Source organism: Streptopelia decaocto, assembly GCF_964273445.1.
Source record: "Streptopelia decaocto genome assembly, chromosome: Z".
Lineage (NCBI taxonomy): Eukaryota > Metazoa > Chordata > Aves > Columbiformes > Columbidae > Streptopelia > Streptopelia decaocto.
The window spans coordinates 78,661,547-78,802,589 of record NC_138657.1 but is presented as its reverse complement, the minus strand read 5'-3'; the positions used below and the strand labels follow the sequence as shown (position 1 = coordinate 78,802,589).

At 45.2% G+C, this 141,043-nt stretch overlaps 5 protein-coding genes across 7 annotated transcripts in view; 3 read left to right on the top strand and 2 right to left on the bottom strand.

The window, feature by feature from the left end:
- HAUS1 (HAUS augmin like complex subunit 1) overlaps window positions 1-1,985 on the bottom strand; it is an 11,744-nt gene extending 9,759 nt beyond the window's left edge. Inside the window, exon 1 of the mRNA XM_082074070.1 lies at window positions 1,920-1,985. Coding sequence (XP_081930196.1) covers window positions 1,920-1,940 — 21 coding nt within the window. The 5' untranslated portion in view covers window positions 1,941-1,985. The remainder of the gene's footprint in view (window positions 1-1,919) is intronic.
- Window positions 1,986-7,598: 5,613 nt separating this feature from the next.
- ATP5F1A (ATP synthase F1 subunit alpha) lies at window positions 7,599-15,194 on the top strand. The gene is made up of 12 exons (XM_082074508.1): window positions 7,599-7,756; window positions 8,913-8,991; window positions 10,052-10,221; window positions 11,038-11,211; window positions 11,291-11,457; window positions 11,602-11,750; window positions 12,677-12,828; window positions 12,960-13,184; window positions 13,289-13,396; window positions 13,906-14,050; window positions 14,166-14,316; window positions 14,987-15,194. Exons 1-12 carry the CDS (start codon window positions 7,697-7,699, stop codon window positions 15,066-15,068), a joined length of 1,662 nt encoding a protein of 553 aa, XP_081930634.1. The 5' UTR covers window positions 7,599-7,696; the 3' UTR covers window positions 15,069-15,194.
- Window positions 15,195-17,801: 2,607 nt separating this feature from the next.
- PSTPIP2 (proline-serine-threonine phosphatase interacting protein 2) lies at window positions 17,802-45,087 on the top strand. Its single transcript, XM_082074700.1, has 15 exons — window positions 17,802-17,872; window positions 27,650-27,750; window positions 34,226-34,303; window positions 35,201-35,235; window positions 35,773-35,879; window positions 36,558-36,620; window positions 37,059-37,157; window positions 37,758-37,803; window positions 38,181-38,260; window positions 40,036-40,134; window positions 40,652-40,748; window positions 41,065-41,146; window positions 42,148-42,182; window positions 42,925-42,982; window positions 43,560-45,087. Exons 1-14 carry the CDS (start codon window positions 17,840-17,842, stop codon window positions 42,972-42,974), a joined length of 1,005 nt encoding a protein of 334 aa, XP_081930826.1. The 5' UTR covers window positions 17,802-17,839; the 3' UTR covers window positions 42,975-42,982; window positions 43,560-45,087.
- A 1,782-nt stretch (window positions 45,088-46,869) lies between these two features.
- On the top strand, window positions 46,870-106,154 carry EPG5 (ectopic P-granules 5 autophagy tethering factor). Of its 2 annotated transcripts, none has more exons than XM_082075850.1 (44): window positions 46,870-46,956; window positions 51,617-52,558; window positions 54,374-54,617; window positions 55,582-55,718; window positions 56,290-56,397; window positions 57,173-57,246; window positions 59,538-59,646; window positions 60,145-60,259; window positions 60,862-61,012; window positions 61,982-62,137; window positions 62,496-62,653; window positions 65,998-66,152; window positions 67,223-67,363; window positions 67,578-67,742; window positions 68,911-69,030; window positions 70,633-70,892; window positions 72,560-72,700; window positions 73,436-73,580; window positions 74,386-74,583; window positions 75,114-75,224; window positions 75,984-76,103; window positions 76,275-76,441; window positions 76,641-76,868; window positions 79,300-79,423; window positions 80,314-80,455; window positions 81,346-81,517; window positions 82,496-82,658; window positions 83,225-83,367; window positions 84,961-85,117; window positions 86,077-86,271; window positions 87,113-87,326; window positions 88,060-88,220; window positions 88,340-88,547; window positions 89,207-89,282; window positions 90,164-90,267; window positions 91,177-91,352; window positions 92,082-92,267; window positions 94,983-95,192; window positions 95,327-95,471; window positions 98,108-98,350; window positions 99,262-99,481; window positions 101,886-102,101; window positions 103,027-103,141; window positions 104,259-106,154. In XM_082075850.1, exons 1-44 carry the CDS (start codon window positions 46,903-46,905, stop codon window positions 104,439-104,441), a joined length of 7,752 nt encoding a protein of 2,583 aa, XP_081931976.1. In that variant the 5' UTR covers window positions 46,870-46,902; the 3' UTR covers window positions 104,442-106,154. The 2 variants fall into 2 exon arrangements, with proteins under 2 accessions (XP_081931976.1, XP_081931975.1); XM_082075849.1 differs by having other exon boundaries at window positions 68,908-69,030.
- Window positions 106,155-109,364: 3,210 nt separating this feature from the next.
- On the bottom strand, window positions 109,365-122,882 carry SIGLEC15 (sialic acid binding Ig like lectin 15). Of its 2 annotated transcripts, XM_082074566.1 has the most exons (6): window positions 122,723-122,882; window positions 117,922-118,305; window positions 113,991-114,350; window positions 113,646-113,792; window positions 111,962-111,992; window positions 110,552-110,655 (listed from the first exon to the last, which is right to left on the bottom strand). In XM_082074566.1, exons 1-4 carry the CDS (start codon window positions 122,772-122,774, stop codon window positions 113,653-113,655), a joined length of 936 nt encoding a protein of 311 aa, XP_081930692.1. In that variant the 5' UTR covers window positions 122,775-122,882; the 3' UTR covers window positions 110,552-110,655; window positions 111,962-111,992; window positions 113,646-113,652. The 2 variants fall into 2 exon arrangements, with proteins under 2 accessions (XP_081930693.1, XP_081930692.1); XM_082074567.1 differs by lacking the exon at window positions 113,646-113,792 and having other exon boundaries at window positions 109,365-110,655; window positions 122,723-122,879.
- Window positions 122,883-141,043: the final 18,161 nt, after the last annotated feature.

Sequence of the window (141,043 nt, the reverse complement as noted above, 5' to 3'; positions counted from 1 at the left end):
TTGATAAAGCTTTATTTTTTTATTCACATGACCTGTTTGCTACAAACACACTAATGGTCCAAAAGATGTTAAATGGGTATTTGGGCTGCCGGTAAAAACTGCGTTAAAGCCATGTGGGATAGAAATGCCCAGTGATCAATGGGAGAGTTATTATAATGTGCAGGCTTAAGCCCTGCAGAGCACAATTTCTAACACAGAAAATAAATTCATAAATGGGAGAGAGATCAACACAGTGCTGTCAGGTGGCACTGAGAGATTAGATTATGGCTGGTAATAATTGAACACATGGAAGTTCAACACCGAGGAAACATGAATTCTTGTCTTAGGCTATCTAAGCAACCTGAGGATGGAAAAGGACCCAGCCTTATAACTTGAAAAGACATTTCTTTCTAGCATATCCTTCCTTATGCTTCTGCCACACCAACATCTCAGCTACATACACTGCACACAGCAAACACAGAATCATAGAATATCTTGAGTTGGAAGGGACTCATAAGTGAAGAACCTTTTCCTAATGTCCCATCTGAACTTCCCCTGACCCAGCTTCATTCCATTTCCTTGTGTCCTCCTGTTCTTTGAAGGTTTTGGTCTCCAGACTGCCAAGGTCTCTTATCATCGTCCCTGGCTCAGGGGTGAGGGGTGGGTGAGGTGCTGGAGGAAGCACAGAGCATCATCACCCTGAGCTATGCTGTGGCGAAAACCATCAATCCCTTTGAAGCAATCGGCACAGGCTGTTTGTGGATGGAAACTCTTAATAATGCAAGAATGCCAAGTTCACAATCAAATTATGAACTGCATCTTTCTGCCACTTCCTATAGTGACAACGATTTGAAGTGCAAAAATGTCGGGCACCCAAGATCTTCATAATCTAGCATTTTAAACCAACTGAATCACAGGCTGGTTGGGCTTGAAGGGACCTCTGGAGATCATCCAGTCGAACCCACCTGCTCAACAGGGTCACCAGAGCAGATCACGCAGGATCGTGTCCAGGTGGGTTTGAATGTCTGCAGAGAAGGAGACTCCACAACCTCTCTGGGCAGCCTGGGCCAGGCTCTGGCACCTCAAAATAAAGAAGTTTCTCCTCATATTCAGACAGAACCTCCTGTGCTTCAGTCTGTGCCCATTGCCCCTCACCCTGTCATTGGGCACCACTGAACAGAGTCTGGTCCATCCTCTTGACACCCACCCTGCAGATATTTATCACATTGATAAGATCCCTCTCAGCTTCTCTTCTCCAGCTGAACAGCCTCAGTTCTCCTAGTGTCTTCTCATCAGAAAGGTGTTCCAGACCCCTCAGCATCTTTGTGTCCCTCCAGTAATTCCTTGTCATCCTTAAACTGGGGAGCCCAGAACTGGACACAGAACTGCAGATGTGGCCTCACCAGGGCAGAGCAGAGGGGGAGGAACAACCTCCCTCCACCTGCTGGTCACACTTTTCCTAACGCACCCCAGGGACCATTGGCCTTCTTGGCCACAAGGGCACATTGCTGGCTCTTGGTCACCCTGTTGTCCACCAGAACTCCCAGGTTCTTCTCTGCAGAGCCGCTTTCCAGCAGGTCAACCCCAACCTGTACCCTGGTGACCGGGGTTGTTCCTCCCCAGGTGCAGGACCCTACACCTGCCCTTGTTGAACTTCATCAATAAATTGAAGGTGAGTGATCTGGGGCTGTTACCCAGCAGAGGATGAGGTGGGTGAACACAAGAGATTCCCGCTGCAAAACCCGCCCAGCGGCCACCGCTTCCCTAAGGGGCAGGAAAACGCTCCCTCACCAGGCCCTGGGCCGGTCCGGCGGGAAAGAAGCGCCCGGGTGGGTGAGGGGCAGCCCGGCCCGGCCTCAGGGAGCGCCAAGAAGGGGCTTCAGCCGCCTCCAGCCGCGGTGACCCCGCATCGTGAGACCCCGGCCCCATCCCGCCGTTACCCGCTCCAGCTTCTCCTCCATGGCGGCCACCGCGGCTTCGACCTTCCCGCCTCCGTCCCGGCATCCCCCGCGGCCGCGGGGCCTCATGGGACTCGTAGTTCCGGGCCCGGCATTTTCCTACATTTACATTCATTGAAACACAACGAAAAATAACAAAAAATTCGCTTCGCTTCACTAACCGCACTAAACACTTTTACTAAAGTGGATTTAAACGCTCCAAATGTTTTGAAGTTATTTACTTTTCCCTGACACCCAACACTTTCAAGAAAACTGTGTTCAGTGAGTAAAATAATCTGAGGGGACTTTTTTGGTGGAATTGTGTATTTCATGTACATCATAAGGCAACTTACAAATAAAGGCATATAAAGCCCTTCAACAAAAAGGCTTAAACCACATTTTTAAGCTAAAGGGTAAAAATCTAATGGCTGGTATATCACTGCTTACACAGATAAATATAAAAGCTGTAGTCCTTATTAGAAAACGTGCCATAAACCCACATTTTCTGAGTCAAATCCTTCACATGGTTATCACATAACCACTTTTCTTTAGCAATGCAGAGAAAGTACAAGTGTGTGAATATTATGGTGAGGAAAATTGTGAATACCCTCAAGCGACTGCAGCTGGGGTGCAGAAAAACACACAAACCACACTAATTGTAGTTTAACCTTGAGTGCCTGACAAGAGACTCTGTGTTTCAGTAACACAGGCCTGTGACAGACTTAGGGGCACCTTATGGAACATGTTTGAGGTTCCTACTCTGCTGTGGAGAAGATCAAAGCCCAGCAGAAAACTGCGCCTGTGTGAATCCTTGAAATAAGTGCAAAACCAGCAGTTTTGGTGATTCTCTGGCAAGGACAGAGCTCCTCAGTGCCTGTGTCTTCTCCTGTGTGCCTCTGCCCGAGTGCCTTTTTGGGGATCCCCCAGTTCACAAGGTAAGGAAACTAAATTTACTATTTAAATTTTATCCGTGGATTTGTGGTTGTTCCTGCGACCTGTGTCATCTTGAACAATAAGACTTAAATGGGTTATTTAAATCAATGTGGTTTTTGTTTGTTTGTTTGCTTGCTTCGGGCAGTTTAACAGAATTTGAAGTGGTTACTGAAATAATCAGCAAGAGAAACACTGCAGAAACATCACATTCGACACGTGCCAAAATGGTGGAGGATTTTTCACTCAAACTTCTCAGTCTGGGAAGTGGGATCTTCACTATACGAACCTCTCTGGATTTCCAGCAGGACACGATCACACTCTGCCTGCCTGAGCTTTGGCACTTTCTCTCTGGCAGAATAAACCCCACGTCTCACATACGGGACTTGTTGCCAAGTATGTTGTCCTGACAGGATCAGACCTTGGTAGATGGACCCGGACAAGGCTCTGGTGAGACCTTATTGCGGCCTTTTTGTAGTTAAAAGGGGCCGATAGGAAAGATGTGGACAGACTTTTGAGCAGAGCCTGTTGTGATAGGACAAGAGATGATGGTTTTAAACTAAAGGAGGGAGATTCAGGCTGGACACGAGGAAGAAATTCTTGCCCCTGAGGGTGATGAAATGCTGTCCCAGGTTGGCCAGAGAGGTGGTGGATGAACCATCTCTGGAGACATCCCAGGCCAGGCTGGACGGGGCTCTGAGCAACCTGAGCTGGTGAAGATGTCCCTGCTCATGGCAGGGGGGGCACTGGGGAAGCTGGGAAGGTCCGTTCCAACCAAAACTATTCCATTAATCTATTATATGATTTTAAGAGAGAGACTCCTGTGCACCATAACTACGACCACCTCTGGAAGCAAGGTTCTCCTCAGCTCGTGACGCTGCTGTCCTGTCACCGTCACCTCTGACAGCTCCTGTGGGGTCAAGCTTTTGGGTTTCACACATTATCATCAGCCTGTCAAATTCATTTAAGCTCCTCTGTTGCAGCAGTAAGAAAACCAACAGGGTGCTGGATGCCACGTCCCTTTTACCCTCATTTCCAGAGCACGGGTGAGATGCCAGTGCTTCTCTGCCATGTTTTTCTTCTGCCACCATCTGCTGGTACAAGACAAAGCAGCCAGGAACTACAGGCTGGTCAGTCTCACCCCTGTGCTCAGCAATGTCACAGAGCAGATCCTCCTGGAAACTATGCTATGGCACATGGAAAATAAAGAGATGATTGATAACAGCCATCACGGCTTCAGTAGGGGATGGTCATGCCTTAAAAATATTGTGGCCTTCTACAATGGGCTTGCAGCATTGGTGGATAAGGGAAGAGCAAGTGATGTCATCTACCTGGAATTGTGCAAAGTGTTTGGTACTGTCCCACACAACATCCTTGTCTCTAAACTGGAGAGATGTGGATCCAATGGATGGACCACCAGGTGGATAAGGAATTGGCTGGATGATGACACTCAAAGAGTCAACAGCTTGGTGGCCAAGAGGAAACCAGTGATGAGTGGAGTTCCGCAGGGCTGGTTTTTGGGACTGGCGCTCTTTTAAGACCTTTGTCGGCAACATGGACTATGGGACCAAGTGACTCTCAGCAAGTTTGTGGATGGTATGAAGCTGAGCACTGCGGTCAACATGCAGGAGGAATGGGATGCCAACCAGAGGAACCTAAACAGTCTGGAGAGGTGGGCCCTTGCGAACCTCATGAAGTTCAATAAGGCCAAGTGTAGTGTCCTGCACATGGGGCAGGACAATCCCAACCAGAAATACAGGCTGGGTGGAGAAAGGACTGAGAGCAGCCCTGAGGAGAAGGACTTGGGGGTGTTGGGTGATGACCCAGCAATGTGAACTTGCAGCCCAAAAAGCAAACAGTGTCCTGGGCTGCATCAAAAGAAGTGAGACCAGCAGCTTGAGGGAGGTGATTCTGCTCCTCTCTGGTGAGACCCCACCTGCAGTGCTAGTCCAGCTCTGGAGCCTTCAATGTAATAAGGAAATGGACTTGTTGGAGCGAGTCCACAGGAGGTCACCATGATGATCCCAGGGCTGGAACCGCTCTCCTGTAAGGACAGGCTGAGAGAGCTGTGGAGTTCAGCCTGGAGAAGGCTCCAGGGAGACCTTACAGAAGCCTTTCACAGAATCACAGAATCGACTGGGTTGGAAAAGACCTCAGAGATCATCCAGTCCAACCCTTGGTCCAACTCCAGTCCATTGACTAGATCATGGCACTAAGTGCCATGGCCAATCTCAGTTTGAAAACCTCCAGGGACGGCGAGTCCAGCACCTCCCTGGGCAGCCATTCCAATGCCTGACCACTCTCTCTGTAAAGAATTTCTTTCTAATATCCAGCCTAAATTTCCCCTGGCAGAGTTGAAGCCCATGCCCCCTTGTCCTATTGCTGACTGCCTGGGAGAAGAGACCAATCCCCACCTGGCTAGAACTGCCCTTCAGGTAGTTCTAGAGAGTGCTGAGCTCACCTCTAAGCCTCCTCTTCTCCAGACTAAACAAGCCCAGCTCCCTCAGCCTCTCCCCATAGGGCTTGTGTTCAAGTCCCTTCACCAGTCGTGTTGCTCTTCTTCAGTACCTAAAGGGAACCTACAAGAAAGCTGGAGAGGGACTTTTTACAAGGGCCTGTTGCAATAGGAGAAGGGGTAATGGCTTCAAACTTGAAGAGGGTAGATTTAGATTAGATATAAGGAAGAAATTCCTCCCCATGAGGATGATGAGGTGCTGGAACAGGGTGCCCAGAGAAGCCGTGGATGTCCCGTCTCTGGAAGTATTCAAGGTCAGGCTGGACGGGGCTCTGAGCAACCTGATCTGGGTGAAGATGTCCCTGCTCACGGCAGGAGTGGCACTGGATGGGTTTTAAGGTCCCTTCCCAACCACTTCCCAACCCAAAACACTCTGAATCTACAAACACCCACAGCTCCCAAAAAAGAGGGGACACCGCCGGCCACCCTGTCCCCACACCATACCCCTTGTCACCCCAAATTGCTAGTGCTTTAGTCTAGCTTCTGTTTCAAAGATAAATACACTTTCTTTTCACGGACTTTAAGTCTAATGGAAGTTTGTCGCAATGAAGTAATGTTTACATTACTATATTTTGAGAAGTATGAATGCTGATGAGACTCAAAGCCAAATATAACTGCAGTCAATACAGACCTAGAGAAATTTTCAGGCTCATGCCAAGAAATTGTGATTAATTTGTCGTGGTGCAAGCTCATTTCTGAACATGTTCCCCATCAGCAATGTGAGCACCCAGTGCAGTCACAGGCACCATGTCCCCAATGTGCTCATGTTCCTGTGTCCCCATGTCCCCTGTATCCCCCACGTTCCCCAAGCCCCCATGGTTCACATCTCCCATGTTCCCATGTCCCCCATATCTCCATGTTCCCCATGCTCCGATGTTCCGCATGTCCCCCATGTCCTTATGTCCCCCATGCCCCATGTCCTTATGTCCCCCATGTCCCCATGTCCTTATGTCCCCCATGCCCCATGTCCTTATGCCCCCCTTGCCCCATGTCCTTATGTCCCCCATGTCCCCCATGCCCCATGTCCTTATGTCCCCCATGTCCCCATGTCCTTATGTCCCCCATGCCCCATGTCCTTATGTCCCCCATGTCCCCATGTCCTTATGTCCCCCATGCCCCATGTCGTTATGTCCCCCACGTCCTTATGTCCCCCATGCCCCATGTCCTTATGTCCCCCATGCCCCATGTCCTTATGTCCCCCATGTCCCCACGTCCTTATGTCCCCCATGCCCCATGTCCTTATGTCCCCCATGTCCCCATGTCCTTATGTCCCCCATGCCCCATGTCCTTATGTCCCCCATGCCCCCATGTCCTTATGTCCCCCATGCCCCATGTCCTTATGTCCCCCATGTCCCCATGTCCTTATGTCCCCCATGTCCCCATGTCCCCCATGCCCCATGTCCTTATGTCCCCCATGTCCCCATGTCCTTATGTCCCTCATGTCCCCATGTCCTTATGTCCCCCATGTCCCCATGTCCTTATGTCCCCCATGCCCCATGTCCTTATGTCCCCCATGTCCTTATGTCCCCCATGTCCCCATGTCCTTATGTCCCCCATGTCCCCATGTCCTTATGTCCCCCATGCCCCATGTCCTTATGTCCCCCATGTCCCCATGTCCTTATGTCCCCCATGTCCCCATGTCCTTATGTCCCCCATGCCCCATGTCCTTATGTCCCCCATGTCCCCATGTCCTTATGTCCCCCATGCCCCATGTCCTTATGTCCCCCATGTCCCCATGTCCTTATGTCCCTCATGTCCCCATGTCCTTATGTCCCCCATGTCCCCATGTCCTTATGTCCCCATGTCCTTATGTCCCCCATGCCCCATGTCCTTATGTCCCCCTTGCCCCATGTCCTTATGTCCCCCATGCCCCATGTCCTTATGTCCCCCATCTCCCCATGTCCTTATGTCCCCCATGTCCCCATGTCCTTATGTCCCCCATGTCCCCATGTCCCTCTCACAGCCGAACCCCCCCCGGGCCCTGCCCACCTCAGGCCCCGCCGCCGCTCCCCGCCCCTTCCGCCCTCCCAAGGCCACTCAAGGACACCTGCCGCAACTGAGAATTTTTCTAAAACCCCCATTTCTGGATATTTTTTACATTATTTTACATGTATCTCTATACGTTCCCAGGGGCTGTGGGTGGGGGGGGTGGGGTGGGAGGGCGCTGCTGAGGAACCACTTCCGGCCGCGCGCCCGCCCCGTGGGCGTGCCCTCGCCTCCAAAAGGGGCGGAGCGCGGCGCCGCCATTTTGTGGAGAGAAGGAGCGCGGGGCCGGCAGCGCCTCACGATCGTTTCGCTCTAGTTCGGAGGAGCCGCCGCCAGCATCACCACCACCATGCTCTCCGCCCGCCTGGCTGCCGCCCTCGCCCGCTCCCTGCCGCGGCAGGCCGGCCTGGTGAGCACGGCGACCTGAGGACAAGGGCGGGTGGGGGGGGGAATGGCGGGCGCCGCCATCTTGGCGCTGAGGTGACATTGAGGGGACGCGGCCTGCGGGCCTGGGGAGCCTGGGCTGTGTGTGTGGGGAGTCACCTCAGCGATGGGCATGACCCGCTGCTGAGGGGCTGGGGTGCCCTCGCCCGGGGGGGTTTGGGGCTCTGGGGACGGTGTGTCCTTCCCTGGGGATGCGGGTTTGCCCATTGCTCAGGTTAATGTCTGAAAGCTGCAAGAACCCTGTCACGGTCAGGGGTTTGAGTCAGGGATTTGAGCTGCGAGGCGTTAAGAGGCGGTATTTTTTTTTTTTCTCTTTTTTCCCCCCCCTCCATTTTTTTAATAGTCCCCCATTTTTGCATATTCCCCCATTTTTGTTATAGTCCCCCATTTTTAGCGAGATTGCAGAGATCTGTCAGGATCTGCTCCCGGCCAATGTCCCCGGTGAAGGTGAATGGAGAGGCCTGCCCCGGCTTTCAGAAAAAGAGCGTTAAATGGGACCGCACTGGCAGCTTTAGCATTATAACAACCATTTAGTGCCTTAATATAAGAGGCTTTTATTTTCATTTTTCTATCCTTTATGTTCTAGCCATGCTGAAGTTACATCTTTCTTAAGAAGGCCAACCCTTAGAACACATGCTCTTCCAACCCAAATTATTCTATGATTCTATGGGTTAGTGACAGGGTTGGGTTAACAGTTGGCCTTGATGATCTTAAGAGTTTCTTCCAACCAAAATGATTCTGTGATTTCTCTCTTGTGTGGTGCAGTAAAAGACATATTGTTTTATTTCTTTGTGCCCTAAGGCTGTGATGTTCAGAGCTAAGGAGGCAGGTGAGGGAGGGTGTTGCAGTGGGAGCTGCTGCAGTGCTGTGGCGGTGACATCAGTGTGGTGCAGAAAAGTGCAGCGAGTAATTCACAGCAATCTCCTTTACCATTCGTCCTTGCTTTGCAATATCGGGCTTGGTTCAGTAGCTACAACTTAAAAATGGAGTGCTGTGGGGCTCAGCTCAAAACCAAGAGACATTAAATATATAAAATCACAATCAGAAATTTCAGTGTGTTATCTCTTAGTAATTTTTTTTTTATCAAGGCAATCTCACTGTTATTGAAACAATTGTTTTAGGTTTCCAGAAACACCTTGGGTGCGGCATTTGTTGCTACAAGAAACCTCCATGCCTCCAAAACATGCTTTCAGAAAACTGGTGAGTCTGGGAGAGGTCTATTTATAAGAATTCGTTTTGTTAGATAAAAAGGAGTTTGAATATGGAGTGTGAGAGGTTTGTGTGTCAGTGGACAGGACACTCAAGGACACGTATGTACAGACAGCATTTGACAGTGAACATCCAGTGAACTTCACCTCTATAACTGTTTAAATTATGCCCAAACCAAAGGACAGTCTCATCAGCTGGCCTGCACAGCTTACCTGCTTCACAAGGATTTGATTCAGTCTTCAGCTCCTGCAGAATTACTTGAGAAAATGCCTCAAAGCCCAGTGTCCTGTCTTGTTTGTCGAAGGATGAAGGGACATATGACTTTCCCAGGCCTGTCTGGGTTTGACCTTGTGTCCTTGAGTGTAACTTTTGTTGCCAGCGTCTTGGTGTTTAGCAAAGGCAGCGGCACTGCATAGCTGTATTTTTTGTAGTGGTTCATGTGCAATTATTGAAGTGGTTTAGGATGATTAAAGGTATGATTAGGAAATAACATGCTCACCGTGTTACTGTTTCGTAGCTGAGGAAACAAAAAGTTGTTGAAGGTGCACTGCCAAACAAGCTGGAGGAAAATGGAGAATTCATTTTATAGCTTGTATCAAACACCTTCCTTATTAGATGTATTGAGTTTACTTAAATATATTTGGGTCACAAATCGGCTGACAGGGTGTTTTGATGCCTCCAGTGCAAGTAAATGCTCTGCAGGCGGAGCAAGTGTGTCTGTTCTTTCTCAGCTAAGGCTGATTATTTAATCTAATTGCTTTCTAAGGCAGAGATTGCAAATAGTGTGGGACATAATGACAGAAAGTGATTACTAAAGAGCCATCAATGTTGTGACTGAAGCTGGCTGGTAATGATGAGTTGAAGCTGCTTTATTGGCTGTGAACAGAAGCTGTCATTTATCTTATGCATCCTATATAAGGAAAAGTGTTGCTTGCTAGACCTTGCGGCATAGCTGTGCAAGGGTACCTTGGCTTGTGAATTCAGGGCAAGCTTACTGAATTCATACTGTGCCTCTAACATGCTATATCTGATTGGAAATGTCTCTTTCCAGGTACTGCCGAGGTCTCCTCTATTCTTGAGGAGAGAATTTTGGGAGCTGACACCTCTGCCGAACTTGAGGAGACAGGCCGTGTGCTCTCAATTGGTGATGGCATTGCCCGTGTGTACGGCCTGAGAAATGTCCAAGCAGAGGAAATGGTTGAATTCTCCTCTGGACTGAAGGTTAGTTTTCACGGAAGGAGTTTGTTTAGCCTAGAAATATAGAGATGACTTTTTTTTTAAGGGGGACATGAGACACTGTTTCAAAGTACCTGTATGGACCTTTTACAGACTTCATTGCAACTTTAATAGGTAGTAACTAGTTGAAATGATACTACAAAAAGCAGATATTCTTTGAATTTGTAACACTTTGCTTTCACTATTAGTATCTGCTTCTTGGGCAACATTTGAGCTTTGTTTTCATCTAGGAAATGCAAGAACTAATTTGGAATTGGATTTTGTTTTCTTTGTTTTAGGTTGGCTTTTCTGTTTATTGCTGAGTAGTAGCCTCTCTGCTCCAATACAGCGTGTGGTTTGCTGATTTCTTGTAGTCCTAAGAGCAGAGTAGAGTTAAAAAGCTGTCTGAATGTTCTGAGAATATTTTATAATCTCTTCCAGTATTTTTAATGACCTAATTTGCTTTAGGGAGAGAAAAAGCCAGTGCTTTTCTCTTGCCCAATTCTTAAGCAAGAGAAGAATGTTATAATTGAACCCTGCTTATTCTTTGTGGTTTTTTTATAGAGATAAGTGACTTAATGCTATACTGCTGCAAGTGTAATTAATTACGTGGTATGAAGGCTTGGGCAGTTTCTTTCACCAGTGTGGAAGAATATGCAGACATTATAATTAAAAGCCAAATATTGACTCTTGTTACAAATAAGATTGAGATAAGACAATGTTAGATATTCTACACTGTAGAATAATTGTACTGCTATTAAACTGTCAAAATTTTGTAAATATAATATGAGTTTTTTCAGGATGATGTGGTCTTTGTCTTAGGGTATGTCCTTGAATTTGGAGCCCGACAATGTTGGTGTTGTCGTGTTTGGTAACGACAGACTGATCAAGGAAGGGGATGTTGTGAAGAGGACTGGTGCCATTGTGGACGTTCCAGTTGGGGAAGAGCTGCTGGGCCGCGTTGTAGATGCCCTGGGCAATCCAATTGATGGGAAGGTGAGCGTAACGACGTGCTTACCACCTCTACTGTATTTGCATGATACAGACTGTGACAGGTTGTTTCCTCTCTTTTAAGGGTCCTGTTACATCTAAGACACGTAGAAGAGTTGGCTTGAAGGCCCCTGGGATCATTCCCAGAATCTCTGTGCGTGAACCCATGCAGACCGGTATCAAGGCCGTGGACAGCTTGGTGCCAATTGGTCGTGGCCAGCGTGAGCTGATCATTGGTGACAGGCAGACCGGGTAAGTTAAATGGCCAAGCTAAAAATGTTTCCTTAAGCAGAGACTTGAGCACAGCGTGGGCTGATGTACGAAGTTGAACAGAGAACTCTGGAGAGGATGGGAGAACTGCAGGCAGCTTAACTTACACAGCTCTTTTTTACACAGGAAAACTTCAATTGCAATTGACACAATAATCAACCAGAAACGATTTAATGATGGAACAGATGAGAAAAAGAAGCTGTACTGTATCTATGTTGCAATTGGCCAGAAGAGATCTACTGTTGCTCAGCTGGTGAAGAGGCTCACTGATGCAGGTACAGATTTTTGGAATGCCTGAGTCGGGCAACTAGTGATATCCTGTTGTCATTATACTGCTGAATGACCTCTCTTACCTGCCAGTACAGACAAAATTATTTTTTTATTAGATGAGTGAACTCATCTTTTCTGCAAAACAAATCTGGGGAAAAAAAACCCTCTTTTGCTGCATAGCGTTAGAAGACTTGTATGAGGCCCCAGAACTGTTCAGTTGCTTAATTACTTCTGGAAAAGTCACCTTCATGTGGTTTGCTGCTTTGTTTTTTTTATTTATGGAGAGTTTAGAGAGCTTACTCTTGGCAGGCAAGCCTGATGACAAGTTACGTTCCACAAGTATTTATGGACTTGCCATTTGTTTTATGTGTATGCAAGTCACTGCGAATAGCAGTTGCATGTTTAGTGGAGAGACTTTGCTGCCCAAACAGACTTGACTTCATTTTCAGAAACTGTGATCTTGTTGGCCAAGGCTGCATATGTAGTAGAGCTTGCAAGGATCAGGCACCTTATCTCTTGCATGGTGGTCAAGCAGGATCATACCTAGCAGTAAATCTCCCCAGCATTTTAATTATAATAATTTGGTTTGGACTGTGAAACGGTATACCATCTCCTTGCAGAAGGTGGACTTTCGGACTGAATTACTTCTGAAGCCAAAGTGTGTGTTAGTGAACATTTTAAACTTCATTTTACATGAGAAAGAAGTCAGGAAGTGTTAGACGTTAGCTGCCATGAACTTGCTCTTGAAACATCGGGAGTTGGTTGAGCTAACAGATGCGTTAACCTAGTGTGGTGTTCTTTCCTGTAGCAGTGCAGTGATGCTGCTTTGACTTTTCTTCAGCAACTGGTACTGCACATGTGTGTTGTATTTGCTGATTACAGGTGTGATGAAGTAATATACTCAGTGGTGTGTGTCTCCAATTCTTTCCAGATGCCATGAAGTACACTATTGTGGTGTCTGCCACAGCATCCGATGCAGCACCCCTTCAGTATCTGGCTCCCTATTCAGGCTGCTCCATGGGGGAATACTTCAGAGACAACGGGAAACACGCGTTGATCATCTATGATGACTTATCCAAACAGGTCAGGAGACATTGTTTATAGGCCTCATAGTCTAGCATTGCTGTTTGTGGCTGTAGGATCACCTCGGGTTTAGAAATTCAGAATTTGAAACAAGCTGCTGAAATCTGAGAGCTTTTCTTTGTACCACACAGGCTGTTGCCTATCGTCAGATGTCTCTGCTGCTGCGTCGGCCACCTGGCCGTGAAGCCTACCCAGGTGATGTGTTCTACCTGCACTCCCGCCTGCTGGAGAGAGCAGCCAAAATGAATGATTCCTTTGGAGGTGGCTCTCTGACCGCCTTGCCTGTCATTGAAACACAGGCTGGTGATGTGTCTGCTTACATTCCAACCAATGTCATCTCCATCACTGATGGACAGGTGGGACTTACTTGCATGACAGTACTTCTCTGTAGCTTACTGGCAGGTCTTTGAGGAAGTTTCCAGGCTTCGGAGCAAGACACTAAACCAATTTTCTCCTACAGATCTTCTTGGAAACTGAGTTGTTCTACAAAGGTATCCGTCCAGCCATCAATGTGGGTCTCTCTGTGTCCCGTGTAGGTTCTGCTGCTCAGACCAGGGCTATGAAGCAGGTGAGCATGAAACTACTGCTCCTCTTCTCACTATAGATGAGTAGTGTGTAGGCTTTCCAACCCATTTCATTCTAAACAGCTGTGAATAGAGAGCAAATAAAGCTTTCCATTCCTTAGTGTTACAAAATTATAAAAGAACAAACTTCTCTCTTGCTGAGAGAGGAGTGAAGAAAGGAAAATAGTATCTGCATAAAGATGTGGGGCTGTTGTATTTTCAGTTTGTTGAACTGGGTACTGATCTGACTAGAAACAAACAATGCTCTTAAGTCCATGCTTTTAGTCCAAATAGGGAATTTGAGAGATTAACATCATCTCTCCCTGTTTTAGGTAGGAATAGCGTGCTTATGTTAAAAGGCCAAGCAGATGGTTTGATATTTAGAAATGGGTGTTACCACCTGAGATTCACTTGACTGGTATGCATGGCAAAGCTGCCAGCTGAAGATGACCTACAGACTGCTCGGCATGTTTTGAAGGGGGTCAAACAGTCTGAGCTGTATTTTCTGTTGTAGGTGGCAGGTACCATGAAGCTGGAATTGGCTCAGTATCGTGAAGTAGCTGCCTTTGCTCAGTTCGGGTCTGATCTGGATGCTGCCACACAACAGCTGCTGAACCGTGGTGTCCGTCTGACGGAGCTCCTCAAACAAGGACAGTATGGTGAGTCTCCTGGATATAACAAGTCCGTGTTTCCCATTAGTATCTTGTGCTAACAAGGCTTGTCTTTGTGGCAGCATTAAGACATTCTGTGGAATGAATTCTTTGTTTTATGCAGTTCCCATGGCTATTGAGGAACAGGTTGCAGTCATCTATGCTGGTGTAAGAGGTCACTTGGACAAGTTGGAGCCCAGCAAAATCACTAAATTTGAGAGTGCTTTCCTTGCTCATGTACTGAGCCAGCACCAGGCCCTCCTCTCCACCATCAGGTATGTGATGATTTGCCTTACTTCATACCAAGGGTACTGACCTGACAGCTGGAGCGCAGGTCATGGTCTCTGAACTGTTAATTTACTGTATCGTAGAACATCAGGCCTTAACCTGCTTGTACCAGACCTGGAGGTTCAGTCAGCCTTCCTACCGTCCTTGTCCTGCTGTCCAGAGCTCAGCTTCTTGTCCCCAGTCTTTACTTGGGAAATCAGCTGATGCTTAAAATGAACGTATTTGAATTCCCCTCCTAATCTGATACTGCAGTCACTTAATGCAGTCAGTTCCCATATTTTTGATAGCTTTAAGCTGCTCCTGTGGATTGAGGGTTGCTCACTGCCTTCCCTGCTGCTGAGGGGGTGGTTGGGGGTTTCCGTAGTCCTGTAAACTGGTCCTGGCTTGTTGATTCATGAGTCACGTGCCTTCCATCTCTGAGGCATAGCTCTGTGGAAGAGCTACCTACAGCTGTTTTGAAAGTGTTTGTTGGCAAACCTTTGTTCTTAAACAGGACTAACTTTAGGAGAAAGTATGTTATATTTATTTAAGTGGTGTAGCTTCATGCACCAGACATAATTCATCTGCTCCTTTTGTTAGAAATTGGAAGGTTCATTTCTTGCTTTAGAGAGTGTATATTTTCCTGTGTCAGAAGTTTAACTAAACTCTTTTCAACAGGACCGAAGGGAAGATCTCCGACCAGACAGAAGCTAAGTTGAAGGAAATAGTCACGAATTTCCTGGCTACTTTTGAGGCGTGAACTCTTCAGCTGTTCCCACAGACCAGGCCGTTGTTGTGCTCCTGTGCTCCAGCTCCATCAAAGACTTAAAAGTATGTGCGACTTGAATGTACAGATCTCGATAATAAAAGTTTCCATGTAAAAAGGCTTGTATGTTGCATTCTAAATTATTGCTACTTGAACAACATCTGCTTTCAAAACGACAGCGTGTAGCTTCCTTGGACACATGCTTGCTAAAGGAACTCTGAAAAATCAGGGGGCATCTTAACTGTTGGGTGAATCAAGCTCCCTCTACAAGAGCGAGCAGGGGGAGCAGTTGCCTTTGTGACAGAGCTGAGTGTCACTGCCAGTTCTTATCTTTTTCACTAGAAAACTTGTCTCGGGGAAAGGCACAGCTGGGGAAGGAGTTGGCGCTGTCTTGTCATGGGTGGTGACTAACTGGACCTCGCGGTGTTCTGTAACAGTCTGATGCTGTGACAGAGTATATAATAGAACTGTGGAGTCAGAGAACAGTTTGGGTTGAAGGGACGTTCCCAGCTCCCCCAGTGCCCCCCCTGCCATGAGCAGGGACATCTTCACCAGCTCAGGTTGCTCAGGGCCCCGTCCAGCCTGGCCTGGGATGTCTCCAGGGATGGTTCAGCCACCACCTCTCTGCCCAACCTGGGACAGGCTCTCACCACCCTCAGGGACAACAATTCCTTCCTCATGTCCAGCCTGAATCTCCCTCCTTTAGTTTAAAACCATCACCCCTTGTCCTGTCACAACAGGCCCTGCTCAAAAGTCTGTCCCCATCTTTCTCACAGGCCCCTTTTAAGTCCAGAAAGGCCACAATAAGGTCTTCCCAGAGCCTCATCTAGGTGGAACACCATATTCTCTTAGAACTGTCTGTTGCATCCCGGTGCTTGGCTCTCAGGTGACTTCTCTCAGAACTGTCTTGTCTTAGTGTCACCGGACAACTGCACGTTTGGCTGTTAAAACTGCTAGAGCCCTAAATGCCACCATCCTCTGTAGCTGGCTCCAGTTCGATCCGTAAACTGCCTGCAATCATCACAGGTTTTTGGGGGAGGTTTTATACCAGCCCATCTCTTTCATTTCCCGACTTTCTCTGCATGGCACGTCAGGTCCAAGATCCTACTGCTAAATCTGTGACCTGGGGGGTGGGAAAGTTCAGTTTAAAGTCGCTCTGCTTTGTGTGGTGTGTTCAGCTTTATCTGATACCCTAGAACTTGGTCCCTGATCCTCACTTGGCCCCTCCACCACAGTCCCCTGTCATTAGGGCTCCTGTTGTGGCTGCTCACTCTGTCCCAATTAACTTACTCCATGGGAGCTTCCCACCTCCAAGTTCAAACCTGCAGTGCTGCAAACAGAAAACTCTTTTTCTCCAAGCCTTTCACACAGTTCCAGGCTGACAAGCTTCTCTGTGAATGGCTTGAGTGCTTTGAGAGGAAAAAACAAACATTTTTATCCCAGAAGTGTCTGACACATTGGAATGCTGCTGTAGGAGGTCTTCTGCAGAGCTCCCTGTGTCTTCCACAATCTTGCTTCTCCTACAGGCAGCTCCCAACGGGTAGCTGGGAGGCTTCGGGGGCGTGGGAATGCTGTGGTGGAGCCTTTTTGCTCTGGTTTGTCCTTTCCAGGGCAGATTTTATAACTTGCTGCTCTCATTTCTTCCCCAAAGGGCTGTGGGGCATTGGAACAGGCTGCCCAGGGCAGTGCTGGAGTCACCATCCCTGGAGGGGTTGAACAGATGTGGAGATGAGGTTCTCAGGGACATGGGGTAGTGCCAGGGGTGGGGTAACGGTTGGACTTGATGATCTTGAGGGTCTCTTCCAACCAGAACGATTCTATGATTCTGTCTGCTTTCATCTTTTTTTAAGAACTGTTCAGAGGTTGCTCACGCAGTGTCCCCCAATCTAAAGATAATATAGGGAAAGCCTTCCCAAAATACTCCAAAAGCCTCTGGCCGAGCCTGGTGGGGAGAGCACTGCAGGTGACAGGGGCTCGCCCCCTGCTCTGTGTCCTTCCTCAGACTGTGTGTTTGTCCCTCAGGGGTGGGTTTCTCCCCATCACTCACATCCCCACCCACCACATCCATCTCCACTGAATCCCAGAGTGTCAGGGGTTGGAAGGGACTTTAAAAGCTCATCCTGTGCAATCCCCCCATGGAGCAGGAACACCCAGCTGAGGTTACGCAGGAAGGTGTCCAGGCGGGTTGGAATGTCTGCACAGAAGGAGACTCCACAACCCCCTGGGCAGCCTGGGCCAGGCTCTGCCACCCTCACTGAGAAGTTTTTTCTCAAATTTAAATGCAACCTCATGTGTTCCGGTTTGTACCCATTGCCCCTTGTCCTATCACTGGTTGTCACCGAGAAGAGCCTGGCTCCATCCTCCTGACACTCACCCTTTATATATCTGTAAACATTAATGAGGTCACCCCTCAGTCTCCTCTTGTCCAGCTCCAGAGCCCCAGCTCCCTCAGCCTTTCCTCACACGGGAGATGCTCCACTCCCTTCAGCACCTTTGTTGCCCTGCGCTGGACTCTCTCCAGCAGTTCCCTGTCCTGCTGGAACTGAGGGGCCACAACTGGACACAATATTCCAGATGCAGCCTCAGCAGCGTGTCCCGCTCCCCGCGGAGACCCAGGAGCGCACCGCGGGGCTCCACGCAGCGAGAGGGCTGGATGGAGCCGCGTTTGGTGTTTCTTAGGAGAGGGGGCGGGTATGGACACGGCGCCGCGGGGTGGGACCAGCGGGACGGGGCGGACTCGGAGCGGCGGCGGCGGCGGCAGCAACATGCGGGAGTCGCTGTTCAGGGACAACTTTTGGGTGAGCGGGGGGACGGCGGGATCCGGCTGGAGAAGGGGGGGTCACAGGGATCACAGCTGGGTGTGTGTGGGGGTCACCATTCCCTGCTCAGAGCTGGCTCCGTGATCCTGGGGGTTGCTTTGCTGAAGGCTCTGAACATCCCCTTGGCTGGTGTCTTCCGTCCACGCGTGTCCCCACAGCTGTGGCTTTGCAGCCTGCCCCACGCTGCCAAAATGTGCCCCGCCGAGCTGCCGATGCCGCGCTGGAGGAATAGGTGATGGGCTGGGGGTTTGCTAATATTAATTGTCCACCAGTGAACTACTTGGAGGTGCCTTGTCCAAAAAAGCATCCTTGGATTTGAGTTAATACTGGACTAGGAGCGAGTGCCTCTGTGTGCTGCTGCCGAGCTGCGGAGGAAAAGCCCCGTTTCGGGGAAAGACACGGTTTATTATTTTGAGTCTGAACTGTGCTTTTGGGGAATGGAGAAGTGCTGAGTACCCACTTAACTGCTGCAGAGCATTGGCACTGCGGCTGCTTAGTTCCTCTTGGTGTGCATGTCTTCATTGCAGGTACTGGCAATCAGGAAACATTACAAAACTTTGGCTTTTGGGGCAGAAAGTCCCCGTTTTTGTATGGTGGCACTTGCAGGACAGGGGGAAGGTGCATGGGCCTCAGGAGGAGTGGGCATGGGGTTTGGGGCTCCTGCATGTTGTGGAATGAGAGGGGGCAGGCGCAGAGCACAGGGTTCACCTGACACATTAGCGTGTTATCCACCGTAGTGTTGTCAAATACGTAAATCCCACGTAGATATCGAACCTGGCTTGGAAAATAAAGCCAGCTTTGCATCTGGCAGCAGTTTCTCAGCTATTTGTCGCACAGAAATTTCCACGGCGCTCGCTTTGCTTTGCAAACGTGCAGCAGGGGAGGGATGTGAGGGTGGTGTCAGCATCCCCCAGGCTGGGGGTGTAACTGTGATGGCAGCAGAGCTGAGCAGACACGGTTTGTCGGGCTTCATTGTATTGAAGAGGAGGTGCTCGCCACAGCGCTGGCTTTGGGTAGTGCTGCCCAGTTTGTTCCTCTCCTGCTGTGGTGTGATGCTTTTTGAAGGAGGATCCTGGAGGAGGCAGCTCAATGGGAGAAAATTTGGGGCAGGAGCAGCCCCAGTCTCCCATGGCGAGGATAACCCAGGGCATTGCACGGGGCGCTCGCTCCTGCCCAGACCTTCTATTGCAAATGTGTCTATTTACTGAATAATCCCCTGTCCTCACTGGGCCCAAACTATCAGTGCTGCCAGGGATTTTGCCTGGCTTTTTCCTTTCCGAAGCCTGTGTGTTTCACCTCGCACTGACCGAGGAGCCATGCCGGGGGCAGGCAGCTGCGATGGAGGTTGGGTGGGAGCGTGATGGACGTGACTCAGTGGAGAGATCAGGCCCTGCTGCGGTGGTTTGGCCCATGGAAAAGGCAGCTACCACCCCAGGCAGCCTCCACGCCACGTACCGGTGACTGTGCATCAGCTGCAAGGGCTGGGGAGGTGACGAGGGGACAAGAGATGAGCAGAAAAGCCCAAATCTGGACGAGGTGTGGAGCGGAGCTCATCCGGCTTTGGTTTGCTGTTAAGTGCAATGAGATAGTGCAAACTTCCTCCTGCAGTTTTTCCTCTTAGATAACTTCGCTTAAACCAAAAAGGGAAGGTGAACTCTTCTTTGGCAAAGCAAGTGATTTCGCAGTGATCAGGGCAGCCTGATGGGAAAAGGGAGATATTGTGGGGGCTCCAGGGGAGGGATCTTCTAACTGATGGGACAGGGTGTAAAAAACAACCGAACTCCCCAGAAGCTGAAACACTTTTGGTGTTGCAGCTTCCAGCATCTTTCTGATGAGGAAGGAGAGAGACTGAGAGAGCTGGGGCTGTTCAGCTGGAGAAGAGAAGCTGAAAGGGATCTTATCAATGTGATAAATATCTCCAGGGTGGGTATCAAGAGGATGGACCAGACTCTGTTCAGTGGTGCCCAATGGCAGGGTGAGGGGCAATGGGCACAGACTGAAGCACAGGAGGTTCCATCTGAATATGAGGAGAAACTTCTTTCCTTTGAGGTGCCAGAGCCTGGCCCAGGCTGCCCAGAGAGGTTGTGGAGTCTCCTTCTCTGCAGACATTCAAACCCACCTGGACACGATCCTGTGTGACCTGCTCTGGTGACCCTGCTTGAGCAGGTGGGTTGGACTGGATGGTCTCCAGAAGCCCCTTCCAACCTCAACCAGCCTGGGATTCTGTGAAATGCAGCTGATCGTGAATGGTGACAGATGAATTTCCTAATGGGGATGAGCTGCAGCCTCCTGCTCTGCCGGGGTGGTGGGGCTGTGCCTCAGACTTCACTGGGGACTCATTTAGCTTTAAACCCCGGCAGTTCTGGTTTCTTTGGTGAGGTGTGTGTGTCTCTTTTCCTGCAGTGGAACCTGCTCCTGGTGTAAAGTCCATGATGCACTGTGTTGGGAAAGCACACTGCGACTTCGCTCTTTGCATTCGAGTTTGCTCACGCTCTTAGGTCTCAGCATAAGCTGATAATGTCCTTAAATAAAGAGGTTTGCACTTTCATAGCTCCTGCTCACACAGAGGCCGAAATCCGGAGATGCTCAAAGCTGCATGTGCATTGCCCCAAATGACCCCACTCGTGTGACGCTTCCTTGCACAAATCGTTTTTGTTTCCTCTTGTCCTGCCTGTAGGGATTGCCATGAGTTGAGCAAGTGTGGGGTTTTGTTTTCACTCGTTTTTGCAACCCGCTATTCTTCTTTCACTATAGGAGGTCTCCTCTTTCACTTTAATAATTTTCTTGGTATGTGTCTGGTTCTACCCAAGCCTGTTCTTGCAGAGTGTTTCGGGTAACCCGACAGCAAAGCTTTGGGTCTCATCAGCGCGCTTTGGTCCGGTGAAACTATATGGGAAAAATAGGAATGATGATAATGCTAAAACATAACTTTGATCTATTGGCTAACAGCTTGCACCGACCTTGGTCTGGTCGAGTCATTTTTGAAAATCAGGCTGAGGTATCTAAATCTTGCAGGCACTATCAAATGTTTCTTTGTCACGCCAGGAAAAAGCGATGCTGCTAAAGCCATCCATAGCAAGTTTTCTGCAGTAAAAGCTGCACTGGCGTATTTAATTTTCTGACAAAGCATGCGGAAAAGTGTCTGAAAGCACCTGTTTACCTCCCAACACGTAGGAAAGGAGTTGTTGCATCTCTTTTTGCAGATAAATGCTTTGCCCCTCGCTGCAGAGCAAGGGAATGCTGGTGTCTGCAAATGAGCCCACTGCCAGGAGTTATGGGTGTTATTTTGCCAGGGCTGTGACCAGCTGTATTTCTTTATTTTTAGCCTCACAAGGCTGTCCAGGGATAAACTCTTCCTAATTTTTGCTGCATCCCGGGGGAGCGGGCAGGGGTGCGGGTGGGCAGAGGGGGATCTGCCAGCTGAGGGTTCATTGCCCAGCTGATGGCTCGCGGTGTGACTCTGGTTGGGCTGTTTCACTTCCCCTCGGCCCCTGCTTCTCCTTCTCTAAACGACAGGACTCACCGGCAGCGTGACAGAGTCCTCAGGCCGTCGTTTGGAAGCGACAAGGTGGGGTTTGTGGGCAGAAGAAATTGCACTGCGGCGGGGTGGCCCATGGCTTTCTGTGTCTTTAGGATGGGCTGGGTAGGCATAGGTGCGTTGGTACAAAGTGGAGGAAACCACAAGTGGAAAATCATCATGCAAAAAAGCTTTTTTTTTCAGGACGCTGTTCCCAGGTGGGTGAATTTACAGTGGGTCCTTCTCCTCCCTGTGATGAGTTTTGTCTGTCCTGTCGCACCCACCTGGTTATGGGATGGGGAAGAACTGTATCCTCTTGCAGCATCTTCTGCTCTCCTCACCCTGCTCCCTGTGGGCATCAGCACAACCATTTCTCCAGGTCTCAGCAACCTCTGCAGGACCCTGAGTGATGTATGAGCAAGAATAACAGACACATTTATTGTTGCATGGTGTTTCCGACTACTAAAATAGACATCCAGCTTCTGCTGTGTTTCTCTGAGCAGATAAGGCTGAGGAGGTATATGAAGAGCTCTGCTTAAATAAGGGATTTTTCAAGAGATGGTCTGTGAGCAGTGCAGTGCCTCAAAACTTTCAGTTTTGGGAAGGCTGGGATGGACTGCTGGAGGGCAGGAAGGATCTACAGAGGGATGTGGACTGGCTGGATCGATAGTCTGAGGCCAATTGTCTGAGGTTCAACAAGGCCAAGTGCTGGGTCCTGCACTTGGGTCACAACAACCCCATGAATGCTACAGGCTCAGGGAAGAGCGGCTGGAAAAGGACCTGGAGGTGTTGGTGACAGCGACTGAACATGAGCCAGTGTGTGCCCAGGTGGCCAAGAGGCCACCAGCATCCTGGCTGGTACCAGCACTAGTGTGGCCAGCAGGCCCAGGGCAGTGACCGTCCCTGTGCTGGGACCTGGGGAGGCCAAACCACAAATGCTGGGGGCAGTTTTGGTGCCCTCAGCTCAGGGCTCAAAATGGCGGCCCCAGGGGCACCAAAATCACCTCAGAACACAAAATGACTGCCCCAGGGACACCAAGATCTCCTCAGGGCTCAAAATGGCAGGATCACCTCACAAGAAAAGCCTTGAGGTGCTGGAGTGAGTTGAGAGAAGGGAACGGAGCTGGGGAAGGGGCTGGAGCACAAGTGTGGTGGGAGCGGCTGAGGGACCTGGGGGGTTCAGCTGGAGAACAGGAGCTGAGGGGACACAGGGACACAAAGAAATGGCCTCAAGTTGCACCAGGGGAGGTTGAGGTTGGATCTGGGGAACAATTTCTTCCCCAAAGGGCTGTTGGGCATTGGAACAGGCTGCCCAGGGCAGTGGTGGAGTCACCATCCTTGGAGGGTTGAGCAGACGCGGAGATGAGGTTCTCAGGGACATGGGTTAGAAGTGAACTTGGCAATGTGACATTAGTGGTTGGACTCGATGGTCTTAAAGTTCTTTTCCAACCTAAATGATTCTATGATTCTCTCATGTCATTGGCTACTTAGTGTGTGTGTCTGGAGGGGGTTTTCCATGTGAATTGGGGTCAAAGACAGAAATGTCAATCTCAGCAGGTTGCCTTTTAGCTGTGACTTACTCAAGGTTATAACATGACTTCAGATCCCCACTAGAGCATTTTAGCTCCTCTGTCGTCTAAAAGTGCAAACAAACACCCAGATCATCACATCAAACACACAAATTCCTACTCCTCTGTCAGAAGGATGGTACAAACCCCAATAGTGGGTTGTGGAGTGGGGGGGGGCACATCTTGCTGAGCCCTGCGAGCCTGAGAAACATCAGCTGCTGCTTTGTCACCTTGAAATCATCTGTTTGTAGTTTCCATGGGCTGCCTTCTAAATAGCACAGGGGCTCAGAGCTGTTCCCAGTGGGGAGGACCAGGACAGGGGGTGGGGGGAGAGATGCTCGTCCTCCTGCATCCCTCTGGTTGGTGCAACTCCTCATTCTCCATACCTGTCTTTGACTTAGTTTATTGTGTCTTTAAATCTTGTCTTCTGGGCATATGGCTCTGTGCTCTTTGTGTTGTTCTTCCTCTTTCCTTGCTTCCCGCTAGCTCTGCCTTTGGGATGCCTCATGGGCAGTCACGCTGGTCCTTTTTATTCTTTCCATGCCAACATCTGCTCAGAAGGTTGCTGCAAAGGCTGGTTTCACTGCATACAACCCTGCCCAGCTCCTTCTGGGCCAGAAGCTCCTCCTGCCTGGAAGCATCGCTTATGGAAACCTCCACTGTCTCTGTTACCTCCCATGTTTCATGTAAAACCTTGCACTGTGAGGCCTGGTCCAGCTTTGGATGCTTAGGAAATACATATGTGCTGGGTCCTCAGCACAGGACCCACATGGACCTGCTGGAGAGAGGCCAGAGGAGCCACAGGAATGATCTGAGGCTGGAACAGCTCTACTGGGAGGACAGGCTGAGAGAGTTGGGCTGTTCAGCTGGAGAAGCTCCAGGGAGACATTATTGTGGCCTTTCTGTACTTAAAATGGGCCCATAAGAAAGATGGGGACAGACTTTTGAGCAGGGCCTGTTGCAACAGGACAAGGGGTGATGGTTTTATACTAAAGGAGGGAGATTCAGGCTGGACATGATGAAGAAATTGTTGGCCCTGGGGGTGGTGAGAGCCTGTCCCAGGTTGGCCAGAGAGGTGGTGGCTGAACCATCCCTGGAGACATCCCAGGCCAGGCTGGACGGGGCTCTGAGCAACCTGAGCTGGTGAAGATGTCCCTGCTCATGGCAGGGGGGGCACTGGGGAGCTGGGAAATTCGCTTCCAACCCCAGCTATTCTACGATTGTATGATTCTATGAATTAAATCCTGCTGGAAGAGGAAGACAGATAAAATAAAGAGCTTAGTGAACATTTTTAATGGATGTTCCCAATTTCTCCTGGTGCACTTCTGGCTGGTGCAGCAAGCCCATGTGTCCCAGGCAGCACAGCAGATGCAGGAGCCCTTGGGTGCCCCCAACACGCAGTGATGTGGGTCTGACCAATCTCTCCTGCAGCCACTGACGGTTATTCTCTGAGTCAATTTTATTTCCTTTGAAACCGGGTGTAGGAAGCCAAGTTCAGATGTTCCTGTGTTTTGCAACTCTCCTGAACACTGGCTTCTGCGCAAGCGTGTTTCCTTTTCCACAGACACGATTAGCAAAGACACGATGCAAACTGAGAACAGGTTGTGGGTTTATCAATAAAAAGTCTATTTTGAAGGGATGTTTGTGCTTTGTAAAGCAACAGAAACTGTATTTGGTTTCTGCTTGGGTCCTTCTCACAGTTCTCCTCGTGCATGTCACGGATGGAGCAAAGCTGGTCTGGGATACCCGGGGATTTCCTGCAGGTCTCACTCCACCCATTCTCCACTTCTTGCTTTCTGGCCACTGACGTTCAAGTCCTTGACTTCTTAGGGAAGTCCACATGATAAAATCCTTCGTTTATCACTAACACCAGCCTTGTTCCTCTTCATTTATTGCACCAGGTACAAACACACAAGAAGTCCTCACTTCTGCTCCCCGCATTTTCATTCCAATTCTCTGCATGCTCTCATCCTGGATTCGAACCATTTTCTGAATATCTCTGCCCTGCATTTATTCCTTTTTGAGCTTCTTAATACCTGTTTGTGGCTTCTGCAAGAAGAAAGTGCTGCCATCCAGGGACCTGGACAGGCTGGAGAGTTGGGCGGGGAAAAATTTAATGAAATAGAACAAGGGCAAGTGTAGAGTCTTGAATCTGGGCAGAAACAACCCCAGGTTCCAGTATAAGTTGGGGAATGACCTATTAGAGAGCAGCGTAGGGGAAAGGGACGTGGGGATCCTGGGGACAGCAGGGTGACCATGAGCCAGCACTGTGCCCTTGTGGCCAGGAAGCCAATGGTACCTGGGGTGGGTTAGAAGGGGGTGGTCAGTAGGTCAGAGAGGTTCTCCTGCCCCTCTGCTCTGCCCTGGGGAGACCACACCTGGAATCTTGTGTCCAGTTGTGGCCCCTCAGTTCCAGAAGGACAGGGAACTGCTGGAGAGAGTCCAGCGCAGCCACCAAGATGCTGAAGGGAGTGGAGCATCTCCCGTGTGAGGAAAGGCTGAGGGAGCTGGGGCTCTGGAGCTGGAGGAGAGGAGACTGAGGGGTGACCTCATTAATGTTTACAGATCTATAAAGGGTGAGTCTCAGGAGGATGGAGCCAGGCTCTTCTCGGTGACAACCAATGATAGGGCAAGGGGCAATGGGTGCAAACTGGAACACAGGATGTTCCAGTTAAATCTGAGAAGAAACTTCTTCATGGTGAGGGTGGCAGAGCCTGGCCCAGGCTGCCCAGGGAGATTGTGGAGTCTCCTTCTGTGCAGACATTCCAACCCGCCTGGACACCTTCCTGTGTAACCTCATCTGGGTGTTCCTGCTCCATGGGGGGATTGCACTGGATGAGCTTTCCAGGTCCTTTCCAGTCCCTGACATTCTGTGATTCTGTGATTCTGCTTCGTGTCCCTGAGTTTCATATCCGCAGCCTCTTTCCCAATAATTTTTGCTCCCGTACGTGCTGTTCCATGCAACACTGAGTCGTCCTCTTTGCAGAAGACAACAGGCAACACTTTCTGCTCAGCTCCCTGCATCTGCTTCAGGCTTCTTGCAGAGAAGTAGACCTTATGGCCAGGGCATCTCTTTGTATTACCATAGCACTTAGGAGCCCTTCTTGGCCTATGTCTCCAGGGTGGTAAATCCTAAACAGTCTTAGGGCACAAATGCGTTTTTTGTCCTAAGGTGCTTCCAGGCACAGGGATGAAGAAAGAATAGGGTAGAGTTAGCCAGCCTTCATCCTAGCCCACCTACATCATTGTTGCGTGTATATTTCTTTCTTTTTTTAATAACCATCACAGTACAATATATGTTTTTAAGGACTAATTTGAAGAAAAGCAATGATCCTTCAGAAGTCTGTGGGGAGCTTCCCCCAAGTGTGAGTGGCATGGTGGGGCTGAGAGCCCTGGGTTGGGAGATGGGACTTGTCTCCACAGATGGTGAGGGCAGGACCTCTTTGTGGCTGTGATGTTTTTTTGGGGAGTGAAGAAGCTGTCCTTGTGTGATGTGTAGGAGGTCACAGAATCATTTTGGTTGGAAAAGACCCTCAAGATCAGTGAGTCCAACTGTCAACGTAACACTGTCACTAAACCATGTCCCTAAGAACCTTATCTACACATCTTTCAAACATCTGCAGGGATGGAGATTCAGCCACTTCCCTGGGCACACAGCAGTGGTGCGGGGACCTGGTACTTAAGGAAATGATCTTTGCAGTGGTGTTTTGAATTGATGTGTGAGAAAGGGTTGCTTCCTGCAAGACCAAAGAGAATGCTGTTGCAGAAGCGGTCGTTGGGTACATCCATACATTGCTGAGGGCAGTGAGGGAAGCCCATAACTCAGTGATCCGTGCAGAAATGTCTGCTAAATTCATCTCCAGCTCAGATGCTGGTTCCTACACCAAGGCCAGACATGAGGGCAATGCCCAGAATAGTGCAAGTCAACACTAACCTAGATCCATCTCTGTGTCTGCAGAAACCGGTAGGAGCAGTAGCAAGATGGGTGACATTTAGAGACTTGGAGGGTTTTTAGTGTTTTATTTCATTAAGTTAGAGCTGACAGCCAGGGAGATGCTGTGTGCCGTGGGGACAGCTGTGCTCAGGCCAGGAGGGACCAACAGGATGTGGAAGGACCGAGCTCTTCTGTCTTCTGAAAGTCATGCAAGTGCCTTGTCCCAATTTGCCACCACTGTTGTCATTTACAAATATATAAAGGGTGAGTGTCAGGAGGATGGAGCCAGGCTCTTCTGGGTGACAACCAGTGATAGGACAAGGGGCAATGGGTACAAACTGGAACACAAAAGGTTCCACTTAAATTTGAGAAGAAACTTCTTCCCGGTGAGGGTGGCAGAGCCTGGCCCAGGCTGCCCAGGGAGGTTGTGGAGTCTCCTTCTGTGCAGACATTCCAACCCGCCTGGACACCTTCCTGTGTAACCTCAGCTGGGTGTTCCTGCTCCATGGGGGGATTGCACTGGATGAGCTTTCCAGGTGCCTTCCAACCCCTGACATTCTGGGATTCTGTGATTCTGGAGCCCCTCACACCCCTAAAAGATCTTATTTCATATAATTTATAGGCAAACCAGAATGAGGCACTTGCACACCTGCTCCCAGCTGAGCAAGTGCTGCTGGAGGTGGCAGTGGCCATGGACAGCACTGATGGAGATGTGATCACTGTTCTTGTGTTTCCAGAGCTCGGATCTGACAAGCACGGTGGGCTATGACAGCATCATACAACATCTGAATGACGGCAGGAAGAACTGCAAAGAGTTTGAAGACTTTTTGAAGGAAAGGTACAGAGCCACCTCTGGAAACGGGTTGGGTTGAACCTGGGAAGAGAGGTGGTGGGATTACTTCTACTTATATTCCCAGTTTAGTTTCTGTTGTGTTTAACTGTCCACTGTGTTAAAACAGTTTTGATTTTCGACTGATGAGGAACTTGTTTTCTCCTTGAGCAGCTGGTACCATGGTATGACATCTGTGCCCGGGAATTCGCAGCTGTAAGGCAGGGCTTGATGCTTACATTTTGAAATCTCTGTGAAAAAGAAAGAGGAATCAGAAATTGTTTAGTCATTCAGTCTTACATGTTGCCAGACATCCGTACTTATGTGTTTGCAGCTCTTGGTGGCCAGCCCAGGTGTGCGAGGTGATGGAAGCAGGTCTCAGGAGCAACCACAAAACCACAGATGAAATGTGAAGAGTTAACTTTTGTTACCTCATGAACTAGGGGATCCCCTAAAAAGCACCTGGGCAGAGGCACACAGGTGGGGACACAGACACTGAGGATCCTCTGTCCTTGCCAGAGGATCACCAAACCTGCCGGTTTTGCATTTATTTCAAGGATTCACACAGGTGCAGTTTTCTGCTGGGCTTTGATCTTCTCCATAGGACCTCAAGATGTTCCATAAGGTGCCCCTAAGTCTGTCACAGGCCTGTGTTACCGAAACACAGATGTTCTACTTGTCAGACACACAAGGCTAAACAACAATTAGTGTGATATATCTATTTTTCTACGCCTTAGGTGCAGCTGCTTGAGCATATTTACAATTCTCCTCCTCGCCAATCTTCTCTTATATTCTCACATTCCGCTCCTTCCTCAAGAGACACCTCCACTGGGGCTGGTGAAGCTGCAGACGTTAATTTGGACTTGCGGGGTGTAGCATAGAGCACTTTACAGAGGCATACAATAAATATATAGAGAAAGGAATAAATGTATCTCTACAACAATGCTTTGAATCGGGTGTCCCACTCATCTTGTCAGGGAATTAAATGACTCATTCAGCCAGGCATAATCAGTAGATGGTTTCATTTGATTCATTGAGACCTGAGGATGTTAAATGTTGTCTTCCACGCTGGCTCATTCATCATTCACATTAAAGCAATGCATGCTTTCAAAATCGAAGCAGCATTTATGGTGTCGAAGGAGGAAACAGTCCACTGTCAATCAATTTTTTAATGTTCATTGGTGTACACCATTACGTACTCATAAAAAACAGCAATAAGAAATGCTAATACCAAAATCTCTTAGAATAGTATAATTCTGTAATACAGCTACCAGGGTTGCCATGCCAATAAAATATGTTGTTAAAAGATCTGTAGCTGCTAACTTTCCCTTAATACCAAAGACAGATGAGTTAGTTACAGGAGAGGCTAATAAAATCTAAGTATTTAGATGCTGATCTTGGGCATGTGCTTCTAGTACAAGATTACAAAGCACAACAAGCCAACCTGTGATAGAGGCGGAAAACAGTGGTGTCACCACCTTCCAGCAATACATACGTGTTGCTCCAGCTCCTTCAGCTAGTATTACTCACAGTTTAATAACCTGGTGTGGGTTAATTACCCACACAGTTTGGAGAGCTCTGGCTCCTGCTTTTTCAGATTGAACTCCAACTCAACGTTGGGTTTGTGTCACCAATAATATGGTGTCTCCTCTAGATAAGGTAGATAAGGGTATTCATTGAAGATACCTGACATATGAGAACTTGAGAATCTGATATCAACAAGGCATGTAAAATAAGAGCAGGAGTTAGGGCACAAAGCCATACAGTGTTCTTAGGGGTTATTATATGAACCTTCACATCCAGACCAACAGGTCGTGGTCCAGTCACACAATCCATCAGTGTAAACAATTCGGTTTCCCCCACGGTTACCATTTTGGGACAGATACGACCTGGAAGAACTTCAGTCCCCATCACATTCTGGAGGTGGTGTACTGCCATCAGTAAACCAGGCATGGTTTTGTGCTTTCCTATTAACCTGTCACAAGGTGCGGGCCCTTCACAGGAGATGTAGGGATGAACGTTCTCCAGTGCCCTAAAAATCCCCAAAAAAGTCTGTAGCTGTTTTACTGTGGCTAGTACAGAAAATTGCTGGACTGTTTGCTGTACTTAATTTAGTATTTATCTTATTTGTCTATGCCAAACTCTTCCCAAAAACTCTTCCACACTCAGTAGTACTAGAGCCCTATGTTTTCTTTGGGTTAGTTGCCCAGCCTCAGTCCTGTAAATGGACTTTCAGAAATTTGGCAGCTGCTTCAATTTCTTGTTGTGATGCTGCCGTAATCAATACATCATCAATATAATTGCAAACAGTAGTGGTACCCGACCATAGTGCTACTTCAGCTGCTATCGTTTGGTGGCATTTATGTTCATATCCCTGGGGCAAAGCCTGGAAATTATATTGCTTTTTTGTCACAGAAATGGATTTATAACAGTACTTTGATTTGGCAGGAATTTAGGATTTATTGAGGTAGATCTCCAGTTTAGTATATGATTTCTAATAACTCTTAATCAACAGGTGATTAATAAAGTGGTTGAAAAACAATTCAATGAAACTTGCTATAATCAATACAGTGACTTAATTACAGATTTGATGATGGCAACGTCACACTATACTTAGAAAAGAGATAAATCAAATGATGTACATATAAAACCACACATAGCTATGGGAATAAAACACATACATACAAGGTTATAAATCACACACTAAATCACAGACACTAATGTGCGTTAATCCATGGTTATCTGAATATATTCACACTGCTAATCTGCAGCTTTGTGCATATGTATGTGGAATATATGTGGAGATATACCTGTGGCTAAAATGTCCCTCTTGAGTTTAGCAAATTGCTCACTTCTAGTGCAGCATTCTCAATGAGTGCTTGTTGAATCTTGAGAAATCTGTCTTTGCTGTCAGAGTGTGCAGAGTTACACCTTTGGATCCTTCCAGAATCGTCAGTAGATCGTTATTGAGTTTTCCTGAAGTCATCCCTGGCAGACATCTGGTCAGGAGGAGATGCTGGTGACAGCACGCTGTGATACAGAAGAACTTAAAGGGTCTCGCTTTAGGGTCGCTGTTTATAGGGTCATGAGATTGTTGATTCTAGTCAGTGAATTTCCACTCCGGCCACTCTTAGGATGAAGTAATTTCTGGTGCTTTCTGCCATTTATCTATGTCCAGAACTTTTCAGATCGTACAGTTCTGTACCACGCTGCCCGGGCTACTATCCAGGTATCAGGGAGACACGGGTGTATCAGGTTGCGAAGAATGACTGGTTGTTACTGCCCTTTTCAGGCATTTGATTCCTCATCACCTGTGCTGTAGCTCCTTTTGGTTTTGATGGCTTTCCTTTGTTGACCACCTGAACAGAGTGTCCTGAAATTACAGCACAAATTTCCCTCAAGGAATTTGCAAGGATGCCTACATTATATCCCAAGTAGCAAGTGACAGGACAAGAGGAAATGGCCTCAAGTTGCACCAGGGGAGGTTGAGGTTGGATCTGGGGAACAATTTCTTCCCCAAAGGGCTGTCGGGCATTGGAACAGGCTGCCCAGGGCAGTGGTGGAGTCACCATCCCTGGAGGGGTTGGAAATACATAGAGATGAAGTTCTCAGGGACATGGTTTGGTGAGAAGGTTGGGTGAACGGTTGGACTTGATGATCTTGAGGGTCTCTTCCAACCAAATGATTCTATGATTACCCATAGCATTTGTCACTGCTGGTATAACCAAGGGTTATAGTGAGGCAGACGCTCCTCTCAAAAACTGCATTTTGACTTTTTTCACTACTGCTACACCAAAAGCAAAGCATTAGCCATCCCCATCTGCCGCACCGAATTAATACCTTTTTCCATTGTACACCAGTTTTGTATGAACAACACTTATCTGACAAGTCTGCATGTGCTGTTAAAACTGCTGCATCCAACCATTGATAAAATGGAAGTGCAATAATGTCTCACTCATCAGGACCTCTGATGTTTTACAGCTGAGCAAATCCACATTCAATCTGGTCACCACTGGCTATATGGCTCAATATATCTTTTTCACCTTCTAATAAATTGATAGATGCACCTCCAGTATCACAGGCTTGCAAAATCCATGTAGTATGCCTTCCCCTCTCTTCTGCTGATAGATCTCTAAAAATTCCTTTAAATGTTTTGGTGATCGCACTTGTATTTCAAGGATTCACACAGGTGCAGTTTTCTGCTGGGCTTTGATCTTCTCCATAGCAGAGCAGGAACCTCAAATATGTTCCATAAGGTGCCACTAAGTCTGTCACAGGCCTGTGTTACCGAAACACACACGTTCTACTTCTCAGGCACTCAAAGCTAAACAACATTTAGTGTGATATATCTATTTTTCTACAACCCAGCTGCAGTTGAGTGTGTTTACAATTCTTCTCGACAGCTTTCAGTTATATTCCCATACCAGGCCACATGTTCTCCCATGAAGTTCATCTTGCAGATCAGCTTTAGAAGATCAGGTGAAGACCTGGACGTATGAGAGGCATGGCTTTGTCCTGAATTTGTCTTTGTACATTATGGACATCCCACAGACTTTAAGTTAAAAAGAAGTAGTAACATTAGATAGTGCGTTTATTAATCAAAGGATATGACCTAAGTGGAGGTTCTGTGGCTACAGCGGCACAACTGAGGTACCCTGGCCATGTGTTTTGACTCCATGGTTCACCTGGTTAGCAATGTCAAAATGTGAAGCCAGTTAGCAGAATAACCCTGAATTAATGTAAATTTGGTATGGAGAACTCGAGAAGACAAACCTGTGGGCAAAAGACTTGGTATAAAGCAGCCTGGGATGGGGATGAGGAACAGGAGAACCTGCAACTAAAAGCACCTGGTGCATTTGTCTACGCTGTAACCCCATGCTCCAGGAAAATCTGGGCTTCCTACCTGCCCCAGGAACCATCTGCTGCACCCTGAGAACTGTGTTCTTGACAATGGAGACAGTGCAAAACTCCTCCACATGCTGTGCCCCATTCCTCTTGAAGGAGGTTTAGGTTCCCAGTGACGTGTCTTGCCAGGAGGAGATTACAGAAGTCCAGGCTGTCTCAGGCATGGTTTTATCCTGGATCTGGACTTGCTACTGGCCCCTGTCTCTGAACATGGACCAGTTCTCCATGTACAGCATGACTGTTACATGGTCCCAGCCATGGGGAAAATGCCTACTGGACTCGAAGCTTTGTCTCAAAAGGAATCACAGAATCACAGAATGGACTGGGTTGGAAAAGACCTCAGAGATCATCAAGTCCAACCCTTGGTCCAGCTCCAGTCCGTTTACTAGATCATGGCACTAAGTGCCATGTCCAATCTCAGTTTAAAAACCTCCAGGGCCGGTGAGTCCAGCACCTCCCTGGGCAGCCATTCCAATGCCTGACCACTCTCTCTGTAAAGAATTTCTTTCTAATATCCAGCCTAAATTTCCCCTGGCAGAGTTTAAGCCCATGCCCCCTTGTCCTATTGCTAACATTCATGGGAATGTTGTTAGGCAGAGGAAAAAAATAATTTATAATATTTATCTTTTCCATTCCTATACAATCTTCTGGAGTTTTTAAAGAGTTAAGTTAGGTGAGCCCCACAGCCAAAGTCTAGGAAACAACAACATATGCGTCTACATTAGAGATACAGGCATTTAGGAAGCTATTTATTTTATCCAGTAGACCTTCTAATGCAAGCCTCTAGCAGTACTTGTTTCTCTCCACTGACTGCAGACAGGTAGGGTGGCTCACCCAGGTAGAGCAAGCCCAGCCCTGGTTGCCTACACAGGTTTCAAAGCAAAAAGCTGGTTGTTCTTAGAATGTAATACGCAGGCTTTCTTTCCCCAATCTCTTTCTTCTGATAGGGGAGGACAATAAGATCTCTCAAGGTGTTATTTATGTTACCTCCACAAGATGTGGGCTCTTCTTCAGATGTTCTCCCTAAGGACCAGAGGTGGGCAGGAAAGAGTCCCCTTGCTTCATTTTAAAAAGTCCTGAACAGCTGAAATGGCCTAGCTGCTCTCTGGGGTGTGTTTATGGTGCCTGAGTGGTCTTTGAGATGTCTACTCCCTTCTGTCACATTAGGCCGAAATCACCCACGGGACATAAAAGTACTTTGTGTGGATGGACTGACAGACACTGATGGCCGAGATGTAGAAAACGTATCATCGCACAAGCCTTGTTGCTGTAGGAAACAGAGCTAAAAACTACCCAGGTGACTCACCTGGCTGCATGTGGCCACCAACCGCACTGTCTGCTTAGTCCTCCATCTCCTGCTGAGGTGGTCCTGGCACACATGGGCTGTGGGGAGATGTGGGGAGCTGAGAGGCCGTCAGGTAATTGCGAACAAGAGCCTTCCTTCATCCAGCCATGCACTGTTGGTTTGCAGCAGGTCAGAAGATAGGAAGGGTGTTAAGAGTGGGTGTTGGCCTCTGCTGTAACCAAGTACCAGCATCTGAAATTAGAACTTCCTCTCATTTATCTCTTTCCTGCACAGGGCAATTATAGAAGAAAAATATGGCAAAGAGCTCATTAACTTGTCGAAGAAGAAGCCCTGCGGGCAGACGGAGCTGAAGTAAGTTCACAGTCCTTTGTGTGTTTTGCTTTCATGGGTATCCTTACTTGGAGCAACGAAGGAGGACGAGGAGGAAAGAGGTTATGAGAGACAGAACAGTGTTGAAATGTGAATACAACACTAACAGAAGGTGATCTGAAATCAAACTTGTGAATGAACAGTGCACAGTTGGGTTGCCGTTTGCCAATAAACATGTTGGACTCCACCAAGTTCCCACCAGCCGTAGACTAACTGAAGCATCAGATAGGTGAGATGTGGGCTGGTGGTTCAGCAGAGGGAGGAGAATCATGAGACCTTGGGTTTGCTCCTGGCTGTTTTTGTGGACAGAGGGAAGTAAAGGTACTTCCTTGCCTCAAACCATGCAAATCTTCAAAGCCCAGCATGTTGCCCTGGTGCTGCAGTTGGTTCCGTGATTGGGTCTCCATTTCCCCAGTGACCCTTGCCACCTTCTGCTTCCTGCGCTTTATACATGCCTGTTCTGATATTCTCCCTGTCATTTATTTACAGCTTTATATTGAGATGTCACGTATAATGTTTCTGAAATCTTAACTGTTCCCAATGTTTCCCAACACTGGCCAACGAACCATGTAAAGGGTGTTCATACCTCCCAAATGATACTCTTAGGAGGTTGCCTGAAACATTTTTCATGAAAGTCAGGATTTTTGACAGCATCCAATGTTCAGAAAGACAAAAAGTAGCTCCCAAACCAAGGGAGGTGTGTTATAGTCGCCAAGAGGGAAAAAGCCAGAGGTGTAGAAAGCGTAAATAAACCTGCTTGGATAGGAGCTGCTTTGGCCTGTGTTGAGTGAAGGACTTGCCACCTGTTTTGGGAGAGATGCTGGTGCCTGGACCTGGCTGTGCTCTGCCATTCATTCTAATGCTCTGCCTGTTTTTCAGCACGCTGAAGAGATCCCTCGATGTTTTCAAACAACGTGAGTAATTCTTCTTCTTCGTGTTTGTCAGGACACTTGGCAGCACCAAGGCCTGAAGGCAACAACTTGGGAAGAAAACAGCAGAGAAGCCTCCAAAGCTGTGTGAAGCTGGGGTCAGGCATAGGCTATCCTCCTGAGATTTATTTTTTTAGCATTATTTTCTTTGTTCCCCTAGTTGGTTGTCTGGGGCAATGCTCCCTTCAGACGTCTCCTTAAGGCTGTGATGCGTTGAAATGTGCCTGGATTCATCTGGATGAGGGGCAGATGTGACTCTGCTCATTTGAATAACTTCTCCTGATAGGAGTTTTCTTAAACTAAAGGGCAGGTTCCAGCAGCAGGATGGATCCTGAAGAGATCCTTTTGTAGGCAAGCACTGCTTGGAGGCTTCTTCAAAAGCTCTGCTGCTTTTATGTGTTTCTGCAAGGGGATGTATGATGTGAGGGTCTCTGGGTCGGTTTGATATCAGCTGCAACAGCTGACTTGAGCAACAGAGTCATTTTAGGAATATATACATATATTTTTAATTTTTCTTTGCAGAGATAGACAAAGAGGGGCAAGGTCACATCCAGCTGGCGCAAACCCTTCGGGAGGAAGCGAGGAAAATGGAGGACTTCAGGGAAAAGCAAAAACTGCATCGGAAAAAGGTCAAGCCTTGTGGGACCGCTCCCCTTGGCCGCAGGGGGTTGGTCCTGCCCCAGCGATGGGCTGTTCCTGGCCGGTATCTCCTGCTGTGCCCCAGCCCTCGCCGTGTCCTCGGTTCCTGTGGCTGCCGGGAAGTCCCGAGTTCCTTCCTACATGTGGCAACCACGCTTGTGAAGTGTGCAGCAACCTCCAGCTTCCTTCTTGCTGCTGTGTCTTCTCCTTCGGGTGGCTTTTGGGGTCAGTGATAGCAGGGGCTTAGCTCCAGGGGTGCCAGCCTCAACCAGGAAATGTTTCTAAAGCATGTATGTAGTGCTGTATGGTCTCCATAGGGTCTGCTAAACTTGGCTTGGTCTGGAGAATGAGGGAAAGCAGCTAGAACTAGGGGCTGGTTTGGACAAAGCAGAGGTGAGTGGGCTTCCCACTTTTGCCAGACCCTATAGAGACAATACCACACTATATATTGCTAGGATTTCATTCCTTCGCATACACAAGTGGAGGCTTAGATAGATGCATAGAAGATTAATGTCTTAGATAGGTTTTGGGAAGATGCTTTGGGTAGACGAAGGTCCTTAAACCTGTCTCAATTTGGTCCAGGCTTTTTCCTTTTCCTAAGCCTCATAGCTCATCCTGGAGCTCCGACGGTCAGGGATGTGCTGACCCCATGTCTGTTGTCTTCACAGATAGAACTGTTAATGGATGCGATTCACAAAAACAGGAATTTGCAGTACAAGAAGACCATGGAGGTAAAGCCATTTCTTGTCATGTGTGTTAACGCTGCTCAGATCCATGGCCGTGGGGCATTTAGATGTGAGGGCCTTTCTCCTCTGCTGCAAGTCGATATGTTGTGTCCGCATGAGTGGTGTGCAGGCTGTGCTCAGCACAGCTGAGGAGTACACAAGGCTGGTGGTGGCCTTGCAGGGCTGGAGATGGGTGATTTAGATGCCATGGACTCGATTGCCACAAGCTTTTCATCTTGAGACAAGAGCAGCTTCTCTTGTGAGGTTGGTTTGGCCCAAGCAGTAGGACTCCTGGGACCCTGCGTGCCATCCCCTGCTCCGCTGGCAGGCTGTGCCTGGCTCTTCACTCCTAGGCTGGGCTTTCCTCCAAAGCCTCCCGTGTGAGCTGTATTTGCACGTCCTTGCTTGCTGACACGTTCCTGCCCTGTTTGGTGGCTTTCCCAGGCCAAGCGGCTCTACGAGCAGCGCTGCAGGGACAAGGATGAGGCGGAACAGGCTGTGCACCGCAACGCAAACCTGGTGACACAGAAGCAGCAGGAGAAGGTATGGGGAGAGGGTTGGCCATGGGGAAGGGGGATAAAGGGAGGTCTCTTCTCACAGCTCTCCTGCCCCATGGCTCTTCTCCCGGCTCTGGAAGTTGAGGTGAGATGATGGGGCTGGTGATTCATCTGAGATTCCTCTACCTTTCTTAGAATCATAGAATCACTTTGGGTGGAACAGACCCTCAAGATCATAGAGTCCAACCATTAACCACCCCTAGCACTGGCCCGTGTTCCTAGGAACCTCATCTCTACGTCTGTTCAACCCCTCCAGGGATGGTGACTCCACCACTGCCCTGGGCAGCCTGTTCCAATGCCCCACAGCCCTTTGGGGAAGAAATTGTTCCCCTGATCCAACCTCAACCTCCCCTGGTGCATCTTGAGGCTGTTTCTGTGTGTCCCTGTGTCCCCTCAGCTCCTGTTCTCCAGCTGAACCCCCCAGGTCCCTCAGCCGCTCCCATCACACTTGTGCTCCAGCCCCTTCCCCAGCTCCGTTCCCTTCTCTCCACTCACTCCAGCACCTCTTTCTTGGTGTGAAGGACCCAAAACTGAACACGGTATTTGAGGTGTAGCCTCACCAGTGCTTCTCTCTCATTTTTGGCAGCTGTTCCTGAAGCTGGCTCAGACGAAATCGGCTCTGGAGGACTCTGGTGAGCATGGACATGGCAACGTTTGTAGGGTGAGGGGTGCGTTTCCCAGAGGAGGGGGTTGTGAAGCCATGGCATGGCTCTTGGGCAAGCACTAGTCTTGGGTCAGGCTCCTCAGAAACACATACCCAAGATACCGGAGGTGGGAACCTGCCCTTGGGAAGCCTGCATGGCCCCATGAAGGCGGCTCCTGTAGCAGGACACTCCACCTTGCTGTGTGGTTCCACGTCCCCTTGCAGTGCCCATGCTCAGCTGAGGTCACACATCACTGCTGCTTTCTTCCTGACGTTCCAGCCATTTCAGGCTTCATGTATTACCTTTTAGGGAAGGGTTTTTTTTAAAATAGTGTTAATTAGATGACAATGTGATTTCCCTCTCAGACAGGAATTACCAGCAGAGCGTTACCACACTGGAGAAGATCCGAGAAGAATGGCAGAAAGAGCACATCAATGCTTGCGAGGTAAATGCCCCAAAACGCCTTCATGTAGCAATGTTATCCTCTGGATGTCCATCCCTTGCTGTGGGGCTGAGGGATGGTGCAGATTTTCTTTCTACTCTATATTCCCCTGACAGTGAAGCAGCAGGATTCATTGCAGCTAACCCTGTGGGTTTCTCATGCTTGGCTTCCAGTATAGTTTCCACTACTTTTTAATTTTTATTTTTGTCTTCCTCCGTCTTTTCAAATCAACAGACTCAGCGCACTGAATAGTGACATTTTTTTGTCTGGACATTCAGTGTGGCCATCTTGTTGAACAGTCATGGCCACGGTCACCTTTGCACATCTGGAAAATTGAGGCCAATATGTGCAGAAATGTTTTACAATGAGAGTGGTGAGAGCCTGTCCCAGGTTGGCCAGAGAGGTGGTGGCTGAACCATCCCTGGAGACATCCCAGGCCAGGCTGGACGGGGCTCTGAGCAACCTGAGCTGGTGAAGATGTCCCTGCTCATGGCAGGGGGGCACTGGGGGAGCTTTGAAGGTCCCTTCAACCCGAACTGTTCTGTGATTCTACGATTCTACAGGCACAACACGACCTAGCAGACTCCGTCTGAAACTCTGAAAGATTTTAAATGACTTTGCAGCAGAGGCTGGTGGTAGGCTGGGGATGCAGGCTGGGTGAAGCCATCCCCATGCAGTAGGAACCCTTTGCCTTCTGTCTCATGGGCCACACGGCAGCATGGGAACCGCTCTGAGCGGCTGCATCAGCCTAAAGCAGACTGCCCCACTGCAAAGTGGTCTAGTAAGGATTTATAACACATGCTGGGGAAGTCCAGAGCTGGTGGTGAGAGCATCATGCAGCTGCTGTGCTGCTGACCTGTGTCTTGCAGCCACCTGTGATCTGTGACTGAGGGATGGACAGGGACCACAGAGATCAGGGTTTTATCCAGGGTCTGCTGCAAGCTTGCAAACAGCCTTCCCACTCCCAGCTGTGCTGATCCCTTCCCAAACTACTTCTCATCAGGCCTCTATTTCACTTTTTCCTTTTGAAATGGAATTTGCAGTCTGTTCTGTTTGGCAGGTGTCAGCGTCTCAGTGCTGGTGTGCTTGTGGTCTCTGGGGTCTCCAAAAGCCCCTCTGAATGTGGATCACTGGAAGCAGTATTTTCACTTCCACAGACAGATCACCTGGAGGTTTTCCCCTTGATGTGTTGCCAGGGTCATAATTGATAACAAGCGCATATGTACACTCATGATTAAATGTTATCTTTCACGGAAATGTGTAAAGGTCTGTGAAACTGAGGTACACCAGACAGCAGATTTCAAAAGATTTGGGTTTAAACCTGCTTGGAAAAGGGCTGAGCAGCAAAGAGGGAGAAGAGAAGCCAGTCAGTGCAACTCTGTTTTCATGTATCCCTGGTGCTTTTTTATTGCTCCATAGGTGTGGGAGGGAGGTGACCTGGGATGGCATGACCTAAGGAACATGCATTGATTTGGAAACGGGCTTGGTCTCCCAGAGGGAGTGGTGTGCCTGGTGACCCCTTCCACATCGGTTCTGCAGGCTTTCCTGAGCTTAACACTCGTATTTTAAATACCTGTCTGTGTAGAGGGATGATTTCTCCTCTGGACGAGCTGGAGGAGTTGTGGTTTCCATATCTGCTGCAGAAGACCATCGTGACCTGCTCCTGGCTGAGTACAGTCACCTTTGTAGTGGTACTTGGGGATGTGAAACATTCTGGATAAAAAGAGATCTGCTTTCATTTTAAAGCCGCTGGGGCCATTTTGTCTGTGTCATTACAGTTCTTTGAGACTCAGGAGTGGGAGCGGATCAACTATTTCCGCAATGCCCTCTGGCTCCACGTCAACCAGCTCTCGCAGGACTGCGTCCAGAATGACGAGGTACGTCAAATGAACGTCTCTCCATACCTTCATTTTTCTGTTGGAAAAGCAGATCCCAATTTGCTTTCCTGAGCTGTGTTATGGCCGAGTTTGGCTGTGGCCTTAGATCAGCCACTGGACAACAGCACAAGCGTGTAGGCAGAAGGGTTTGGCTGGAGCTCTTGCAGATGAGGTTTTCTCTGCGATTCAGACTTTTTTTCAGGGTAGTGAGAGCCTGTCCCAGGTTGGCCAGAGAGGTGGTGGCTGAACCATCCCTGGAGACATCCCAGGCCAGGCTGGACGGGGCTCTGAGCAACCTGAGCTGGTGAAGATGTCCCTGCTCATGGCAGGGGGGGCACTGGGGGAGCTGGGAAGGTCCCTTCAACACAAACTATTCTATGATTCTGTTGTTCCCCTACCATTGAAGCTTGTGTCCTGGGTGAGCACTGGGCTTTCACTCCATGTCTGATCAATGATGGGAAAAAACCCTCTTTTTTTGGCCTGATGCATAGAAACGCTTTTTATTTCCCTTTTGCAGAAATACGAGGAAATCCGCAAGAGTTTAGAAATGTGCAGCATTGAGAAGGATATTGATTTTTTTGTAAATTTACGCAAAACTGGAAGCTTGGCTCCAGGTAAGAGCTAAGTACAATCTCACACAGTAGTGCTGACTTCCTTGTGCTTCTCATGGAGCTGCTGCTCTGATCAGCATCAGTATGGATGCAAAAAACAATGAATTTGCAACATCCCTCATTTCATTCACTGGCATCCAGCACTAGTCTCTGCCATTTATCACCAGCTCCTGATGGTAATCTCCCCTTTCTGTAACTTCTAATTTTCTGATCAAGCATTTCCCCAGAGATGGGGAAAGACTTAGCAGCTGAATGTTGGTAGGACAAGTAGTTTATGGTTACAAAAGGTCTGTACTTTACTATGGTTAACTTTTCCCAGCTCCTGTTGTTTATGAAAACTACTATAATACGCAGAGAAATCCAACTCCTGTGAGAAGTCCAGTTTCTGTACCTATATCAAGGTAAGGGACACAACATGCACAATTGCATTTGCTATTGCAAATTATGCTCTGCCCTCCAAAAAATGTTATTTTATTGCTTTCAGTCTATTGGAGGCTTGGCTTGGGAATATTAGAGGGAAATATTTCTAATGCTGTATAGTGCATCACTTTTCACAGCAAGAGTTATATTTACTGCAAGCCGTTCAAGGACCTCTTCAAGCCCAGTCAAAAGATTTTGTTCCCCCTTTTGGGGTCATTTCTCCCTTCTCATGGTTAGGAATCTTATTCTGAAAGTGCTTGTGGTGAGGGTCTGCTCATTTTTTCTTGTATTCCAGAAGTCTTTTGCATGGAGGTGATGGGTTGTGATGCCTGGACAGCAGAAAAGCAAGGCAACCTGGGGAATAATGAATTTCATGTCTTGCACTCTCTGGGAACTATCTGAGCTCCCTTTTATAGCAGCCTTTGGTACCAGAACGAAACCTTCTGGGCTTCCCTGCTTGGTTTCCCATGTGGTCTGTCTATCAGAGGGGAGATGGATCATTAAAAAACACACGTGGGGCCGAATTCGCTCCCCTAGGACAGAAGCTGGGCAGGGAGGTCAGCATGGAAGGTGCTTTTGCTGGGGGAAAAATGAGGATTCAGGGCTAAAGACTGCTGCTAAAGATGAGTGTGTCACCTTGGCTGTCATACTGGGAGAGGAGTCATGTCCAATTATGCTTCCTGATGTCTCACTCTGTAAAAAGGCATGTAAAAAGGCATGCCCTGAGGCTCGCTTGTGAACGTTTCCCCAAATCGCTGCTTTTTAGTTACTCTTTCCTCTCAATCGGCTTCGATCCCATGTTTGCCAAGCAGGCTTCTGGTGGTGAGCCCACCAGGACATGCCTTGGCAACAGGTCTCCATAAAGCCCAGGTTGGCCGAACCTCTTGCCCTCCCACCAGCTCTGGGAGGGCCCCTGAGGAACGCAGAGCCAAGACAACCCGTAGCCACGCAGATCCTCACCTCTGTGTTTCCTTCTCTGCAGGAGGGGACCTCTACCCACCCCGACCAGCGTGCCAGGTGAGTTACTTGCTTTGTGTGGTTTCTGGCCCCACAGAGGATCTTTCTGCTCTTGTTCTTCCCTGTCAGACCAAGATGCACCAGGGGAGGTTGAGGCTGGATCTTGGGAACAATTCCTTCCCCAAAGGGCTGTGGGGCATTGGAACAGGCTGCCCAGGGCAGTGCTGGAGTCACCATCCCTGGAGGGGTTGAACAGATGTGGAGATGAGGTTCTCAGTGACATGGGGTAGTGCCAGAGTTGGGTTGATGATTGGACTCCATCACTTTAAGAGTCTTTGCCAACCAAAATGATTCTATGACTCTATGTTTTAGCTCTCTAAAGGGCTTGCTTTAGGTGAAGCTCCTGTTGTAACTCTGGTGCCTGCTGAATGATGCGAGAAGTCAGGGGTTGACTTTGGAGGCAAGGTTTCACTCAGAAGTTGTGATCGAAGCCCTCCATATAGGCATTTCTGAAGCTTAAGAATGTCTAAGCTTGGGATCCCACCAGTCTCTGCAGTTTAGGCCATTCTCTGCTTCAGCAGCATGAGTTGTATCATTCCCAGTGCTGCTTCAGAGATGGGATACTGCAGTGGACTTGGTAAAACCAGGTTCTGCTATGGCTCTTAGGCAAATCGAGTAATCTCTTTGAGTGTCACTTGCCCCTGCATCCCATCCTTTTAACATGGGTGCTCAGTGTATGACGATGTCTCATAATGAGCACTCCTCATGAACAGACCCAATTTTTCTGTGCTCTGTGTTTCAGGTGATCCTGATTATGCCACAGTTAGTGACTACAGCTTGATAAGTCACTAACAGCCACAGTAAGTACTCACATTTGGTGCAGAAAGGATTTAATAGGAGATGCTGGAGCGAGTTGAGAGAAGGGAACGGAGCTGGGGAAGGGGCTGGAGCACAAGTGTGATGGGAGCGGCTGAGGGACCTGGGGGGTTCAGCTGGAGAACAGGAGCTGAGGGGACACAGGGACACAAAGAAATGGCCTCAAGTTGCTCCAGGGGAGGTTGAGGTTGGATCTGGGGAACAATTTCTTCCCCAAAGGGCTGTTGGGCATTGGAACAGGCTGCCCAGGGCAGAGCTGGAGTCACCATCCCTGGAGGGGTTGAACAGACGCGAAGATGAGGTTCTTGAGGACATGGGTTAGTGCCAGGGCTGGGGCAATGGTTGGACTTGATGATCTTGGGCGTCTCTTCCAACCAAAGTGATCCTATGATTCTATGCAGCTATACACAGGAGGCAGAGTGGAGAAAGAAAGGCCACTGGTTAAGGGGTGACAGTTTGAGGTGACCAGCTGGGAGTGATGGTCATGTCAGCCCTCCCATCACTTGTCTGAGCTGGAGCTGTGGTCTAGACACTGTTGATCCTGTTCTGTATGTTCTCCAGGCAGAAGACACTGTTGGTCTGGGCAGCGTGGCAGAGGTGGTGTTTCCAGTTATTCCCAGCCACACAGAGCTGAAGTGCTTCTCCGTTTTAAGAAAGTATTTGAGGACTCTGATAATTATTCATATATTCAGAAAGTGCCTGCTAAAATCCTGTGCCTTTGATCAACAAACTCCTTGGATGGATATCCCATCTTCACACTCTGTGGAAGAAAAGGAACACAAGAGATGGACCCAGGCACAGGCTGGAACCTCCCACTCTCCAGATAACTGATAAGTCATATGTGCCAAGGGGATTGCCACACGATGCTTTGGGCACACTGGGTTGTGTTCAGGGCATATGTATCCCACTCAGATCTCAGGTCGCACCTCTGCCTGTTTCTAAAGTTTTTCATTAATGGTGATTAAACTTGTAATTTAGGTTTAATTTCAGTCACGCCTCTGAGGGAACTTACTTTGAGGAGCACCAACAGTTACACCACATGCCTGCAACAGGTTGCCCAGACAGAATCACAGAATGGTTAGGGTTGGAAGGGACCTTGAATATCATCTAGTTTCAACACCCCTGGAGGTGGTGGATGAACCATCCCTGGAGACATCCCATCCCAGAGCAGGCTCTGAGCACCCTGAGCTGGTGGAGATGTCCCTGCTCATGGCAGGGGTGGCACTGGATGAGCTTTGAAGGTCCCTTCGACCCAAACCATCCTGTGATTCTATGTGCTCCGGGCTTGCTGGAAGCTGATCTGCATCTTGCCTGGTGCAGCAGTCTGCAGCAGAGCTACCTCGCGAGAGGCTGTACCACCATGAACCTGCTGGGAAGTCCCACGGCCTTGTTGATGATCTGAAGGAAGTCAGTCAGCTCCTCCAGCCGCCTCTCTGATAAGGGGCTTGCATATTTTTTAGGTTCATGGTATAGCTTTTCCCTGGTGGACTCTGGAGACCCCGATTTGATTAACTTCTGGGAATCCCTGAACTTCGACTCATTCTGGCTCTGCAGGACCAGAAATAAACTTAGCTACTACTGTTATGCTGGAGCCATGAAACTCATCTTCTGACCAGGTCTCCTCAAAGTTTGTGCCCTTTTTATTATTGAATATATGATTATGGCTTTGATTCAGAAGCTCACATGCCTCTGTGCTGCTGGTCTCTCTGAAGTCCCTGTGTGCAGCGTTGCTTAACAGCTCCTCAGTGTCTAACAGCACTGGACATGGGGACAGGGGATATGGGGACTAGCACACAAACCTGTTGCCCACTGACTTTGGAGCAACAGGAGTTGCTAGCTGCATGATTTTCTTCAAGTTGAATCTCCATGACTTCAGCGTGTGCCTAAGCCCACTGGTCCCTGGGGCTTTTACTGCATTTCCTTGCGTGGAGAAGATCTCAGTGAGCTTTAACATCTGTCCTGCTGCGTTGAAGTGCACGTGTCAAGGAACCAGTTGTCCTATTTTATTTCCAAATGACCAAGTGTACAAATATTCTTCTGAAGGAGCCTGCTGTAGTCTTAGTTCTTTAAATACATACCTTAAAAATAAGTTTGAGACTTGTGTGCTGGATATGGTTGTGTTCACTCTCTCTTGGGGCTGGGGTTGGTACACCTTCAAAGCACCCTAGGATGTTTGGGTGATGTGAGTTTCCTCTCCTGGAAAGAAACCAACAACAGCATATCTTTGCTCAGCTTCCAGCTCAGTATTTGCTCAGAACCAAGACAGTTGTGGGAGAAAACACCCCAAGGAAGTTCTGGCATGAGAACAAGTGCCACAGACCACAGGGCTGTCTCATAGGGCTGTTTCCCCTGCAAGAGTTATCTACTCTGCAATACGTTGCATTTCTCTATTGGTATTTTTCAGCTGACTGAGCACAATCGATGGTGTCAGGCTTTTCTGGACGCAGAGGTCCCCAGTGAGGCTGAAACTTGGCTCACACATTCACAAAATGCACATAAGTTACCCCAAAATAAGGGTGCTGATTCTGAACACACCAACTGTTTGAACAGACCTAAAGCCAAGCGTACTCTGTCTTGGAAGAGGAGCATCCAGACATGGAGCTACTAGGAAGCAAGACTGTGTGCCCATGAGTGCTGAAGTGGCTTTTTATCTTCAGTTCCTTCCCTTGCCTCGTTGTTTTCCAAGGTGCAGAAGACTCTTGGCCTCCTCCCAAACATCTATAGGAGGATCTGGCCTCCTCTCACATCCCTATAGAAGTTCCTGGTGTTAGGGACACTGAGTGGCCTCCAGGGAGAGACAACAAATGCCTTAATAAGACAAGTGCTTAAATAAGACAGAGTAAGAAGAGGAATATGGATATGGACACCTTGCCTTCAGGCAGAGTCACACGCAGCTCTTCCTTTTTGTTCCTGCAAGCCAACACATAATTTATCACATGAAAACAGCTCTATTGATACTCTGTCACTAACCCATGTGCCTAAGAAACTCATGTCCTTTAGCAGTGACCTTTAGCACTGGTGGCTCCCTGTACCCAAGGCCAGTCTTGCTAATGCGTTGGTGTCCAGCTAATGCAGCTGTGACAGCTGAGTAGTTGAACTGACCTGCACTCACCCTGTTGTTGACTCACCAGGTGATGACCTTAAATGGTTGGTGTAGAGGACCTCTTCTGAAATATGATATCCTTATTTTTAATTTTTTTTTAAAGGATTTTTCTTACACATGGGCAAAAATAGTGTTATTTCTTGCATATTTAAATGTGTTCACTATACAGGGCTGATAGCAGTTTACATTGTTCAGAATGTTGCTTGGAAGATCATTTACTGAAAACAGCAGATTGGTGCAAGCCTTGGAGGATATCAGATTATCATAGAAACATTTAGAATCATAGAATCATTTTGGTTGGAAAAGACCTTCAAGATCATTGAGTCCAACCGTTAAGCAAACACTGGCACTGCCCCATGTCCCTGAGAACCTCATCTCTGTGTCTGTTCAACCCCTCCAGGGATGGTGACTCCAGCACTGCCCTGGGCAGCCTGTTCCAATGCCCCACAGCCCTTTGGGGAAGAAATTGTTCCCCAGATCCAACCTCAACCTCCCCTGGCGCAACCTGAGGCCGTTTCTTTGTGTCCCTGTGTCCCCTCAGCTCCTGTTCTCCAGCTGAACCCCCCAGGTCCCTCAGCCGCTCCCATCACACTTGTGCTCCAGCCCCTTCCCCAGCTCCGTTCCCTTCTCTCCACTCGCTCCATTAAATCCTTCCCGCACCAAACAAGCGGACGCGCCGCGACTCGGTTTGTCCCTCCGTCCCTCCCGTACCGGCCGCGCTGCTGATTGGCCGCGATGGCGCGGGGGGCGGTTCCGCCTGTTCTGCCACCGCCCCGCCGGGCCGGGCCCGCAGCAGCGGGAATGGCCGAGGCCGTGAGGGGCCCCCGCCGGGCCCGCGACAAGTCCAGACCCAAGGTAGGGGGAGCCGGGCCGGGGGAGCGCCTCAGGGTGTCGTTCCGCCGTCCCGGGGCGGGGGAGAGCGCTCGGGTCTGTCAGCGGCACTGAGGGGGATCCGGTGCGGGTGGGGAGCGTGTGACACCCCGCGGGACTTGGGTGAAGGGATTTGGGGCCTCCCCTTTATTTTTGTTTGTTTGTGGTTGCTCTGGGCGGTGTTTCTGTCCGTTCTGTTTCAGGGTGGAGTGAGGAGGGTGTTGTCCTAAACTAACTGTGCTTTTGTGGAGCGCTGTAACGAGGTTTAGAGTAATTGGCTGCCAGGGAACGGGTCAAAGGGTGTAAACAAGGCTTTTATTGCTGTAGCTCTTGGCCTTCCCGAATAGTGCTGCGCAGCGGGGCGGCTGGAGCTGCCCCTGGGGAGCCCGTAGAGCTTATAGACGTTTAAAAGTGTTTTGTTATAGTGTGGGATGGCAGTCCTTTTCCACTGGGCCCTTGTGGCCAGGAAGCCAGTGGTACCTGGGGTGGGTTAGAAGGGGGTGGTCAGTAGGTCAGAGAGGTTCTCCTGCCCCTCTGCTCTGCCCTGGGGAGACCACACCTGGAATATTGTGTCCAGTTGTGGCCCCTCAGTTCCAGCAGGACAGGGAACTGCTGGAGAGAGTCCAGCGCAGCCACCAAGATGCTGAAGGGAGTGGAGCATCTCCCGTGTGAGGAAAGGCTGAGGGAGCTGGGGCTCTGGAGCTTGGAGGAGACTGAAGGGTGACCTCATTAATGGTTATCAATATGTAAAGGTTGAGTGTCAGGAGGATGGAGCCAGGCTCTTCTGGGTGACAGTCAATGGTAGGACAAGGGTACAATGGGTATAAACTGGAACACAGGAGGTTCCACTTAAATTTGAGAAGAAACTTGTTCCTGGTGAAGGTGGCAGAGCCTGGCCCAGGCTGCCCAGGGAGGTTGTGGAGTCTCCTTCTCTGCAGACATTCCAACCCGCCTGGACACCTTCCTGTGTAACCTCATCTGGGTGTTCCTGCTCCATGGGGGGATTGCACTGGATGAGCTTTTAAAGTCCCTTCCAGTCCCTGACATTCTGGGGTTCTGTGATTCCATCTCACATGTATAGGTTTGTCTTAGAAATGCTGAAAACATGACACTGTGTATAGCAAGCAGTGCTGTTTCTTATTCAGTAGCTGGTGTTGTAGTTGTTAATATCACTGTTCCTGGGTTTTAATCCTCTTGTGAGTGCGTTCCTTGCTCATGATGTTAGTACCTACAGCTTTATGAGGGCTTGGTTTTCCTTGCAGATGTGCTATGCGGAATTTCAGTAGCTTGTGCAAATGATTTGAGCTGAAATATCTCGCCTCACAGTTCAGTCAAAAAGGAAATGTTTCCCTTAATTGCTTAACCTTTTTCATGTTGTAAACTGCAAGGCTGTGGGGTCCAAGTCCAATTTCAGACTCGGGAAGGTTCAAAAATGATTCCAAGAGTGAGATTAAGACACAAATGAGGTCAGAGGCCGCCAAACATCCTTTTTTTATTTTTATGCCTAAAGACAGAGTAAATCTGTTTCATTTTCACACCTAAAGCTAGAGCAACAGAAAAAAAAGAGTGGGAGAAATTAGGAGTAAATTTAAGCAAGCATGCAAGAAGATAAGCAAGAGACAAGCAAGAGATAGTCACCGCCAGGGATCCAAATGTCCTCTCCTGTCAGGCAGCTCTCAGGTTGAAGTTGTGGCTTTCAAAGCCCTCTGAAAAGAAATTGATGAACTAATTGACCATTGTTCTGTAAAATAAGAGGTAGATCTAAATGTCAAAACTCAAGGCAAGTAAAGACTGTAGGGAAAAGCGATCCCAGAAGAGTGTGTCACTGTTTTTGTTTTGATTCAGCCCCATGGCATGCGCAGGGCAGTCAGGTCCTAGGGCTGCTGCTTAAGAGGATCGGTGATGACTCACAGATGACACTGGTAGCTCTTTAACAACATGTGTATGGTGACTCCAACAGCTCCTGTCTTTGACCATCCATTCCAGGTGTAATTCACCATGAAACAATTCGCTGGCAATGTCACGTGTGAGAATCCAGAATCCTTCAGTGTTACACATGACCTGTTCCTGGTATTTTTGTTGCTGTTACTATGCTCAGCTCTGTTAATAGGCACGAGTGTTTGAGGATGCAGTTTGTGGTCCAGTCACATTGAGGACTTTACAATTCCTGTGCCTCGGGAACTGCTGTGATTTATGGTTTATTTATGATAATCCTTTGAAAAGCTGAAATTCTGGGGAGCTGGGAAAAGGGCTGGCTCAGCCATGGAGCTGCCAAGTAGAGGAATGGATCCCAGGGCTTTCTGAAAATAGGAGCCCCAAAGCTGAGCTTGTCCAGCACCCGTAACACCAGAGTGATTCAAACACAGCAAGGTGGCAAAACCAGTTAACACGGAACTGGCGAAGATGAGGGTGTATGTTTGTGTGCATCTCGGTGGGTTGCACTCAGTTACTGCAGAGGTGTTTCCTGAAAAAATAGCAAGTGTCCTTAGAGGTTGAGCTGTTGTTTACTGATGTCCTTGGAGAGTGGTTAGGCATGGGACAAGGCTAAGGAGCAGGTGTCATCTTTGACTTAAAGGCCAAACCTCATATTAATTCAGAACCTCATTTCTCTCATCCTTTCTCAGATGAAATCCCTGTTTTTTTCCTCAGAAACTGAGAACTGAAAGGCCCTTCATAAATTTTAAACCCAAATATTTTATCTAACAGTGCCGTTTGGAAAAAACACAGAATGCTGCTTAAAGATAAAGGTAGCTTCTTCTGTACAAGAGCTGCAAGAGGGAACTTTGAGACTGTAGAGGGGAAAGGGCCAGCATGTGTTTGTAAAGTACGAGGATCAGTATACAGTTAAAAAAAAGATCTAGTGGTATAGTGTCCTGTGGAAATTACTGACTTGGAGTTAATCGTCATGAGATGTTTATTATAACAACAAGTCCTAGTTTAAAAAAGTGTGCTGATCTATTTTTAACCTGTCACCTGTAGCTTTAGTTAGGCTTGGAGTGTGTCAGAGCTGCTTTGTGATTACAAGTTTTAATATACTGGAAAACACAGTCTGAAAGCGAAGCCAGAGTGTTGCCATTTTGTAAAGGAGCTGTGAACATATTTGAAGTAAAATTAGGCTTGAGATCAAGGTTAGCTAGGGCCTTGATTTGAGCTGTTTTCATATAGGCCTTCTCAGAAGGCCAAGTCATGTCAGCTGCTTAGTGAAAGTGTGTGTGATACTGTCAGCATGTTTCCAAAAACTATCATCATTTCCCCAGTCCTGGATGAATATTGAGGGCTTTTCCTAATTTCAGATGTGTTCTTTATTATGTTAATTTGAGTCATCCAAAACTGGAGCACTGTGACATAACTCTTCTCTGTTCTGCTCCTAATAAACTGGTAGGTATACACAACCTACAAATTGGCAAAACACATGGCCAATTTTTTGTTTTATAAATTGGCAAGTGATTTACAAATTGACAAAATCTTTGTTGGTTTCCCACGCAGCATTATCTCCCACACTGTGCCTTGGGAGGGAGGCAAATTTACATCTTAGATGAGGTTTATGGGAGCTCTTTACCCCCAAACTGATCTCAGTTTAAAAATGGGCAATTGGCTTACTACTTTGATGTCACCACTAAGTTTTTCTACATGTCTAGTGTGTAATGCCTAATGAAAATAACTATTTCAGTAATTGTAAAGATGTTGTGATGGTTTTAAAATGTAATTATGGGGTGCATTCCAGACTCTTCTGCTCTGACTTTTTTTTTAATTATTGCATTCACTAAAGTATTTCTGTGTAAGTTAAGACAAATCACAAGGTAACTTTTTTTGTTTTTTGGTAATATGGTGGAATCCATTGACTCTTTCTAGAAGTCATGGTCCTGTTATTTTGATTATTTAATACACTAATGAAACATTCTGTCCTGTACTATTTATAGCTTTTTACGTAGAAATGTTGAAACATTGTTCAAGAACTAAGAAAATATACACTGATAGACCATCTTTAAAGGGCAGCTAAAGAACAAGGATCTGTTTGATACCTTAGTTTTTGCCTTAAATATTATGAAAATTACACAGAATCACAGAATGTGAGGGATTGGAAGCGCCCTGGAAAGCTCATCCAGTGCAGTCCCCCCATGGAGCAGGAACACCCAGCTGAGGTTACACAGGAAGGTGTCCAGGCGGGTTGGAATGTCTGCAGAGAAGGAGACTCCACAACCTCCCTGGGCAGCCTGGGCCAGGCTCTGCCACCCTCACTGAGAAGTTTCTTCTCAAATTTAAGTGGAACCTTTTGTTTTCCAGTTTGTACCCATTGCCCCTTGTCCTATCATTGGTTGTCACCCAGAAGAGCCTGGCTCCATCCTCCTGACACTCACCCTTTATGGATCTGTAAACATGAATGAGTCACCCCTCAGTCTCCTCTTGTCCAGCTCCAGAGCCCCAGCTCCCTCAGCCTTTCCTCACACGGGAGATGCTCCACTCCCTTCAGCATCTTTGTTGCCCTGCGCTGGACTCTCTCCAGCAGTTCCCTGTCCTTTGTTAAGAGTGGTTTTTGGAGTCGTGGTGTTGACAAATACTAGTTTTGGTGGCGGTGGGATTTGGGATGTGAGAGGGAGAGACTCACTTGGTAGTGACATTCTGTTATTATTTTTTTTTTCCCTAGGAAAAAAAGAAAAAAAGTAGGGAGGAGTCCCGGATACAAGAGTCTGATGATGTCTTCCTCCCTCCCGTGCCAGAAGTGTCTCCTCAAGCCAGTAAAGCGCAGGTGGAGCATCCTGGAGAATTTACAGAAATTTGTCTCAGTGATGAAATAGAGGATGGAAAAACTATAAACGCTGTGTGCGACGTCCCCCAGAGTGGTTTATCTTCAGCAAATCAAGGGTCTTCAACAGTAACTCTAGAGCCCACCACTGATACAGAAGAGCTCAAAGCTGATCCTTCCCATGAGGAATGTGGGAAAGATGTTGAGAAGAGTGCAAGTAGTAAGTTGGACGAACCTCACAGCCCTGTGGAGGTGGTTGCAAGCGGATCAGGAAACTCAGATTTGCTGAGTAGCACGTTTCATTCCAGTGCTGCTGGCTCCCAGATAGTGGTGGGCTTTGTACGGGACAAAGGAACTGAAAACGTACAAGATGTTAAAAATCCTCTTGTCCATTCTTCCGAGAGGCTTCCTTTCAGTATCTCACAGCTCTCTTTGGAGAAATCCAAAACATGTATTCAGCGTTCTGGTTTGAAACCAGTTTATCCAGACTTGTCGGCTGAATTGTCCCGTGAGAGACCAACCGTAATAGCAGTTAAACCGCTGTCGCACAATGAAAGGCTTTATCCAGAGCTCCCAACCGAACCAGAACTGGTGCCATTTACCAGAGAGCAGCTGAAAATTTTTGAGCCGTGTTCATGGTTGGAGAATGTTGACTCCTACGCAGAAGAATTCGCAAGCATTGCTCATCAGGACAGGCATGAATTTTACGAACTGCTCCTCAACTACCTGCGCTGCAGGAAGCAGCTGTTGCTGGCTGAGGCAGAGCTGCAGGCTATGACAGCTGACTGTCAAAACTTTAAGGGAAGATTGTGGACATTTAAAGAAGAACAGAAAACTGTGCAGGTGCTGTTGCAGAATCTAATTTTGAACCCAAACTATTTGGATGTCATTCCACACATTAATTTTACTTGCTGTTGAGTTTACTGTATTTAATTTTTTTTTTTTTTTTTTTCTAAAAAAGATGCTTGCCTTTGCTTTCTGTCTCTCCACTGACCCCTGGTACTTCAGGCTATCATTCCATTGAGATTTAAGACATTTTGTTGTTTGATTTTTGAACTCTGACGAGTGTAGGGTAGTGGGATCTCTGTTATTGATCTCGTGGAATTAAGAATGAGCTGCGTACAGCTGGTTCTGCCTGTAGGGTTGGTGAAGTTTGTGCCGCTTCACTTCAGGTAGATGCAGGGGATGTGTGGTGGAGTAGGACTTCAGACTGATGATAGCGCTGATGTCCCATCTGGCCTGCTGCCCGTAGTGACAGTTTTTGGTGACATCATTCCTGCTGTCACAGGCGGCAGCTGCAGAGGAGCTAGAGTCATGCTCGTGGGTGACCCTGCTGCTCAAAGCATAGGGAGTGCAAGGTCCATACATTTTGGACTCTGGACATTTTGTAGCTCTGTGGTTTTAGCTGCTTCCAGGGTGGTCATGGTACTCTGTAGCATTTATGTCTGCAAACCAGAAGTGACTGGGGAGCTCTTTGGTTCACACATCACAAAAATTTTGCCTCAGAATCATTATGTGTAACTGATTTTTCGAGCTGGACATTACAGTGGGAGTGAATGAAATTGTACTGGTGCTCTGATTTGTTTATACCCAGCACATCATCAAAACTGTCCAGGGGTGATCAGTATAATATCTGTGTATGTGGTGGCTTTTCCTGTTGTTTCTGTAAGCGCAGTGCCTCTCCTGCAGAGTTCCTTGGAGTTGAGATGCTAGAGACATCCACTGAACGGATTTGAATCTTTTCCTTTTTACTAGGGAATAGCACTGAACCTCACTGGACTCTCATTTTTGTGTTGATCGCTTTCTACACTGAAAGTGATTTTGTTTTCACTTTTTTATCCCCACTGGGCATCATACAGTTGGCTAAGTTTGCTGCTTGTTTTTTTCCATTCCAATTCACTATGTATTTATTCTATGTCCGGAATAGTTGTTACCTTTATACCAATTTAAAATTCTTATACCAATTTAAAATTCTTACACTACTTATTTGGGAAATACAGAGTTACTTTAAAGCTAAGCTTCCAAAGTGCTGGCTCTGTAGCATGTTTTCTGGTTGCATAAAAGAATTAACAGGAATGTTATGTATTGTGCTTTTCTTGTGCTGAAGAATTAGAGATAGGACAGACAAAGACTGACGTCAGCTTTTAATTCCATTTTGGGAGAAAGTTAGAGTGCAGTTCATTTCTGAAAATTTTAAATGTACAATGGAGAATTGTTAAAAATACTCAGTTCTGGGAGTTTAGAAAAATATTTATCTTGTTTCGGTACATGTCTTAGCTTTAAAATAGCAGACCCAAATATTTATCAAGTCTATAAACTGAGAAGCAGTTGCACTGGCTGGGAGTAGAGAGATCTGATTTTGTTATGTCTATCGGTGTTACAAACAAGTCAGTCGTATCTATTTCTACATCAGAGTTACTGAGGTTTTACAGAGTAATTTTTTTCAGAAGTCAGGGATATGATTCTTCAGTAATCAGCAGTTTTAAGAAGTATGGAAGATGTTCTGTCTTGTTTGTCTTTTCTACCTGTGAAGGGACCCCTTTTATGAAAGCTTTGAAATCTGTTGATGGGATGGTTATGTCAAGGTTAATTTCTGTAAGCATGCTTGACCCAGCAAAATGGCAAACCACTTAAATAAGATAATTGCTTTCTTTTCAGGGTGTCTGTGCCGATCAGTGCAAAGTGACAGGTCACCATCGCTACCAGACAGTGGAGCTGAATGAAAGTGTGTTAGGGGAACTGAAAAAGCTGTTTGAAGCCAAAGCGGAGCACGTCCATCAGACACTGGCGCTGCACTCGTACACTTCGGTGCTATCCCGGTTGCAGGTGGAGTCGTATGTCTACAGGTTGCTCAGCAGCTCGTCCCTGCTGAGATCGGTGGCTCTTCAGCAGCAAGAACAAGGTGTGTTGCTGGTCTAGACCACTCACCAGGATGTTTAGGGTGCCCAGCACCCTGTTTACCTGCAGTTTTGGAGGCTTGTGGTGGAATTTGTATACTGGAGTATTTGTCTTCTGGTACTAAAACCTGACGGTCTGATGTGGGGATCAGTGAAACTTGAAGGGAAAGTCTCCAACTCTCTTAACTTGTTCACCCAGAGTAGAAGCTGAATGCAGGGGTACCTTCTTCTATCTAAGCCTCATAGTGTCACAGAATCACAGAGTGTTAGGGGTTGAAAGGGACCTCGAAAGACCATCTAGTCCAATCCCCCTGCTGGAGCAGGGACACCCAGATGAGGTTACACAGGAGTGTCACTGATTACTGTAGAGGAACACTGGGTGGGAAGGGACACCTGGACTGCAACCCATTGTTGTCAAGGCAATGTATACTACAGTTCCTTTTCCAAATTGGTTATGCACAATTCTATAACCAGTGGGATATTTTTCCTGTTTTACTTCCTCTCATAAGGCCATTTGAAATCTCACAGCTTTAAAACTTAGAAATCTTTTTTGTTTTTTGTTTTCATGCTAAGTGTGTTACTTATTTGGATTTGGGCCAATATAATATTTTAGCTGAAGTGTTCCCCCCACTCTGGATATTTGTCTTTTCTGGTCCTCCTCCTTTTACCCCCCAACTTCCAGATAGTTTGTATGGATAGTAAATGATGGTTCTTAAAAGGTCTTCCTTCAACATAAGCTTTTTATGAGAGTAACCATAGTTTGTTGTTCTTGTAATTAGGACCCGGTGCTTAATTATAAGATTAAATAAAAAAGTGTTCTTCGTCCCATTTAGCAAGCAACTGTGTTGAAATATCTCAGTATCTGTAGAAACAGAGAGCAAGCTTTGTATATAGCCCCAAAACCACTACTTATGTTGTCACTCTGAGAACTGCTCGTCAAAGCTCCTTAATTCTGTTTTTAATTTACAGTTTCAAAGCAGTCAGAAAATCTTTCTTCAGACATGGGCCAGCTGAAGGAATGTATCAGCGTCCTTTTCAGTTTCACTCGCAGAGTTATCGAAGATCCTCAGTTTAAGAGTGACCTTCTCCTGTGGCTGCAGAGACTGGTGAGGAGGGAGTAAGCATGGATATATGGGTTTCATCCGACATATGTGATGAATTCGGGACTGATTTCTGAAAGCGTTACTGTTCCTGTTGCTGTCCCACATGTAGTGTTGGTTATTTTTTTTTAATTTGTTCTGCTTGAGGAATAGAATCTGCTAGTGACTCTTTAGAATGAATTCCCTTGTCTAATGAAGTCAATGGAGGTCAGCAGCATTAATGAGGACTGGCACCTGAGCAGCCAACTATGCTCAAAGTGGACTTAACACTCAATATTCATTATGTTTTTACTTGCTTTGAAAGCAAAGCTGTGCAGACTTCTCATTTTTTAAAAACTTCTTGCTGATATCTAAATAAATTGCTTTGTAATGCAATTGTAAGGTAATTAATTTTTCTACACCAAAGAAAACAGCTTTTGGCTCGTAAGTCACGCAAGCTGACTATTAAGTATTGTTCTCCTATAACTTGCTCTGAAAATTGAGGTTTGCTGGAAAGCATGGGAAGAGAAATGAAAGAACGGTATTACGCTAGTCAGCAAGACTATTGTTTACACGTTTCCAATATACTTTGCTTTAGGTGTCTGTGTTGCAAAGAATTGGCTGTCCAGGTGACCATCTTTTCATCTTCAACCACATCCTTCGGTGTCCAGCTGGGATCAGTGAGTGGGCTTGTCCGTTTGTTCAGGTGTGAATGTTTAGTTTTTTATTGTCAGAAAGTGGGAGTGGGGGTGGAGTGGGTAGGAGAATGTCTTGTGCCTTGTCAGTCCCTCCTGACTGACACCGTGTTTCCAGGTGTGTGGAATCGTGATACCAGGGAGAGGTTTTAGTCAAGGGATATATTTACCCATCTTAACCCAACCATTTTTATATCCTGCATGTTGAAGTGTGGCCTGTTTCCATGGAAAGTTCATTAATTAGCTAATTTCATGGGCAAGGGAAAGGGTTTCTACTTTGCATAGGTCGAAGGGAGAGCAGATATCCAAAGGCTCCAGGATGTTCTTGCAAAGAATATTTTTGCTCCTCCAAGAGGGGAAGATGTTTCAAATCTAGCTGTAGGAAAAGGATTTCCATTACACCAACCGGGGGAAGGTAAATAATGAAATAAAAGGATAGAACAGAACCACAGAATCATTTAAGTTGAAAAAGACCCTTGAGACCATCAAATCCAACCATTAACCTAAAGTGGCAGCATCCTGACTTCCCGTGTGGTGTGTGTGGAGTGCATTTTTTTCCTCCTTTAATTTCTTTAAGTACTTTTTTTTTTTTTTTGAAAACTCCCAATATTTTACCATATCAATATGTTTGCTAGGGTGTGGGTACTGTCTTTTATGGATACTTTTTAGTGTGAACAAAAAACTAGTGAAAAATGTGAAACTCAGAATTTTAGTCTCTCTGATAAAACAACTTTATTCTCTCTTTTACTTATTTAGATTTACCTAAATTATTGCATTTAATTTCAGATCAAAGTCTTGGATAACCCATCAGGTGTCTTTCATTTCATGCAATCTCTTGCCTTGCTTATGTCTCCTGTCAAGTAAGTATGGGTATAACTTTATAAATCTATTATGATTATTTAAGAGTAGAAAAAATGACACCAGATCTACTTGTAAAAGCCTGAAAGTTCATTTCAGGAAAAGTCATAAAAACAGACACAAACAAGTGATTCACAGTTTAAATTCGGACTCTTTTTACTCATTCATCTTCAGATACAACCTTGGCAGTATGTTCTTCTACTGTGCTTGCCTTCACCTGTCAAATAGCTTGTGACAACTGAGATACCCATGTTTTGTTGCTGTGAATTCTGAGAGTTTTTGCCTTTTGGGGTGGTCTGTTTGTTCCACTGTCTCTGCAACAGAAGCCCTTGAGTAAAGGGTTTGCTAAGTTGATGTATGTGCTGGTTGTGCGTTATTTTTTTCATCCTTTTTTATCTAGAAGGAATACATGGTGCTTGGAGAAGCTAGTTAATGTAATCAATCATGATTGAAAACTGTTATGTGCTTCAGTTAAAATATACAGCTTGGCTCCCTCACTGTCCAGATTTTAATGTCAGACAATCAAACTGCTGATATTTAGGGCTGTCATTGTGATCTTTATCAATAGTCTGACCCCGAGTTAAGTGTGGATCCTATTTATTGGACTATATTATTTAAAAGGATTTTGTTTTTACATTTCCTGTGCAGAGCTGCTTGGGGAACCAAGTGTATCCTGAGGGTTTGCCTACTGCCTGTGCATTTTGGTGCTTGTGTTTGGGCCAAGCAATAATTCACATTGTATGGAGTGGCACTCTCAGTTGCTGACAGAACACCCATAGTAGCTGTACTTTCTGTTAAAAGAGCTGGTGCTTCTCTGTTACAGCCGCTGCATGTCATGAACAAGTCAGAATTCTGAATTTGATTTGTGAAATCAGTATCTTAAAACTTGGATTTCACTTGCACTACGTTTGTGTTATCAGAGTATAAATTCAAGTTGATCAGGAGGGTGATACTGTGCTGGAATTTTCTGGCACTGTGTACAGAGTTCTACCAGAACATTTCTGGTTAGAAGGAAGTTGCATGTTATGATTTCAACTTTTTATATAACCTTTCTGTATATTTGTTTAACTTGCTAGTATAGGTCTGAACAACTAATGATTTATACGATAAAGCGTCTGAAAACTAGTGTCTCAGACTCAAGGTGGCCTAATACATTGAACTGGAGGTGGCTTGATTTGAGGCAACCCTTTCCTGCAAGGCCTTTAGCAGTGACCTTTAGCACTGGTGGCTCCCTGTACCCAAGGCCAGTCTTGCTAATGCGTTGGTGTCCAGCTAATGCAGCTGTGACAGTTGAGTAGTTGAACTGACCTGCACTCACCCTGTTGTTGACTCACCAGGTGGTGACCTTAAATGGTTGGTGTAGGACCTCTTCTGAAATATGATATCCTTATTTTGATTTTTTTTTAAGGATTTTTCTTGCACATGGGCAAGGATAGTGTTATTTCTTGCGTATATAAATGTGCTCACTATACAAGGCTGATAGCAGTTTACATTGTTCAGAATGTTGCTTGGAAGATCATTTACTGAAAACAGCAGATTGGTGCAAGGCTTGGAGGATATCAGATTATCATAGAAACATTTAGAATCATAGAATCATTTTGGTTGGAAGAGACCCTCAAGGCCATCGAGTCCAACCACTAATCCACCCCTGGCACTGCCCCATGTCCCTGAGAACCTCATCTCTGTGTCTGTTCAACCCCTCCAGGGATGGTGACTCCAGCACTGCCCTGGGCAGCCTGTTCCAAGGCCCCACAGCCCTTTGGGGAAGAAATTGTTCCCCAGATCCAACCTCAACCTCCCCTGGTGCAACCTGAGGCCATTTCTTTGTGTCCCTGTCTCCCCTCAGCTCCTGTTCTCCAGCTGAACCCCCCAGGTCCCTCAGCCGCTCCCATCACACTTGTGCCCCTTCCCCAGCTCCGTTCCCTTCTCTCCACTCGCTCCAGCACCTCAAGGCCTTTCTTGGGGTGAGGGGCCCAAAACTGCCCCCAGGATTCACGGTTTGTTCTCCCCAGGTCCCAGCACAGGGACGGTCACTGCCCTGGGCCTGCTGGCCACACCAGTGCTGGTACCAGCCAGCATGCTGGTGGCCTCTGGGCCACCTGGGCACACGCTGGCTCATGTTCAGCTGCTGTCACCAACCCCTCCAGGTCCTTTTCTGCCAGGCAGCTTTCTGACATGCTTGTTAATTTCTTGTCCTTGCATTTGATTTTTATATATCTTAACTATAAGATGACAATTTGGAGTTTTTAATTTTCTAATTTTTTGTAAACTTGATAATTTCTCTTTAAATCAGAAATCGGGTTGACTTCATGTGCCATATGAAACCAAGTGAAAGGAAAAGTTCCTCTTCATCTGGGAAAGAATCTGGAAACTGGACCCTGGTGGATGAAGGGGGAGAAGAGGTACAGCAAAGGACTTATTTTTTCTTTTTTCCCTTTGTACTTTTTACTCAAGGTTATTGTATTGTTTTTGTGAAATGGAAAAAGAAGAACCCTGTTGTTCAGTTAAAATGCATAATATGAAACTCAGTTCTATTTTACTCTTCTTCTATCTCTGATACAACTGTAGATAGTGGAGCTTCCAAGGATGAGTATTAGCAAGTGGAATTTAAACATTTCAACTGTTGCGTGCAAAAGGTACATGGAAATAGTCATATGTTTGAATAGGTGCTTCCCTTCAGAAGCTGGTTGGACTAACATAGTCCTGATTCCTGCTGCTGAGGGCTTTTGTATAGAAACACAGACAGAATAGGAATTCAGGAGGTTGTGTGTGTGAAAGTGAGTTCATTTGTACTTACTTTGTTTTCGTCTTACAAGCAAACTGTAATTACTATAATAGTGAAGCCCTTCTATCACATGTTTTATTGTAAAGCTGCTGAAAGCAACTGTATCTGTCTATAGGATGAGGATCCTGAAACAAGCTGGATTCTGCTTTCGGAAGATGACTTGATTTCCCTGTTGTCGCAGTTTCCATTTCATGAACTCTTTCAGCAGTTCCTTGGATTTACGACTGGAGGTAAATCAGCTGCTAAAGACTAATTCTTCACTTCGCTTAGAATAATTGTATTAATGACTAAAACTGTTAAGAATGCTACTGCATTATAAGAATCTCTGAGTGAAATAATGATGAACCTGTGCAACAGCTCACAGACTAAACAGATGAGGAGTGTGATGAGATGGAAATGTATGCCATCTGTTTAGGATAGCTTAAGAACTTAACGGCAGTACTATCACGCAAAACATTAGAGTCCTTTCCCTTAGTTTTGATCTGCTTGATAGTTATACTCACAGATGTGCTTTCAGAACTAATTTTTCCTCTTTCCGTCTTAACTGTAATGTTATAGTATTTTTCTCAATTATTTACTCATTCTTTATTTATTAAATCTTTGGACAAGTGCATGAAGATAATTTCTTGCTAGAGGTTTTACAACCTGCATAGATTATTTGTACTTTTATGCTTAACAGGTATTTATTGTTCCTTTCATTAAAAAAAATCCATTAACTAGCAACGAGCTGTTTGACAGCTATATAATGGATTGTGTTGAGTCTGTGTTAAGTTACTTAAAAAATCCAGATTCACGTGTTTTTTTGAAACTTATTTTTCTGTCTTGGTCTTAGGTGCTTATTTTCCTGAAAAAACAACCCCCCAGGAGATGATGAAGATTTTTGCTTTTGCAAACTCCTTAGTGGAACTTCTCTCTGTGGGGCTAGAAACGTTTAACAGAGCACGGTACCGACAATTTGTGAAGCGAATTGGTCAGCTGATCAAGTAAGAGAATATCTTCTCTGTGATATGATTAAATCTTTTTCATACAGTCTGATTTAAAGTTTAGAGCTGCTACAGAAAACCCCAACAAGCCACCAAACAAACAAATAAAACCAAACCCCACCAACTAAAATAACCACAGCAAAAAACCCCAAACACTTCTTGGGTGGATTTTGCTCGGAGAGTTAGTTTAGGATTAATTGCTTTGGGAAGCTGCAGTCTGAGTCCTTGGCTCTAAAGCTGCCTGTGAAGTGGGGAATCGAGTCTGAACTAAATGCTGTGGGTACAAAGGAGCTGGTGAGCTGTGGGTCACCAGGCTGTTTCCATCAGTGATGTGCTTGTCTTGTTATGGAAGGTCACGGACACCCAACAGTTTCTTGAATTACCCCTTTTTATAGCTCATGTAACTGCCTTTTTTCTATTGTTATCCAGAATTGTTTTTGTGTTTTTAATTTGCTCCTTGATATCCACATGTTTTGCAGTAGGCAAATGTGATTGGGACATAAAATGTGCTCTTTATTTTTACATCTTTATCAGTCATTTTATATGGCTTCTATGAGTGTGTTTTCAAGGGTGATACAGTTAAACCAGAAACAAAAGCCATGTTTTTCCTTTGTGTTCTTAGAGCAGTAACTTTCTCAGTTCCTGCATGAACTTTTTGCATGTACTGCCATTTCATCATATAGGATTACCTTAAGGCTCCAAAGTTCAGACACAAACTAGTTTAGTGTAGCAGAGTATTGTGCATTGTTTGCTTGCAAAGCCAAAGGAGGATAACACGGGAAATTCAGACTAGCCCTGTCTGAAGAGGGGAGGGAAATGCTATTTGTATGGGAATCTTTGGGAATCAGAGGACAAAGTGTTGAACATATCTCATGTGACGAGACTCTGACCTGGTTGCACTGGTCTGTTTTTATATGGCGGTGACACCACTTAATGATCCTTCTCTGACGTGTTTGTTCTGCTGTGCAGGATGACCCTTTGCAATGTGAGTGACCACTGGGCCCAGTATGTTAGCAATAGTACGCCATATGGAACAGTAGCGCATCCCTACTCGGTGGAAAGATTGCAACTGGAGTTCGATGAGCTGTTTTTTAGAGCTGTTCTACATGTTCTGAAGGCAAAAAGGTGGGTTGTCCCACGTGCTTGATACTGGCTTCGTCTTGGAGGAGTTAGATACTTCAAACTGGGAATTGCAGAGGCTTTAAATACTTAATGCTTTAGACAAGGCTGCAATATGCAGGATTTTTCATTGCACTGGTAGTATCAAGAATGGCAGAAATCATGCCTTGAATTCTAGGATCTAGCAGAAGTCCTGGGGACTTTTTCAGTTCAGAATGAGGTTAAACTCAGAATTTGAGATGCTAAGACACATCTTCACATTCCTAATTCTGTTATATGGCAGAGACGTGGGCATATGTCTCCTTTCTTTAAATGTTGGGATTTACCAGGTTGAAACTGTTTCTATTTTCTTCAAATCCAACAGGTTGGGAGTCTGGTTGTTCATGTCCGAGATGCCTTATAGAACCTTATCCAGCGACATGCTTTGGAGGCTCTTCTTTGTCATGCACTGTGCAGACAGCGAGCGCCTGGAACAGCTCTGCTCTAAGCTGCAAGCTGCTGACTGCAAACGAAGACTCAAAGGTTGGATTCCTTCACTCAGAACCGGTTCTCAGCTACTACTGCGTTAGCCTTGGGTTTAATTCTTTGGAGATTTCGTTGTGCTGTGTTAGCAGAAACACAACTTGTCCTGTGGTCTCAGAAATGCTTTGGGCTTCCAGTACTTTGACCAAACTCCAATTTTAACAGGAATTGTCGTATGTACAGTCCTTTTAGTTTTTTCTCTGACAGTGACTGCTCCTGGCTGCTTTGGAGAGCTGTGAAAGTGTCATGCAGTAGGTACATCTTGTGTATTCTTGTATCAGGTCCCATCTTGACCTTTCATAGCATTTGAAGAGTGAGATTTAAATCCTGATATATGGAATTTTGTGTCTTTTAGGGTTTTTTGTGAGCTGTGGACTGTTTCCACCATGCCCCCCTACCCCGCTTGCTAGTTTTGGCTTCAGTAACATGTCGTGAGAGATGTGCTTATCTTCCACACCTACAGGTGTTTCCTGTATCCCAAGCCTTCTTTTCATGCTTTTCTTGTCCTGTATGCCACCTTTTCTTTCTGTTTCCCCTTGACTTCTGTCCTGTGTTCTTCTCCATGGTGATTGTGGTGGCTTCAGCTCTAGCAGAGTTATTTAGAAGCCAGCTGGAACGCCACTTTCCCTCTGCTGCCTTCTTCATGGCAAGTATGGACACGTTCCAAGTACGCCTGGATGCGTTCCTGTGCAGCCTCATCTAGGTGTTCCTGATTCGGCAGGGGGATTGGACTAGATGATCTTTCGAGGTCCCTTCCAATCCCTAGCATTCTATGATTCTATGATTCTATGATTGTATTTCAGGACGTGATTAAAAGGGAGACAGGTAAACAAAACAGTGACTTCCTACGTCACAGCTTCTTTAATGTCTTCTGGGAGAGCAAATCTCACTCCATCAGTTCTACTTTTCTGCTAGCTGGCAACCCAGATAGCTGTTACCACATCAGCCAAGTCTTTTGATGGAGAAGCAGAATAGCATGGCAATCTTGAGAAGTTACTGAGTGTCTTGACTCTGTGCAAGCTCAGCTAACATTTCAGGCAATTTACGCAGAGTGGGAGAGGGTTATCAAGCCTGTAGCTGGGTACACTGCATGAAGTGCTGGTGCGGTTAGCACTTGCCTGCCAAAACAGTTGCAGTTATGCTGTTTCAGTAGGACTTTTTTTTTTCACAATAAATTTTTACCGCATCTCAAGCAAAGAGGATGTAATATGATGTGGTGGGTTGCAGCTCTGACAGTAACAAACACTTTTTTTGTTTGTTTTGTTCAGGCTTCTGTTTGCTTCTAGCTAACTTTTATGTTTTAAAGTCCCTGGTATGCTGATGCAGGGTATTTTTATCCTCTTCATTCTCCTGGATGGATTATGTGAGCACAATACTATTTTTCACAAATGTCTAGACAGGGAATATCAACACTTCTTTCAGTGGAAGCTGTGTAATGTTCCTAAATAGCTTATTTTGATTGACACCGATATAATGCTGACTGAATTTCCTGTAATTCATACTCTAAAAGATCATGGCATGAACATTATTTTGGGAGAGAACCTTTTTTCATTCCTTTCACAGATTAAGTTTAAGAAGTGTTAAGAGTGGTGATTCTGCAGGTGTTATCAAGCCTTGGTATTTGATGGGAGATTCAGGCTGGCATGCATAGAGGTGGGAGCATAGTTGCTTTTAAAGGAGAGGTAGAAATAACGTTGTAAAACGAAGTCCAGTGATGGTGCTGCACTTACTAGGACACTGTCTGGACTATGAGAGGTACTGGTTATAAAACGACTTTCTGGGGAAATATGAGAAGTCCAGTTACTTTGGGTATTCTAGAGTGGACCAAATGTTATTAAATTTACTGTGGAACACACATTTTCACTGACAAGCAATGCCTGTATATATAGTAATGATATAGTCTTTTTTTCCTTCTGCATTACCTTAAAAACCCCAAACAACAACAAAGCACACAGTGCTTTGTAACTTGTGATATAAGGCTAAAAGGAGCCTTAGGAAAGGGAGATGAATGGATGGGACATCCTCTGTGTGTTTATTGTATCTATCAGAGTGTGGGTTATCTTCTGTATGGAAAAACTCTTCACTTAAATTGCACAATCCTTTAGCACACTGTTCATGAGATGTTTTGGCTGTACTAGTCTGACCTTCTCAGGTTGAAGAACAGTTGCAAAGTTCTTGAAAGCCCTTAAAATAGAACGTAACCTAAGTGGAAGTGTTTCATCACAAGCAGGCTGAGCTCGTGCCTCTGCAGATTACGTAGTTGAGTACCACCATGAGAGCTGCTTTTGGGTATTCAACTGCTATGATAAGATCACTGCAAACAGTGTTTACTGGCATGATATACTTCAGAGAAAGCAGACCACTCTCCAAACCGTTTTGCAGCTCAAATGCAGCTTTCAGTGCTTGTTTCGCAGCACAGACTCTATTCAAAGTCATTTGGAGGAGATAAAAATTCTTTTAAAGTCCTGTTGTGCTTCTGTTGTACCCTTCCCTTCCTGTTGTCCCTGACCCTGAGGGCTGAAATGTTTATTTCATTTGGCAACCTGTCACTTGGGTTTGAAGAGGAAACCTACCTTGAATTCAAGTGAAAGCATCTTAGCCTTCCTGTCCTGTGCAACTTGAGTTCTCTGTTTTCAGAAATATTTTCCAAGCAAATGTGTTCAGTAGTTTTCTTGTATTGAGTTTGAGAAACTGAAACCAACTTTTCCTTGTAACTCTTGAAAATAATCTAGGCCCAGGGCTGGATGCTTGAAGAACTTTTGTTTGTAATTGACCTAGAATGATCTCCGCAGTTAAATTGCCGCTTGAAATCATGGAATGGACAGAGTCAACTTGATCAAAACCTCTCTGCTGTGCTTGGATGGGCTTAGTTTTAATCTTCTCTTGACTGTGTGCTGATTAAAACTAGAATCCTTTCATATAATTTGGATTTAATCTGTGGAACTAATTGCTCCAGTATGTGTGGAAACCAAAACCATTAGAACATTTTTAAAAAGCAGCAAGACTGAAGCAGTTCTTCCTGTGTATGGTGGACTTTGCGTGGTTAAAATAAAAGAAAAGTTGATTTCCAGCTGTTCTTGAAGCTGTTTTTAGCTTTCATTATGAATTGTTAGTGTATTTACTAAAACATGTGGGCTCACTACATACTATGGTGTTTTTTGCATCTTATTTTAAAGCAGCTGATACCAGCCACTTCTGAAGAGAGGACACTAACCCAGTGATGATAATTCCTCTGTCCCTGATTCTCTTTCTGGGATTGGGCTGTCAATAAATGTATAGGTATTAATGACGCGTATCCTGTAATGCTGCTTTTGTCACGTTTCTTTTGTCTGACTTTTTTCTAGACCCAGAGCACCTTGAAAATTTTGAAAAGTATCTCAAATCAATTAACTGCTCGGAAGAAATTTGTCTGCTCACCACATTTGCTCAAATGGCACAAGCCAAACGGGCTGATGTTGACGAGGATTTTATTAGAATTGTAGTTTTGGAAATATACGAGGTGAGTAATTTTACTGGTCAATTCAGGAAAAGGATGAATGTGCTCTCTTCCTTTCTAGCAGTGGAAGGTGTGAAACATGTGTGGCTTCTGTATTTTGTTCTGCCATGGAACCAAGAAAGTGCTACTTCTGAAGTTTATAATCTAGTACTGAATTAAAATATTCCAAAGTGCATGTTTTTCTGGGAGAAAGAACAGCTTTTCAGTAAACCCACGCAGAGTGAAACAAATGAAAAAAAAAAAAAAAAATTTGCTTTATTTTTCTCATGCAGGTCTAACTTACAGCTCTGAAATTCATTGTGTGCTGGTTAAGGAAGTTTTCCTGATGTACAGACTCAGACACAAATTCCAGAAATTATTCTTAAATAGTTTATTCACAAGGTACAGTGTAGAGCAGCATGAGCTGGGGGCCTCCTGAAAAGAGACCCTCAGGGAAAAGAAACTTGGACAATTATACCCCAACAGCTTAAGCCCCCGCCCCCAATACACCACTCAAAGTTCTGACTTTCAGTTGTCATTTTGCACCTTCAACTGGAGAAAACAAGTTATTGACAATAACCAAAACATGATTTTGTTTTGTCTAGTTTTAGATGCCATTCTGCTTCTCTACTTATCTCCAGGGGCACAGCTCCCTTCCTCTTCTAGCTTGAAGACTCTCAAGTTTATGTTTAACAAGGGAGAAAGTTCAAAAGTTCGCAGCTTGCTAAGCAAATTTAGTTATGCTAAGTGAATTCTCTGTGAACAGTTTCTGTAAGAGCAGTATGTCTGATAACTCAATAAGCTAGGGCAGTCTATTCCCTAACATAGTGGTTTTTTTGTTGTGGTGTGTAGGTTTGTTTTTGTGTGTGTGACATTGTTGTGCCTGTGTTTAGTTTTGTACTTTGTTTTTGGCACTGTGACATGATAATTTCTTATCTCCTAGGGCAATCAGTTTCAGTTCTAATATCGGCATTTATCAACTTTGTCCAGAATCACCAAGAGCAATTTGGTTCTGTGTTTTCCAAAAGACGTTCTATCGTGGAGTTAGCGAAGGTCAGCTACAACCAGTAACTCCTCTCTGCTCATCTTCTCAGGTGTCTTATGTCAGTCTTTCCACAAGAGAGACGTTTTCAAAAGTCGGTCGAGAACTCTTGGGAGCGATCGCCAGCATCCATGAACAGATTATTTCTGTACTGCTGGATCGAGTTAGAGACACCATTGAGAAAGTGGGGATGGTAAGTGCTAACATCCATCACTTAAAACTAGAGGCCACACAAACTGTTTTAAGGTACAGCTTTGTATCAATGGACCATGTTAAAGACTTGCCCATGTTTTGGTTTGTTTGTTTTATTTTATTTTATTGTATTACTCTTAAGATAGAAGCGCATAATGCTGGTTATTGTTCCATACTGAGTACTGATTAGACCTTTTTCTTTTCTGCCCTCAAAGGTGTCTTTATATCTGTTTAAAGAACTGCCATTGTACCTGTGGAAGCCTTCTTCATCTGAGTTAGCACTGATTGGCGACTGGTTATTAAATTACAATCTAACGACAGTGGAGAATAAACTAGCCTGCATTATCTTGGAAGGGCTGAACTGGGGATTCAGTGAGCATGTATGTATTAAAAACAGGAGGCCCGAACCTGGTCAGTTTTACAGAATAAGAGTGTTACTCAACCGGAGACTATAATTTAATTCAAAGACAGTTAATTACGTGCTTTTATATGATGGTTGTACTCGATGGCATAGGGTGGGAACTTAACAATAATTTTACAGTGTTCTGCCTGAGGTTTGGTTGTCTTGCTTTCTTGTAGAGCTGCAGCTGAGATTAAAGAGATATTTAAGCAGGAGTTTCCTCTTTCTAAACAAGAGGAAACATCTGACAGGACAATTTCAGAGCATCGTATTTGTGGCTGCAGAAATAGAGGAATCCTCCAAGAAGTGTGTGTGAGCCTGGTGTAACTGTAGTTGGCAGGCTAGTATTCAAGTGTTTTTCACAGTGCAAGAAAACTAATGATTAAAATTAGAGATTTCGAGGCCCTGAGCATTATGTAAATAATTGAAAAATATTCCATGGAATGGGTTACTTTTGGAGCTCCATCAGTTCAGTAACTAATAGAGGGTGAATGTTTTATCAGCTTGAAACAAATTAGGGGGAATAATTCTGTCACCTGTGTTCAGTGATCCATTGTAGTCTGTAACATTTGATCGTACTGAACTCTTCCCTCTGTTGATACTTGTACATCAAGATTGCCTTACCTTTTCTCCCTGTTTCTTGATGACACATGAAAACAAATGAATGGCAGGAGAAATGAACCGTGAGGTCTTCACTGTGCAATAACAGTGTCATATCTGTACATTTTGATATGGTGAAAAATATTTCTTTAATGTGGCTGTTGATAAGACAATTTCTATGCTTTGATACAAAAAACATGATCCCCTTTTTTTAGTCTTGTTTTGCCTTTAAAGGCAAGATTTCAAGTGTCTGTACTATGCAATTTAAAATGTCATCTACGGATCTTTAGATCAGTTGCTATAAATCCACAAAATGCATGTGAGAAGTGATTATTGTCACTTTTTTCTGGAAATAATCTAGCTGTTGAGCTTTGTGTTACCTTATTTATTCTTCAATGTTGAGCCAAAATTTTTCTGGCTGGCCAAGGTTTTGCCTCAGTATTACAGTCCTGTTCAAATTAAGATTTATTTCTTTGTAGTGCAACTGAATTAGACTTTTGTAAAGACCTTTTAAATGAGGTTTTGTTGTATGACTCTGTTTTTAGCAGGATACTCTTCATCTGGATCCATCTGTTCATTCTGAAGTTGCATTAATGGTCCTGGAAGCATATCAGAAATATCTCTCTCAGAAACCGTATGCTGGGCTGATTTCTGAAAGCATAAACCAGGTATTTCATCTTCAGAATTACAGGGAATAGCTTAGTGATAGACAGGAAAAGATACAGACCAAGACCTTGTTTGCTTCTTGTATTTTTGAAGCTATGCTATCTTGATACTGCTAAATCATGATAATACACCAACTCTCAGTATTTCTGTATCCACAGACCTATTTGAAGATACTGTTAGGTTTAGGTTGAAGATCTACGTGAGAAGTAGCAACTGTAAATTTCTTCCCCTTTTCATTATTATCCAGCCTGTGTTGGATAGTTGCAAACTATTCTTGCAGATGATCATTTACTCATGTGGAGTTGGACAAAACTTGCTTAATATAATGCTACTTACTACTACTGGTGAATGTAGGAGACTCATGTGGAGTTGGACAATACTTGCTTAATATAATGCTACTTACTACTACTGGTGGACGTAAGAGACATCCTTCCTGTGTCTCCAGCTCATAGTCATACCTTATTTAAAGACTTTTTTAGGAGCTTTTCAGTAGTGTTACCTGAAAACCCTACAAACATTTATTACATTGATTTTACAGCACGCTGGTGACAGAGGAAGGTATGGCTCCAAGTTACAGAAGGGGAATGGAAGGATAGGAAGATCAAGGTTAAAAATCCCTTTTCTTGGTTATTCAGTCTGAGATGCTTCTATTTATTTATTCAGAGCTTTTAATATTGCGTTGTGCTTTGTCTTCTCAGTATTTCTTGTACAGTGCTTTCTCTTCCCCGGTGCTTTTTTCCCCTGTTTTTTCTTTCCACACTTTGAATGTTCCTTATTGTATCTGCTCTTTTCTGACTTGCTTCTCTGCACTGCTTAGTCATGATTTATTGTCTCGTGCCACCTAGATGAGTTATCTTTTTAAGCCTGTTTCTGCCTTGGTTGCCACTTATATTGGTGAATCTGTCCTAACTCACATGAGCTTGTAACTGGAACTGAAGAGAAAATAACACTTAGGTTCTTGTACCTCCACTCAGAGGGGATGAAATATCTGCATTGACTCCCAGCTCTGCAATTTAAACTGGTCTGTCAGAGCATGTACAATATTTTCTCCAAAAGATTTATGATTCTTTTGATCTAGACAGGGTCTTAATGATAATGGACACATGTACATGACACAGAGAGTCTGCCTGTGCACATTCTAGGCTTTTTTCTGAGGGGAGGCTATCATGTTTTAGTCTCTTTGCTGACAAATGTTGCTTTTGTATATATATATTTTGCTTTCCTTTCACTAGCAGTCTTAAACGTTACTGAAGTTTGTGTGTGGGTGTGTGTGTTTTTTTTTTTTTAAGTAATAAAATTGAATTCGAGACCAATATCTAGTTTGGAAAACTTTAGCCAAACCGTATAGGTTGGTATGCTTTACCAAAAGGGTGGGTGGGGTAAGAAGGGAAGTGGAAATCAAGGCCACAGAAACAGAGTTCTCACATAACCTTAACTGATTGTGCTATGAGGTATGTCTGAAAAATAACTGCTGTTGCTCTGATCTAGTGTCATGTTGTTGGGGTAGAGGAGGAAACTCAATCCAAGCTGACTGAAGTCTTGACCCTTCACACTGGAATACGGCTGCGATTCCTCTCATTCTCCTTCCTGCTGCTTTGTTCCAGGTCTCCTATTTAGCCAGCATTGTTCGTTATGGAGAAACACCAGAGACCTCGTTTAACCAGTGGGCTTGGGGTTTGATTTTGAGGTTGAAGCTCCACAGGAAAGACTGCAGCATGCGGCAAGGCTGGCCGGCTGTCCCTGCCTCGGACAGCGCACCCGACATGACGGAGTCGGTCGTGCTTCACCCCCTCCTGAAGGCTGTTAAAGGCAACATCCCACTTGGCTGTTACCTGGCGCTGGCAATGACCACATTAGGTCACAGGTACGTGTGATTTTTCATGTTTGCCTTGTGTGGATGGCCCCAGTGACCGAGCATCTTACCTACTGATGAGCTGAGGTCTGTTAACATCTTTATGGACAAAGGACTTCTGGTGCAAGGGGTTGAGCAGTCTTTCAGGGCCTGTAGTTTCAAACAATGTGCTGTTTTCTTTATTTTGCTAATATTGTTTTTTGCCTTTGTGTGTTAGAGTCAAAATAGTCCTTAGAAATAGTACTGAAACCTACGGATTAGCATGATTTCCGTGGATAGGAATAACCTTTAAACACACTTACTGAAAAGGGTTGTTCTACAGGTGATTTTTTTCTAGCAGGGCTGCAGCAAAGCATTCGGAAAATAGTGAGGAGAAAAAAGCCACTCATGCCAGTAGTGATAAATAGAGAGCTTTATAACCTTGAAACTGAACGTCCTAGCCCTCTCTGTGTTCCAACACTGTCTTTCCCAGTGTTTTCAGTTGGTTTGTAGATAAAGCTCTTGGACATAATCCAGTGTACTAGCTGATTAAAGTACAGAGCCAGGCATAGATTAATCAGTCTCTCCCAGGTCTGTTTTCCCTGATTTTGTCATCTCTTTAATTATCCCTTACTCATATTCAAAATATTGACTAATTGTTTTCTTGCTTTACTCTTTTAAAGAGAAGTTGTTTTGGCTTTCTTTTCCTTCCCCCAGCCCTTGCTTGGTGCTAAGGTTGTGCCATAGATACATACGTCCTTCTTCAAAGCACTGGAGTAATTTGAAACTGTTACGAAGGTATTCTAGTTTGAGGGTGGAAGTTTTTACCTGACTTTGAGCATGGAATGGAAAACAAGGAATATCTTCCGAGTGTGTGGTGTTTTGTTTTGTTTTATTTTCTTTTTCTCCAAACACTTCGTCCTTGCAAACAACCATTTAATATCTCGCTCCTATCTAAACCATAACACTGGTCTTCATCACGTGCAAAAGTTCAAGGCCAGTTATGTTAACAAGCAGAAGAAACAAAACGCTGTACTGTCTGGTAGTGACAATGCAACATTTCATTTTAATGGCCTCGGGTTAAACATATGATTAATGTTTTACATCTTTTCCTAATGTGCAGCTCTTCTCAGTTAGCAACTTGATGCAGAGCAATATACCGAGTAAGTTGCCTCTAATGAGTTTTCTGGTCAGGAAGAGCAGGATTAATCTCTGATGACTGCAACCATCGAAGTTTCTACTGCAAAGAAACCCTCCGAGCTCCATCTATAGGTAGTGAAGAAAGATGTCCAGAACATTGTCCATCCTGAGGCAATGTCAAAGGAGCTAAAATCAAACTCCCTCTCTATGGTTCTTCCTTTCCCTGGAGAGGGAGGCAGGTTGGCTAGGTTAGCCCAGAATCCTGAGATTCATATTGATTGAAACTTGATGGATGAAGACCCCCCCGTCTCCAGTGATCTTTGGAAGACAGGACACAAACCCCCAGAACATCAGGAAATACTTTCCAAATCTGTCAGCAATCAAATGACTACAGCTGAACTAAAAGCTATCTGGATTTAGCTGTTGAGGATTTCAGAGGTTATGTGTAAAAATAAGAGTGTCTCTACTTCTCAGTTCACAAAAAAGAAGACAACACCCTTGTCTCTTTCTGCTGATGGTCATTTTCTTTTTCCTTGTTTATTATGTTTTTGTTTTGGCAGCATTGAGAAGTTCTGTGCTGAAGGGATCCCTCTGTTGGGTGTACTCGTCCAGTCAAGACATCTGAGAACAATAGTCCATGTGCTGGATAAAATTTTACCTTTGTTTTATTCTTGCCAGTATTATCTCCTGAAGAATGAACAGTAAGCATTATTTATTCCTAATACATTTATTGATAAAGAAGAATGAAAGTTAGTCTTGACTGTTAAATTTATCAGGCTTCATCCTGAGGTTTGCATCCAGTGAGAGTGTGACTCAGATGATGGGGAAATACGTCTGGTTTATTGGCCAAGTAACTTTCTGGTATTGACTGCGGTTGAGGAAATAGTTGTAGAAATATCTCCTACTGACATCACAAGTGCAGTTGTCACCAGTGCTGCTGCTGTGCCACAGAAGTGGTCTTCAAACAGCTGTATTGATGAGTAGCTGTTGTGTTTAGATGAGTGAGGAAGACAAGCAGGTGATACTGGTTTAACTGTGTTCTTACTGGTAAGGCGAGCAGCTGGGAGTGTTCTCAAGTGCTGGACCTCACTGTCTGTCCTGGTTAATTAGTAAAGTGGTCCTTGGGGTGTTTTTGGCTTGTAACACCTGCCAGCTTCCCAAGCAATGGTAGATTTGGGTGTGGATGTGGATCAAGACCTGTGTTCAGTCCTAATGGTCTACCTGGAATTATGGTCTGCCATGAACTGCTCATGCTGTGCCTATGACATACATAAAACAGAGCAATTAAATCCGTGGCATGGTCATGAATCGAAAGCCTCTTATATGGGTGCCAACCAGTGCTGTTGACCTGGCTTTAAATTCTCTAGAAGCAGATTTTCTGTGTATGAAACTGTATGAGAAATTTTAGAATTAATTAAATTTGTTGGCATCCCTAGGTTTTTATCTTGCATCCAGCTGTTCCTTCATCTGGATAGTGGAGTCCCACAAGGTGTGACCCAGCAGGTTACACATAAAGTAACACAGCACTTGACAGGAGTCAGCTATGGAGAAAATGTTAAGCTGCTCAGTGGTATGATACAGGTAAGAAGATTGTGAATGCAGTGGAGAGTTTTTTTTAAAAACAAGTATTTTTTTTTTAACTGAGTTAGTGCTTGAGGTTAGATAGGATACTGAATCTGTCAGTTCTTCAGCCACAAAGTACCCTGCATCAAGTATGAATAGTTGGGTGTGTTCTCTGGAAACACTTATGCTTAAACTTGCCTAAGTCTGGCGGTACACGTGACACTGGACATAACAACGGTACGTGTGTTTCAGACTTCTTGGAAAACACATTTTCTGATACCAGGTCAAAAGTGCCTAAAAGGGGAATGTAATATGCACACAGAATCAGAGAATGTTAGGGATTGGAAGGGACCTCGAAAGATCATCCAGTCCAATCCCCCTGCTGGAGCAGGGACACCCAGATGAGGTTACACAGGAAGGTGTCCAGAGGAATGCAATGCAGCAAAAAAGCTTTGCTTTTGACCATTAATTTATAGTTATGGTGTGAAAACAAGTTAATGTATTGGGGAATAGTAGTATTTTTTTCTAAATGTGCAGAGAGGTCAAGAACCAAGGCCTGCTAACAGTAGAGACTGGTAAAGAGAGAGACTGATGGCCTTTGTGTCTGTTTTTGCTGATGGCACAAGATGCTCACTCTCCAGGCTGCAGAATTTCTTCTGGCGGTTGGACATGACAGAGCTGTTTTTACATAGGCATAGAGAGCATCGTAAATATTAAAAGCATAGGCCCACAGCCTTATGCAAGATAAACAGCTCATCAATAAATTTTTAAGCTTTAATAGAAGCCGGAATCCCTTCAATAATTTTGCTGTTTAATTTGGCAGACGCACATTTTTCTGAGTGACCATCCAAATGGAGTGGGGCCAGCTGCAGTGCTGGAGTTCTGGGTTCAGCTCCTCACCAGCCAGCAGCTGTGGCACAGGGACCGGGCAACACTCTTCTTGCTGGATGACTTGTGTAAAGCTGCTTTTCAGTACAGTCAAGAGGACTGCGTGCAAAAGCTGCTTTACCAACAACATAAGGTAAATGGGTGTGCTGTAATAGTGTGGCTGTTGAGTAAATAGTCAGTTCATGCGTTGCTTGTTCTAATTTTGATGTGAATGTATTTTCCTGATATGCAACAGGAACAGTCATGATGATGAGCCATAATGGAATTATGTTACCTGATTTCTTTCTGAGTAGCTCAAGATCAGTGAAATATCTGATAAGTGAGTAATAATGAGAATTAAAGCCTATTTGGAACACTTTTCTCATTCATGAGTTCTATCATAGTATTTTAGTTTGTGGTCTTTGCATTTCAAATGCTTGGTTGTGTATTTATAATAAAAATAGAGCATCCTCTCCTGAAAAAAACAGATGCTGTCACTTTAACAGAATCTTTTCACTGAAAAAGTAATAAAGTACGCGGAGGTGGCTGCTTGGACTAAGGTTGGGAAGTACCATCATGATGCAGCAGGGAACCTGGACGAAGGCACAGTGACATACCTGTAGCACGTAAGTCATCTCTTAGGCTGCTTACAAAAAAACCCCAATGTTTTCTGTTTCTACACAGAATGCTTTGGGCTATCATTGTGACAAAGGTCTGCTGTCTTCGCTTGTTAGCTGGATCGTAGCAGGCAACGTGACACCTTCCTTTGTTGAGGGTGATGCCAATTCCTCTCAGGTAAGTGGGACAATGGTTTTGTATGAACAATCCTGTGATAAGCAATATGTTAAGGTTTTTTTACTACTTTTGCAAGTTTTTGTAGATTTTTCTCTTCCCTCTTCCTGCCCTTGTGTTCGTTGGTTTTCTTGTAATAAAATCCTATTTTAGCCTAAGAGAATGCTGTGGGATTTTTACACTAAAGGGAACATGGAATGTTTTGTACAGAGAAACTTTGATCTATGTCCAAGAATTAATATAATAGGATTTATTAGTAAATTTTTATTTTAATCTTCAGTTGCTCCCAGTGTATTTAGTGGGAGAAAATACGTAAAGCCTGACTATTCTATTAGATCAGTCATTTTCTGATGGATACTTTGAACACTAATTGATTTCTTTCTGCTTAATCGAGTTCCTCATTCAATCAAAAATAAACAAAACCTATAGTACCTCAACTGAAGATGTGCGGTACAAGTGGGAGAGAGGAGATATTATTTTACAGGGTTTGAGTAGGTTGCTTCCTCCAGAACTTTCTGGATAATTGTCACTTTTCCCTGGTTTCCCCGTTCTTTCCCACGACTGTACAGAATACAAAGAGGATGTTTGAATGTAGATAAGGAGGAAACTGGCTCTCAGTTTTCTTTTTGAGATATGATACTGCTTCTGCAACTCTGCAATGAGAATCTGGCAAAGACATAATCCTCTCATGAAAACAGCAAGCTTCCTGACCCTAGCCCTGCCATTTTGTTATCAATTTTTCTGTTATTGCTGTTTATACAGGTGTGGTTTTCATGGATGGTGCTGAATATGGAGTCAATATTTGAAGAAGATTCACAGCTTCGCAGAGTTGTGGAGGGGGAGTTGGTTATTAATGCTTTGACTCCTGATCAAGCTTTGAAGGTGAGAGAACTGTTCATCTGCTTTTATCAGGCAGAACTACTGGAGAAAAGTGTTCCCTTGTGTTGCTTAGGTTTTGTTTTCACCCTGTGTTAATAATCTGTTGAGTTAAACTGTGAGAGCTTGTTACAAGGAACTACAGAACACCTGAAGCTGAAAATGTTCTTTTTGCAGAAAGCACAGGCCCAGCTGAAGCTGCCCATCGTTCCTTCCCTTCAGAGGCTTATGATCTACCGCTGGGCTCACCAGGCCCTCGCTACCCCTGCTGATCACCCTCTCCTGCCGCTAATCTGGCAGAAATTCTTCCTCCTTTACCTTCACCGACCAGGACCACAATACGGGTGAGTCTGATCATAAGGGCTCTGGCAGAACAGCAAGCGCTAAGAAGTTTGCGCAGCAAGTGAGATTAATAAGTGCCTCACAGTAAGACTCTATCTGAAAGCAGCATCTCTCTATACAGTCAATTTATTAATATTTGCAAAGGTGCTGATTTGACACTTGCAACAAGACTCTGTTATGCTTTTTTTTGTTCGTTTTTAGCTTACCTGTAGATGGCTGTATTGGAAGACGTTTTTTCCAGAGCGCAGCTCATGTTAACTTACTGAATGAAATGAAGCAGCGCTTAATAGAGGTAGCGGACTTCCACCACGCTGCCAGTAAAGCCCTAAGAGTGCAAAGTCCCGCCGAGGGCAGCGACAGGTCACCAGAGAAGGCGAGCTCCTCACCAGATTACCTGACTTCACCAGAACTGCATAAGGAACTTGTCAGGTAAAGAAAAACTGCCCAGTTCGACCTCACTCAATGCAACCGCCTCAACAGCTACTAGAGCACGGTCTTAGCTGCGGGAGATGTGAAGGGATGTGAGCCTTGACTGACCTCAATGCGCCACAGGCACTTGTTCTATGTATAATTCTGGTCGAATCTGTTCCTCTGCTGATACGATTTGTTTTGTTTGAGAGGGGGCTGATTTTCCTACTAAAAACGTTGATAAAGTTGTTGCTTTCCTTATGGGAGAGCTTTGCCTTTTAATTAATGGTGTCCCCATACTGGTAAAATGTTTGTTGTTTAGACACATGTGCTACCATTATGTACATCACTAGCAGTAAATGTAACATGCTACTTTGTGTGTATACGTCTGTTTGTCACAGACTAGGGCCTAAATTTATGTCTGAATAAGAACGCTTCATCAGGGAATTTACGGGGACTGTGACACATGATTCAGTTAGTGCAGTTTACCCAGCTGAGCTGTGACAAGTGTGTTCTGTGCCAGCGGGAAAGCAATATGTCTGCTTAACCAAAACCTTGGTGCAAGACCATCTCCTTGTGTTGGAGCAGGCTGAGGAGATCACAGAATCCCAGAATGTCAGGGGTTGGAAGGGCCCTGGAAAGCTCATCCAGTGCAATCCCCCCATGGAGCAGGAACACCCAGATGAGGTTACACAGGAAGGTGTCCAGGCGGGTTGGAATGTCTGCACAGAAGGAGACTCCACATCCCCCCTGGGCAGCCTGGGCCAGTGTTTGAGAAGTCTGCAGTATTTGCAGTATTACAGTGCCTGGATTTTCCTGGAAACTATATTTGAAAAGATTGTGTGAGGGGAGTCCCTTGTTCAGGGGGTGTCAGGGAAGTTTCTTTTCCCTAGGTTTCCTGTAGCAGATACTCGGGCATGGATTCCAGAAATTCTTCTAAAATGAGTAGTTTATTCAAAAGGTACAGTGTAGAGCAGCTTGAGCTGGGTGCCTCCTGAAATCGTGCTCTCGGCAGAAAAAAACTTGGACAGTTATACCCCAACAATCCAAGCCCCCACCCTCAACATGTCACTATGGAACAATTGCAAAATTAGGGTTTGGAGTCTCCCTGTTCTTCAGTGCATCTCTGCATTTTCATCAGGCGGGCTGTCAGTCGAAGTTCTGACCTTTGGTTGTTATTTTTCACCTGCAGCGGACGGTTGACATTAACCTGCAGTTGACAGGAATCACAACATTCTTGTGTGTAGTTTAAGATGATGTTCTGTTCCTTTACTTATCTCCAGGGTCATAGCTCCCCTTCTGTTCTAGCTTGAAGACTCTGAGGCCTTTTTTGCTTAATTGAGCTGGAAGTTTTGAAGGTTCGCAGCTTGCAGAAGTTATGCTAAGCAGATTTAGTTATGCTAAGTGAATTCTATCTATGCAGATTCTAACGGAGTTCTACAAGAAGAAGTGTACTCAATAATTCAATAAGTTAGGGCATTCTTTTCCCTAACAGGGTTTTTTTGCTTCCAGGGTCTGAGCTTCTTTTGTTTCCCCTGCAGTAATCAATAGGTGCTGACAAACAAACAAGGAAGATCATAAGTCCTGCTCTATCATATGTGAAAAATAATCTAGAAGTGCTCACTGGGTAGAACTTTATTAATATTTTGTCAGTCCTTCATTTCTAAGGAGGTCCTTACTCCAACTTAAAATCAGACTGCTCTACATCCAAATAAACCTTACACTCTGGAAGTTTAATGATCACCTAGATAGGAGGGAAGATATCAGTAGAGTTCAAGAGCTGAGGCTTGGAACTAGAATACTTCAATTTTTTCACAGTGATACAGAAAACAGGAGTTTGCTAATGATATTTAATACCACACTGCAAAGATGTAGTGGTATTCTAGTTCTCCTTTGTAATTATACAGGAAAACTTGGATGGTATGATTATAAAAAGGGTACCCCTTAGAAGGGTGACTACAGCTGAAGAAAGAAGTACATTTATGTTAAAGTGCAGAGTTAGCGGAGAAGGAAATAGGAATAAAATAGCCATGAATTTGAGTCAGACAAGACTTTAAGTCTGACAAGACTTAAAAGGTGTAACTCAGGTGTGAGTTTTTTAGAGCAGCCAGACTTGCTCAGACATAGTCTTGTTTTTCTTCGTTGCTCATTTGAATGGTATTGTTGATGTGATTTCCTGGTGTAAGAAACACTTCTGGTTCAGGGCCATGTTTGCTGATTTGCATAAATGTTTTCCTTTTCAAAATTTGTTCTGTTATTTTTGGTTACTGTCTGTCATATTTTTCCTCTTTCCACTGGTCTGAAACGTCTGTGTTTTGATCTGTGTCACCTGTTAGCATGTTTTTTCCCTTAACTATAAACCCCAGAATGAGACTGCTGTGTAATACGTGCTACACATACGATTAAAGTTCACATTGATTTATTTTTTTATTATTTTCTCTTTTTTCCTCAGGCTTTGTAATGTTTTTGTTTTGTGGTTGGAAGAAGAGAGTTTCCAGAAAGGAGACATATACATTCCCTCTTTACCGAAGCAATATGATACACATAGACTTGCTAAAGTCATGCAGAATCAACAGGTGAAGTGCCAATCACACCGGCAATCTGCGATCCAGAATTCACTTTACTTATTAACATCAGTCCTGTAAAGTAGTGAGAGACTTGGGTTTACTGGTCTTTAACATGCATACAGAATGTATAGTAACTTTAAAACTCTTTTTTCCTAAGAATCCTGTGCTAATCTAGACAGTCTTCCTCTATATTTGTGTGAGGACTCATGAGTGGATTTCTTTCATATCTTAACGAGAACACAGTCCTCATTCTGTACTGTTCTGATATTCTTTCAATGTTCTAAGATAACTTCAGAGAGTTACTGAAGTTGGTACTTGAAATGAGAAAAGACTGGAAGGTGGAATCTGCTCATTTGGTAGTCTGTAACCTGTCAGGTTCTAATGTAAGTTAGTGACTGGGTGGGCTATGTTATTCTGTCTAGTAAGCCTAAAGAGTTAGTAGAACTAAAAAAAATGGTGAGAGGGGAGATTTTGGAAAGGCATTTTCTCATGCCTGCTTTGTTTTTGTTCTTCCAGTGTATGTGACAACTGGAAATGCAAGCCTGCTTTATGCTCACTACTGTTAATCATGCCATGATGTTTTAGACTGTCTTTAGGAGCAGAGTTTTAATAATCTGTACATTTTCTCTCTTATTTGTTAAAAATATACTGTGTATGCTTGTCAGATCTGTAAGTGCCATGAATGCTTTTCAGTGGCTTATCTGTACATGTGATAAAAATTCTGCAGCTTTTTTTTCTGTATAGATTTTCTTTTTTTCCCTAGTAATAATTTTCCTATTACTTAAAACATCAGAGTCTAGTTTTATATAATTATTGTAGTTCCTGAGCTACTGGGTTGGATGCACAGTATATGGTGCTGACCAAAATGGGAATGGTAATTTAATTCTTCTGTGCTGTAGGATTTGTGGATGGAGTACGTCAACGTTGAGCTTATACACCATGAGTTTCAAGAAGCTCTAAACCTTTGGATGCAGGTACAGCTTGAATCACATACAACCTGTGCTTCTGCACGGCAAACAGATTTCACCAACCCTTTATCAGGTAAGAGATAAGAATATTGTTAGTGAAACGGGTCCAGAAAGAATTATTAGCATGTTGAAGCCCTGGTTTCTTTAGGAACATAATGCTATTTGTGAATAAAGACATGAATACCATTTTTTTTAACGGGTATGGTATTTTACATGAAGTTTTTATGCTGTTCTCACTAAGATGCTGTGTGAGAAGTTAACATCCATGTTTTTGGTTTAAATTTTCCCGAAGTTTAGATAGAGACAGCTGAAAGCAAACACAAAAAACACTGTAGCTGAAACCAGAAAGATTTTATCTTTTTTTATTTATTGTTGTTGTTCCAGGTGTCTTTCCTTGCTGTTTTGCTGGAATTGTGGCATGGGGAAAGGGTTTTTGTAGCACAGAAGGGGATAATAGTCATGGTATATTAAGGATATGATGAGATTGGAATTTGGGGGGGCTGATTAAAAAAGATGAGGGAGGGAATAGAAAGAAACTGGAATGGTGAGTTGGCACGCTCTGGGGAGGAATCAGAGCTGACAGAACTAGAGATGAAGTTGAATTGTGGGGAAAAGATGATGAATTTGGTTCAGCAGTCTCAGTTTTGGAGCCTCTGTCAGATGAGGGAAATAAATGGGGCTATAAGAGGAAAACTGGAAGAGTGGGGGGAAACAAGGAAAGTAACGAGGCCTTGGATCTTAATGTTGTGTGGTGGAGCTGGTCGTGAAAATTGGCTGTGTGAAGTAAACTTTGTCCACAAAAACAGCTGGATTAGTTGAGCGATTTTCTTGTTTTTAAAAAGGGAGGAATCCTGAGAAATACTTGTCTGCTGCTAAAAATGTTTCATGCAAAAAATAATGGTTTTGTTCGGTTTCTCCTAAACTTTTCTTACTGACAAAACTTGCCTTTGCTTTCTTTTCTAGCCAAAAAGAGGATAATGAATAATTTGAAGAAGTTTGATACTCCCAAGCCCCTTCTTCCGCTCCAGACCATGAAAGCTCCCGTGCCAGTCATTTCCTCTGCCAGTCTAGTAAGTCAGAAAGAAGCAATTCAGCTTATGCGCATGGACCTTAACGTCTTGCAGCAACATGCCAAGTGAGTTACAGCTGTTTTCCTCCTGCCTGTCTAGCAGTGTCTTCAGGTGCCCTTTACAACAGCCTCATTTGTGGTGTTGGCACAAGACTATCAGTACTTGACGACTTCTACAGAGTTTTAATATCTTTTTCTTGGCTATCATGTTATTATTCCACTCCTTTAAGATAAGACTACACAAGTCTTATCTGATGACTGAGATTACATCAGGTGACATATACCTTCTACGGTTTACTTTCTCATTTGCATCCTTCTGAAAATAAAACCTCCTGTTAGCCTGGATTTGTTGACAATAAGTTAATTAACCCTTCTGCACTAATGTAGTAGGTACAGTGTGAGGCGCTGGAACCCCCAGGAGAGAAATCTGATTTCTAGGACTGTTAGCTTTGCGTGTGAAAGAGAAGAGACTTTTTGTTTCTTAATATTCCTACTAAGAGAGTCAAGCTGAAGTATTTTCAAGTACAGCTGGCGAATCTGTAGCTGTTCTTGTGAAGTGTAGTCATTTAATATCTATATTATGATAAACAAATAACCCAAACAGAAAAAAAACCAAAAAACCAAAACTTGCTACGCCCAAGACAGGACGTGTCTAAACAATTCCTGCAGCCATTCTGGATGGGCTTTATTTTGTTGACTGAATCATCCCATTGTCCAGCCTTTTATTTGTCTGATGGAAAATTACATTTCCTACAGAGGGTCGTCTGTTTAATTTCCTTCTAGGTTGTCATGTAGAATAGTTAAAAAGAGCTCATGCAGACTTGAGTAGTTGCTTTTCATATGAACCTGTTTCTTTATTATTTGAAGCGCTATTACTTTGCAGTTTTAACTCAGTTTCATTTAACAACCTTTTATGTTTTTAAGGAAAGTGTCATGAGTCTTTGTATAGCACATTAAATTGAAATCTCATCTTTTGCTTATAAATTCTTAGCATTACTGTTTTCAGAAAAGGTTTTGGTAATTTTATTAATAAATGCTTTTCAGAACTGCAGCTCTCTGGGAATCACAGCATGTTGCTCTCAATAGTGAAATACTTGACGCTCTACCTAAGATCTACATTAATCGGGAGGAGCAGATCACCCTCCATGTGGAGTGCCGGGGAACTTCAAATAAAGGCTGCCAGGGAGCAGCTCATCTAACAATCCAGGTTAGAAACGTGGCATCACTTCTGTTTTGGGGCTGTTGGACATGGGTAATGAAAGTGAAATGACCAAATGGTTACAAGAATAGTAGCAGTTGACCAAATAATTCTATAGAGACATAATACTTTAATATGTAATGCTCAAAAGGAGATGCAGTTCAACAGCTGAAGAATAAATTCTTGCGTAAAATTTGTTTCGCTCATAGTGTCCACTCTGAACTGCTTCCCAGTGTGTGAATATGCTCACATAGGAGTAGAAGCATGAAAATGTTTATACACATATTCCCCTGTTGCTTGCTATATGAATTTCTTGATCCCACAGTCCATGTGGATTAAAAGTCTTACATAAAATACATGAGTTATACTGGTTTCTGATAATTAAATAGGAATATGACCAAGCATGTCTGCTTGAGCATGATGTATTAAATCTGATCAAAACTCTCAGGGGAAAACCATCCATGTTCAGAGTTCTCATACTGGGCTCTGCTTCATTTTTACAAATAGGTGCAACATCAAAGAATCTTAGCAAAACATATCATTCTGAAGTGAATATGTGTCTTTTTGTCATTTAGTTTGAAGGGAAACATAAAAATGAAGCAGTGAGCCAGCAGCTCCATGCTTTGCGTGCAGAAGTGAGACAACTGCAGGCAGCAGCCACGAAGCCACCTTCTCTGGGTGTTGTGGGAGCAGCAGTACATGTGGAAAATTTTATAACGTAGGTTGTACAGACACTGCTTTAGGTGGTGATGTTTTATATTTATTTTTCTGTATATTAGAGTTAAAATGTGGAATCTGTTTGTGTGTTTTTTGTAATGCTTATCAGCTTTGTGTCGACAATAGAGCTGGAATCCTGAGATTTGTATGTTTGCGACACAGACCTCTAAAGGAATAACTGTATTATCAGAAGATCTAACTGCTCATCATTCAGCGCCTAAAGGACACACAGTGTTGTTTTCTATTTCCGTTTATTGTATTCTGCATTAGAATATTCCTTATAACCCTGCAAAAACACATAGAGTGACAACAGGGGTGCTGTATTACACTTGAGGAAAGGGCAAACTTGTACCACAGCTGTCCCAGTTATAGCATAAACTATATGTTTTCAACATCTCTCTTTTTAGGCTTTTCCCTTTTATAGTGCAGGATGTAATTCTTTAATAGGGAGTTATGACTTGCAGTAGCTTTTCAATCCATGAAACAAAATTGTGCATTGGAAGAGGACTATATAATATCACTTTTTTTGGAAGGTGAATAAATGGATTAATCCATGGCCGCCTTCCTCTTGAAGGCCTTTTAGAGTTCATCCCCAAGGTCCAGTTTTTGCAACACCCTTCTTCTCAATCTCCTATATTTCTGCTGGGATTCTTTTAGTATAGTTGGTTTCCTACAGACCGTACTCACTGTACAAGTAAAAAATATCTGATTACTATTTCTACATGTTCTTGATCAATAATCTGAAAAATTCGGAGGATAGGCTAGTTCTTGGGACTCAGATCTATAGAACCACTTGTTTTTCAGATGTTTTAATTCAGACTCAGAGAAGATAGGGGTTTGAGCTCAATAAAACACTTATTTGCTAATGCCCAAGAAAAGACAGATTCTGTTTTAATTGTTTTATTGCTGAGCCTGTGAAGTAGAATGAGGGAAATTTTCTTGCGGTACAGATGTAGTTGAGATGGCCTAAGAAGGTGATTTGAGGGATGAATAATCTATTGGAACTATGGTGTGTAAAATGTTTTGATGATCACTTTCTGACTTATTTTGGAGGTACCCATTTCAGGCAGCAAAATTACTTGAGCTAAACCTGGGACTGTTCAGCCTGGAAATGAAAAGGCTCAGGAGGTTCTCACCAATGTATAGAAATACCTGAAGGGACGAGCGTGCAAAGAAGATTGAGTAAGGCTCTTTTCAGGGGTGCCCAGGGGCAGGACCAGAAACAACGGGCACAGACTGAGACACAGGAGGTTCCCTCTGAACATCAGGAAACACTTTTTTACTGTGAGGGGTGACCCAGGCTGCCCAGGGAGGGTGTAGACTCTCCATCCTTGGAGACACTCAAAAGTTGTGTGGACATAGTCCTGGGCAAATAGCTGTGGGTGGCACTGCTTGGTCAAGGGTTGGTCCAGATGTGCTCCAGATGTCCCTCCCAACCTCAGCTATGCTGTGACTCTCCCACACCACGCTAGATTAACATATAAGCCAGAAATACTCAAGTCTATGTATTGGCAAGAAACCTTTCTTTATTGTCACAGAATATTTTCTGTATGTAAATTTTAATCTGCCTTTTATTTTTTCTTTTTTTTTGCAGAGCCTTAATAAATATCTACAAGGTGCAGCCTTTGCCTGCAATTAAGAAAGTTGGAATTAGTTTGTTTTTTACGTTAGTGGAATACGTGTGTGATGAAACTCAACGCAATCCTCCCACAAGGCAGTTCTTCACATCCTGCATCGAGATTCTAGGCCAAGTGAGTTTATTCTCTGATTTTTGGATACCTAGCGCTTATTCCAATTGGCTGCTATTGTTGGGGGTCTAAAACATCCGGAAGCCTGAAAATTAACTTCTAAGTTTCCATCCCATTTCCTTTTAATTAGTTGTATTATGTACACAGTCTTTAGGAGAGTTTAAGCTTTCTTATAAGGAAAAGAAAAACGTGCTCTGAGATGCCCGCTTAGTGCTATTAAATGTTCACAGTATTAGTTAAACACTAAGGTAGTTTTGGACAGGTAATTAAGGTTTGGGTACTTCCAGTGCATAAAAGAGTGTTTGAACATATATTTTGCTGTTATTGATCATTTTCTAGCTGACATATGTCTTGTCAGCTTCTGTGTTTAGATGCTTCTCTGCAGCCTTGCAATACATATTCTTTCTGTTGAGAGTTAGCCAGAAGTCAGAACATGTAAGTGCTTGGGTTTTTTGCTAGTATTTGCCATGGGGAACACATTATGTAGGTGTTCTAAGAAAAAACAATAGTCTCTGCTTTGAGTCCAGGTATTTATTTTCATCTCTTAGATACAGTTTGTTTCCATGTGCAGCTGTTCTTAAGCGTTTCTAACCGCTGAAGTTCTGAAAAGCTCTCCGTACCCATAGTTCTGTTTAAGTTTTTCTAAATACCAGGCAGTGCTGCTGAAATAGGCGTTGGTTTTGTTTTTCTATCCCACCAGAAAAATTGTATTTGTACATATTTTTATACATGTGTGGTCATAAGTGCTGTTCCTATACCTGTATGCTACAGGAACATTTACGTTACATTTTGTGGAACGGCAGTATTTAGTTGATCTCATACAGTCTGTCGTTTTGAGGAAACTTTTTTAATAAAAGATCCAGAATTGTCCAAAAAACTGTCAGAGGTGGGTTTTTTTTTTTATTCTTTTCCCAATAGATTAATTCTAGGTCATTTTTCTCTCCCGTTCCTGATTTCCTCAGGTGTTCATCAGTGGGACCAAGTCAGAGTGCAAACACCTCCTCCAGACGATCCTGTGGAATCGGAGGCTCTGTACCCTACTCTCTCCTTACTTCACTCCTGCTGCCTCTCCCAGTGAGTTCGTGGCTTTATATGAAAGAGTTGTGGCCTTTCTGAGCGAGGATAACAGCGATGTCGTCTTCATGTTGCTGACAAAGGTAAAGTACTGGTGAATACTGTGTCTGGTTTGTGGATTGCTTGTGTGGATGTTCTTTCGCTAAAAACCATGACTTCAGGCTAAGGAAAAAAGAGGTGAAAATCTGCTACCTTGAAGCAGCGTTGACAGCTACTGTAGATCTACGTTGCTCATCTTGAATGGCGTTTGTTTTATTTAAGCTCAAGAGGGGCTGGAGGCAAAAGCAAATAATAAGCTTAAACTACCCTTTCCTAGCTCATATAATAAATATCAGTGTGTGCTTCCTTGGGCTTGTTTTTGAGTGCACTTTTACTCTTGAAATTAAAGCAGGCTCGTGATGGCTTCTTCTGCCTGGTATCTCTGTGGAGGCATTGGTCAAAATAGCCAGTGGATCCCAAGTATCTTAAAAATAAATACAACAAAAAAAATTGGGTCAGTGTCTGAATCTTCCATCTCTGGCACTCATGTGCTTCCTGCCTGTCTTAAAACATACAGAGCTTGGTAAGAGCAAGTGATTTGTACATCTCATGTTTCAAGGCTGCATGATGCTGCCTATCTGTATTGTCAGTGGAGAAATTACTGTTAGGCTTTGATATCACTCTGATTCTCTTCGTTGGTTACACAGACATGGGGTTCAACAGCTGTGAATAGCAGGCAGGCTGTTCTGGGTATGACTCTGAGCTGTTGTTATTGGCAAAGATCAGCTTTGTCCCTGTTCCATATATTTAGAAACTTCTGTAATATTCCGAATTGCAACCTTCAGAGAGTGTTTATTTTTTTCCCCTGAGAATTTCTCCCTTCTCCTGGAGGTGTTGTATCTTTTGAAGCTTTTACTCACTAATGCTTCCTGTCTCCTGTTCTAGTTTGACCTTACGCAGTGGTTAAGCGTTGCTAAGCCACCTCTGTCTGAACGTATCAAGCTTCTGGAGTCTATTCACTTGGCTCTCAATGCATGTGGCCTTGAACCTGAAGAAGATATTTTGATGCCATTTAATATCTTCTGCAAGCATTGGACTAACCTTCTCCAGTATCAGTTCCCTGATCACTATGGTGATTTCCTAAGATTGTTCGTGCAAAGTGAGTATCTGAGTCAATGCATACTGAGCCTTTTTTATGGAACTATTCTGGCTTAAATATGTGAACTGGGTGCAGTAGAGTTACATAGCAACAAATATAGAGTGACTAAAAACTTTTAAAAAGTTTTTAAAGGCACATTTATGTGCATGCTATGTGATACATTTTTATTACATGTATTTTAGCTCTACTACAATGAAAAACTTGTCTGTCGATCGAAGTGTAGACACCAGTGCCAACAGATTTTCAGCCCATATTGTAGTAGGAGATCAGAGGAGAGGTTTCTATTAATGTAAGCACTTATTAATTGATAATTATACCACTATCTGTAATGCAGCATCGTTGTTCCTGAGCACCCCTCAATGTCAAACTGACAACTGGAATTATGGAGACCTGAGACTGATACTGAAATCTGCTGAAAATGTTCTGGTTGACATTAGATGCTGCCTGTGATCTGCTGTGCCTCTAAAATGAGAACAGCAGTACTTCATTTCTATCACATCACATGGGATGAGGCAGCAAGTGTCTCTTTATGTAAATGCAGGTGTACTAAGTGCCTGGGAAACTGTCTGAGCAGAGAACATGTAGATGCCAAAAGAGAGTGTTAAATTTCTTATATTTGGGAGAGATACCTCTTGCTCATAAGCTTGGGGCTTTCAAATAAACTGTTGTTGAGAAAGAGATTAATATCCTTCATTTGATTTTCACAAGTCCATTCCCCTCTCTTTCTCCTAAGGCTCTTCAGAGCAGCTCTTAAGCCCTGACTGTTGGAAGGCATCACTTAAAGCTTTGGGATGTGGTCCGTCGGTGGCTGAACAGGGAAGCTGCAAGAAAAGCGATGCTACTGAAAGTCCCGTATTGCAGGACACTGCAAAAGTTCTTCTGTCTGCAGAACAGGTGGGTGCCTCTCTGGTTGATTTATTATGTTTCTCAGGCAAAACAGGTGCCCACCAGTGACAAGTAACACTGCTGTGCGGTCTTTCTGTTGCTGATTAATAGTTTCCTTCTTCTTACAGGTTAGAGAGACAATAGAGTGGCTTTCCACGTCTTTCTGTAAACTCCGCCTGGCTTCGGTGGACTTCAGGACCTTTGGCCTGTTTTCAAAATGGAGTCCTTATGTGGCTGAAGTGAATAAATTCCTAGAGTATCTTATCAAACGACTTATTGATACCGAAGTTGACAATTTAGCCCAAGAGCCTGTTGGCAGTAACAGAATTATATCAGGTAATGTCTCTTAAAAGCAAATTTCTGAAGAACAGGCAGTCAGTTTCTCTAATTTCCTCTGTTAAAGACCATTTAAATATACCGTAGAATCCTCTTGCTCTGCATTGGTACAGTGATAAGAACGTTAAAATACAGATGGGATATGTTCATGCTACTTACCAGCCATGTGGAACTTCATGCTTTATGCTTGTTGGAGGAAGCTTGTTTACATTTGAGCTTGCTTTGAAATGGAGATCATACTTCCTTCGAAGAAAAATATGATCTTGTGTAATGAGCAGAGGTTTGGGAATGAGGGACTTCTGAATTTCTTCATTATGTAATTTTGAGTTGCAGAAAATCATCCAAAACATTCTTTATTTTAGCATATGCAGCTTTGAAGTGCGAATCATCATTACCTCCACAATCTCATGTGTTAAAAGTGATACTAACAAAACATCTAAGAAATGCAAAATGCTTGTGATTGTTCTTAAAATGGTCTTATTGTTAACCAGAGTTACGAATGAGCATATTGTATTTTAAGTTTTTATTTGACCAGGAAGAACTAATTTAATGTTGAAGTAAGCCAAGGATATTTTATTCAAGTTTGGAAAACTGTATTATGTTGACTATTGCTAATTTGAGGGCATAAAAACCCAACTTCTATGTTTATTTTCTTCTAGCATTGCAGTCCTTGTATTCAGTCATTGCTGGACTCTTTAAACCATGGATACTAGTCTTGGATAAGGAAGATGCAAGGTATATATTGCATTTCAAAATTAAGTGTATTTTTGCTGAAGTAAGGACTTAACTCTAGAAGAATGGCTTTCATTGTCTGATTTTTTTATAATTCATGACTGTGTTATGACCTTTTATTAAATAGCTGTGACTTGTCATGTCCTTAACAACTATGGAACTAATTAATGAGTTCATTAAGTCAAATTTTCCAAGATTTGTATTGAGTAATTGTTTTAGATACAAGAAATATAACCAAGCTCTGGTCAGGAAGCAGAAATGAGAAAAATACGGATTGCTCTTTGTTCTAGAAACACTCAATTTTTGGATTTTTTTCCTTTTCTTAGGTTCTGCAATATTGATAACTCCTTAGGTCAAAATAAAACAAAAAAGCCAAACAAATAGAACCCTAAATGCCAGTGGTAACTAAAGAAACCATTGACTAAATGAATCCTATGATGATCTACTGTCATGTGTACCTCTGTCTTCACATGGAGAGTTATTTGTAATGTTACACACTTACATTTTATTTTCTTCCAAAGCCAAAAGCTTTTTGATCTGTGAGCACATCTCCAGCATTTAATTAGAAGATTGACTACAGGTGGCATGTGCTGTCATTCAGAAATTCCTGTGTTTCGGTACTTAATTCAGTTATGAAGTATTAAACAACCGATCTCCGCTTAATGGTGTCTGGATCTCCAGTGTGGTGTTACAATACGTGCCTCTCCTGAGGAAGAAGCAGGCAGTCCTGTCGAGCTGAGTTTGAGTTAAACTGCTGTATTGATTTACTGTGTACTACCTACAGTATTGATTTACTGTGCTTTAGAATGTTTAAGTGTTTATGATCAGTTTATGGTCTGGTAACTTGGCACTGAAATCTGTGTTGCTTTGCTGCTTCTTTTAAGTAACCAGCCCTGCTACCCATGGTTGGAGAGTGACACTGCTGTGGCATCCACTGTGGTCTGCTCGTTTACAGATTGCATCAAGCTTTTGCACGAGAGCTTTAAAGGTGGGTGAAGTCCACGCTGTTCTAATGCAGTGGCACCTTCTGCTCTATCAGACCCAAACGGATTTTTTTGGTTGAGTTGTGGCACATGAGGGGATTTTGTTTGTTATGAACTTGTAGCCAAGATGATCACTGCAGTGGCACCAGGAGCGTTTCTTTATTTAATCCTTGAAAGGCAGCTTTTTTCCTTGGCAGGGTAGATGACATGCTTGATAAATGTGTATCTGTCAGATTAACCAAGTAGATGTGAAGGAAAGCAAGAGAAAATGAGTTGTGATGAGACAGATGTGACTTCATTCCAGGTCTGTATGTTGTTCCCATACAACGAATGCAGTTAACTTGTCACTATCACCAATACATGTCTCCACAGCTAGTCTCAAGGGTAGTTTATTCTCCAGGATTTTGAGCTCCTATTTAGCATTACTTATTGTGCCTAATGTGTAGTTAGATATAAGAATGGAAAAATTAATTTCACAATTCCTCTCAACAACTTTTAGGGATGAACTAGATTCAAACTTATTCTGTTAAAAAAAAAAAAAAGTATTTTATATGTACTTTATGTAGTTTATGCGTTTTATAAAATTTAAGAAACATCTTTTTAAAAAAACACAAACAGCCCAACATAAAAGCACTGGAGTTCTACATGGAAGGAGTATGCTGTAACTCCAGATTATTGTGCAGCAGCTCTTCAAAAGATCAAGGAAGGTCATGAAATCATAAGCTTCCCCACTGATTGATTTGGAGAAAAAAGTCTAAAAGCTTCATCTGCTTCATCTTTTTTTCTTTCTTTGATGAATATATTTTAGTTTAACTTTCATTTATAGTTTTTCATCTTCAAACGTGGACTTTTCTGTAATCAAACGTTCCGTGAAGTTTTTCTGTTGTTAATTCAGCTATTTTCTTTGAATCTAGATAAGCTGTTTCCAAGCCACCACGGGGCTCTCTGGCTACATCTCATGTATTACTGTGAATGTTGCACAGCCCCCAAAATGCCAGAGTTTATTCTCTATGCTTTCCATACTGAGTTCAGAAGGCTTCCATGGAAGGAAATGCATCCAGACCAGATGCTTATGGAAGAGTTCTTTAAAGTGAGTAAACAAGATCTGTTGGATTAAGCTCATAGTCACTGTTGCCCTTGAAAATAATTGGCGAGCTGGAGACAGTTCTTTTTAGCAAGTAAGCTTTTAATGTTTGTAGCATTCACAGCTGCTCATTTTGTGATTGATTTTTTTTAAATGAGTGCTATTGAGTCGTCGATAAAGTTGTGCAGAACTCTAAAGCTGTCAGTCTTTGTAATCTGTCTTTATCTGATTGTTTGGTTCATTACGTGTGTATTTAATATGCATTTGTTTAGAGCCAATATATTTTACTGTTGCCATGTTGTCCTCACTTCCAAGTCGTCTGAGCCAATTTAAAGCTGCAGGTAGGTGTGGAAATACTCCAGGGCTTAGTGCTTATCTGTTCAGGATGAGTTCTTCGTGCAGTTCTAAACAGGCTCAGAATTCTTTATTTTCTCTTAGAGTGAAGAGAAATAGTTGCAGTAATGCAGCTAAGGGTTTATAATAGATTATTTTCTTTACAGTTTGCAGCAGCTTGATAGTCTGTGCTGGTTGTTTGAGAGGCTTGGGAAGTTATATGTGCAGCTCTTCTGGTGGGAAGCAATATGATGGAGAAGCAGGGTCTGTGTGCTCCTCTGCTGACCTAAAGTGCTGCCGCAGATTCATGGTCGACTAAGGAGTTGAAAAGTATTGAATATATTGATATCTTACATTGTTTTATGTACCTGCCTTTGGTTTTTTTTCCTTTCTCCTTACTAGATTGAAAGAGGCAGCCCCAAGAGTTGTTTCTTATTCCTGGGTTATGTTTTGTGTGAAATAAACTGGGTCAGTGTCCTCTCTGATGCCTGGAATCCCAACCCTCATCCTCAGACTCACAACATGATTGTCTGCTTGCTGTATATGATGGTCCTGCTGGGAAAGGAGGAACAACTTATAGGCAAAGAGGTAATTTTTGAGAAGGTTCATACCTGCCTGTCCTAGAAGAAGAATAATCCTTTGTTAGCAAGGACACAGTCTGTGACGACTTTCTGACATGCAGAATGTTTATCTCAGAAGTTCCCAGGTAAAATACCCCAAATAGTGTTCTAGAGATGGGCAAGACTAAATCCTTATGCAAGGCATTTTGTATAACTTACGTGAGGAAAAAAAAGCTGCTGTTCGTTCTAAGCAGCTTCTGTAGGTCCTGTGGTACAGTAGTGTTGTAAAGAGTAGGCAAATAAACACAGGCAGTCTCCTGGAGTTACAAAATGACTCTGTGTTTTGGAAAGAACAAATATTTGTGTTAGTTTAGTCAGTGTTTAAAAAAAATAATGTGTAAAGCTACTGTGTTGTTGTTTTCATAATTAAGTATGGGATGTTGCATAGTGTATCTTTCCTGTCTTGTAGGCCAGCCCTTAATTAAAATATCTGTTTTCTTTTCCTTGGTTTTGGAGAAGATTTATTATAAGCACATACAAAGTAGAGGTAGTATTAGCAAGAATTTACATGTACACCTGTAATACATCTGTGTGTATATATATATACATGTGCAATATTATGTATAACTTAAGGTGAAGCTTATTCTGACAGCCTGAGTGAAAAGGCTGTCGAGTATCAGCCCATTTTGATCCAGGCACAGGAACATCACTGTGGGCACAGGAACATCACTGAGTGTGGTGTTCGTGCTTGTAGCATCTCTGGTGCTTTGAGGAGAATCAAGAGGCTCACCGAGTCACGTTTATTCTGTCTCAGCCAGTTACGTAAATCTCCGCTGTGCCTCGCTTCTTTTTCTGAGTGGCACACATGGGTGTGCGGAGGGATGGTATGGGATCGCTTGTTTGCAAAGAGCTTAAGCCTGGCTCTGCGTCTTACTACGCATGTTCATGATGTTTTTCAACCTGATCTTCAGTGCTGGTCGTGCTTCAAACTGGTTGTGTTGAACCCAGCAATGGGATTAGTCCCTGTGGGGTTAGGAGCAGCACTTGATCCCAGTGCAGCTTTTTTCATAGCTGTCTGAAAGGAAAATATTTATTTGTCTGCTTTAACATGTTTTCTTGGGAGTTATAAATCTCAGAACTGCTTTTGTAAACGTGTATTTCTTACCATAAAATGCTCCGCTTGTAACTCCGTGTGATGTGATGACAAGTCACAATGATGTAACAACATCTCGAAGCCCAGATACATCCTTAAGAAGCATGTCACTGTCTGCTTCTGATGAATTACTGTGGACAGATTACTTCATCTGCTGAATCTTAGGTTGTGTTTTCTTGTCCTTTTGCTCTGAAGGGGGATTTAATCATCTGTGATTTCTCAACGGTTTTCCCATTTATGGCTGCATTCCAGTATTTTTGAATTGCCAGTGTAGGAAAGAGAAGGATCAGGTGTGAGGATGAACTTTCCAAACCCTGCTTTTACTAAGAGCTCAGTCTGATTAAGTCCTTTGCTTCTGGAGGGCTCTTTCAGAGGAGCCGGGTAATTTTCAAGAAGTCCCATCTCACATCTGCAAGCTTTCTTCTGTTTGCAGCATCTTCTGTTTTCTCTTTCCTCTGATGCATTATGAGGTGCTCTGTCAAGATGTCACCAGCAGCATTTGATCTACGCTGTATTCCACTTTAGGAAAATTACCGTAATTCACGTGCTTTTGACCTGAATGTATAATATTTGCTTATCAGAAGCTTCTCAATCTTCAAAAGATACCTGTTTGCACATTGTGTGAGTCAGCCTCAGGAATTCCCTCCTGGCCTCCAGCAGCGTATTAAACTCTCACACTGTCCCTGCTCTTTTACCTCCCAGAAACTCCTGTGACACCTTGACCTGAATCTCAAACGTTCTCAGCCCTGCGTTCCAGTCCATGAGCAACTTGAGAAGTACTTGATGTACCAGTGCTGCAGTCTTGATGTAAAATCATAGAATCATGTAGTCTAATTTGGGCTAGTTCTGGATCCTTAAAGTCTACTTAGGTTGTATTGGCTGCCAACACAATTCTAGTATTTGTTCTTTCTATAACGTCCAGGAATTTGGTGTTTCTTAGTGTCAGGGGTGGCTTTTGTTTTGCAGATGTAAACGTGTGAGAAGAGGATAGAGGTACCTGAGGCTTGACTTTGGTGCTTATTGACAGGGGATTTTCCATCTCACCCTGCCTGTGTGAGATGTGGACACCATAGGCTGCTGTGCTGTTCAGGGTGGTATTTATGAGGATAACCACTTGAAGAGACGCCCAGTTTGGTAGATGATTCACCAAATGGAAAACTGAGGGACATGGCTCCTGTCATTGGTTCTACTGTGAACTTAGATGAATTTTTCAGTTATTTTAAATGCCGTTTTATAAACCTCTGCAGAGAAGACTTTACCTTGTAGGGTCTCCATTTCTTTGTAGTGACCTTTACATGTGTACACGTCAAATTTTGACATCTCTCACGTTTTTGTGCTTGGTTAGCACTGCTGCAGCAGTCCCAAGCACTGTTCTGTGGATGCTGGAGATGACTTACATGTGTTGCCATGCTGCTTGAATGAAGAGTTGCTTTTCAACCAGACTCCCAGTGGTCATCTATTTCTGTCAGGTTTCTGCTCCATCCCCTTCAAATTTTGGAGTCTGGGCTTTTTTCCAATATTGAGTACTGTGAATATGAATTTAAAACAACGAAGAAGGCAGAACTTAAACCAATGTATTTAAATCTTCAGGAATCGCCACTCATAAATCTTCTTGGACAGACCAGCTCCCTTCCTTGGCAGCTTGTGGGCATTTCATCTTACCAAAGCATCATCAGCTACTGCAACAGTCACTACCCTCCCTCTGTTGTCCTCGCTAAGGATGCTGCAGCTGAACTGATAGTGAAGCTCCTGAAAGTCTCAGCAGGCTTCGGCACATCTTCGGATAGTCACATCCACCTTGTAAGCTGAACTGCTTTTGCAGCATCTCAGAGATGTTCTTGTTCTTTGCGCTGTTCCGCTTTTGTCTGCTATCGAGTGTGGAAAGAGCTCTAGGCATGATTTGTTTTCTAATTTACTTTAATTTTGATTAACAGGATGCAACTCTGAAGTGCCAAGCGTACATTCGCCAGGTGGTTCAGTTTCTCAGCACCTTAGAACAAAGCGGGAAGATCACTCTTGCAGTTCTGGAACAAGAGATGTCCAAGTTGCTGGATGATATAGTCATCTTTAATCCTCCAGGTTTGTGTTAAAGAAGTAGCAAATCACTTTAGAGATGACAATATCCTTTATTCTACTGTGCGGATTGTTGAACACCTGTGACTGTGTAATTATTTGCATTACTATAATGTCTCCCTTATGGGCAGCAGGGCATGTTACTTTGATGGTGTATCTGTAGGTGGTAGATTAGCACAAAACAAAATGTTACCCTGTAGAGCTGTCAAGAGTGGGAGAAACAACAGAAAAAACAGGGGTTATGTTGTGAGTAAAACTGACTGATACACAGGAGCTGGAGGCATTATTTTCTTTGTTGTCTAGGTTTCTCATCTTTTAATATTTTATTTGGTATTTGCATCTTTTAAAAGGAAGAATGACGCACAGGGATTGGGTTCTGAGAAAGGATTCTAAATTGTTGTGTGTTTGGGAAAACCGACTGTATTGAAGTAGGGGACATACACTGGTGGTATGGTGTGTCCACAGCATTTATGTTGATGGCAGTTTTAGTACTAGTACCATCCCAACCTTCCTCTGTCAAACCTCAGATGAAATGAGTTGTCTCACTGTACAGCACAGAAATACTTGTCACGAGTCTCATCTGTTATGTCCGTGACCCACACAGGTGTGCTAGCAAGAGTGAACAGAAAGTGTCTGAAAATCTGAGAGGGTGACAGCTGTCTGTCAGTATCACAGAATCCCAGAATGTCAGGGATCATAAGGGACCTGGAAAGCTCATCCAGTGCAATCCCCCCATGGAGCAGGAACACCCAGATGAGGTTACACAGGAAGGTGTCCAGGTGGGTTGGAATGTCTGCAGAGAAGGAGACTCCACAGCCCCCCTGGGCAGCCTGGTCCTGTGTTTGTCACCTTCACTGAGAAGACGTTTCTTCTCAAATCTAAGTGGAACCTTTTGTGTTCCAGTTTGTACCCATTGCCCCTTGTCCTATCACTGGTTGTCACCGAGAAGAGCCTGGCTCCATCCTGCTGACGCTCACCCTTTATATATTTGTAAACACTAATGAGGCCACCTCTCAAGTGTCCTCTTGTCCAGCTCCAGAGCCCCAGCTCCCTCAGCCTTTCCTCACACGGGAGATGCTCCACTCCCTTCAGCATCTTGGTGGTTGTGCTGGACTCTCTCCAGCAGTTCCCTGTCCTGCTGGAACTGAGGGGCCACAACTGGACACAGTACTTGTACTGCTGCTCGAGGAAGCTCTGTAGGACAGCACCGTAGTCAGTAAAACTCTTTGTGGCTTGAACAGAAGCGAAGACTTGCCTGTTGCTTCTCAGTCTTTGGTAGCTGAGAAGCTTTGGAGAACACAGGAGCTCCAGCAGAAGAGAAGCATCTGTTTTGTGAACCCCTGTGCACACTCTGTGTTGAAAGGCTGAAAGAGAGAATACTGTGGAGTGCGGGAGGTATTGGATTTAGCTTCTCTGTGAGGTTTGGAGGGAGCTGGTGAAGGGTTTTGGAAGAAGGTCTGGGGCAGCAGCTTCTGTTGACAACAGCTGGAGAGGAGAACACTGGGTTTCTGGCATGGGCACCATGCCAGGGCTTGTCCTAGGCATCTGGTGGCCCTGGTGTCTCGTGTTGGTCCCACTCGGTGGCTGTAAAACTGGTTGTGACCTTAGGTGAGTCAGTTGACTTCCTGACATCTCCTTTGTCCTTCAGTCTGTGATAAGTTGTTTACCTTACTGGAGAGCTGTGCCACGGCAGATGACTTTTGGGGCTTTTTTTCCTTTTTTCTTAGTAGGTAGATGATACAAACAAAACAGTTTTGTTTGGAAGAGACCTCTGGAGGGCTGTAGTCCAACCTCCTCCTCAAAACAGGGCTAGCTTCAAAGTTAAAACAGGTCGTTCAGGGACTTGTCCAGTGAGCTTCCAAATATCTGCAAGTGCAGCAGTCTCAGCCTTTTTGGATGACGTTTTTCCAGTGATTAATCCCTCTTTGTGCACAACTTTTCTTCATAACCAGCTGAAATTTTTCCCTCTACAACGCCTAATATTGCTTGAAAATTTTCTTTTATAACAACAGTGGCTTTTTTTCATCAATGTGTGCAAACATCTACTCTGTAGTTAGACTTCTAAGACCGAAGTGCAGGAAATGTTTGTGCTTTGAGGGTACTGTTACAGGTAGCCCATGATAACATGTTTGGACAATGCCAAGAGACCGTTTCAAAAACTATTCTGGGGCTGCACACTGAGATTAGCAGGAAATCTAGAATCCTGGAAATGTGCAAGCGGATTGTGACATTTCAGGGCTTACCTTGGTCATGCTTCAAATTGAATAAGTGGAAATCTTGGTTGTTTCACTCTAAGCTGTGCTTTAATCTGTGTTTTTATACCCAGGTTTTCTTGGAGACTGTAGGTGTGGGTTATAATTCAATTAATTTGCTTTGTAGCCATGGTAAAAGACACTAGGTGAAAGATGGGCTCCAGTGTACAGTTGTATCAGCTGTCGCTCTGTTTAATAAATGATGAACTGTCTTGTCAAGGGAAGAGACTGTGAGGAACGGGTGTCTGACTGCAGTTCCATAAGTACAGACAAGGAATTGGGGTGTGTAGTGGGCAAGAGGCTTTTCCCAGTAGCTGCAGAAAGTGTTCAGTGGTGAAGCTGACTTTGAGTTCCATTTACTGAAACGTTTCTCTTGTTTCCGACTGCCAGATATGGATCTGCAAACACGCCACATGGCCCTCAGCAGCCTCTTCACAGAGACGCTGATGATGATGAACAACTCCAGCATCGCCACAGCCGAATCTCTGAGGGGCAGCTTGCGGAAGTGGATCGACAGCAAAGTTCGGGGCTTGCTGGCAATGCCGCTGCTCACAGCAGCGTGCCAGAGCCTGGCATCCGTGCGGCACATGGCGGAGACCACAGAAGCCTGTATCACCGCCTACTTCAACGAAGGTAGCGACCTGTCTTCTCTTGCTCGTCTCAAAGGCTTCGATCAATGTGTGATGCCCATTAAGCTAAATATTGTCTGAAATCCTTATGCTGCCCAGTACTGGAACTGAGTTTTAATCTGGTTTCCATAATCACAGGATCCCAGAATCCCAGGGGTCGGAAGGGACCTGGAAATCTCATCCAGTGCAATCCCCCCATGGAGCAGGAACACCCAGATGAGGTTACACAGGAAGGTGTCCAGGCGGGTTGGAATGTCTGCAGAGAAGGAGACTCCACAACCTCCCTGGGCAGCCTGGGCCAGGCTCTGCCACCCTCACCAGGAAGACGTTTCTTCTCAAATCTAAGTGGAACCTTTTGTGTTCCAGTTTGTACCCATTGCCCCTTGTCCTATCACTGGTTGTCACCGAGAAGAGCCTGGCTCCATCCTCCTGACACTCACCCTTTCCATATTTATAACCATTAATGAGGTCACCCCTCAGTCTCCTCTTCTCCCGCTCCAGAGCCCCAGCTCCCTCAGCCTTTCCTCCCACGGGAGATGCTCCACTCCCTTCAGCATCTTGGTGGCTGTGCTGGACTCTCTCCAGCAGTTCCCCATCCTTCTGGAACTTAAATCAGAGCTCCTTTATTTGTATCTGATGGCTCCCAATTGTCACACGTGTATCTGCTGTAGCAACTAGATGTAGAAAAGTAAGGCCATCGTGGTCTGGGATTTTGAACTGCTCTAATTGTGTATTTTCTTAAAAACGTTATCTGTCTCTGTGAATCCTAATTCAGTCTCTGTAAGGGTTGCCATTTTTCCAGAAAAACGACAGGACTTTTTTTAAAAAAACAATCATCTCATGAGAACAAAACAGGTTTTACCAAGTGCTGCTTACTCACATGCTCTTTGTTCTGTCCTTGTGTTCTGTTTATAGACTATCCTCACCACCAGGATTTAGGCTGGGGCCCCATACTCGTCTCCCTCCAAGTTCCTGAGCTTACCATGGAAGAATTCCTGCAGGAGTGTCTGTCTCTGGGAAGCTACTTGACCCTGTACATCTACCTGCTGCAATGCCTGAACGCTGACCAAACTCTTACCAATGAAATGAAAATCCTGCTGACCATCAGCAAATGGCTGGAGCAAGTGTACCCAAGGTACACAACTCAAAGCTGCTGATTATGCTTTGGCTTTTAAATAAGCCTCTAGTTGTGTATAATAAGGTGGCCAGGTTAATTTCACCAGGGTGCTGGACAAAATGACTAATCCTCTGTATCCACTATAACAGAGTCTTCCCAACCTCAATGCCAACTTCAGTTTAACCACAACAGTATTAGAGGGAATTGTATTTGCTTGAACCCTTCTGGTATGGTTTTGATCCGTTTTCAGTCAGAGAAGCTTGATTTCCATGGCAGTCTGTATTTGTGCTCAATTAAAATTACTTTAAGCAAATCTTATGTCACTATGGGTTCCAGTTTCCAGAATGTCCACTAGGTGGGGCAAGTTATGTGCTAAATATTCAGTGTAATAATGAGAAACCTGGTGTTCAGACCTCAGTGGGAACTGTTCAGCAGCTCTGAACCAAATCTGAACCCAGAGGATCTGTGGGGTGCCAGGAGTTAGGGGTCTGTAAAACAACTTATTAGGTGACAGGGTTATGGTGGGCAAGAATAGATAGCTTTGGGGTTAAAATGATAGTACTATTTAACATCTTTATTGACGATTTAGATGAGGGGATTGAGACCATCATCAGCAAATTTGCTGATGACACCAAGTTGGGAGGGAGTGTCGACCTGCTGGAAGGCAGGAGGGCTCTGCAGAGGGATCTGGATAGACTGGAAAAATGGGCCCATTCCAGTGGGATGAAGTTCAATAAGGCCAAGTGCCGGGTGCTGCACTTTGGTCACAACAACCCCCTGCAGCGCTCCAGGCTGGGCGCAGAGTGGCTGGAGAGCAGTCAGACAGAAAGGGACCTGGGGGGACTCATGGACAGGAAGCTCAACATGAGCCATCAGTGTGCCCAGGTGGCCAAGAAGGCCAACGGTATCCTGTACTGTATCAAAAATAGCGTGGTCAGCAGGACAAGGGAAGTGATCCTTCCCCTGTGCTCTGCATTGGTGAGGCCACCCCTGGAGTATTGTGTTCAGTTCTGGGCCCCTCAGTTCAGGAAAGAGATTGAAGTGCTGGAGCGGGTCCAGAGAAGAGCAACACGACTAGTGAAGGGACTTGAACATAAGACCTGTGGGGAGAGACTGAGGGAGCTGGGGTTGTTTAGTCTAGAGAAGAGGAGGCTTAGGGCTGAGCTCATCACTCTCTAGAACTACCTGAAGGGCAGTTCTAGCCAGATGGGGATTGGTCTCTTCTCCCAGGCAGTCAGCAATAGGACAAGGGGGCATGGGCTTAAACTCTGCCAGGGGAAATTTAGGCTGGATATTAGAAAGAAATTCTTTACAGAGAGAGTGGTCAGGCATTGGAATGGCTGCCCAGGGAGGTGGTGGACTCGCCGTCCCTGGAGGTTTTTAAACTGAGATTGGACATGGCACTTAGTGCCATGATCTAATAAATGGACTAGAGTTGGACCAAGGGTTGGACTCAATGATCTCTGAGATCTTTTCCAACCCAGTCGATTCTGTGATTCTGTGATACTTTGGGGTTAAAATATGTGACAACTGTATTTACACTTGCTGCTGGAATTGCCAGAATTTAGCAGACATGGTGAATATTTTTCCATATTAATGTTGGTAATGTTGCTATGTGCAGTGAAAGAACACTGGGGAAAATGCACGTTCCCACTGTTTTTTGAAATTCAAAGAATACTGTTGTAGGTACCATAGTAATTTGATTGCGGAAGTGTAAATGAGATAGCAAAGCCAGCATAAACAGCAAATTAAACCTTGCTCTAAACATCAAAGCTGGTGGGAAGTGACTGGGCAGAGTGATGTGAGGATAGTCTGCAGGAAACTCGTGTCGATGCTTTATGTGGAAAATCTGAGTTTGTTAACTTAAACAGCAAACTGTTTGGGGAAAAGATTAAAAATATCGTAGGGGGAACTTCACTTTATGCTTCGCTCAACAAAAACTTCAATGTTTCCTTTTCTAGAGGATCATATTAAAAGTCTAAATAGTTATGGAAGTAACAGCTAGTGCTTTCTAAAGTGTTTTATTGGTAAGTAAAGACAAAAAAAAAAAAGAGTTGAGATACAGCTTCATTTGTTTTATACCAAGTCTTAGGCACGTTTAAATCCATTTATGGCTGCAATAGAATTTTTTCTTGGTTGTAAAGCTTAAAAGGAAGCATTGTTCTCTCACAGGCCCTTAAAACCTGCTGGCTGATGTCTGCATCAAATCCGTAACAATAGCAGTTACAGTGGTATAACAGGTGGGATAGTAGATTTATACTGTTCTCATATAGTAAAATTAGCTGTCATTAATTAACAATCTGAATTCATTGTGAGCCCAATAGGCAGAGATATGAACTCTTTAACTCCTTAACCTGGGCATCTGACTCTTTTTTTTAAATTTATATTTTGTTTTATTTTGTTCTTTAAATCTTACCTAAAGCTCAGCAAAGGAAGAGGCAAAGCTGTTTCTCTGGTGGCACAAAGCCATGCAGTTGTCCTTGATTCAGATGGAGCAAGATGACACCGTTCTGATCGAATCTGTCATTCGCACTCTGCTGTCGATCCAGGGCAGGCAGAGCCAGCTGGCTGAGGAGAGACTGACTTCTGGAATCCTTGGTGCTATCGGGCTGGGCAGGAGGTCTCCTTTGTCACCCAGGTGAGGGCTGAAGTGACAGTGGATTAGTTGATTTAATATGAATCATCATGTTAAAAAAGCTGCAGCCTGAATCCAGACTGCAGTGCCAAAAGATGCTCTGAATCCGGGCTGTCCCCAAATCTATAAATGTGTTTTAATCTGGTTAAGAAGTGAATATGAACTCCTGCAAATTTGTGGTAGAAAAGGAAAGAAAATGAAGTTGAGATTCTGGCTTCATGTCTGTCTCCAGCAAAGTTTATAGGGAGGCTGTTTGTTAGAGGAAAATGCTTTCGCTTGGTCTGTAGAACACTTTTCCAGTTGACCTGACAAGAGGTTTGTATGATCACATGCACGCTGCCTTTTCCATCTTAACCTTGAGGTGTTGGAAATCCTAAGAGAAGCTCAAAGAGCTTGTTATTCACTTTACCTTCTAAAGAGAGACACCAAGTTTGGTTTTTAAGTATTAAAATCCAGTTTGTTATGGGAAGAATGCCAAGAAAAATATATGTAAATGTTTGTGGAACACCAATTCAACACAGTGCCTCAGCATCACTGTGTGTTTATAAAGACCACCTGGGATGCAGTCCTGTTAAAATTGTTCTGAAATCTTAGTCTGTTCAGCTTGTCTTTTGATTTGGCTGATGTGGCTGTTTCAAAGGCTGTGGAATGGAGGAGTATATCATATGTGGTCTTAAGGCTGTAGCTGAGCTTGGAACAGGTGTAACATCTCATATGTATGGTATTATCCTCTAGTGTGTATTATATAGTATTATGGATATATTGAAGTGAATTATTTTTTTCTGATGCATTGAAAAAGTTCCTGTAAAGCCTTTACTCTGTCCCTCACACAAGAGAGATCTCATGGGACAGAACTGCCAGTTTATCTGCTGTTGAGGACTCGCAGATTGGATGCCACCTTCTCTCTCTGTGCTTCTCCCTGTGCCAGGTTTCGGGTGGTCGCCCGCAGTTTGTCCACCTTCCTCTTGGTGCAGATTCCTGCGGAGGGTCAGGTCCGCCTGAGAGCGGGGTCGGAGCCAAAGCTGTCGCAGAAGGCCCAGCAGGTAACGTGTGCTGGGTTCTTGACGGGCCCTCTTTGCGTGCGCGCTCGGTTTGTGGGCTGAAGCTCACAGGCGGCACTGCAAGTGTTGCTTCAAGCTAAATCCAGCCTCAACACATTGGTTTTATTCAACGTGTAGTGCAGGCCAGGTGATGATGTCAATGTGTTGAGCTCCAGTAGCAGGACTGTGTGTCTCAGCCCTAACCTAAAATGATCCTTGGTTGAATGCAAGTAAAACTGTTTATATGACATTCTGTATTAATACAAAAGGCACCGGTTTCTGATCTAAAACACTGAAGAGCTGGAGATGAACTTATCTCTGTTAACCCTGGGTTCAGAAACCTTGGAATGTAACAGGTAGAAAGAGTTCAAAACAAACAGGAAAAAATGATGCTGCTGTGGTTGTCCTGCTTTTCATGACAATGCAGGACTAGGTTCACACTAACTTTGTGAGATCAGGACCTAAAAGCTCTATGGCAGATAAACATTCCTCTTCAACACTTGCACTGACAGTGTGATTGTTTCAGTAAGGGAGTGAGAGGAGGAAGGAGGAGTTGATTAGAAACCAAAGCAAAGTAACTTGTTATAGCTTGTTTCTTCTCTCTAAGAAATTAATGAAACTTGTTCAGACGTATTTCCAGAATTTGCCATGGGTGGTACTGCCAGCGTAGTTTCTTTTACATGTGATTTCTAACTTGACAATGTCTCTTTAGTGTTACTATTGGTAGCAAAATAACACTTTCATGAAAGTCAAACATGCTCATAAGAAAAACCTGAGGTGAGTAGCTAAGTGTGTTACAGTTTGTAGTTTGGTGTAATTTCCTTGAAACCATGTCCTGAGCTCATGAAATAAATATTTGACAATATTTGAGTTGCAGAATCCTAGGAAGCATTGGTAGAACAGTTGCTGTGTTGATCTCAGTGAAGGAACAGCTTGAAAAATATCAGATGTCTTGAAACACTACTAAGTGATTGTATTTTACAAATGTTTTGTTCCAAATACTCCAGGATGTCTAGTAAATAACAGTCTTCTAGTGGAATTATGAATATGGTGGCTCATGAACTGTTTTGTTACAGACCGAAGCACAAACAGCTAACAGAATTTTCCCTTGTATCTATAGGCACTGAATGCTCTTGAATCTATGGCATTGAACAAACAATATATGGATTACCAAGAGCAAATCTCCCAGGCTTCTCAGTTCATCAAGCATCCAGAACATTGTCTTCGAGACGGCAATAACCTCTTGTCTCTCCTTATTAACACGCTGTACCCAGAAGTGCATTATTTGGACAGCATACGATAGCAGCACTAAGCTCGCAGGATCATCACGCAAGTGTTGATTACACTGGTTTACGTATAATGTTGTTATTGCACAAGTAATTTTTACCTTCAGAGTTCCACTGTGTGAATGGGAACTGCACACTGGCGAGTTTTTCCTCCTCTTTAAGGTTTTCTTTTTGTTATTTGTAGGCCTGCGGAATTGCTTAGCGTTTTTTTTGCTGAAAACACTTGAATATCTTCCTGTGCGTGGTGCACATCTGAGAGGAGGATACCTGGGGATAGATTTATACATCATTAGACAGCAAAACTCATCCTGTAGCACCTTAAGTTTTTGCTTTGTGCCTTTTTTTTTTCCAATGTGTCATCACTCAGGCCAGTTCTAAGTGAGTTGGGGATTGTGTATAAAAGAGGCTTTGACTTTCTTAACCAGGCTACGTGTGAATCTTATGTACGTGTCTGAAGACTTGTGAAATCCCTGTGTTTGGGAAAATAGTATTCTAAATTTTGACCTCTTTTGCTGTCCCACACAAATCTGTAGTTGAAAGGCATGCCTAACATCATCTTCCACTTCTGTAAATACAGAATAAAAATTTGAACTGGAGAACTTAGGTTTTTCCCATTTTCTAAGTATTAGTGAGTCTGCATCTATATTGCTTGATTAAATATAAGTTATATCTAGCCAAGTTTGTTTTAAGCCAGATGATTTAAATCCAGAGACCTATTTTTCTGGCTACCCAGTGTCTGGGAGGGGAACAGTCAGTTATGTTCATGTTCATATATTCCTTAGTTCTAGAAGTCGGGTTGTTTAGGACATACTGGTTTAACAAGTGGACACTCACCCCTTAATTTTATTATTTTCTGCCCAGCTGGGCATGACGTGACAGCGTGACGCTATGGAAAGATATTTTTCTTGTGTTTAAATTGAGTGATCACTTGTTAAAATTCTGTTGCCAAAGCATGAACCATGAGACTGTAAATCTGTTGTTCCAGCTGAACGATCACTGTTTTTGTTGCCTAGTCTGATCATCACCTTTTGTTGGGGAGTTTCCCCAGTTGCTTGTCTAATGTCCCCTTGATCTGTTCGAGGTGGCCCAAGATCCTGCAGTCCCAGTCTATGAAGGAACAATGGTCACTTCTTCTCTTCCTCCATTAATTGTGCCTTTATGTTTATAACATGGTTACACGTTAGAACATTAGTTCAGGTCACCAGGGGATGGAAATGTGCTACCTACTGTCTGGTCAATAGTGCTTTGAGGTGTCGCTCTTGACTCTGCTTCCAGTGCTGGAGAAAGAAAATCACCATTATCTTCTTGATTCTGCTAACTATGCCAGCTGGGTCATTGGATCACCTTCATCTTAATGTGGTCTTAAGAGTTCCTTGCTCTATCTGCGAGCCTATAAATATATATACATATATATACATATGTACGCCCCTCTGTATATTAAACAAATACCGATGCAGCATGTTTTTTAACAGACTCTTTTGGAAAATTAATGTCTGGAAGAACACACTCTGCTGCTTTTTTCCCCTCAAAGACTTAAAAGCACTGGGTTTATTAGATTCAATGTTATTGATCAGTGGTCTAAAAAATGTGAAAAAGTCAGAAGTATATGTGTTTGAGATGCACTTTCAAAATAAGGTATTGTTTCAGCTGTTGAGTTTTTACAGATGTTGTATTTATAAAATGCTATGTCTGCAAAGGTCCATGCAAAATAAAGATGAAAAATCAAGCAATTTGAGACAAAAATCATGATATTTTCAACTTACTGGAAGAATCCACATCAGGTAATGCATAATCGTTCTTAGAGGAGAAAGGATGATGGGGGGAATGCCACAGCATTGCTCAGTTGATGGAGATTTGGAGACTCTTCTCTTTGACATTCTGTATTTAACACGTATGGGTACAACAGCCTGTTTTCATGCCAGAACCCGGGAGAAAGCTCATCTGGGTAATGGCAGAAATGATGTTTTTCTGTCCTGGCAAAATTCTGTGATAATGTGACTGGTTCAGGTCCTTCAGCACTCACGACTGACCCAAGCTGGAATTTATCCCAAATGAGGGGAAAGCTGGTGGCGTGGAGGGCAGCAGGGGACAACGTGTTTTATGATGCTCTGAAAAATACCATGGTAGGTCCTAAGGAACAGGGTGAATTCACAGTGAGCTGCTGTTTTTTTATGGACGTGTTACCCACAAACTGATCTGCTGCCTTCTTGGAGGGTGGTAGAAGTCTGGACTTGTCCTTTCCTCAAATACTGGGAGCAGTTTTATGAGCTAACAGATCCACTGGCAGTCCTCTTATTCCCCAAATGATGCCCAGTTGGATTTTTTGTTCCTTCTAGTTTTACTGGAAAGACTTTCACGTTCTCAGCATCTCCCACCCTCCCTCCTACCCCAAACTCTTCTTGTTCGCATCATGAATTGAACCAGGTAATTGCAGGAGAAAAACTCTGTGTTTTGTGTTGTTTTTAGCACTGGAGATTGCAGTGGAAAGATGAAACTGGGATGTCAGCTGCTGAACAACAAGTGTGCCTTTTGGATAATTTGTGCAGAGCTGATATCTCTGGCTTTGCGAACGCTTGACTTGCACAGCAGCTGTTGCATTGGGATGAATTGTTGCCTGTGCATTGCAGCTTAAATATTTGTTAAGAAAATAAGGCCAAACAGGGAAATGGATGAGGCAGCTGAGTGTGGCTTTGATTTAAGTCGATGGAATGTAAAACCAGAAAGCTGAATGGCAGGGTGCATGAAAGGTGGAGACAGAACTCACTGTGCAGACTGACCCCACATCATCGTGTGGGGTCCAGGAGTTGGTGTCGCTACTCTGGGAGCTGAAGTGTTTAACAGAGCAATGGCCAGATCACCCAAACCCTGAGCATTGCTTGTGCACAAACTGGAAAAAAGAGGAGAGGAACTGGAACATGCTTTTTAGGACAAGTGAAGTCAGTACTAGAAATTCAGCTGGCTGAACATGAGCCAGCGTGTGCCCAGGTGGCCCAGAGGCCACCAGCATGCTGGCTGGTACCAGCACTGGTGTGGCCAGGCAGTGACCGTCCCTGTGCTGGGACCTGGGGACGCCAAACCGCAAATCCTGGGGGTAGTTTTGGGCCCCTCACACCAAGAAAGGCCTTGAGGTGCTGGAGCGAGTTGAGAGAAGGGAACGGAGCTGGGGAAGGGGCTGGAGCACAAGTGTGATGGGAGCGGCTGAGGAACCTGGGGGGTTCAGCTGGAGAACAGGAGCTGAGGGGACACAGGGACACAAAGAAACGGCCTCAGGTTGCACCAGGGGAGGTTGAGGTTGGATCTGGGGAACAATTTCTTCCCCAAAGGGCTGTGGAGCATTGGAACAGGCTGCCCAGGGCAGTGCTGGAGTCATCATCCCTGAAGGGCTTGAAAATACACAGAGATGAGGTTCTCAGGGACATGGGTTAGAAGTGAACTTGTCCTCGCCATCCCAGCCTGTCCATTCTGGAGACTGTATCCATCTGTCACATCACCCTGGTGCCTGTGAGCTGTCCTGCAGCTTCTCTATCGCCCCAGTGAGATTGTAGCCCTGCAGCTGGATCTCTTAATTCCTCCTGCTTGCTCCCCTACTTGAGAGGCACCTGCTTGTGCTGATTTCTCAGAAAAAAATAAGAGCGCTTTCCCTGCAGCACAGTCCTGTAGGCACCTCTTTATTGCCCACTGTCCTGTAGGCACTTCTTTATTGCCCACTGTTTGGTTAAAATACAACTTTCTCTTTTAGTGAATTTGTCTGTCAGCTAAAACTTTCAGATTAGCTGCATTTTTCTGGAAAACCAGATACATGTTTTCGTAAACATAGCAATGGAATGCGAAGTTATTGATAACAATTGATGCACATCTCACGAGAGGGACAATGAGAAACAGGTGACCAAGGAACTGACCAACGGAGTATAACATCCCATTCACGTGAATACTTCATATAAAAGTGGGAGATCACGAGGATCTCATCCCTTTTCCTGGCTGACACTAGGAGAGGACCTTGCTAGTCGTCCCTGTGAACTGAGGCCTAGTGACAGACTGAATCCAGCTCCGGTTGGCTACAGAGTCCAGTCCAGGACTTTGGTGGCCGGCTCTGCAGTTGCTGGGACTTTCAAGATTGGGTTTGTATATTTTGTATTATTTTCTCTATTCTTATTAGTAGCATTAGTAAACTTTCTGTCCTTCTTTCCCTCCCAATCGCCTGTCCTTAGTGGGAAGGTGGGAGAGGAAGGAGCTGAAGGAGGAAGAGGAGGGAGCGGGGGTTAACAATACATCTGCCCACGGTTTTATTGTCACCCCGCAATCAAAACCCTCGACACCCACATACACCGAAGTGGGCTCCTTCCACTCCGTTTTGTTGATTACAAGGTGTCTCCTCTGCACATCGCCCCACACCTCCTGCTTTCCAGAGGATGAAGCAGCAAGTAGTGAGAGTTGAATGCTGAGAGCGGGCTCTTCTCGCTCAAGACCGACCTGATGGTTAAAGAGGTTGGGGAGAGGAGCAGGATTCGGGTGAACTCATTCCCGTGTCTCTCCCAGTGCCCAGGGCTGTGGTGGGGTCCTGTACCTGGACGTCCTTGTTCTCCCATAACTGCACTAACCTGGGTTGTGCTCTGGAAGCCAAATAAGCAGAAGTCAGGTAGTGCTGGTCCATGGGTTCTTGCTGCAGTGATTTTGCCACGTGTGTTTGCCGGCAGTGCTCCAATTCGGGGTGCTGACAACACGCAGCAGAGCACACCTGGTGCAGCCCAGGTGGTTTTCGGACACAAGGTCCAATGCCTCTGCTGGAACCCAAACTACTTGATTTAAATGATCGGTTTTCAAGAGAAAGATCCTATAAACCAAGCCTCAATCCCATACACAGGTAGAAATATATTCTCGTTAATATATGTCTATAAATCATAAGGGCTGAGAAATTCAGTTTGTCCGGTTAATATCTCTGTGGTCTATTTCTTCCTGTCAAGCTGAGCTGACTGATCCATGACTATGCCGTCTGCTGTCACTTCCTCTTTGTATCTTTCCCTATTTTTATTAAACCTGGTTTTGCCACTGCTGGGATTTCAATCTGGGATTTAAGAGATCAAGGTTCAAATATTTCCTTGCTTTTTTCCTTTATTATCCTGGCCAAGTCAGATGTTATGAAGATGTGAACTTTAAAATAATAACTCCCAGGCTGCTGGTGAGCTTGCAAGCAGGACCACCGGCTTGATGGTGGTCCTGGCCAGCAGTGGTTTGTTAGGAGAAGAAGATTTTTGGAGCCGCGACACTGGAATAGTTGCACAAAGCATCATATCCAGCTATACAAACCTGAAAGTATGTTCTTGTGACTCCTCCTTTTATCATTCTTTCTCCTCCTCCTTAATGTCAACCCATTGCTCTTCACAGCCCTCCCCTGGGCCTTTGTCTGCCTGACCAGGTTCACTTGTGTCTTCCTACACCTTAAGTTGGGTCTTTTCACCTGGTTCACAGGTGGAGCGTATTCACTGTTGTGTTGGAAACTTGTCTGTGGGTAACCAATGACTTTGTAGACGTGTCTTCACCTCACAAGAATTTAAGAGATGAGCATCCAGGCCAGAAGAGTTTAAGACATGAGTTGTGAGGCCTTAAAGTAACTTTTTCATGTAACACGTAGATGGACAGAGTTTAGAAAGAATTATTTTTTAATAAAAAAAGCCGCTTTGATTTATTTGAACATTTTCACAGCGTATCTATCACAGAGCTCTGAGATTCTGCCTCTGTGAGCATTTGAAACGTGAAAATACCTCACTTAGGAAGCTGCACGTGTTTTGGCAAGTAGAGTGGTGAAGAACGCTTTTTGAAGTAACATTTGAAAAAGGAGTATGTGAGGAAATGGTAGACTGTTACCTGCTTGCTAAACAGTATTTGACATGGGCTAAAAACACACAGGTTGGTTAGAACTTATGTCTTACGTAGATCCCCTTCTGCTCTTGCAGGTCCAACCCTCTTTGTTTTACCTTTTCATTCTTCTGTCTTCCCTTCCAAGGCTTCAGCATCAGGGATGGAAAACGCGCAGCTGCAAGGCCTGTTTGACCGCCTGTGCATCACTCAACGTCAGTCCTACGTTCACGGGGACAAAGGGGCCTCGTGCGGAACCCAAACCGTGCCAGCCCAGGTCCTCAGCTGCGTCTCGATGCTCTTCTTTCCGTTGGCAAAGTCTGGTCCCCACCGTGTCTGCGGTCACAGTTCTCGTAGGTGGAGTCTTGCAGCTGTGGCCTGGCAGTAGAAGAAGTGAAGAAGGTGAGGACGTGTTTCTGGCTGCTCCAGGCTTCGTAAGTGGCTTCAGCTAATAGTCAAGGGGTGTCTGCAATACTGACATGGGTCCTCCCCCCTGCAGCAGGTGTTTTGTTAAGTGTTTGACTGGCATCTAATGTTTTAGCATCCAGAAGGACCTCCTACACCATTAGCATTAACTACTACTGCTGTTCTGCTGCTCAGAGCATCAGGAGATGGTGCAAACCTCTCCTGAGAAGAGTCTTCTCAGGTGGAGCATGGAGGATCTTGTTTTTTAAGTTTTATCTACATGTGTATCTCTACAAATACAATCGAGGGTGCAGTATGGTTTGGACACTGTTAAATAGCAAAGCTATGCTTTTTGCAAATAACTATTACAAATTTAACTGTAGGACTAAGTTCCCTGCTAACCCTGGCTTTGTGCTGATGCTGTACGTCTGACTGTCCCACTGAAACATCCATCTTTCCTAAGGCGGGCGAAGAAGACATCACGCAGGGATAGCTCAGGTTGGAAGGAAGCAAACCCAAGAAGGTGTAATTGTATTGACCTCAGATATAGCTCCTTCAGGTTTAGCTTAAGGTTTTTAGTTTGGGGGTGTGTTGTGGGTTATTTTTTTCCTATCTCTTCCTATTTGGGCCACCACAGCTGTCAGGAGTGCCAAAGAACAGTGTTGTGCTGGGTGACAGGAAACACCAAGGGTGCTGTGGGAGCAGGGTATGGACGCCAGCCAAAGAGTCGGGCCGTGCCACACCTGATCTGGCTCTGAGAGGGGCTGTTTTGTGTCTCCATACCTCTTCCACATGTGACAGAACTCATCAGCTTTGGTGTGGGCCCTTTTCCTGCCCCATTAGAGACTGGGATACAAAGGGAGTTCCCCTCTTTTGTTATCAATCCTCAGCCTGGGACATACCCCATCCCAGCCTGTTCCCCTCCCTTGTCCCTCAGGTCCTTTTGCTGGTTTAATGTGGCTTCCTACCATGCTCTGGGCCTGTTCATCACCGAAACTTCTGCTAGCCCTTTGCTTCTGCTGCGTCCATGTGCCATGTTCTCTCTAACCTGCATCCCCAGGCCCATGTCCTCGTGTCAGTGGGGTCTGTTCTCAGCAGTACCCAAGACAGATCCTCCTCCCCGCAGTGCTCAGTCCCTCACACCAGCCACGAGCCCAACCCTGTCCTTGTCCCAGGAGCCAGAAGGTTGTTGCCAAGACCAAGGGCACATTGCTTTTCTCTCTTTAGCCATCTCCACCCTCCAGCTGGATAACACGAGCAGAATGCAGGATGTCCTTACCGGGCCAGGCTGGCTGGGGCAGAGGAGGGACCTGTGAAGCAGGAAGGAAAACATGGGTTAGAAACACGGTCAGAGTGAGCTGTGGAGCCAGGACTGACCTAGAGCTGTTGGGAAGTTGCACTGAAAGGTGTTGGTGACACCTCAGTGAATGGGGAGAAGACCTTTTGTCAGGCATGCTGTCCCCTTCACAAGGGTGGGAATATGGCATTGGAATATAAGGAGCGAAACATTTCTGATTTGTTTCAACAGCTTGAGGCGAATGGTGGCTTCTGCAGGGTGTTGACATCAGACCGTCTGCAGATGAGTCATGATGATGTGTGACGTCTTGTCCAGCCTGAGAAGTGGAGCCAAGGGCCCCTCCTGGTCTCCTCCTTCCCATCCCATTGTACAGCAGGGTGATGGGCTGGGGACCAGCGGCCTCCGGACTTCTTGGGAGGTCTCATCCCTCAGTCCATGAGCTGATTCTCATCTCCTGCAAGCTGGGCTTTCCCTGCTCTCATGGCCTTGGTGTAGCTGGGAGGTGGGATTTCACTAATAGTATCACAGAATCATAGACTTGTTTTCGTTGGAAAAGACTTTTAAGATCACCGAGTCCAACCGTTAACCCAACATGGCCAAGTCCACATCTACACCCTGAGAACTTAGTCTATGTGATGACCACTGAGAGGGGTGGTCTGTGAAACAACGGCACTCACTCAGGAGATTAAACTGTTGACTGGGGTGCAGCAAAGGTAAATCTAAAAGATGATAATTAAAAAAAAAATCCATTTGCATGGGCAGTGTGTTCTCTGCTAATTGCCCATCTGTTATTTTATTAACCTTTCTCATTGGGCATGGGGAAAGTCCTGCTCTGTATTTTCAAAGTTTCCTTCCTGAATGAGACTCCCATCTGCAGGCTGTGACCGGCCAAGCAGGAGATCCTTCCTACTTGTTATTAGATCACAGAATCACAGAATCCCAGAACGTCAGGGGTTGGAAGGGACCTGGAAAGCTCATCCAGTGCAATCCCCCCATGGAGCAGGAACACCCAGATGAGGTTACACAGGAAGGTGTCCAGGCGGGTTGGAATGTCTGCAGAGAAGGAGACTCCACAACCCCCCTGGGCAGCCTGGGCCAGGCTCTGCCACCCTCACCATGAAGAAGTTTCTTCTCACATTTAAGTGGAACCTCCTGTGTTCCAGTTTGAACCCATTGCCCCTTGTCCTATCACTGGTTGTCACCCAGAAGAGCCTGGCTCCATCCTTCTGACACTCACCCTTTATGTATCTGTAAACATGAATGAGGTCACCCCTCAGTCTCCTCTTGTCCAGCTCCAGAGCCCCAGCTCCCTCAGCCTTTCCTCACATGGGAGATGCTCCACTCCCTCCAGCATCTTGGTGGCTGCGCTGGACTCTCTCCAGCAGTTCCCTGTCCTGCTGGAACTGAGGCGCCACAACTGGACACAAGATTCCAGGGCAGAGCAGAGGGGCAGGAGAACCTCTCGGACCTACTGACCACCCCCTTCTAACCCACCCCAGGTACCATTGGCTTCCTGGCCACAAGGGCCCAGTGCTGGCTCATGGTCACCCTGCTGTCCCCAGGACCCCCAGGTCCCTTTCCGCTATTCTGCTCTCTAATAGGTCATTCCCCAACATATACTGGAACCTGGGGTTGTTCCTGCCCAGATTCAAGACTCTACACTTGCCCTTGTTCTATTTCATTCCATTTTCCCGCCCAGCTCTCCAGCCTGTCCAGGTCTCTGATGGCAGCACAGCCTCTGGCGTGTCAGCCACTCCTCCCAGCTTGGTGTCATCAGCAAACTTGCTGATAGATTCTCCATTATGTCTCTCTCCTAGGATGGAAAATCATATCATTATTAAAAAATAAAACAAAACCAAGCCCCAAAAAAAGATCAGAAAAAAACCCAAACCAAAACTAACTGAAAAAACCAAACACAACCAACACCTCCTTCCTGACTTTATCTGCTGTACCCCATCTCTGGTTACCAGTGTGATGGAGGAAGACTACGGAGGGAAACAGCGATACATACCTCCTCTTGAGAAAATGGTGAAGCCCAGTATCACCAGCAAAACAAGCACCTTCGTTCCCAGCGGCACGAAGATCAGGATCAGGAAGAAGGAGCTGTTGGATGCTCTGAATTTATAGAAGTACACAGCCCCCTCTGCTCTCCCGTGGCTGTTGACAGCCGTACAGGTGTATTTCCCATCGTGGGTCAGGTACTGGAGCTCCTTGGTGACACGGTGGTTCGTGCTGGTGGTGGAGGTGATGTTGGTGTAGGGTGGTCCGGTCCAGGTCAGGGTGGGTGCTGGCTCCCCCTCTGCCGTGCAGCTTGCCTGGAAGGTGCTGTCCCCATTGGAACTGATGGTGATGTTAATGATCCTGGGGGAAGCTGCAGAAATCGCAACGGGGAAGGGAAGATGTGTCAGGCTGCAAAGGTGGGTCTAACACAGAACACCTGGAACGAGCACTTGGTTTCGGTGGAGCTTTAGGTTGTTGTGCCAGGGTAACTTTGGGATCAAACCTCCCATTCCTCATTTTTCTTGGCACTTTCTTTCCCTAGGTTACAATCATAGAACTATGGAATAGTTTGGATTGGAGGGACCTTCAAAACTCATCCAGTGCCACCCCTGCCATGAGCAGGGACATCTTCACCAGCTCAGGTTGCTCAGAGCCCCGTCCAGCCTGGCCTGGGATGTCTCCAGGGATGGTTCATCCACCACCTCTCTGGCCAACCTGGGACAGGCTCTCAGCACCCTCACATCCTATCACAACAGGCCCTGCTCAAAAGTCTGTCTTATCTTTCTTGCAGGCCCCTTTTAAGTCCAGAAAGGTGCAATAAAGTCTCCCCAGAGCCTTCTCTTCTCCAGGCTGAACACCCCAACTATCTCAGCCTGCTTGTGTTGTACAGAGGAGCAAAGGGCTTCACCCAGCAAAGCCTGGACACAAAGATGTGTACTCAATTTGTGTTTTATCCTTGTGATGACTTACACAGCTTTCTGACCCTCTCTCATCTTCTCCTGTTGTGACCTTCCACGGTGGCAGAAGGCAGAGCACTGTGCTGTAGCATCCATGAAGATGGGTTGCCTTGTGCAGCTGCACCATGAATTGCAGCTGATGGCTTGTTTGGACTGGCTGCATCTGCACCTGGTCCAGGACAAGGCAACCGTGGTGCTCTCCTGCAGGCATCTCCTGGCTGTTCCCTTGGTCTTGGACCTCCAGAGCACACGTAGAGGGATCTGTTTGTGTGAGCCCTTTGCTCAGTGCCTGAAACTCGCCAGATTTGGTGAAAAAATGACCCGGAACATTTCCACTCTCTGCTACAACCTATTTTTGTTGTTTTCTTCCAGCCCTGTTGTGACCACTCAGTAGCTGGTGTAGGTGCGTGGCGGCTTTAGGGTAGCACCCCAATACCAAGATAGGGCCACCAACTTCTAGCACGTGGGATTGTGTGACTGAATGAACAGTGGAGAAGGTCATTTGGGACATGCAAAATGTTAAGAGGCACTGTTGACCATGTCACCCTTGCTCTAGTCTGCTAAGGAGGCATAGCTGATATGACCAAGATCGTCTTAGCCATTCATCCTCTTCTCTTGGAATTGCATGCATTTGTTTCCTAAAGGCACTTTGAAAACACAAGTGTCATCATTCCTCTGAGGTTAAAATCCAGGGAGCTCCTGGTCATGCTGCGTGTGGGTGTTTGGGAGCTGCTCTGGGTGACTCAAGAAGTAACTGAGCTCATGCTTGGGTCCCATCTGGATGCCCACCATGCACAGTAGGCACAGGCAAGAGAGAGGATGAGAGGAAATGGCCTCAAGTTGCACCTGGGGAAGTTGAGGTTGGATCTTGGGAACAATTTCTTCCCCAAGGGGCTGTCAGGCATTGGAACAGGCTGCCCAGGGCAGTGCTGGAGTCACCATCCCTGGAGGGCTTGAAAATACACACAGATGAGGTTCTCAGGGACATGGGTTAATGCTAGGGTTGGGTTAATGGTTGGACTCAATGATCTTGAGGTTCTTTTCCAACCAGAATGATTCCATGACTCACTTCACAGGCAAAATCATCCAACTTGTGGCATGGCTGCACTCAGAGGGAAGGTCTGAGTCTGTTCCCAAGGCCACCTGGGTCTCCTAGAGCTCCTTCAATCTGTGAGCACACCCGGGGAGGTGGCATTAGTGCTTTCCTGAATCAGGTCTCCTTATAACCGAGTGCTGGGTCTGAACAAAGCAGGTCACAGCCCGGGGATGTGTTTCGTGGGCATGGAGAGGTATGGCTGTGTAGTCTGTGCTGGACACTCACCCCTGCTTGCTCTGCTGTGTCTCTGCCCTGCTTGCTCTGAAATAAGGTGTTTTTCAGCCATATTATTCATCTAACAGAGCAAACGAGACCTGCTGCAGCGGGGGGGCTCTTGAGTTGGGTTTCTGTGCTATGAGCCTCGCATGGGCTTTAGTGGGAGCTGTTGGGCAGCATGTGACTTAGAGACTCAGATTTTGGCTGATGTGGGATTCACCTAGAACCACAGAATCACAGAATGTCCTGAGTTAGAAGGACCCACAGGATCATGGAGTCCAACTCCTGTCCCTGCACAGGACACCCCACAGTTCACACCGTGTGTCTGAGGACGTTGTCCAGTCTCTTCTTGAACACTGTTGGTCTTGGGGCTGTGACACCTCCCTGGGGAGCCTGTTCAGTGTCCAGCACCTCTGGGGGTCAGCACCAACTGACCCTCCCCTGGCACATCTTCCTGCCATTTCCTCGGGTGTTACCTCTGTGTTTCTCTACTTCCCATTGTCTAATTACACTACAGGCTCCACAGGGAGGACCAACACCCTGTGTACGTCTGTCCAACAGCTATTGCAAAGGGTCCTGAGCTCATCTGGGGATTCAAATGTCACTTCCATGCGGAAGTCCACCCCATGGATGGGCTCCTCACCTTGTGCGACTGTTGTCTTGTGTTGCCTCAAGGATGCTTTGCCTGGTCCCTGTTTCCCCTGTGGTTTCAAAGTGATCCCTTGGCAAAGCTGGAGGGAGCTTGGGCCTGTGTGCTCTCCAAAAGGACAGAGTTGGGTCTCTTAGCTAAGTGTGACCATGGCAGCTGGAGATGCCACTTCCAAGCCAGATATGGGGATGAGCTCAGTTGTTTGCTTGTTTGTTTGTTTGTTTTTCCTCAGGTTTCAAAACAGTGTTTCACCCCAAGCTGGAGATAGTAAGAACTTTCAAGAGGATGTGAAGCTCCTCCTTGTGTCCTCTGATCTGTGTGTATCTCAATGGTGAGGTGAGCCCAAGGAGCTTTAGGGATTAACAGAGACTGCCAGCTCCTCACATTTGACATTTGTTGATGAGAGCTCGTTATCAGTCTATCTGTACTTAACATTTCCCGCGCCAGAGGAGTTCAGACCTAGGGCATGTGGGAGCTGGGTATCTTGTATTCCCAGGCCCATGTTGCCATCCAGACCTGGTTGTGCTTACGTTTACTAATGTGTACTCAGTAACCAGGCTCTCCAGTTTAAATCCTGATAGAAGGACATCTCTGACCCCAGCTCGCCTCTCTGCCACCCGCACAGGTCCTGTGCTGCAGGGACAAGGTGGGATCACAGCGTCTCAGAAGGGTTCACATTGGAAGGGACCTTTAAAGGTCATCTAGTGTAACTGCTCTGCCATGAGCACGGATGCTAAAGACTTGGCTGGTTTCTACCCCAGCAGGTGCAGCCTGGGTATTTCATTACCAGTTTTGTTCCTATTCCGTCCCACATTGTGCACATCACCTCATAGTGGCAGACTGCAGAAGGCAATGAGTATTCCCTGCCCAATGCTATAAACTATCCCCAGAACTGGGAAAGCCACCCCTTTAGAAGACTATCACAGGTCATTTTCTGTTACCCTCACATCACTTCCCACGTCTCATGGCATTCTCTCTTCCCTATGGGGTGGCTTTGGCTCCTTTGGCTCTCCTGCCCTCTTACCAATCAAATGCAGCTTAATCCCATTCCTGCTTTCATACTTGTCGTGGATGTCTCCGGACAACTCCACCCGGCAGAAGTATCTCTCGCTGTCGCTCCAGGTCAGGTTATCAATCCTGATGGACAGGTCCTTGTGCCGGGGGTTGCCAAGCAGTTTGTATTTGTTTTTGTAGCTGATGGCAGTCTTACAGAGCTCGCTGGTGCTCTGACTAACGCACTTGAAAACTACGGTGCCATTGTAAGGTTCCTTGATCCTCCAAATGGCAGTGAGGGTCCGGTCAAAGGTTTTGTAGGGGTGTGTGAAAGTACAGGGCAGGACAACCATCTTCCCAAGTTCACCAGTGACATCAGATGGGACATGAACGGACCAGCTGTTGGACTGCACACCTAGAAACGAGAAGAGACCATGATGAAATCATGAAAAGAGACCAGATGAAATTTAACAAGGGAAAGTGTAGAGTCCTGCATCTGGGCAGGAACAACCCCAGGTTCCAGTATAGGCTGGGAAATTACATATTAGAGAGCAGTGTAGGGGAAAGAGACCTGGGGGTCCTGGTGGACAACAGGATGACCATGAGCCAGCACTGTGCCCTTGTGGCCAGGAAGGCCAATGGCATCCTGGGGTGTATTAGAAGGGGTGTGGTTAGTGGATCGAGAGAGGTTCTCCTTCCCCTCTACTCCGCCCTGGTGAGACCACACCTGGAATATTGTGTCCAGTTGTGGCCCCTCAGTTCCAGCAGGACAGGGAACTGCTGGAGAGGGTCCAGCGTAGGGCAACCAAGATGATTAAGGGAGTGGAGCATCTCCCTTATGAAGACAGGCTGAGGGAGCTGGGGCTCTTTAGTTTGCAGAAGAGGAGACTGAGGGGTGACCTTATTAATGTTTATAAATATATAAAGGGTGAGTGCCATGGGGATGGAGCCAGGCTCTTCTCGGTGGCAAACAATGATAGGACAAGGGGTAATGGGACCAAGCTGGAACACAAGAGGTTCCACTTAAATTTGAGAAGAAACTTCTTCTCAGTAAGGGTGGCAGAGCCTGGCCCAGGCTGCCCAGGGAAGTTGTGGAGTCTCCTTCTCTGCAGACATTCAAAACCCGCCTGGACATGTTCCTGTGCGACCTCACTTAGGCATTCCTGCTCCATGGGGGGATTGGACTAGATGATCTTTCCAGGTCCCTTCCAATCCCAAACATACTGTGTCTGTGATAAATAGTTTGAGTTGAAGGGACCTTCAAAGCTCACCCAGTCCAACCCTGCCATGAGCAGGGACATCTACACCTGGATCAGGTTGCTCAGAGCCCCATCCAGCCAGATCCAGATGATCAAGGCTGATTTATCTGGAGTGTTTAAGAGGGAAACTGGCCTTCCCTCCTGGATCTGCTGTGTTGTTGCTGAGAAAGTGGATGCTGGGTTCCTGTGGTGGGCTCTGCGCTGTTTGGTGTTCTTGCTGAGGACTTGCAGATGGTTGCACAGCCCAGTTACTGCGGCTGCACTGGGTACCAGTCCCCAGCGGAGCTAAGGGTACTGACCAGCTCATGTTGGAAGTGACCTGATTCTTAAGCAGGGTGCTTGCTTGTGAACAATGGTGTCTAAAGTTGTTCAACACAGTCTTTTGCAGTTAACAGACCATTTATGTACTTGGAGGAACAGTTTGTTTTTTTTGTTTTGCCTGTATTCGGTGATCTTGGGGCTTTAGGCTTGTGCACACACACACACATATTCCACATTACGGTATTTGTTACACTAATCAGCGGTTGCAATAACCCTGGGGAAGGGAGCTGACATTTCTAACAGTCAGTGCTGCTATCATCACGAAGTAGCATCTTATTCCTAAGAGGCAACAGGGTCGGAATAAAGACTTGGAAATACTCATCTTACAAGGGCTGGTGAGAATGGCCAAGTTGTCTGTGTCAGCTCCTTTTGCAGGAAGGAGGACGCACTTATGATGGAGAAAGTGTCTCCCTCTTAGCAGAGCAGGTTGTCACTGTGTGGACTCCACCTGCCAGTGTCTTCGCAGACAGGCCCCGTCCTGCTGCCAGACCTGGTCTGATTGTTTCTGTCTGGTGAGACTACACCTGGAATATTGTGTCCAGTTGTGGCCCCTCAGTTCCAGCAGGACAGGGAACTGCTGGAGAGAGTCCAGCGCAGCCACCAAGATGCTGAAGGGAGTGGAGCATCTCCCGTGTGAGGAAAGGCTGAGGGAGCTGGGGCTCTGGAGCTGGACAAGAGGAGACTGAGGGGGGACCTCATTAATGGTTACAGATATATAAAGGGTGAGTGTCAGGAGGATGAAGCCAGGCTCTTCTGGGTGACAACCAATGATAGGACAAGGGGCAATGGGTACCAATTGGAACACAGGAGGTTGCACTTAAATTTGAGAAGAAACTTGTTCCTGGTGAGGGTGGCAGAGCCTGGCCCAGGCTGCCCAGGGAGGTTGTGGAGTCTCCTTCTGTGCAGACATTCCAACCTGCCTGGACACCTTCCTGTGTAACCTCATCTGGGTGTTCCTGCTCCATGGGGGGATTGCACTGGTTGAGCTTTCCAGGTCCCTTCCAACCTCTGACATTCTGTGATTCTGTGATTCTGTGATGAAAACAGCCTTCACCCGACTGGATGTTCCTCACCTCTGAAGTATACAGAGAAAACTCAACATCTCATCTGTTTCCCTTCCCCAGAAACCAACAGCATTAACAACCAGCACCTGTAAGCAGCGCTTTCCATATAGATATGTGCATCTATCCACTGTCTTAATAATTGCAACAGCTGTAGCAGCAGATTGTGGCTTGAGGAACATCTGTGGCTACGTTCCTGTCTTATAAAACTCACTGAATGGCTTCATTAAACGAGGAGCTTTCCCCTCAGTAGCTGAGAATAACTGCAGAAAATCTAAAGGTGTCGTGTACATAGTTGACACCGTTCCTGGTCTATCTGACGTCACTGTGGTCTGTGGGTGTTCAGCTGACGAGTTACTCATGTAAAGTCCAAGATAAATTTTTTTCCCTGTTCATGTGTCATTTCTCCATAATATTTGACAAAAACCTTAATGGCGGTGCAGCCTGCAATTATCTATTGTGTGCTGAACAATGGACAAAGGCCAACACAGGACTGATTCTCTACCGTTAAGTTATTTATCTGGAACCAGGGCCAAGCTGGTATTTTGATTACTGAGATCTGGAGTTGGGCTGCCTTGTCATTCACCGTAATGATATGAGCACATTCTGCAGCCTCAGTAGTTTAATATACAAGGTTACATGGTCACAGAAGATCCAGGAAGCTCATGGACTTTGACCTGTCAGTGAAAACAGAAAAAGCTATTGTTTTCTAGTTTATTTCATGTTATTTTGCTTGTTTGTTTGTAACCCCTTACTTTTGGAGAGCTGCAGAGCATGTGCTTTTGAGTACATGGTTTGCTTTTTGTTTGCCACCCTTTTGATTTGCATTTTTTTAAATCTTAAGTGAAGAACATTATTTTTAGCACATAAACATCCCCTTGCCTTCCACATGAGAAATAGTGTTAAAAATAAGTGCTTCTAATGTTACCAGCTCCACCCATTTCTATGGAAACACAGTTTGCTTAGGTTATGAGTGGAGGGAGGTGTCAGCATCTTCTGTATAATTTAACCTTAAAGCTTCACCATGGTAGGTTTTTCATGGCTTCCTCTTGATAATATCCATTTATTCCTGGGATTGAAGGTCTCACAAGAAACAGGGTAGGTTGTAGGCAAACAGCCTACACAACTTCCACAAGGTAACTCCTTAAAGGAGTTGTCATATGAGTGTATCTGCTAGTTGCCAGTGGAAAAGTCATGAAGACAAGAAGAAGACCAAGAGCTGGAGAGCACCACAGACACTAGGCTTGCTCTAGCAAATGCTGACAGTATATCTAAGCAAATCCCGTTGACTCTAATGGAACTTAAGTGCATACTTAAAGAGGAGCTTTGTTGCTCTTTCGAACTGGAGCAAATCGTGTCCATTGCATGATAACTCCTAGGAACACAAAACAGCACTTCTGGGTGATGATGGACGTGTGACACACAACCGACAATAGAATCATAGAATGGCTTCGGTTGGAAGAGACCCTCAGGATCATTGAGTCCAACCATAACCCAACTCCAGCACTAAACCATGTCCCTAAGAACCTTGTCTAGATGCCTTTTAAACCCCTCCAGGGATGGTGACTCCACCACTGCCCTGGGCAGCCTGTTCCAATGCCCGACAGCCCTTTCCATGAATAATTTGTTCATAATATCCAATCTCAACCTCCTCTGGCACAACTTGAGGCCATTTCCTCTTGTCCTTTCCCTTGCTACTTGGGAGAAGAGTCCAACACCCTCCATGCTACAACCTCCTTACAGGTAGTTGTAGACAGTGAGAAGTCGCCCCCTCAACTACTGTTCTCCAGCTGAAGCCCCCCAGATCCCTCAGCTGCTCCCCTCACACTTGTGCTCCAGCCCCTCACCAGCTTTGTCGCCTCCTCTGCACTCAGTCTCTAATATTTCTGTGTCCTTATGATGAGGGGCCGTGGGGAAAAGGTAAATTAAGAAGGACTCTGCACAGCTTAGGAAAGCAAAAAATGCAAAAAAAAAAAAACCCTGAAAGATTTCTGACAGTTGCAGAGTCAAGCCTTTGGGTTTTTTCTAGTATCCTCACATGCATCTGGAATTCCATGATGCTTTTAAGCAATGTGGTGGGTGGTGCAGTTCTTGGAGGGTTTGTTGTACCAGGCAATGCCCCTGGCACTTTGACAAAAGCAAGAAGAAAAGCCCTGATCACACAGGGATCCACAGCAAGCTCAGAACTCACCCTTCCTGGAGATGCGAAGGAGGCACAGGAGAAACAAACCAAACTCTCTCATGCTGTTTGATGTCGTCCGCTGAGCTGTATCGGCAAACCAGAACCGTCTCTACTGCGTCTGAGCTGCTGGTCTTGCAGTCACAAAAGGTTTTTCCAGGGATGTAAGAAGTAGTGGTTTTCCTCTCCCAGGAGGGAATGAGCTGTCTAGCTGAACCAGCTCTGGGCTCAGATATTAATAGTTTTGTGGTCAGTCATGTGAAAAATCCAACAGAGGGAATCAGACTGTTACTGTTTTCCATCTAAAGGAAGGGGGCTGCAGATTGGGGCTGCAAACACCCACTCTGTGCATGGGGTGGTGCAAGAGGGGATGGCTTTCAAGTCCTATCAGCTCATCGGTCTGGAGGGAATACTTGCAGTCTGCCTAGAGAGGTGGCAAGTGAGACCCTGGCTTGAGGCAGTTCATCTGCGTCCAGTTGTGGCCCCTCAGTTCCAGCAGGACAGGGAACTGCTGGAAAGAGTCCAGCGCAGCCACCAAGATGCTGAAGGGAGTGGAGCATCTCCCGTGTGAGGAAAGGCTGAGGGAGCTGGGGCTCTGGAGCTGGACAAGAGGAGACTGAGGGGTGACCTCATTAATGTTTACAGATATATAAAGGGTGAGTGTCAGGAGGATGGAGCCAGGCTCTTCTCGGTGACAACCAGTGATAGAACAAGGGACAATGGGTGCAAACCGAAACACAGGAGGTTGCACTTAAATTTGAGAAGAAACTTCTTCATGGTGAGGGTGTCAGAGCCTGGCCCAGGCTGCCCAGGGAGGTTGTGGAGTCTCCTTCTCTGCAGACATTCCAACCCGCCTGGACACCTTCCTGTGGAACCTCACCTGGGTGTTCCTGCTCCGTGGGGGGATTGCACTGGATGAGCTTTTAAAGTCCCTTCCAACCCCTGACATTCTATCATTCTGTGATTCTATGTCCGACTCTCTCTGTTCATCTCGACAGCTACTCCACTGTTGGGTTCTTCTGCCTCTGTCCTGTTTGGGGACAGGGACAGCAACACCTCATGGTTCCTATCACAGGCAGCGGTGGTTGCACAGCCACTGGAGGGCTCCCAGAGACAATATAAGATGTTGCTGTTGTTCCTTCTCAACTTGCTGAGCAAAAATTCCCAGAGGAGGGACATGGAGACTTTGTAGCATTAAGTGTCTTTGCTGCTTTCTAAGCCCTTGATTTGTTCCAGTCTCAGTTAGAATGTCTGTGAAAGGAGGGATTTCTGTTTTCACAAACTTTTTGGAGGTGGCTCTGAGGGTACCTAGTTATTATTTGCGGTGTCTTGGACCTGTCAGCACTCAGCAGAGGGTGGTATTGTTCCAACTATGGACTTACAGCCCGATGCATGTCCTGGTGAAGGAGGATCAGGACCCAATGCTCTACTATTTTGCAAACCGTCCTTAGTAGCTGTAAAAAGTAATACATGACATTGTCAGCAGAGAAACCAGAGGGTATGGGTAGTGGAAAAAACGAATAAGAGTCCTGTATCCTTATCCCATCTGTGTTATGTGTCTTTTCTGTGTGCCTTCCCCATTTTCTCCATACACTGTTCGATTTTATCTATTTGCAGTATAAACTTTTCCATATTGTGATTATCTCTAAACATTTCACCCATCTTGGCCCTGTGGGTCTCAGTGGATTGAAGTAAAAGATTAAAGTGAAATCTATGCTTAAAGCCTTGTTATGATGAATCATAAATGGTCAATGTAAAGAATAACTGCAGTTAGTAAGTATGAACATCTCCCTCTAATGTTTTACTCCAGCCTCTCCCCGGCAAATATCTGATAAATCATGAATCCTTCAGGTTTTACCTCTAAACAGTTTTTATTTTCAGACCATGAGATAGCTGTTTGCAAAGAAGTATTTTAGTGTTTGAAAATGCAGACTTGAAAATATATAGCTGTGAATGTTTGCAAATTCTTTGAATGAGCCAAAAAATTTTGTAAGCGAAAATATCCATGGCTACATGATTCACAGACTCTGTTATCTGTAATCGCTTTCTTCCAGGTCCGTGCTTAAATAGTATCTAAGATTTCTGTAAGGAGGGCCGCTTCTGGTCCAACACTAAAACCAGGATGCCTTCTGCATTCATCAAATCTTGTTTTTCTTCTTGGTAAATCTTATTTAAGGGCTGTAGGTAATGACAGGAATTGTTAGGCTGCTTTACTAATATCTTCCCTCAGTGCTTGTACAGAAGCAACCAGAGACACCACAATTTCTGGTGCTTCCTTTTGCAACAAAAATACACGGAATCTGGAAAAAGAAAAGAGACTAGAAATTTGTGCATTTTCCCACTTGGAAAATGGATTGACCCATTTTAATAAAAAGAATCTGTAAATAAAAACTGGAGAAACCTGTAAATACAAGCAAGTAGCAATCCAATATAGGCCAGGGGCAAATTTTCAGCCAAGGATATGGAGACATTTGCCCATCCTAGCAATGGTACGGCAAGTTCACGGCGTGCTCTTTAACAGCCGAAAGGGCGCATCTTATGTCCCCATACCCATCAATGGCTGTGTCTCATCCCATGAACAGCAGCCCTGGGGTTTTGAAGGCCAACATCAGCATTTTCACCCTGGACTTCACCTATTCTGTCTGCCCTGGGTCCAGGTGACGGCCCCACGAGGCACTTGGAAATGTGGGAGATGTGTGGGTGTTGCTTTGGCTGTGGTAACCACGTGTCCGTGGCTCTGTAAGGAATTGTGCGCCATACCACGTGTTGCAGTTTAAAAGCGCGACCTGATGGAGAAAGCACAGAAGGAATGATGTTGAAATAAACTGCTTGAGGCGGTCAGTAGCTGTATCTTGCCAACGTAAATGTTTTACTGGAGCCGCAGTGTTTCCCAGCTGCTTTCAGCCTCTCCTGTTTGGCTGACAGCTTGCAGAGATTAGCCTCTCGCAGAGTGTTCACCTCTCCTAACTCCCTGAGAAATTCCTGCAGCGTTTCCTGATGATGGATGGTTGACAAAATCTGCAGAGCGACCCAGAAGCATGCCAGGGTGATTTCTTAGCAGATGTGCCCTCCCATTCAGCGATACCCCTTGCACCGCATGCGTTGGCAGACAGCAGCTTGTTATCTGAGCCCTTTGGACCTGTCAGAAGCTGCTCCATGCCACCTCTCCGCTGACCGCCGTGCTAAACTGCTGTGATCTGAGCACCTGTCTGGTCCTGGGGGGCTGGAGATGGCCACAGCAGCTCACACCTCCTGGTCCCATGTTTGTCACTGAGGACCTCCACAACAAGCTTTTCCGTGTGACTGTACCCGTGCTGATAATGCAGCTGCTTATTGAAGGATCAGAGTGGAACTGTTTTGTCCCCCTCCCTCCCTTTGGGTCTTAATTCCAGCTCTGAGGTTTTCTACTTAAATTACTTCAGCAGCATGTGTAAGTCCTGCCCCTTGTCAAGTGTACCAACCTGCACACATTCAATGCAAAAGCCTTATGTTCTATCGGATCTGGCACTCTTTCCTGAAGGGATTGGGTCTGTGAAGTTGATGGGAGGTGAAGCTGGGAGACCAGAGGAATTTGTCCTGGGCAGGACAAAGCTGAGCTGTGCTGAGCTTCTTGGGGAGACACTGTGAGCTGGTGATCTACCCAGTGTGACCATCCTCACCGAGGTGGAGGGGAAAACATAAAAATCAGCAAGTATACCTGCAATGCAAATAAAGTAGAAGGGGTCAGAGGGGTGGAGGGTGTCAAAGCCAGACACCATTCCTGTAGCTGACACCAATCCTGCTTCCTGGTACAGAGTGACACAGGAGAGCATAGTCACCACTGTGTCAAGCTCCTGCTGATCCAGTTGGAGCATCTACAGGTTTGGTCACCCACCTGTGGTGTTTGCTTAGCCCCTTACAAATGGTGCTGACCTGGGAAACTCTCCTGCTTGCCACATCATTTCTGCAAGGTCTCGGGCTGTTCCATCACCAAAGCTGCAGCAGCAAATTGATGGAGTGACGCTGAGGGTTGATGAGCCCTTGTTGCCCCAGGTGAACGTCAGCTAAAGAAATTTAGATGCATATTTGGGTATGTTTAGCCCAGCGGGCAACTACTGTGTGAAAAATATAGCTTATGTCTTATTATGGGCAGAGTATCAGGGACAGAAATAGAAACAGGAAGCATCTTTGTAGTAACTTGTTGTCTATTGACTTTGGTGGTCACATCCACATATGAAGATGAAGAAGAGGACTGATCTCCCAGACCTGTGACTTTCTGTCCCCACTGCTGCTTGTGTAAAGCCTCTGCTATGACAAGGAAACAACTGGATCTGGGATACATGCAGGTAGGCAGGGATGTGGTATGCTCAACTTTTCCTTTACCAAAGTAGGTCAAAACCATCTAGAAAATGAGCCTGGGGCCGTGATAACACTAGTGCCTTTTAAAGGCAGCACTAAACCTCAGGGTAAGGCAACTGATATTATAGGCTTGCAGAGTTTAAGGTAGGGTTGTCTCACCTCATTGCTGGGCTTGGTCCCAGGCTTAACCAACATTGTAGATGGACCTGATTTCATGACTGCTTTGCCCTGAAATGCCTTATAGGGCTATTTGGAATGGTAATCCTAAGAGACCTTTGAATCATGAAGGGTATGTGTATAATTGCTTACTGATAGCAAAAGAAAGTTTTATGACAAGCCAACGCTCCTCGGACCCAAGTTTGCTTATCGACCACTGACTGTCCTCCCCTGACCAGGTCATCCTGTCATCCAAATAAGCACTGAAGGTCTGGTGTGACGCTGGGATTAGCCTGAGCAAGGGAGTGAGCCAGCTGGCAAAGCAGAGACTAACCCTGCCCTTCAGCCTAATCCGAGTGACGTGTCCGATTAAAGGTGCTTGAAATGCCACCAGAAAAGAAATCCCTGACCACCATTCCTACTAAAAGTGAGCCTGTGAAGATTTATGTGCTCCGTCTTTCCCTGCTGAATGAGCATGGCTGGTGATTTAGAAAACTTTTGCTCCTTTAGCTGTGGGTTTCATAGCCTTTCTCTGGGATGAGAGATGTCCTCTTCCCTCACGCTGCAGCTTGGGAAGGAGCTGGGCTGGTTCTGTTGGTCTGAAGCAGGTCCTGAACCTTTCTTGGCTGGTGAAGTGATGGGGCTGGTGCACGGCCTGAGCTCTGGCCACCACCACCACCTCTCTGCTGTCTCACTTCGCAGACTCAAAGCCAATTCAAAAGCACTTGGGCTTAGATCTGCGGCAACGAACAGAAACACGCTTCTCTAGGATGTGCCTCTGGAGAATACCTCCCTGTTTTTGTTCATGCTCTGCCTTGCCTGAGATCCTGCACCCAACCTCACTAGAGTTAAGCTTATTCTACCATCTTCTCTGAGAAAAATACCGTTTGATTGTCCTTTGTCCTTCCTAATGTCTGATACCCTACCGGCTTTCATTGATCCAAATGCAAAATGTAACAGTGATGTTGTTGTTGCTGGTTTGCTTGTTGTTTGCTTGCTTTTTTGTAGCCTTAGTGCCCCAAGCTGTCATGTGTCTGACTTGTGATTAAGGCCTGGACTGTTCAGCTGTTTCCCTTTGCTCACTGGCAAACTTTAGCTGAATTTTTTATCTTGGCATTATCTGCAGCTGTGCAGCTCCAGAAGTGTTTTGACTGTTCCTCAACTCACTCGTGCCAACCACAGCTTCTCTATCCTGCATGGCTATCTTGCCATTGTGCTTGCTCTTAAATATAATACAATATTTATTTGAAAGTGAGGGCTTCCGGGTGTGGGTTGAATGGCCAGAAGAAACCACCGCACCATCTAGTCTGACCTGGTATATAACTTCTAGTATAACATAGATTGTTTTCATCTATTTGCTCCTGATCTGAGTTCCAAAACTTGGGTTTGACCAAGGTACAGAGTTACCATGTGTGATAGGAAGGAGTGAGGGAAGGCACAGTGTCCAGAGCCCCTGCCCAGCCACAGCGGGCGAGTGTGGGAGGAAAGGTGAGCTGTAGACACAAAGCCAAGCTGTTGAGGTAATAAACGAGGCAAGGCTGAGTGATCACACTTACCAACGAACGATGTGTAGAGGCAATATTCTTTGACAGCCTTGACCTGATTGTCCCAGGATTGTCTACACCGCAGTTAAATCTGCAGCCGAGTCATAATCAGAGACACGTGTGTTTTAAGGGTGTTGTAGGCACTTCTGCCATTAAGGGGACCACTGCCAGTAATTTTTGTAGGTAGCTCATGACCCATATGAAGGTCAGGCAGTGTAGGTACTATTGGAAGAGGAGACTTTAATCTGAATTCTTGGCAGAGCTTGTCAGTGCAAGACCATCTCCTTTCTACCAATGACAGGCATTAGGTGAGATTAAGGCAGCAAATTTCCTTGCCCTGATGGACTTGCCTGCCCCTGGAAGAAGCATGACAAGGAATCATTTTTGCTCTCTATGGCAGCAGTTCCCCAGAGACACAAGTTGAAGATGAGCTTGCATTGCTGTTTTATCTTATTTGGAGTTGTTTTTCTAGAGTTCATCTCGCTCAACGGGTGTGATACTTTGATGGATGTAGGCAACAGAGATAAATAGGACTTGCTACATTGCTGCCTGTGAGACTGTTCTTTACCCCAGGAAACATTTCTCGTATTAAAGGGAACATCTAGTGGCAATAAATGGCAAACTGTTTTGAGCACATCTCTAGCATGCTCAATCCTGCCTTCAAACCACAACACTTACCTGTCTCTCTGTTGGTAGGTGCCCAAATCTGGCAGTTTCTCTTTCTGTGTTGTTGGTACTGGGATCTGCTGGATCAGAAGGTCTCAGCAATGGAAGTGCCAGAAAGAAACATGTGAGTTGTAGTACATAAAGGCATTTAATTTTGCTTCCCCTGGTCTCTGATAACATAGAAGTCCTCCCAAAGAGCCGGTGCTGACACTTTCAGGCCAATGTAACCTTTACTTAATTGCACTATTGCCATAACCTCATACGGCCCTTTAGATACCAAGTGAGATAAGGCCTCTGCCTAGGGGAGCTCACACTCATTAAGAGTGATGGATTATGACATTGACTCCTGGGACTGAGATCAGAGGTTGATAATGTGGAGGAGAAGTGTTTTGGGCCAGTGCATTGTTCTTATCAGTTCTCACCACACACGGGGTTGAAGTAAACAATAGATCAATTTATATCACTCTATACACTCTGCTCACAACCATGTGTGCAGGTGGCTGTTGACTCACTGGCAGGACCCTGTTGAAAGCTGTGTTTCTGTGTTTCTGTGTGGGCAAGATTGCACCAGAATCTGCTTTAAGCAGAAGTGGCAAAGTGAGGAAAGCTGAGGAAGCATGGTGCGACAGTGGGGTGAAGAAGAGGTGAAGCTTGGGTTTGGGCAAAGATGATGCTACAGTGTTGGAAAACAGTAGGTCATGGGAGATGACTGGAGGTGTTTAAAAGGTGTTTAGATAAGGTTCTTAGGGACATGGTTTAGTGCTAGAGTTAGGTTAGGTTGTGGTTGGACTCTATGATCCTGAGGGTCTCTTCCAAATGAAACGATTCTAGGATTGATTCTATGATTCTATGAGCAAGGATGGTCCTTCCATGAGGTGAACATTTCCATACAGTCATTTCTGCCCTTTCCAACCTTGAACTCTCTTTATGGTTTGTGACCTCTGGTCATGGGCCCTTTTGCAAAGAGATTTCCTGCTTTAAGGTAGGATGGAGCCAGGGCTTCAGTGAGGCGAAATTTGGTCATGCTGCAGGGTAAATAAACTACTGGCAGTCTAAAGCTGGGAATCAGGTAAAGCAGGTGGGGAGGGGAACGTGCTGGTTAGGAGTGAACGTGATGAATGGAACGAGCAGTTACAGCAATTCTTGGCAGGCAGGTTACTCACAAATCTCTGCTTCTCATGTGATATCTTCAGAGACCTTTGCCAAGTTAACTGGAGAGTCTTTGCCGTCCCCGATGGCAAACTCTTCCTGGGGTTTCCGTAACCCGTTGGGTTGGGTTTGAACTTGTCTTGGTGTGTTTTAAAATCACCGTGCCTTGTTGCAGCATGTCCTTAAGCACTGGAAGAGTTAAAAATATGTGTCCCTAGACTGACCACATTTTAGTTTCCAGCAGTAAGAGGGGAAAGGAGGTTTCTCCTTCTGTTAGGGAGCTGTGTGAGTAAAGTCAGCCATAGGTGGGCTTTCAAGGAGTAGACTGCAACTGATGGTCATGTAAAGGGGTTTTGATCTAGCCCATGCTGATGAGACAGAGCCAAGTCCTTGTAGGCAAAGGGCATTACTTTATCACAGATAACCATACTGTAGAAAGATTAGTTCATGATTTAGTAAGGAAAAGAAGAACAGACATGTGCGTCCTCTGAGGTGCAATCACTCATTTGCCTATCAGGCTTGATTATTTTCAATAACCAAGTCTTTGACCCTTTTTTTCTCTGAGTGCATAACTGTTTCTCAGTTATCCTTTGAATGCTTTTGGATGTGTTCCCAGAAGAACTTAAAACCTGAATGGCTTCCTGAGGTCTCTGAAAGCAGCTGTCTTCTCCAGCCCTGGTATGTGGTTACTTCTCCCGTGATCAGGAGAAATCTGGCTATGTGTATTCTATTGAAGGAGCACATGAGCAGCCCCACATGTCTGAAGTCAGAGCTGTTTGGGTGCATTTCTATCATTGCTCGCTCACGGCTTCATCTAAAAAGCACAGGTTTCTGCAAGTCTCACAAATAGCTGTCATTCTTTGAAAGGACAATGGAACAAACTAACATGCAAAGCTCGCGGCACCATTATCAGTCACATCGCAAATGGGGCCTCTGTTACCTGCTTAGCTTTATTACGTAAATCTGCAGCTCACAGGTTAGCAGCCTGCTATGGGAGAAGGATTGTTGTGAGGACAATGTGGCTTTTCTGCACGGCATTCTTGCTGACATTCCTCCTCTGCTATCGTAGGCTTCAGCAGTCCTTGGCCTGCCCGGTGCTGGACCTTGAAGGGTGGCATTGGTTCTACTGGGCTGGTCTACACGAGTCTTGTGGAGTCCTGCTTGTTTGCAGAGTAGCCACCCTGGGAGGCAACAAAATGCGCACATCTGTGGTTTTCTGGCTATACTGGAGAGATGCTGATGGGTGGTTTGACTTGCGAGGAAGGTCCATTCCACAAGGTCCCAGCAGAGTCAGGATGAAGCGGTGAACACCGCATCCCTCTTGTGTAATTTCTTCTTTGTCACCTGCTGCTTGTTTGTGTTGAAGATGAGAGACAATGTCAGCTTTCCAAGGGGTAGTACCAGTCAGGAGAAGGATTTTCTTTAATTTTCATTGCAGGCAAAATAGAAAACATTTCTGTACTAAACAAAAAAAAAAAAGGTTTTGGTGTTCAGTGGAGAAAATCTGGGTATCTCAGTCCAAAAAAACATGTTTCTCAAGCACATTTGGTGTACCTTATTTCTGTGACCCCCCTCTGCTTCTTTTCAGCTCGTCTGCAAACATCCAAGGGATGGATAAGGGCAGATGTCCTTTTTTGCTCTGTTCCTGCTATTGTGCTCTCATCCCCAGCACAACTCTCAGTTCACAACATAGATCATTTGCTATGTTAGGGGGCATTTGCCCTTTTAAAACTAATCTAGTTCTTCTCTCTCTGCTTTGTACCAACTTTTGGCTTTGCCTTAGAAAAGTAAAAAATTAACATATGTCAAATTCATCCCAAAGATATATCACTCATGTTTTGGCTAAAAATAATCTCACCCTCCCTTATGTAAAATCCCTGCTATGTTTTGGGTGGGCTGGTCTGTCTGCTGCACTGCTGTGTGGAACCTCTGCTTCCCAAATGCTTTTTTTTTTTTTGTCTTTTCCAGTTAAACTAGTGTAATCAAACAGTGTTTCTGTATCATGTGGATGAAGGAAGTCTCCAGTGCTGTGGACTCTCTTGCCAGGTCACGGTACCTTTCATCATTCTCCACCCCACAGAGATTAAATCCTTTGCCTTTAGGTGCTTCAGAAGAGAAATGAACGGTATGTACTTTCCAATGACCTGGGGAGGGCAGCAAGGGTTGAGTGAACTCCAGTGAAGATCCTACTCATGGACAACTATGGATGGACACTGCTGTTGTAGGAATGTGGGTGCAGAGGGAGCCCCAGAGAAAGCAACTGGAGAGGATTGTGGCTGAGGATATTCAAGGATTAGTGAAGTCAAAGTGGTTGGTGGTGCTGGAGAAGCTAGAACACTTCCCCAAAAGGGCTGGTGATGATGTCCATCACCAACAACACACGAGTCTTGTGGAGTCCTGCTTGTTTGCAACTCTGCAAACCAGAAACGGGGAAATAGAGAAGGCAATGGCGACTCTTAAGAGCCATCCATGGTGGGATGGCCTAAATGGGAAGGTGTTTCCTCAGGTGAAGGGCAGAGGTTCGATATCTCCTTAGGAGAATTCTTTTGGCCTTGCAGTTCTTCCAAATTGTTGATGTGTTCCTTATCTCTTGGATAAAGTTTGGGTTTAATATACATACTAGTTGCTCACAGTGCCTGGCAGAGAAGTTACAGACAGAGATACATCTTGTTGCTAATCCACCACCTCACAACACTCACTGTTAAACGGAATTTCTCTCTCCAGTGAGAGGGAGTTTGTATTTTGAACATATTCCATGTGTAGTTAGGGTTGAGTCACCTACGCAGTTTCGATAAGAGTACATTGAAGATAAGTGGTGTGCTGGGTTATGCTGAAGTAAATCAGAGAGATGTGTCAAGGAGGTTATCATTCCAGATCTTCCTATTCAGGACAAAGCTGCTGCTTTGTATGGATGGAGTGCATCAGATTTGTCTCTTCTTCCGGCTGAGAGTACACACAGGACATTGCAGGTGGCAGGAGGTAACTGAGGATCCTACATTTGCTGCCAGAAGCTGCTGCTTGCTGTAGGTGTTGTCTGTTGTGTGAGTAGAGTAAAACAGCAGAGAGCAAAGGGAAGGTGCGTGTGAGCTAGGAACGTGTAATGAAAAACACAAAACAATTCCAGATACAGGAGGTTTTCTTGTTTTCTTGTGTTGCAGATGGGAGAAGTTTCAGGTCAAGGAGCTAACAGGAGCTACTTCTTATGTGGCCTGTTTGTCATCACTAACAAAGCCTCACCTACCTTTTTATAAACACAAAAGGCTGGCTAACGAGATGAGTGACTGGTTCACTAGCATTGGAAGATGAGGTGACAACATTTCCCTACAATAACAGTGAAAAGGCCCCAGGCAGATGCTCCGTGACTGTTTGCTGAGAGTCCTATTTGTGTTTTAGCATCTCAACACAAACACATCAGTGTTGTAGTTGCTTCTCCCCCAAAAAATTAAACCTCAGAAAATGTAATATTTTGAGCGTGTAATTCCATTCTGGTTTTTTTTTTTTTTTTTTTTGAAGAGTAATAAAGATCCACTCCCAGTTCTGTTTAGACAATAGGATTTTTCCACTTACAAATGGTGGTGTTGCTTTCTCCAAAGTAACATGACTTTCCACCTCCCTCTCTGTTTCCTTGTGTGAGAAACCAGGGTTCAGAATCTCAACCTAAAACAAAACTAGCTGGATCCTGCTGTCCTCCATAGGAACTAACCCCCTAGATTGTGATGCTTATTTACCATATGAAAGCTCAGTTCTCAGAAGGGCAGAAATGCTGGAATCCTCACTAGTCCACCTCTTAGCCTCCAAGTGCTTTGCTTGTGATTCATTAGCATGACCAGGGAACCAGGAGAGCATCATGGTGGGCAGGGAGTTTCCTGGGCTTCCCAGCAGGAAGGCTTTGAAGAAGATGTGGCATAAGTCTTTTAGAGCCTTTGCCCATTCTTTGAGCTACCATCTAGTATTTGGGCACTAAGTTGTTTTGTGTTTTCTCGGTAGACTTCCACCACTCATGACATAGTGGAGACTTCAGTTTTTGTTAAAAGGAATACATAATGTGAGATAGTTAGAACATACAGCAGGGTAGGTAAGAGCAGTATATGTCTACGTGGTATGGTGCTGAATGCAGCTGCTGGTTCAGGACAGAGAAAGGAACACCTCTTCTTTCTCCTCTTGTGTGTGCAGGTCTGTGAGCATGCTCTGAGGTGTTCACCCTTCCTGGTGGATTAGACCTTTCAGACAAGTGAGGTGGAAGGAGAACTTCATTTTGGAGGGTTACTGGCCAAGCATGAGTGACTGAGGATGCAGATGGTTCTGGACACGTCCAACAGGAAAGAGCTGTGCATGTGGGTGGGGTCATCACCCAAGATGATAAACCTACTTCTTGATATACACACAGGAGCAATAATCCAGGCTTTTGTTAGGATGAGTATAGTTCTAATCAATGTTGTCTATGGGGTCTAGAGAGTGATTCAGCACACGCTAAAACTGACCTACACATTTGGACAGCTGAATTATGGTCTGGAATCCATGGATCGTATTGATTTGATCTCCAGTGACTAGAGTAGGACTTTGACATTCAATACACATATATATGCCAACATGGAGACACCCTAAATTTAGTTTTCTTAATACGTGGTCTTCTGGGTAAAGCAGAGTTAGGTAGGGGCTTTGAGGATCTAATCTTGACTTTAAGCTTAAGTTGACTGCTAACCAGAGTCACGTGGTATCTCTTGTGAGCTGTTGCATTGTGGATGTAAAACATTTGATGATCTACACGTAAGGCCCAGATTTGTCCCACCTAAACTGACTGTCATTAAAGTGGGTGTCTAGTTGCCCTCAGCCCCTTCTGTGGTCAACAGAAGAAGATAAGCTGCTCTTACTTGGCTAACTGTTTCAGAAAGGATTGTATTATTTTACCGAAGCGCTTCTCTCTCTGCCTCGAGTCTCTCTTTCTCCGTGCATAGTGTAAAGTGTTTGTAGCTACCAGACTACCGAGTCTGGCATTTCAACAAGAGTCTGTGAAGTCAAATGAGGTGTATCTAGAACTTAGTCGGGCATTGTGTGGTGAGAACCAGTCACTACAATTACAGACAGCACAGCAAGAGACAAGTGTTGCCTGACCACAGAGAGATCTAAAGAGTAAAGGCAAGTGGAAAAAGAGTTTGATACATTTTCCTTTTAGAGATGGGAAAGAAAAATGCAGAGGGTTTGCCCAGTATGTTTGTACTCAGAGGCACATATGTTGCATCTTTGTGCAGGATGTTCAGCACAAAGTCAAGTTCCCATACTGATTTTTTTCAGTATAAGTCCTAGAGGTCCATGCGCAGATCCCTAATGACAGTCAGGATTTGAAATTTGCAGCTCACTAGCACTCTGAACATCTTTTTTTTTTTTGATAAAATCTAGGAATGTAGCTGCTCTTCCTTTTATTTATTTATTTTTTAATCTTTTTTTTTTTTTATATATGTGTAATTATCTTGCCCTGCATATTTGACTGGCATGTGTAGGGCCTCACATAGACATTGCAACTGCTGCAATACACATACAGAATGTAAACTGCCAGAACGTCCCACCCTGTGCCTGAGACTGAATTCCGGCACAACTTGCAATGACAGTGCAGGGAGGCTGCTTCCATTCACGGCAGTTTGTAACTTCCCTCTCTGTTTCTTAGAAGCTCTATTCAAGTTTTGTTTTCTCTTTAAGCAGCCTGCTCTTTCTGTGGCTTATAAGCAGTGAATGTGGAAAGCGAAGGTAGCATCAGATTATTAGAATGACCTCTTTAGTAGAAAAGAAAGTTCAAAGATAGAGATGTGACCCTTATTTACCTTAGTTTAATTTTTTTTTTTTTAATTTTTTTTTTTTAAGCTATTGTTAGGAGATCATCAAAATGTTCTCTGTAAAGTTGAAAACTACACTACTGGGTTGCCGTACACTTCGATGTCTCTGTGTGGTATGAGCAGAGTGAGTACAGTATGTTCTGAGAGTAGTTCCTTCACCTGTCACAGAATCACAGAATCCCAGAATGTCAGGGGTTGGAAGGGACCTGGAAAGCTCATCCAGTGCAATCCCCCCATGGAGCAGGAACACCCAGATGAGGTTACACAGGAAGGTGTCCAGGCGGGTTGGAATGTCTGCACAGAAGGAGACTCCACAACCCCCCTGGGCAGCCTGGGCCAGGCTCTGGCACCTTCACCATGAAGAAGTTTTTTCTCAAATTTAAACGGAACCTTTTGTGTTCCAGTTTGAACCTATCACCCCTTGTCCTATCACTGGTTGTTACCGAGAAGAGCCTGGCTCCATCCTCCTGACACTCACCCTTTATATATTTGTAAACATGAATGAGGTCACCCCTCAGTCTCCTCTTGTCCAGCTCCAGAGCCCCAGCTCCCCCAGCCTTTCCTCACACGGGAGATGCTCCACTCCCTTCAGCATCTTGGTGGCTGTGCTGGACTCTCTCCAGCAGTTCCCTGTCCTGCTGGAACTGAGGGGCCACAACTGGACACAATATTCCAGGTGTGGTCTCCCCATGGCAGAGTAGAGGGGCAGGAGAACCTCTCGGACCTACTGACCACCCCCTTCTAACCCACCCCAGGTACCATTGGCCTTCCTGGCCACAAGGGCCCAGTGCTGGCTCGTGGTCACCCTGCTGTCCCCAGGACCCCCAGGTCCCTTTCCCCTACGCTGCTCTCTAACAGGTTTTTCCCCAGCTTGTACTGGAACCTGGGGCTGTTCCTGCCCAAATACAAGACTCTACACTTGCCCTTGTTATATTTCGTTACATTTTTCCCTGCTCAACTCTCCAGCCTGTCCAGGTCTCGCTCAATGGTGGCGCAGCCTTCTGTGCAGCAATGAAGATCATAGTGGCTTATTTTCTTAGAGTGTCACATCCAAAACTATACACTACAATGTCTTTCATAGCTCCTTTATGGCTGAGGCATCAAGGACTGTTTGCTGGAAAATTCCACTTGAAAAAACTCCTTCTTTCCTCTCCAGTGTGCTAGTCTATGGGCATGCTTTTCCTAGTATTATTTCTTTAATTATACTAATTATCAAATCTGATCCTTAACCTCCCACTGATCTCAGCCTTATCCAATTAAGCTAATGACTGATCCAAAAATATTTAGTCTAAAAGGAGGGGATTTGTAGTCTGTCAATTTTCCAAGCCCGTGGTTCCCCTCCATTTTCCAATCTATATATTTTTATGGGAGGCAAAAAAAATGAAAATACAGATTTTCCTATAAAGTGTTTGCATTTAACTCCTAATTTTGCAATCACATGTACATAAGATTTTATTTACTCACAAAAATATTTTCATGACTTCTCTGGGCCTCAAAGTGGAAGCAATGGCTCTGAGTTTGCAAGTGCAACTGAGATGTATTTTCTCACACAGGTAGAATCATAGAATCTTAGAACCATAGAACATTTTGGGTTGGAAGAATCCTCCAAAGCTCACCCAGTGCCCCCCCTGCCATGAGCAGGGACATCTTCACCAGCTCAGGTTGCTCAGAGCCCCGTCCAGCCTGGCCTGGGATGTCTCCAGGGATGGTTCATCCACCACCTCTCTGGCCAACCTGGGACAGGCTCTCACCACCCTCAGGGACAACAATTTCTTCCTCATGTCCAGTCTGGATCTCCCTCCTTTAGTTTAAAACCATCACCCCTTGTCCTATCGCAACAGACCCTGCTCAAAAGTCTGTCCCCATCTTTCTCACAGGCCCCTTTGAAGTATGGAAAGGTGCAATAAGGTCTCTCCGGAGCTTCTCTTCTCCAGCTGAACACCCCAACTCTCTCAGCCTGTCCTCCCAGCAAAGCTGTTCCAGCCTTGGATCATTCCTGTGGCTCCTCTGGCCCCTCTCCAGCAGGTCCATGTGTGTCCTGTGCTGAGGACCCAAATCTGGCCAGCACTGCAGAGGGGTCTCACCAGAGCAGAGTGGTACTTCTGTTTGATTGCAGAACTGATTTGGTGCTCACTTCAAAGCATTTTAATTCATTGCGAGAAATCCTTCCCTCGGCAGCTGACTATACTTCACGTTTAGTGCCAACTTTCAAGCTGCATCACTCACTAGGGCAGTTCGAAATATCGGTTTCGTGGGCAGGTTTTCATCTGGTCTCAGACTGGATCTCTTCAAGCCAGTCTCTGAGGCTCTTGCCATAGCACACAAAGGAACATGAGCTCCCGTGTCACATGTTTGCCCTTTCAGCCTCCCTGTCACCGGTTCTTGGTGGCATCCTTCTTCAGTGACACCCTTGGGTGATGCCCAGAACCAGCAGAATGTGGAGTTACTCATGTTCCCCTCTCTCTTTATTTTTGTTGCTCTCTCTAACCCGTAGGTGTGTGCTTCTGTGTCAGGTAAAGAGCAGGGATTCAGTGTCTCCTGTGGTCTGCCCCTCATGTATGCCAAGGGCATCTTTGGCCCGAGGGATGGAGGCAGGGTGATCAGCAACCCCACAGTGCAGGACCAGGAGGCTGGGCTTGTAAACCATCTGGTACGAAAAGGTTCTTGCTGATAAAAAGTGCAGGAATGCTATGAAGCCAAGTTATTTTACTTCACATTGAAATGTGATTGCAAGTCGGGAGGGGTCACCCTCAAATTTGGTAACTTAACCTTCTGGGCCCCTTTGCAAGTGAAATGTCTTTATGTACTATCTGGTTTAGGAAAGTGCTGAGGAAACAAGGGAGGTCCAGGCTGCTTGCTGGGTTGTGTCTAGTCACTGTTTGGGGCATGAGGTCAGGGCAGCCCCCAGTATCAACACAGGCTGGTGGATGAAGGGATGGAGAGCAGCCATGTGGATAAGGACTTGGGGGTGCTGTTGGGTGAAAGATTAGACATGAGCCGACAATGTGTGCTTGCAACCCAGAAGGTCTACCGTGTTTTGGGCTGTATCACCATGAGCAGGGACAGCAGGTGGAGGAAGGTGACTCTGCCCCTCTGCTCTTCTCTGGTGAGACCCCCTGCAGTGCTTTTTAGACTGCAGACTTTTGAGCAGGGCCTGTTGCGACAGGACAAGGGGTGATGGTTTATAACTAAAGGAGGGAGATTCAGGTCAGGCATGAGGAAGAAATTGTTGTCCCTGAGGGTGGTGAGAGCCTGTCCTAGTTTGGCCAGAGAGGTGGTGGATGAACCATCCCTGAAGACATCCCAGGCCAGGCTGGACGGGGCTCTGAGCAACCTGAGCTGGTGTAGATGTCCCTGCTCATGGCAGGGGGGGCACTGGGTGATCTTTGGAGGTCACTTCCAACCAAAACTGTTCTATGATTCTATGCTGGTTGACAAAGGCTGGGACTGTACCAGGACATCTGTGCTCCATGAAGCAGGATGGGTGTCTGTATGCCAGCAGCTGATCCTTTCTGTTTACCAGCATGGGTGTAGCCTTTGGGGACCTAAACCCCAGTCTTCTGCCCCAGTTCTATGAAATATTAGGGCTTTCAGCTCCTGCTTATACACTTCCCATTTGTACACATGGGAAACTAATTACAAATTACCTTCATTTATCTGTGCCTTTGAGAATAAGCAGAATGAGGATCAGAAGTCATTGGATTGGCTTTGCTTTGGGAGTGATACCGTTTTCCCACCTCATTCCATACCTCAGGTAAGCTGAATTCCTGGCAACAGGAAAAGGTCTTGCTTCCTGAAGACACATTTACATGGCAAGACAAAGAGAAAGCATCAGGGGGATGTTCATTTGTGTCTAACAATTCGCTTGCCATAGTAGCCTTTGCAATGTTTATACTCTGAGGGAGAGGGAAATAATCTAGTTTTTCTTTTGAATCAACAGCCTTCCCTTCTTCATGGCTGGTGTCTTTCTTACTGGGTGAATTATTCCTAACTATGGCCAAATTCTGTGTTGGTGCTACACTTCATACTGAACGTCAAGTTTCAAAAGATGAGATAATTTCCAACACAAGCATTCTTCATACTGCTTATATTTCATGTACAACATGGTAAAACAAAAAAAACCCCACAACGGTCCTAAAGGATCAAATAAAGGAGATTTTATTGTTGCATATCCACACGTTTGAACATCTGAAATGCTGCTGTGCTGCACTCACACCTCCTGGTTTTGGTCCTGCTTCTGCAACTGACTCTTGGGTCTAGTTATCAAGGGACCTGGGCTGAATATTTCCTCCTGCCAGTTCCGCATCACCAAGGCAGTAGCACAATTGTTGCATGGATAAATGTTGGCCTTTTCCGCATTTGCCCAGACACTGGTTTGCTGGGAGAGGGGGAAGTGAGGGCTGTAGCCCACTTCTTGGTACCACTGCTGGTGCCACCAGAATGCCCTGGGCTCTGTGAGGGAGCAGCACTGCTCTGTGAGGGCAGAAGAGAGGGCTCTGCTGACAAAAATCTGCCGGCCCTTGCTCAGCATCCTGCAATTTCCTGTCTTAAGTTGTCATTCATGCTTTCCCTCCTCTTACCTCCAACAACAAACCCCATGCAAGACTACGAGGTGTGGAATGACCTATTAGAGAGCGGTGTAGGGGAAAGGG

Bases quoted from the DNA above. Each gene is read 5' to 3' on its own strand.
- ATP5F1A (XM_082074508.1), top strand. From the start codon at position 7,697: ATGCTCTCCGCCCGCCTGGCTGCCGCCCTCGCCCGCTCCCTGCCGCGG. The intron at 13,185-13,288 runs GTGGGACTTACT...TTTCTCCTACAG, and splicing joins TCTCCATCACTGATGGACAG to ATCTTCTTGGAAACTGAGTT. The intron at 14,051-14,165 runs GTGAGTCTCCTG...TGTTTTATGCAG, and splicing joins CCTCAAACAAGGACAGTATG to TTCCCATGGCTATTGAGGAA.
- PSTPIP2 (XM_082074700.1), top strand. From the start codon at position 17,840: ATGCGGGAGTCGCTGTTCAGGGACAACTTTTGG. The intron at 36,621-37,058 runs GTAAAGCCATTT...TGGCTTTCCCAG, and splicing joins AGTACAAGAAGACCATGGAG to GCCAAGCGGCTCTACGAGCA. The intron at 40,749-41,064 runs GTAAGAGCTAAG...AACTTTTCCCAG, and splicing joins AACTGGAAGCTTGGCTCCAG to CTCCTGTTGTTTATGAAAAC.
- EPG5 (XM_082075849.1), top strand. From the start codon at position 46,903: ATGGCCGAGGCCGTGAGGGGCCCCCGCCGGGCCCGCGACAAGTCCAGA. The intron at 62,138-62,495 runs GTGGGTTGTCCC...CAAATCCAACAG, and splicing joins CATGTTCTGAAGGCAAAAAG to GTTGGGAGTCTGGTTGTTCA. The intron at 91,353-92,081 runs GTGAGTAAACAA...TCTCCTTACTAG, and splicing joins TTATGGAAGAGTTCTTTAAA to ATTGAAAGAGGCAGCCCCAA.
- SIGLEC15 (XM_082074566.1), bottom strand. From the start codon at position 122,774: ATGAGAGAGTTTGGTTTGTTTCTCCTGTGCCTCCTTCGCATCTCCAGG. The intron at 118,306-122,722 runs GTGAGTTCTGAG...TCTCGTTTCTAG, and splicing joins CCTTCGCATCTCCAGGAAGG to GTGTGCAGTCCAACAGCTGG. The intron at 114,351-117,921 runs GTAAGAGGGCAG...CGATTTCTGCAG, and splicing joins GATTAAGCTGCATTTGATTG to CTTCCCCCAGGATCATTAAC.